Below are 118762 nucleotides of genomic sequence, written 5' to 3' on the forward strand. Positions count from 1 at the left end.
AGTCCTGGAGGGCTACAGGGTCTCTTGTTTTTTCGTTGTTTTTACTCAGCACTCAGCTAGTAATGTAATTGATTCCGCAGGTACTTCACTTCACCCAGTTTCTTGGACCTGGACTGAGTTTAACTTGATAACAAAGCAAAGCACCAGCAAACTTCTGTGGTGCTGCTAGACCAGGATTGTGAACCGCTGGTCTAAACTTAGATTTGCTCCCGGACAGAGAACAAATCAACAAAAAATGTCTCTTGGGAGAAAGACGCATGAACAGAGATCAGGTCCAAAGACACAATATAAATGCAAAAAAAAAAACTACAGTAGGTTATTTAAAGGCACCATCTATAGGCGATCATCTAGTCTATGTTAATGCATAAGATCACATGTCCTCTTCCTGAACTGCAAGAACCACTGTTCTGTGCGTCTGACAGATAATCCGGTGTTTGGGATGGTTGATCGCTGCCTTTGTTTGAGAACAGGTTTTTCTGCATGTTAATTCACCAGCGAAAGAAAAAGATAAGTCCCCCTCTTCCTCCCCGTTTTCACCCCTGCTTTGCATGCAAGGGGCTGGAAAACCAGCAAGAACGGAGTGTCCTCCTTTATTCGAAAACAAGACCTGTTTTCCATCAGGAGGAGGTAAGACCCCTAGGCCTCGGGCGTCCTGTCTACATGCCTGTGACCGCAAAGAGCCCCCTCTCAGCTGATACCTCCTACCTACCCCCCCCCCCCCCAAAAAGATCTATTTTCTTCTGTTTTATCTTCATATCTTTATTGAACTTTTATCTCCCCTGACCTAAGCTCTGCCCGCAATGCAATGGCACTATTTATTTATAACTGCATTACATGTTGGATTAATAAGTGATCATAACACATAAAACCTCCACTCCTTCATTTAATATCGTCTTCTTGCTGAAGGTTGTTTTTTATTCAAGTAACATTTATTGATAAAGTCTGTAGGTCCTAGGTCTGAGGTTGACTGTTGACAGGAGCTGATGCTGGATAGTTATTCTGGGGTAAATTTGAGTTGCACTGAAGTGAATTAATTCATTGGAAGAAATTAATTAAATTAATTGGTACTCTGTCCAATAAGAAGCTGCTCATGGGTGGTTGCCCACAGCAACACAATGATCCTCTGTGTGCAGTACGTCTGAATTTTGTGTCCAAGGGATGAATCTCATGTCTAACAATACATTTACTATATTTCTATCTCACAGGTGTGAATGACCCTGCAAATGCTTTTCTCATCAATTGTGGCCAATTTTTGAGTCATAAATATTAATGTTACAATTGCAGTGATCTTGATTCAGTGTGTATCAATACAAATTACAAATAATATTTATTTTATTTTTCCAAACAGCATTTTAGTTTCACACCACTTGATTTGAATTATACTGCAGATATCAGAACTGGGGTTATATATGTCTGAAACATAAGCAGTGGTTTTCTTTGACTCAAGTATGGGGGTGACAGCTCTGGCAACCCAGATGTAGCATGTATATGTCCAGAGGAAATGGCAGCCCTTTTATTTTCATTACTCTGACCAGGAAGCTAAGGCTTTTTGCCCAAATGAAGATTTGCCTTTTTCAGAATGGGGTCAGTTCCCGATTTCGCGGTCGATTCCTTCTGCTCCATTTCTACTTCCTATAATCACAAAGAACCGTTTCTTTGCTCTGGTTCCCATCTCCAGCTAAACCCAGAAAATATAGAAATGTGACATGAAAGTGGATACGTCTGAGGGTAACTCCCAGTGCCTCTCTGCTCCTAATCAAACAGCAATGTTTAATTACATTCTTCGTCCATCATCATTACATTATTTGTCCTTCATCAATTTCCCTGGAAAGCTTGTCCAGCCAAGACTGCACATTTGTGCAGAACGCTTACAGAAATGGATTTTACTCGATCGGAGCAGTATCTAATAGCAGCAATAATTGGTACATTTTTCCTTATTTTGTGATGTGTTGCAACATACTTTCTGCCTTATGAATTAATATATAACATATTTCATCATATTACAGTGTTTTCCCGCAGCTTTCTCTTTTCCTCGCCCTCTCTGTATCTTGCTGTTGAGTGTACCCGCATTGTTTTGAACTGATATGTTTGTCTGTGAGTGTTTAATGTATCCAGTGTATAGCCTGTCAGCTCCACCACCATGTTAAATGAATATCTTTTTGTCAACCTGCTGCTGCCCAGATCGTCGGAGAAAAAGACAACCAAGCAGAACAGAGGTTTCTTTCTGCCATGGAAAAAAGAGAACAGGGAAATAAATGCCGAAACCCTGCTCTCCTCTCCTCTTCCCATCATGCTCTGCTTTTCACGCAGAGAGCCACTCGAAAAAAGACGCCTGAATCCATTAAGCAAAATGCCAGGCTTCTATTTCCATCCGACGCGTGCTGCGCTACGGTCACCTCGCTGGAAACGGCGGCGCGTGTTTACGCGAAGACAGAGAGAGAGAGAGAGGAGCGCGTTTCACGGGCAAACGTAGCGCCCCGCCGAAGAGACTCGGGCCGCTCGTCGGCGGAGGTCAAAGGTGCAAAAATTAGACGTTTTCGCGAAAACCCACGCGCCTCAAAATTCTGGCGAGAAAAGGGCCCTCGAGAAACGCAGCGGTGTTGGCGTGACGCTTGATTCCCGGGCGCCCACATTTCCCCGCATTAATCAGCCTCACCCGGAGCCAGAACGGAGCACTGAAATAGACTCTGCGGAGGTAGGGGGGCTGACGCCGTTGGCAGAATTCGCAAGGCCTCCGGCGTGTTTTAACCCCCTCCCTGTGTGGAGGATGACATTTACGAAAGTAAACCATTCAACAACAAAAAAAAAAAAAGGAACAGGGTTTCCATCCTTGTCGATGATGACAATATTGGCGAGGAACTGAGCTGACTGAGAAGATACAGCACTGTCTGTGAACGTGCTGGAAAGCCTGAATTTTATTGGGCGAACGGGTGGGAAAGGATTTCCTTTACCCGTCAAAATGTTGTCAGTGGCCATTTTACTGAAGCAAACAAAGAGCCAGATGACAAGTTATTGTCACAAATCAACTGGTTTTTCAGTTGTCGGGTTTGTACACTGTAGCAAAGCTATTGAGCTGTTCCTTGTCGTTATAATTTTACACCAATGGGGCTTTGTCGTTGGTGTTGGATGAAGTAGTAGCATTCGAATCAGGTTTTAAGAGCATCTATAAATGTCAGCAGCCCCCGGACTGTACACTGTGTTTGATCTTGTGTGTGTTTGATCAACAGCTCCTGCATGCTGTCTGGTGGGCCTGACGTCAGTGGCCACTTCAACAGAAAGGTCAGTTCATGTGGTGGTCTTGTGGGGGGGTCACTGCTGTCCCCAGCTGTGTGTGAGTAAATGGGCCAGACCCAAATACAAACAAAAACAAAATCACAACATTACTGCCCAGCAAAATACTGTCACACCCTGAATCACTGCAATATTGCATTTTTTTTTTTTTAATTTTGAAGGCATGTAACTGTAAGTTGCACTTTGGAAACCGAACTTGCCTCAATGTGACATTGCTATGCTCATTATGGCAATGATACTAATTATTTGCATGCTTTAATAGTTTTTATTAACAAATGAATGTATTTATGCATGAGGAAAAAAACACAATGATGAAATACCGTGACTCTTTTTTTTCATGGCGTAAGTAAATTAGATTTAATGGGCCTCTCGAGTAAAGTGCGCATTTGGTTTCTCTTAAATGCTGGTTTAGCTAATGAGAAATGCTTTGCATGGCCCTTGTTAAGTTGCAATGGATCCCTCGTGGTATCGAAGGGAACCTGTCACAGACAAGTCAGAGCAGTGGAAGGTGGAAATACCGCAGAACTCTGCAAAACATTCATCATTTTTCTGTCCTAAAAAATGCTTCTCTTGAAATAGACTTTGACTCCGGGCCGGACGCGTAAAGCCATAGTTTATATCGACTTGTGCTCAGACCGAGTGGTTCCTTTTCTGGTGAGTCTCTAGAACAGATGAATATGGGGGGGAAAATGAAAACAGTTATAGACAGAACACAAGCATAAAAGACAAGTGAGACAGTCGTATCGCCTTGGAATGCAGTCCCATTGTCTGTGCCATGTTTAAAATGATTAAAGGCTGTCCTTGTTTAAGATTTGTGAATCATTTCCTCTCGATGCCGGAGTCCAAATTTGATCCAATTAATCTAAACATGCCCTCGTTCGGTTTCATCTTGAAGCATTCAAAATCAGCTAGACTAATCCTTGCAGCCATTCTTGGCGCTCCCTGATCTTTCCTGGCAGTCCCCCCCCCCACCTCACCTCGCCTGACCAACAACAGTCCTGACTCATGCTTCCCTTGCAAATGGAATGGAAGCAAATGCATTTCCACACTGGCTGATGGCTGGTACTGAGGCAGATACAGATTGAGCCAGCAGGGGGCGCTAAAGTAGGTCAACTCTGATTGATGACCTGCTTTCATATCTGTGACCCGATAGCTATTAATGGCACTGTTTTAGAGTTGCGTGCGGTTATGGAGACAATTCGTTATCGGGTGAATTTAATTCAATTAAATTGTGGCTTGATGGAGTACCACCACCATATTAAAACCTGATTACAGCACTGGTTCTCAATGTTTGCATTCAAATCCTAAATGGCTTTAACTCAGTCTCTCAGATAACATTACATCAAATTAGCAGACCGTGATCCGCAATGTAAAACACCCTATGCGCATCCATATAGTTTATATGAGCAACAGTGAAGTAGGCCAGGCTAACAGCGCTCCTCGAGAGGAAACGGCGTTTCGTGCTTGAACGTTGGGTTTAACCGCTCCCTGGCCCTGACGCAATTGCAAATGCATACAGCAACGAGTGTGCGCGGTACCGCCCAACACCATAACGACGGCAAAGCTAATTATACGGCAAGCGTATTGCATTTGAATGGACCAGAGAGTGAACTGCGGAACACGCCGCACAGGCCGCTTAACAAAAGCGAGGGACTGTAGGGCCAGGAACTGCACCAGCTGAAGGCCCGTGCAGAGAATCAGGCGATTAAATTTTATTTTTTTTTTGGTACTGAAATTTGCGCATTAAATTCTGCCTACCGTGTTTACTCACTGTGTTGAAAATGGGAACATGCTTGTGAGTGGCAGTAGCCTACGGGGATATGAATTATAACCATGAAGTTGCGGAGTAAGTGGGGTTGCCACCTTGTTCCGGTATCATCTGGAACACAGTCGCCCTCAAAATCATGTTCTTTGTGAGAGAACAGAATTATTTGCCGTTCCGTGTCATAAAAAATTGCTCCAGGCTCAGAAAAGTCAAAAGAGAAACACAGTTCAACACAGACGGGGCTTGAACCCAGGTCCCTTCCTTGTCAAAGCAACAGCTTACCACTAAGAGCTACTTCACCAGTTAGAATGCATCTCAACCATCGTAGACTAACACACCCGAGGCTGGTAAATCTCATTGAATCGCATTGATCTGACATAGCAGAAGGAGGAAAACAATGGAAAAATAAAAAGTGACATAGCATGACCCTGACTTCTGAGGGCACTCAGTTGTCCATCATAAATGAGCTCTTTCAGCCCGACATCGAAGTCTATAATAAGACAAAGTCAAAGTGAGACAAAAGTGTAAATGTTCATCTGTGACAACCAGACCATTGAGCATAGAGTTCTGGAGCACATCAGGGAGGTACATGCACTAGCATTCCCCCAATCCACTAATCGTGGATGCTATTGGTGCTCAAGTTGGGTGATTATTGTCTGTCTCTCACTCAATCCAGCTCGGCCATCGGTACGTTTGAGAGACAGAGATTAATCACACTCCTTGAGTGGGAATTGAACCCACACTTTCAGGCTGGGAAATACCAGCGCATTTACCCTCTGAGCCACCCCAGAACTCTGAAAGCAAGGCCTCGTGCATCATAGTTAAGTCTACAATCAGAAAAGTCGAAGTAAGACAAATTGTCAGGCCTGCAAGGGGACTGAACCAAGATCTTTGTTGAGGAAGAAACCCTTTGACACCCTGTTCAACAGAGAAACCAGGGTTCAGACATTACTATACTGGAATGTTTTTCCCCATTAACTTTTAAGACTGTAGACTTAACTTTGAAGCCAGGAAAATTGGTTTTAGGTGCCCAATACCACATATGGTAAAAAAAAAAAATCTTGTTTAACAATAATCACAGCATAGTGATTTAAAACAACTTGTATATAGACAAACAGCATCGATGCTTGTGAACTTGAAATCTTCTCCAATCGCTTTCATGTGGAAAATGTTTAACCAGGACATTGAGTATAGAGTTCTGGAGCTCCTCAACAAGTAAGTGCACTTGCATTTCCCCAATCCACTAACCGTGGATGCCATTGGTGCTCAAGTTGGGTGATTATTGTCTGTCTCTCACTCAATCCAGCTCAGCCATCAGTACGTTTGAGAGACAGAGATTAATCACACTCCTTGAGTGGGAATAGAACCCACGCTTGCAAGGCTGGGAAATACCAGCGCATTTACCCTCTGAGCCACCCCAGAACTCTGAAAGCAAGGCCACATGCACCACAAACAAGTCTACAATCAGAAAAGTCAAAGTGAGACAAGTGTAAGGCCAGCAGGGGGACTGAACCAAGATCTTTGTTCATCTTTTTTTCTTGGACACCTTATGATGTGTCTCCACTAAGTGCCTATGACAAGCTTATTACCTTCTCAACAGAGAGACCAGAAATCAGTGCCCTGCTGTACTGGAATGTTTTCCCTTTGAATGTTTCAGACAGTTGACTTAACTTCGAAGCCTGTAACATTGGTTTTAGCTGCCAAATGTCAAATATGGTAAAAAATATATTTTTGTATAATGATAATCACAGCATAGTGATCTAAAAAAAGTTTGCATGTATTGGAGTAGGAGAGGTCCAATATGTACTGATGAATTTGAAAAAATTTCCAGTTGTTTTTCTGAAGTAAATGTTTATCTATGACAAACAGGTCATTAAGCATAGAGTTCTGGAGCACATCAGTGAGTAAGTGCACTAGCATTCCCCCAATCCACTAACCGTGGATGCCATTGGTGCTCAAGTTGGGTGATTATTGTCTGTCTCTCACTCAATCCAGCTCGGCCATCGGTACGTTTGAGAGACAGAGATTAATCACACTCCTTGAGAGGGAATTGAACCCACACTTTCAGGCTGGGAAATACCAGCGCATTTACCCTCTGAGCCACTCCAGAACTCTGAAAGCACAGCCTTGTGAATCATAGTTAAGTCTACAATCAGAAAAGTCAAAGTGAGACAAAAGTGTTGGGCTTGGTCTAAAAGTGAGATAAGATAGGTACCTTAGCATGACCCTGTCTTGTGAAGGCACTCACTTGTCCAACATAAATGAACTCTCTCAGCCCGAGACTAATTGGGAAAAGAGAAATACAAGTGGGAAATTAATTGGGAAAAGAAAGTTAAACAAAACACACGATTCCATTAGAATTGAGCACCAAACAGTCAAGCTAACAGGAACAACATTTACTAGCTGACTAGCAGAATTTCCAAGGGGAAACAACAGCTTGATTTCTCTATAGCAACACAACAAGAACTCGTTAGGGAGGGATGGAGGACCAGTTCAGATCAATCATCTCATTTCATTTTCCCATGTCACTCAGCCTGCTTCAACAGTGTTTCTGTTTATTTTACACTCTTCTCTCAGCACTGCACTGTATTTTTGCATACATGTAATCTGAGTCTTCTGAGCGTAATCAGGCAAAACCTGCAAAAATCAAATTACCAACAACAGACCTTTTTGATTAGAATCCCTTGCTTAATTAAGGTTGCTTAACAAGTGTTTAAGTACTTTCAAAATGGTTTTCCTTAAACCTGACTTGTTAGCATTTGCGTTGTCTTTTAATTCTTTATTATTGACCAAATGGTTAGTTTCAATGGCCAGGTGTCCACATCTTCCTTAATTAGGAGCCTACTGATTAACCTCATTCTTTCATTTGTAACCATTTGCAATATAGCATAATGTGAATATGGTACTGCTATTCTTCTTGGCACGCATAGCTATTTCTAACATAAAATGGTTACAAAGGGTAAATAATCCTTCAAAACATGAAAAGTGTCTAATTAAGAAAAGTGAACAGCTTGTTAATTCTGGGATTGCAATTGTGGCTGGAACGAAAACCAGCATACACAGTGGTCTGTAGGACCGGGTTTGAAAACCAAAAAAGACTTTGTTTTTTTCTTTCTTAGTCATTTATGGTCTTAGACTGCCATCTTGTGGTGAAAAAAAAGAAGTTCAGAGATAAATGCCAAAAAAGAAGGTTTGTTCCTTTTTTCCATTTTTCAAATGGATTGTTGATGGCCACTTTGTATTCTCTGACTGTAGATTTAACTGTGACGCCAGGAATTGTTTTAGGCGCCGAATGTCACAGATGTTTAATAATTTTGTTTAATAATGACTTGGTGCTTGGTGATTTAAAACAGTTTGGTTACAGTGGAACACTAAAATTCGGTAAAGGTGCGTTGGAGTCCAAATTGTACCCATGTACTTTAAAACTTTTCTGACTGCTCTCAGGAGGTTAAGGTTAATCTATGTCAGACCAGACACTAAGCCTAGAGTTCTGGAGCACCTCCTCAAGCATGTACACAAGCACCCCCTCCAGATACACAAATAGAGACCCTTTTGTTATTTTCTTAGTCATTTATGGTCTTATACTGCTATCTTGTGGTCTAAAATAGAAGTTCAGCTAAATGTCAGATATAATTGTTGTCAGAGAAGGTTTGTTCCTTTTTTCCATTTTTTCAAACGGATTGTTGCTGCATTTCTGTGCAAAACATAAACATTTATAGATAATAGTTTATTCACAAATGTTTAATGTGGAACATTAATAAACATCAGTAGAGTTACTTGATCAGGAAAGGACACAGCTATGATGTGTTTAACAAAGATATTTAGAGTGTAAGAAATTAAGGGTAACATGCACAAGTTTGAATATTTATTATGTACAAGTGAGTGTCTTTACATGGGGACAAGTTGGCCCTATGCTGAGCTACATACCCCAGTGTAAAACCCATTGTTTATTAATCAAAACCTATTACTGTTTAATTCCTTCTGGCATTTCAGATCATTGACTGAACCAAGATCTTTGTTGAGGAAGAAACCCTTGCACACTATGTGATGTGTCTTCACTAAGTATGTCTATGAAGATAATGAAGATTTTGGTTCAGTCCCCCTGAAAGTAAGTAACCTTTCAGATTGAAGACTTAACCATGATGCACAAAACCTTGCTTTCAGAGTTCTGGGGTGGCTCAGAGGGTAAATGCGCTGGTATTTCCCAGCCTGAAAGTGTGGGTTCAATTCCCACTCAAGGAGTGTGATTAATCTCTGTCTCTCAAACGTACTGATGGCCGAGCTGGATTGAATGAGAGACAGACAATAATCACCCAACTTGAGCACCAATAGCATCCACGGTTAGTGGATTGGGGGAATGCTAGTGCACTTACTCACTGAGGTGCTCCAGAACTCTATACTCAATGACCAGTTTGTCATGGATGAACATTTTCCACATGAAAGCAATTGGAAATGCTTTCATGTTCATAGATAAATTTTGGACCTCTACCCACCAATACTGTTTGTCTATATGGAAATTGTTTTAAATCACTATGCTGTGATTATTGTTAAACAAATTTTTTTTTACCATATGTGGCATTTGGCACCTAAAACCAATTTTCCAGGCTTCAAAGTTAAGTCTACAGTCTTAAAAGTTAACGGAGAAAAACACTCCAGTATAGCAATGTCCGAACCCTGGTTTCTATGTTGAACAGAATGTCCAAGGGTTTCTTTCTCAACAAAGATCTTGGTTCAGTCCCCTTGCAGGCCTTACAGGTGTGTCTCACTTTGACTTTTCTGATTGTAGACTTGTCTATGATGCACGAGGCCTTGCTTTCAGAGTTCTGGGGTGGCTCAGAGGGTAAATGCGCTGGTATTTCCCAGCCTGAAAGTGTGGGTTCAATTCCCTCTCAAGGAGTGTGATTAATCTCTGTCTCTTAAACGTACTGATGGCCGAGCTGGATTGAGTGAGAGACAGACAATAATCACCGAACTTGAGCACCAATGGCATCCACGGTTAGTGGATTGGGGGAATGCTAGTGCGCTTACTCACTGAGGTGCTCCAGAACTCTATACTCAATGACCTGTTTCTCATGAATACACAGTTACCCCAAGAAAACAGTGGGAGAAGTTTTGAAGTTCATAAGCATTGATACTATTTGTCTATATGCAAACTGTTTTAAATCCCTAAACTGTGATTATTGTTCAACAATATTTTTACCATATGATATGACAGAGAAACCAGGGTTCAGAACGTTGCTGTACTGGAGTGTTTCTCCCTATTAATTTTTAAGACAGTAGGCTTCACTTAGAAGCCTGGAAGTCTTAGGTGCCAAATGCTACAGGTGGTAAAAAAAAAAAACCTTGATTAACTGCTTTCATGAGGTAAATGATGATCTACAACTGACAGACCATTGAGCATAGAGTTCTGAAGCACCTCAGCGAGTAAGTGCACTTGCATTCCCCCAATCCACTAACCGTGGATGCCATTGGTGCTCAAGTTGGGTGATTATTGCCTGTCTCTCACTCAGTCCAGCTCGGCCATCAGTACATTGAGAGACAGAGATTAATCACACTCCTTGAGTGGGAATTGAACCCACACTTTCAGGTTGGGAAATACCAGCGCATTTACCCTCTGAGCCACCCCAGAACTCTGCAAGCAAGGCCTCGTGCATCATAGACAAGTCTACAATGTGAAAAGTCAAAGTGATTATTATCTATATATACATATATTCATGTTCTGGCTTTTGCACAGAAATTCATCAACACACATTCCAAACCATGCCATTTAACAAAACAAGGAAGGGCACCTTCTTTCTCAACATTTGTGTAAGATTTCGCTAAACTTCCATTTTATACCACAGGGTGGTAGTACCAGATCAAAAACTACTGAGTAAACAAAAGGTCTGTATTTGGAATTCCATTTGTTAGACTGCAGTTTTTACGCTAGTGTCTTCAGTATAATAAGATTACACATGCCTATAAATGTAGTGAGGTGCTGAGACAAGTATGTATAGCAGAAACAGAGTTGAAACTTGAAACATAACAATTCAGTGGTGCAATTAGAGTCATTTAGTCAAGGCAGTAAAACACTTCCCATTTCACGAAAGAATAAGATTCTAATGCAAAATAATAAAAAATGAAATGGATTGCCCCGAATCCTTAGTTTCAAAATAATGTGAGTTTCAGGTCACTTTAACTTTTCGCGCATCTACCCTTATTTGAATATTGCCAAGTCCAAATTTTGCTAACCTGTTAAAGCAAATGATTCTAATTAAATTAGAGTGAAATTGATTCCTTCCGACTTATCATATCGTTGAAGTATCATGTAAACAGATGTCATCGACCATGGTTAAATGCTATAAAGCAGGTACGTACAATAAAATGCCAGTCTTTCTTTTATTTTGAAATTTTTCGTCCTGCTGCTTACCGGATAGCGTAACACTGGATTTCGCACACTTCTACTTCCTGCTAGCTACCGTTGCTTTTTAGCTATGTTGCAGAATATAGACCGTCTTTGGTTGTATTCAACTTCTCGAAAAAATTGAAGTGTATTGTATTATCTACCTACCATCAGGTGAGTTATCGATCTTGTGTACTTCAGAACAGTACAGGGAATTGTAGCAAGAACATTTAGTTATCCAGCCCATCAACATGCCCGCAATGTTATCCGTAGTAGTTAGCTAAGTTGGTAAATAGCTTGCGGGTGCAGCTTTTTAGAATTTTCATTCAGTTATATGGCTGGTTTACTAGTGTAGCATTTGCTCTTATTATTTGTTAACATTTATGAAAGGAAGCAATCTACCAAGGGATTGCATTAACTTAGCATTACAGTGTCAAACAGCTTACACGTGACTTGTCAGTGTTAGCTGGAATGATGATAGAACGCAGGTCGTAAATTCATAACAAGCAAGCCAGATATTTACATGCATAAACCAAATATTGCGTACTTTTTTCTTTTCGTTTTAAGTTGTTTACGTCAGCGCCAGCGATCATGTCCCTCTACGATGACCTCGGAGTGGAGACCAGCGACAAGACTGAAGGGTGGTCAAAGAACTTCAAGCTTCTGCAGTCTCAACTGCAGGTGAAGAAGGCCGCGCTCACGCAAGCAAAGGTAAGAATCGCCGGGGCAGACGTAAGCGATGAAGTAGTAAACAGTGACTTGCTTATAGAAGACTGCAAATGGTATACTTTTTGCTTTTATGATTGAAAATTGCAGTAGACTATATACCAATACATTCATCAGGACATTGCATATGCAACATACTGTATGTTAAAATGTGTCTATAGTGATGTATTAAACTTTCGTTTAAATGCTCTGATCAGCCTTTTTATGGCAACACTTTCGTTGAGCAATCCTGAGATTTTCTTTTTCTGCAAGTACCCCCTTGGCCCTTCCAAGTAAATATTGCCAATAAACAACCATGTTCTGGACACAGTTATGAATATGTTGTGTTGCGTGGAATCTAAATGGTGGTTTAAGGGTCAGATCCTAACTTGGGGTTAGAGTTGAGAGCTAAGAGCTGTTGATTTGCAGCCCGCTTTCAGTCTTCTGAGATCAGAATGTACTGTGTGCATATGTTAGTCAGCTACTGCTGTATAGAGGTAAACAAAAAAAAGTAATCTGTAAGTATTGTGCTGAGATATCTGTGTACCGCATGTGTTTGGGTGTGGAAACGTGCTTGTTGTTTGTTCTCCGCAGAGCCAGCGTTCGAAGCAGGCGACGGTTCTGGCTCCGGTGATCGACCTGAAAAGAGGTGGCTCCAGCGATGACCGACAGATCTCGGACACGCCCCCGCACATTGCTGCTGGTCTAAAGGTGAGGACCATCACCTGCGGTCCGTCCGTTAGCTGCTGACTTTCCATCTGATACGGTGCCCTGCCCAAGAAGTACCAGAGTGCGTCAAAGCACTACTCAGATAGGCCATCGGAAGAATTATAATAATAAGTACAGTAGCTTTGCTGAGTGTGACCTCACAACAGGTCTGGGAAACAGGATAGGTGGGCTGTAGCCAATCGATGGCTCACATGAAGCGATTGGAAAAGCTGCTGTTTGAGATCCCTGCCCTCTCTCTCTCTCTCTCTCTCTCTCTCTCTACCTCTACCTCTCTCTCTCTCAGGACCCGGTCCCTGGCGGTTTCTCCGCGGGGGACGCGCTGATCCCCCTGGCGGACGAGTACGACCCCATGTTCCCCAACGAGTACGAGAAGGTGGTGAAACGCCAGAGGGAGGAGAGGCAGCGACAGAGGGAGCTGGAGAGACAGAAGGAGATGGAGGACAGAGAGAAGTATGGATGAGTCTTTCACCCCCCCTCCCCCTCCCCACTCCGCACATACCACTCCGTACCACACTGCTCCCTGCACAACTCCGCACGCAATATGCAGGACCCAACTCCAGATGCAACATGCCACTCAGTCTGCAAGTAACACTAAATGGAATTGACAACGCACACACACACACAACTGGAATGTGCAACTCACTGTACAAAATCGTGTTCAACACACACTTTATTATGCATAACGTACAACAAATCATGCAGCACCTGGTGCTCAAAATGCTACCCGACGCGCTACTTCAGCGAGCATCCGCTGCCGTGTGACGGTTCCCGTGTGACGCGCGCGCGCTCCGTGCTTCCAGGAAACGGAAGGACCGCAACGAGGGTGGAGCTCCCAGCGGGTTCTCCCGCTTCCCGGCCGAGGGAGAGTCCGACGAAGAGGAGGATTACGAGAAGGAGAGGAGGAAAAGGAGTGAGTCTCGTCTCTTTCGGTCCATTCTCTCCGTTTCTTCTCTTCTCCCCCTTTTCTTACTTTCTCTCCTGCTTTCTCTCTCTCTCCTTTTCTCTTTATCTTTCCCACCCTTTTCTTTGTTTCCTTTTCCCCCTCTCCATTTCGCTCTCTCTCTCTGCTTCTTTCTCGCCTCCCACTCTCTTGCGCTGACAGAACTGTCTGATCGCTAAATGGAGGCTGGCATTTAGTCAGCACCATTTTCAGATCTGAAACGAGTTGGGTAAATACGGAAGTAATTTTAAAAAATCACACTTTGTGAGCTGCTCAAGATTTTCTGTGGGAAATTCAGTTTAAACGGCAAGAATCCAAGCAGACTTGATGATAATGACTCGGCAGCTTTCCACACACTTTTCCTCATTTGCTTGTTGCGCTCTGTTATGTACAAGCCTCTCGGGAAGCACTTGGGTGGGACAGTGTGGCTGATCCAGGAGCTGTATACATGCAGACAGTGACCTGAACATGTACTTCCTCAGCCTCCAATCTCAATCAGTTAGTTAATGAAACCATCTAAATATAAATAAATATCAATCTCTGTGTGTGTGTGTGTGTGTGTGTCTCTGTCTGTCTGTCTCTCTCTCTCTCTCTGTCTCACAGTTATGGGTGGAGCTGCGATTGCCCCGCCCACTTCTCTGGTGGAGAAGGACAGTCAGCGTAAGTACTTGGACGTATATCACTTGAGGCTGTGCCACAGAACAGACCTGAAGTCTCAAAGCTAGGCAACGATCACTGACCATACACCGCATGTTGGAATGTCCGTATTGCGGTTGATTGTAAGCAGTGACTTTTTGGGCTTGCCCTCCTGGTGCTGAGTGTGCCTGTGCTCTGAGTCCCGTCAGTGGAGCGGGGCTGAGCGTACTGAGCGCCGTTTAAGGGTGCCCGTTCTCCTAATAAGAGAGCGCACCCCCTTGTCGTTGGGCAGAACCCCTGGGCGCGGGGTACCCCGAAGAGGAGGGCCGGTCGCGCGGCTCCAAAGCCGCCATCCCGCCACCCTTCTACGAGGACGCGGAGCGCCCCCGCTCTCCCCCCGGGCCCAGCAGCTCCTTCCTGGCCAACATGGGGTGGGTCTCATTTTACTCGCTCACTGGGGGGGTGCTAACATAACCCTTTCATATGCTGAGAAAAATACCATTCCCATACAGTTTCTTTGTACTTTCAGTCTATATCTGTGTTGTGTCTAATGCTGATATCTCTTCTGCTTTTACATTGGGTGGTATTTGTAGCATGGTTCCGCCTCTGATTTACTTTTAAACTTTTATGTAATATTGGGTAAAATTTAAAGATGTCAATGAATTATCTCTGCTAACGGCAGTGTATTGTACCAGATGCGCTTACGTGCTGGTTACGTTGTTCTCGCGTGTCTGTGTCTGTGTCTGTGTGTGTGTGCGTGCGGTGTCCCGCAGTGGGACAGTGGCCCATAAGATCATGCAGAAGTATGGATTTCGGGAGGGGCAGGGCCTGGGGAAACATGAGCAGGGCCTGAGCACCGCCCTGTCTGTGGAGAAGACCAGCAAGAGGGGCGGCAAGATCATCGTGGGAGACCTCACCGACAAGAGTAAGGCCCGCACACACACAGCCACAAACAAGCACACGCACATGCGCATGCACATGAACACACATACATGCACGCACACACGCACACATACATGCACGCACACACGCACACATACATGCACATGCACGCACACACGCACACATACATGCACATGCACGCACACACGCACATGCGCATGCACATGCATGCACGCACACACGCACACATACATGCACATGCACATGCACGCACACACGCACACATACATGCACATGCATACTCACAAGCACTTACTCACAAGCATGGTCTTTTTTTAAATTTTTTTTTACAAATGCGACAGTCCAACTCGCCCATCTCCCCGTGATGACACATGTGTGTGTGTGTATGTGTGTGTCTTCTTGAGCAGCAGGGGCAGGTCAGACTCCCAGCTCTGTACCTGCGGGTGACTCAGCAGGTTGGGGTGCCAGCTCTATAGGTGAGCCTCTTGCATTTTTCTGTTCACATTTTCTTATCTGTCTCTTTCTGCCCGTTCTTATCTATATGTATATTTAGTAAAGTATTGACCGCATTAACCAAAGCTATTCTGAGGATTTTATTTTCATTGCAGAACAGTCCACACAAAAGTAGGGTAATTTGAACTGTTAAAAATGCCCTTGTTCTGTAACAGACTGCAATAGAAAATTAAATCTATTTTAAGGTGCATAAAAAAAGATAAAGAACTTTGTGCTGTAATATCAGCAACTTGTGGAGAGAGAACTGTAGTTTAAAATGGGATTTAAAGTTTCTAAGGCCTTAAAATGGGACCATATCCCCTGTCTGTACCCCCCCCCCCCCCCAGTAGACACCGGGAAGAAACAGGAGACCAACCCACTGACTGAGATCCTCAAATGCCCCACCAAAGTTGTGCTGCTTCGTGTGAGTTTTTCAAAGTACACACTGTATTCACAAAGCACTATCAATCGTACACTCTGTACTCACAAAACACTGTCAGTCACGCACTCTGTATTCACAAAGCACTGTTAATCATACACTCTGTATTCATAAAGCACTGTCTTTCATGCAAGCTCTGTCAGAGATGCACACTGTATTCACAAACACCTTCACACTCTCATAGATACAGACTGTATTCACAAACACCTTCACACTGTCATAGATACAGACTGTATTCACAAACACCTTCACACTGTCATAGATACAGACTGTATTCACAAACACCTTCACACTGTCGTAGATACAGACTGTATTCACAAACACCTTCACACTGTCATAGATACAGACTGTATTCACAAACACCTTCACACTGTCATAGACACAGACTGTATTCACAAACACCTTCACACTGTCATAGACACAGACTGTATTCACAGAGCCTTGGCGCTGCCAGACATGCACACTGTCCTCACAACGCTTGTGTGTTTCCTGTAGAACATGGTGGGCAGAGGGGAGGTGGATGAAGACCTCGAGGCAGAAACGAAGGAGGAGTGTGAGAAATACGGGAGAGTGATCAAGTGTGTCATCTTTGAGGTGAGGAACCGCGCGTGCGTGTGTCTGAATTTGACGCTCTTCTGCAAATGACAGTTGGAAGAGAAATGACTGAGCGTTCAGGTAAAATCTGGTAACTCTTAACCCCTCCACCACACAGATCTCTGGCGTGACCGACGACGAAGCAGTCCGAATATTCCTGGAGTTTGAGAGGGTGGAGTCCGCTATTAAAGGTGAGAGACCCCCCTCAATTATTTTTATTTATTTATTTAAATCGGCCGTTTAATTTACGGGACTGCAGTTCATCCATCGCTGTATCTACTGAGAAAGCCTATGTCACACACACACACACTCACACTCACACAAACACGCACACACACACACACACACACACACACGCACACACTCACACACACACTCACACACACACACACACATGCACACGCACACACACACACACACACACACACGCCTTCTGCTGTTGGGCTGTTAGTAGGGTCTGAGTGTGTGTTCTGTTGAGTGTGAATAACTGCTTTGTTTTATTTGCCGTTGTCGCAGCCGTCGTGGACCTTAATGGAAGGTACTTTGGCGGCCGGGTGGTCAAAGCCTGCTTCTATAACCAGGACAAGTTCCGACTGTTGGACCTCGGGGAGCAAGTGTGAGGCGGGGCAGATTGGTGTGAGGTCCGATTGAGTTGGGGGTGAGGCAGGTGTGAAATTCAGGCGAGCCAGGGTTGAGACCGCACGCCGGTGTGAGACTGGTGTAATATTTGTGTGTTTGAGGGTGCACGGGCTGTCCACTCTCTGTGTGCACATAGGCCTATCCGTCTCTGCGTCTGAAAGATTTAGTGCTGTTAGAACTCATTTCTCACTGTGGTTTCGTCTCTTATTTTAATTTTTGTTTTGATCGATACATAAAGATTAGAATAAATAAATTAGGGACTGCACCTGTTCTGAGCAGCAGATGCGACATTAAGTCTTGTCAACTAGAACTGAATTTTTTTCTGTGTCTTTCAGCGAAACACTCAAAGGCGTGCGTTTATTATGTCTTTTTATTTTATTGTTTTTTTTAACAAGGTTTGCATTAAAGGAATTTCTTTCTGTATTTTCCCTACAATGCCGTTAAATTCTTTTTGAATGCAAAACACGACGACGCTTGGTAAAACCTAGACCATCATAAAATAATTTTTTGATTGCCACTGTTTTTAGACTAATTAGCCCTTGAACGTTCAACATGAAATCACATTTGGTTCTCTGTTTTGCATTTTGTTGTGGCTGTACGTCATGCATTTTTGTCTTCTATTGCTCCACAAAACAGGATATTTTGTATGTACTTTTTTACTTATGAACTTATAAAAAGATTACAACACCGTGCAGCCTTGAATGCCATTTGATTTTGATTGCTGTATACTTTTTAAATTACACGAGTCAGGTCACCTGCCAGTGTTGCACGATGTTATGAAATGTGCAGTGTTAAAAACAGCCTGTGTTGAATGAAACCACGATTCCTCGCGTCTGACATGAGGGAACGCGCTCCTGAGTGCAGCTGTTCCTCTGTTCCTCACAGTCACACAGCGGAATTAAGGGCCTGGTTATATCCCTGACACCAGGGAGAATAACATGAGAATATGAGAGGTGCGAGTGGTCCTGGCTGTGTAGATTTGGGTCTCCTTCTAGCCGCTTATTTAATCCGTCCTCGTCTCCTCGGCCCTTCCCCGGCCCGGAAATCGATCGAGCGCCGTCGTCGAGGATGTTCCCACCCGTTAAATGCTCCTTGGAGGAGCTAGGAGGCTCCTGGAAGATGATTGAGCAGGGACACACACAAGGGCATTCTTTGTGAAAGTTTTTTTTTTGTTTGTTTGTTTTTGGAATGTGACATAAATGATCTGGTGAATTCCTTTCTGTGCATCCTCTGAGGTGCAGAGTCAGAAGCGAGGAGGTAAAAATGAGCAACTGCAGCGAGCCGCAGGGCTCCCTCTGTCAGTCACTCTTAATGGCTGACTTGGCTGGACTGGGACGCTGGTTATGGGACTCCCACCCAGTAGGCGTACTTGCCAATGAGAGAAATACTCAGGGTGAGATTTACCCACAGTTAACGTTATCACTTGGAAAGTACAGACATGCTGTGCATAAGAACATCAGTCTTGTCAGCTCTTCAGTCTAATGCTGGTGTAACTAAAGTGGTGCCTGCAGCTAGGTCACACCATAGGAGTTTCAGAAGCTAGACATGACTGTCACGCAGCAAGAATGACTGCAAAAACTACAAACAAATGCAATAAAAACATTCTTGGTGGGTGAAGAATTTTTGTAGTGTATTTATAAACTCCACATTAAAAAGTTCTGTCTTGGATTGGATCTTTGAACGATTACAGAGTTAAAAGGTTTATAAACGTTGCATGTAAACCCACAAGAGCCTACAAGAACTCTTGCTGCATGCTTTGAACCATTGGGAGCTGTGCAGCTTTAAATCTAACAACAGTTGCAGGCCATAAGTCTGCCTTCATATAGGAGTGCCAAGCAATGCCTTGAATTAAATGCATCAAAAAACTTGTTCTTGGTTATGTTACAGAAACTATAAATTAAACACACAAGAGTTAATAATATGGTTATGCTGCTCTTGGTAATCATGTTCTTCTGATAATATTTTAGTTATTTTTTCATTTTAAGAAAAAAATTGGTTTCTTGTTTTAACCATGTTATACCAAAACTGGCAGATTTTAAGAGTGACCCAATGATTTTATTTAAGTGCACAGATCTTAACCACAAAAGTACCCACTATTGATGCTCTGTGTATGCATTTTCTCCAGTGCATGCTTTGAATCATTGGTTCTGTATGGCCAGTACAGGAGGAAAAAAGATACCAAACCCATTACATCAGTATCAAACACAACACCACTTTCAAGACATAGCATTCGCCCATACAACTTGACTGCTAGGCAGTGCATTGAATGTCTCAGCTGACTCATTCATGGTTATGTTGCAAAAACTAAAAATTGCATTTAAGAGGTGAGGTGACTTTCCTTAATAAACTTCTGTTCCAGAATCCCTAAAGAAAGAATATATAGTTTTTCTTTCTTTTTACTCACTAAACCAACAACTTTATATCCATATTCCATCACAAAGCCACTTTCACATATAGTGGGCTTTTGTTAAAGAAAGCAGAAAATACTATATGCATATATAGAGATTCAATCAATTTTCTTTACAACTGCAATAAAGCATCTGCTGGCCATAAGTTTTTCACCAGTGGTCTTAGCCAAAAGGCAGAGAAAACACCTGGTGAAAGATCTTAAAATGAGTCTGAGGACTGCAATCAAGAGCATGGGTTTCACTGAGGATCATGAACCTTGCTCTTGTCCACAGACAACCTGCAGCTTATGATCATATGCATGCACCTCCACAAAAGCCTTGAGAAGCTCTTGGTGCCTGCTTTGAACCAACAGGTCTGTATGGCCAGTACAGACCAGTTTTGAAAACCACACCATTTTCAGGACATGGAGTTCTGTCTTTCTGCTGGAGTTCTAGGCAGTGCATTGAATGTCTCAGCTGACTCCTTCATGGTTATGTTGCAAAAACTAAAAATTACATTTAAGAGGTGAGGTGACTTTCCTTAGCAAACTTCTGTTCCAGAATCCCTAAAGAAGGAATATATAGTTTTTCTTTCTTTTTACTCACTAAACCAACAACTTTATTTATATCCATACTCCATCACAAAGCCACTTTAACAAAAGCCCACTATATGTAAAAGAAAACACTATATGCATATATAGAGATCTAATCAATTTTCTTTACAACCGCAATAAAGCATCTGCTGGCCATAAGTTTTTCACCAGTGGTCTTAGCCAAAAGGCAGAGAAAACACCTGGTGAAAGAGCTTAAGATGAGTCTGAGGACTGCAATCAAGAGCATGGGTTTCACTGAAGATCATGAACCTTGCTCTCATCCACAGACAACCTGCAGCTTATGATAATATGCATGCACCCCCACCAGAGCTTCTAGAAGCTCTTAGTGCCTGCTTTGAACCAACAGGTCTGTATGGCCAGTACAGACCAGTTTTGAAAACCACGCCATTTTCGGGACATGGAGTTCTATCATTCTGCTGGAGTTCTAGGCAGTGCACTGAATTTCTTAGCTGACTCCTTCGTGGTTGTGTTGCTAAAACTTAAAATGTAAGGGTTGACTTGTGGTTATCCATAGCAAATTTCTGTTCCACAATCTCTAAAGAAAGAAAGAAAGAATATATGGATGCAATAATCCCAATTTAACAAAGACCCACTATATATGAGGTGGGGGAGGTTCCCATATCATCAAACCCCCTAAACTGAATTCACAATCACAATAACCCCTTTTCCTGCCTAAAGACTTCTCATTCGGTTAAAACTGCAGAATAGTTCAAATGCTGTTCAAGAACAACCATACTAATCCTAAAAAGGACTCAGAGACTTTACCCAAACTACCCAACGTAGTTTAATCAAGCATCATCCATAAACATGCATTGATTAAAGACAGAAAAACAATCTCTTAACTTGATGCATACTCTTTTACAAGAGCCTCTGAGTGACTAGTACAGAAAAATTATACCATACCAATTATATAATATCAATATTGAAAACCACATAGTTTTCAAGACATGGTGTTCTGCCCTCTTGCTCAAATGCTAGGTAGTGCATTGAATTCCTTGGCTGACTCATTCATGGTTATGCTACAAAAACAAAAAATTTAAGAGTTGAGGTGACCTGTGGTTATCCATAACAAATTTCTGTTTCAGAATCCCTTAAGAAAGAATATAATCGTCATGTTTCATTTCAAATTTTTACGATGTTCAGTGTACAAAAATTCGCTCTTATTAAATGTCTTGCAAAAGTATTCACTCCACGCCTTCACAGTCTGTCATGCTGTTAAGCTGTCCATTTATTGTTTTTTGTTTATTGTTTTGGGATTATTAGTGTACTGCATATATAGAGGTGACCTGTGCAGATTGCTGTAGATCTGCGTGGGTGTGCAGAGATGCATGCTTCTAATGAATAGAGGACTAAATTTAGAGAACCGTTAGTGAAAGTAAGTTCAAGAGTTCAAGCTCTGTTGAGTAATAAAGTAATTTGGGCATTGGCAGAATATGGGAACGTGAACACGTCTGGATAAAGAAACAATTCAGTCTTTATTTGTGATTCCATGTGGTTAAGGAGACCTGACTGTATAAAAGTCCATCAGTAACCACAGATTAATCAACACTGGGTTTTGAGTCATTTAAAAAAAAAATCTAGTTTCTTTTAAGTTGGAGAGCAAACACCTGAGTAGATGGCATGTTGCGATGATCTTATGCAAGAATTGAGTGGGATGAGTTTGCAAATATGATTGCTGTGCATATTCTCAGATGCTTATGAAATATAAATCCTGTATTATAATACCAACATGTCCTGAGCACAGTCCAGATCAAATACTTTTTTAGCATTATGGGATGTTCAAAATGTGTCTGACAGGCATCTTCGGTACAGCTGGTCTGTAGATTAATGAGAGTCCGAAGCCAACTAGGGTACTTTAGTACTTCCATATGATGAGAGCTTAGAATATCTGTGAGGTAAAACTTAAAGTGTAAAAAAGGTATTACTTTAGACTTTAAAAGGCTTCTCCATTTTCCTGTCAGAAAACACCCTACAAACTCAATAGCCTATCAGACATTAGGATGTCTCTGTCTGCCATCAATCAAGATCTTGACAAATTAACCCTGAATTCTGTGAATCTGAATTTCCGTGGAGCCCAGCAAAGTTGAATCGGAATTCCGTGTTTTCAATGTTTATCACTAAAATACTTTGGGAACTCTTGGCTCTCAATAATCTATGATCCAGTTCTTCTGATTAGGCATACGCAGCATACTGTGTCAGACACACAAATTCTAAGCCTTTAATTTTAACATCACACAAAAAAACGACTGGCCCACACACATTCTCTATGCATCTGTGAATATTCACAGTGATCACGTACCGTTAGCTCAGGTGTTTGTTCAACAAGTGAAACTGCACTACAGTTCGCAAACGACACGAAAGTCACTGTTGACAGAATCTGCGGTTGCCGACGGACTGTTACGAAATCACATCTCCCGAACCGCAAGCAATCACGAAGTAAAGATAGGAATTCCTTTTCAAGAATTTGGATTTCCGTATTCTGCACCTACCCTTCAGCATGAACGGTCCTTATCTCTACACTGGCTCACTAGCACTACATTTTTTAGCCCGTTTATTCGATAAATGCTTTGTGTGACGCCTCATTACATCCATGAGCATACATGTGAATCTAATGCAGTCTGTATAGGGTTCCTCGATATGTGCTTTTATCTGTTTTCAATCAGCTAATCCTATAAATTGGAAACATACACACGCAAAACACTGAATTATACATGTACACTACAACAGATTGGCTCCATTGAGGGACTAGGCAGCCCGTGTTCTGACAATAAAATATTACCTTTTCTACAGACTGTCGGGGCTTTGGACAAATAAACAGTAGGCACAACAACTGTGTAGTTCCCTTTTACAATGTAATTATTTATTTTCCCATAAATAATGGACCCAAGGACCCAAGGACCCAAGGATGTGAAATAAGCAATTGCCATATGCCCTAAGAATAAACAGGTTAGATCATGGATGGATGAATCTTCCTGCGAGGGACACAAAGGAGAGAAAAAATCCAGTCTTCCTGACCGCCCAACTATAAAAACCGCAGAAATTATGAGGCACAGTTTAGCCACTAGATGGCGACACAGACCGCCATATTACCTCTATGGGCTCTGTTGCGATGATTTAATTATTACAAATATCAGTGAAATGCAGTATGAACTAAAATCTGTAACATACACTATTTGTACTTTTCTATATGCACTTTTATGAAAGTATATTAGTGATATATTTTGTTTGCCTACTTTAAAAATGGCAATTTGCTACTGTAGGGTTCAAAACACAAGCAAAAAAGGGCTAACTTATTTTAAATTGCTGCGAATAATGTTTTACATTTTTACAGAACATTTTTACAGCATATTTTTTCCAACGAGAAGAATAAGCGTCAATGTGCTAATAATACGATTAGGCTACTTCATGGTATCATTTAGTTACATACCTATCTGCTAGAGACGAAAACGAAATACCTATGCACATCTATTTTATTTTCTTATGGTTTTTCCTTGGCAACCAGATGGATCCACTGCAGACGGCTGATTCGGCACGTGCACCGGGGATGCCCATTCTGCCACAAGTACTAGCGAATTAATCCCATCTCAAATTTAGGTTCAAGTGGATTGTTAGGATACACAGACCTCTCAGACGCTCAAGTGTATAATTATTTCAGATATCTTTGATCGTTTCTTGCGTTAGTAATGTTTGATCTCGAAGCGAGCTATTCGTTTTTCAATGCATTCACTGTGAGCTGCAGCTGCCAGTATTTTCCCTCAGGGGGCGACACTATGCTATGAAATTCTGTTAGCGTACCGGCAAACGTATGTGTTCGGCGTCACGACTGTCACGTTGGTCTTGTGTTAAATACGGGATCTAGGACGCACTTCGAGGGATTATACCGGCGCAGACCGAGAGCAGCCAGTGTTACAAGGAGAAATAGCCTAAATGGGAGAGAGCCCTCCACCTTTCTCACGGAAGGTATTTCTGGAAGTAGATTCGGATAAAAACACTTTCCATCGGCAGATCGACCTCATCTATGAAAAGCAACTGACTGTGTGTCTTTGGCTTGTCGCCTGATCGCAATAAGACAACCATCCGTCCGGTTCGGCTACTACTTGAAGTTGAAGGCAACTTTGGTTCTGTGGACTTAATTAAACGGCTCTTTCATTTTATTTTATACCTCAACAAGGAATGCCAAGGGAGCTTAGACAGAGCAGGATCCAAAAAATCTGGATTCCGTCTAAGGATGACAAACCAGCGGTGGCACGGAGATGTAAGTTATGCGTAACGGCGCTTAACGAGCCTGTAGGCTGCTGTGTTTGCTCATTGCAGTTGGTTTGTGTTTAAATGTGGATTAGGCTCAAAACAGCTCAAAATAATCAAAGTTAATGGCATGTTACATTTGCTAAATTGCATTCGCCGTTTCTCTGTTTGCAGACAGAACCCGACTGCCTCTTGTCTGAACAGGCGCATTATAGCCTATCACGCAAACATTTATTGCAATATTTAGTTTTCACTGTTTGCAGTTTCATTATCTGTTTTTCAAACAGATTACTATTATCATTTAAACTTGCAAGCAATATTTCCAGGGTGATTCCTGGCATGAAAATGGTCTTTTGTGATTCCGATAACTGGACCAGAGTAAATTCAGCTATCCCACGCTGAGCTTGTAGCTCTCCAGAACCAGGGTGTCATGTCCAAGTCACGTGCGATTCGGCGACTGGTCCCCATCGCGTTTTAATATTCCTGTTTAATTCGGTTGTACTGAGGAAATTATTCCCAGAAGAAAAATATAGCTTAAGGCACGGACGTCTAGTTGCATCAATTCTGCAAAAACGTGCCGGTGGTATTCAGCTCAGGGTCAGTCACGAATTTCGGGCAAGTGGATTCCCATATAAGGTATGATGGAGTTGACGCTGCCATAGCAACCGTCGTCCCTTTTCAATTGCGCTGCCTGAAGGCAGAATGGAGTGATTGAAGCTCCGGCGAAGGAAGGAGTCGGGGGCGGGGGCGAGGGAGGCTCGTGACGCAGAAATATCTCGGTTCTTATTGGATTGCTGGAATGCGCTGGTATGGTGCGAGGCTTGCTGGCATGAAGTCAGCCGCTCAAGCTTCAATGGATGCTGATCCAGTTATGCCAAAGGCAGTGGTTTTTTATTTCACCGAAAGTGCGATGTCATACTATCCCGCATTTTTTTTTTAGTAACAACAAAAGGAGTGGATTGGATTGGTCCTGTATTGTCTTGTATGACATATCATGTTGAAGTTCAGGTTTATTATAGCCTATTATGTTCAAACAACTAATGTCCCAACAATGAAATCCTTATTCACAAGCCTTCTCTTCACATTGCTCGACACTGCACGCTCGACGTTAGACAAGCGGCACAGGAATTAAGCCGTAATAAGTGCCTTATCAACTTTTTTGTTCTCGTACGCATCAATTCTGTATGACTCCGTAGCACAGGCGACGTGACTCAGGCGTTTTTATTTGCTGGCTGGCTACCCGTTTAGAAGTTTTGTTTTTGTTCCACAGGAGAGAGTAGATTACTGCAGCCACCAGTGGTGGGTAACCCGGCTTCAAAGAGTAAAAAGACTGACCATGTATTTGCTCCATCACCATGCACTAAACCAGCTGATTCTAATTAGCATAACTCTTCAGCATGACAGGAGAACTAATTATTGTAATCAGCTGGTTTAGTGCATGTTGGTGGCGCAAATACATGGTCAGTCTTTTTACTCTTTGAAGCCAGGTTACCCACCTCTGGCAGCCACTGGAGTTGGGTGGTGATGTATATGTATGTGTGTGTGTGTGTGTGTGTGTGTATGTATGTGGGAGAGTTGGGTGGTGGTGTGTGTGTGTGTGTGTGGGGCACATCGATCAGTTGGGGCATTGGGGAAATGGTGCATTAAACGAAAAGGGAGATTAATCTTTCATGTCAGCATACTTGGGATGCTACATCTCTCTCAGGAACACTGTGATCTTTCATTCATTCGCCTCTCTCTCTCTCTCTCTCTCGCTCTCGGCGACCAGCCGGGGGTGTGCTCCACCTGGCCAACCCCCCCACTGTGATTGTGATGGTGGGCCTGCCCGCCCGAGGGAAGACCTACATGTCGAAGAAACTGACCCGCTACCTCAACTGGACCGGACTTCCTACCAAAGGTACGGGCCGCCCCGCGGAGGTTCTGCTAGCGCCCAGACTCCGCCGGCTGGAATCGCAGTAAAGTGAGACCGACTGCTTGGCAGTGCTAGTGCCGCAGCTGCCGCGCCTGCCAGAATGTTACACACAACCGCAAGACCCTTTCAACCTCAGAGCAATGTTCCGTGGTGTGCTTCTCGCTTTCTGTTCCTCCGACGGATTCCTGTCCCCAACCGCCGGCCCCCAGATTGTTTTAACCGGCCAAAAGGAGGCCAAACAGCCTTTTTGTTCTGTGGCCAGTCTCCTTTGTTCGGCAGACAGTTATGTTTACAAATGCGATAAAGCTGCCTCCACTCTTACAGTTTCTTTTTTGTTTATTGCTGTTGGAATTCCAGTCTTCAACGTAGGGGAGTACCGGCGAGAGGCAGTCAAGCACTACAGCTTCGACTTCTTCAAACCGGACAACCGGGACGCCGTGAGGATCCGACAGTGAGTGAGAGCAGCCTGGAGCCCGCACGTCCGCAGAAAAGTGTTAAAGTGTGAAAGGCTTCTGGAAACGCTAACGCTAATGTGCGACTCTTTTGTTTTCTACAGGGAATGTGCCTTGGCGGCGCTGAGAGACGTCAAGTCTTATTTGACAGAGGAGGGCGGGCAGATCGCCGTGAGTAGCACCCCTCCAAATGTGAAGTGGGTTCTGCCCGACCTGTTTTTTTCCCTCTCGATTCAAACTCTTAGAAGGTCCCATAACCTGCTGTGCAAATCTCACTCTCCAGGTCTTCGATGCCACCAACACCACAAGGGAGCGAAGAGACATGATCCTGAATTTCGGCAATGAGAATGGATTCACGGTACGAAAGTTGTTTCGGGCCCGATGCACTGCCTCAGTGCATTTACATGTGCGCAGATTAAAACGGTATTGTAAACCTTCATAGGGTATCCATGTATGACTGACACTTGGAATGCACCTTCTGGGTTGGCAGATCTTTTTCATTGAGTCTGTGTGCAACGATCCGGAAGTCATCGCCACGAACATAATGGTGAGTCGATCTTTGAGACGCTTCTCTCCGGTCTATGTGTCGTATCACATAACGTCAGCCTTGAAGATGGAGCTGTGCGATGCTCTTGATCACCTGTATTAAAAGAAACTGTTGTCATAATGTTATTTGTGATGTTGGCATAGCAACGAGATGACACAGTAGTAACGTCATGGCACATTTAAAAAAAAAAGAAGAACTTTAGTGAGGCTAACCCCTGCCACTCTGATCAGGGCCTCACCTTTTGTTCTACTTCCTGTTTGTGGCAGGAAGTGAAGGTGTCCTGCCCGGACTACCAGGACTGCAACAAAGCGGAAGCCATGGAGGACTTTCAGAAGCGGATCACATGTTACCAGGTTTCATACGAGCCTCTGGACCCCGATCAGTATGACAGGTAATAATAATAATATTAATACTACTACTACTACTACTACTAATAATAATAATAAAAATAATAACACTTATATAGCAGTTTTAATCTCACAAGCTCAAATATTTCACAGTGAACTCACATGGGTGAAGCATGTCAGAATGCCCACCACACATTAGCTTTCACTTAGGATGAGAGGGAGGAAATTACTGAGCCAGGTATTCACACCTGAGTAAGATGGGGACTGCAGTGTGATTTCAGCTCTGGACCTCTCCTCTCCTCTCCGGTGTCTCCAGGAACATGTCCTTCATCAAGGTGATCGACGTGGGCCGGAGGTTCCTGGTGAACCGGATCCAGGACCACATCCAGAGCAAGATCGTGTACTACCTGATGAACATCCACGTGCAGCCGCGCACCATCTACCTGTGTCGCCATGGCGAGAGCGAGCACAACCTGCGCGGGAAGCTGGGCGGCGACTCGGGCCTGTCCTCCCAGGGCAGAAAGGTACGGAAGCAGAGGACAGTACAATGTGAATGCTGAACTAATAATATGCAATGACACTGTATACTGAGAGAGAGACGACTATAATGAGAAACATGAGACTATACTGAGAGACAGGAGAGATGTACTGAGGCAAAGGAGATTTTTTCCCAAGTCAGTACTGCAAGAGACAAAAACCAGGCACAGAAGGCAAGTGGAGACTTTTCCAAGACAGATGAAAGTGTACTGAAGCACAGGGAAGTTTTCGGGAAAAGGCTGGTGGGTGCGTGATGTTCCCGTTGTTGGCCGTCCCGCAGTTCGCCTGGGCTCTCGCCGCGTTCATGGAGGAGCAGAACCTGAAGGACCTGAGGGTCTGGACCAGCCAGCTGTGCCGGAGCATCCAGACGGCCGAGGCCCTGCGGCTGCCCTACGAGCAGTGGAAGGCCCTCAACGAGATCGACGCCGTGAGCGCTCGCTTCTCTCTCATTCACCTGCTCAACTTACTGTGTGTGTGCGTGCGTGTGTCTGTGCACTCGTGTGTGAGTGTGCATGTGTGCATGTGTGTGTGAACTCAAGTGTGCTTGTGTGTATGTGTGTGTGTGCATGTGTGCACATGTGTATGTGTACGTGTGTGTGTGCATGTGTGCACATGTGTATGTGTGTGTGTACGTGTGTGTGTGTGTGTGTGTGTGCTTGTGTGTGCCTGTTCTAAACGCCTCCCTCTCTCTGAAGTAACCATCCGTCTCCACGGTTACAGGGCGTGTGTGAGGAGATGACGTACGACGAGGTCAAGGAGAGGTACCCGGACGAGTTCGCCCTGAGGGACCAGGACAAGTTCCACTACCGCTACCCCACCGGCGAGGTACTTTCTAAAATGATTGATTGATTGATTGATTGATTGACACACTGGTGAGCAGTAAGCTCAGGTCTGCTGTTCTTCCACTTCCTGAGCCACAGTCAGTGTGTTTCTCAAACCCGTCTCTCCCACTGGCCAGGTAACCCCTGCATGGCAGGAGGGGTTGCTCAGGACTCTTCCTGTGTCTCTCTGACCATCTGTCTGTCTGCTCCTCTGTCCCTCCCTCTGTCCCTCCGCCTCTCCCTCTCTCCCTCCGTCTGTCCATCTGTCCCTCCCCGCAGTCATACCAGGACCTGGTCCAGCGGGTCGAGCCGGTGATCATGGAGCTGGAGAGGCAGGAGAATGTTCTGGTCATCTGTCACCAGGCCGTCATGCGCTGCCTGCTGGCCTACTTCCTGGACAAGAGTGCAGGTGAGCCGGTTTCCCATCAGCCACTGCTCTCACTGTTTCCCAGCTTATGTGTTCCATAGGAATACCTCTGCATGAAGGTCTATAGAGCCTCACTTGTCATCAGCACCATTATGTAGCCTGACACAAAGAGAGTCCTCTGAATTCATGAGCAAGGGTGATCGGTGACCTCTGACCTCCTGTTACAGATGAGATGCCCTACCTGAAGTGCCCGCTTCACACTGTGCTGAAGCTCACTCCAGTTGCTTACGGTGAGAACTACAGACCCCCTGTCCCATTCATTCCCCTCCTGCTTTCCTATTTGCATCACACTGATCATGTCTTTTTTGTGCGTGTGTGTATGTGCACAGGGTGCAAAGTGGAGTCGGTCTCGTTGAACATCGACGCGGTGAACACACACAGGGACAGACCTGAGGTAAGCATCCTGTGTGTAAGCAGCTTGGTGTTATTTCTGTCTGAGGGTGGGGCTGTTGCATGCTGGGCTAGCCTGACCCCTCACCCCTGACGCCTGACCTCTGACCTCTGACCTCTTCCTCTCACAGCAGATGCTGAGAGGCCCTGGGGGGCTGATCAGGAGGAACAGCATCACGCCCCTGTCTACCCATGAGCCCATCAAGAAGCCCCGCATCGATGGCCTGGACGACCGTCCCATCCCAGGGGCTCCCCCCGCCCCCCCATCCCACTGCGGCACCTCACCCCTCCCTGTGGCCCTGTCCAGACAGGTGAGTCAGCGCATCTTCTCAATCAGCACTGAGCAGGTACCCCCAAAAACACTGCTGACCCCCCTCCCTCACTCCATTCCTCCTTACCGCCTCTTTTCCCTCTCTCCTTTTCTCTTTTGTGCCTTTTTCACCTCATTCATCCTTCTCTTTCTCTTCTTCACTCTGCAGATCTGGTTGCGCAAAGCTTGCCTGTGAGTATCTCTGTCCTTCCTGCCAAACCCTATGTTACACTGACACCTCAGACCCAGCCATTAGCTGCATTAGCACGGCCTGTGAATTCTTGCTGGTAGACAGATACTGACCCCCTCTACAGTGGAGGTTAGTTTCATTTTCGCTAAACCCCAGTGCAGCGGCCGGGCGTGAATTATAACTGCACTGCACATTTCCCCTTTTCCATTTGTCATCGCTCTGTTTCCATCACTTTCCATAAACCAGCTTTTCACAAGTGTTGCGTCATCATAACTGCCCCCTATGCATTTCTTGTTGTCACATACCAATACAGGGGGGAGTCAGGCATGGGCAGGTCAGAGGTGAATATTTATTAACACGACTTATGGTTTGCTTTTCCTTTCTTTCTTCCTCCTCCTCTTCCTCTGCCTCCATTTTACCTAAAGACACACAGTCTTCTACTACCTCAAAGTCATCTCTATGCTTTTATTCCAGAGGTAAAGGACTCACTGTGCTGTAGTAGTTGATCTTGGTGCTGTCTAGCGTAGCTGACCATGGTGCTGTCTGGAATAGCTGATTTGGTGCTGTGTAGAGCAGCTGATCTTGGTGCTGTTTAGAGTAGCTGCTCTTGGTGCTGTCTGACATAGTTGATCTTGGTGCAGTGTAGAGTTGCTAATCTTGGTGCCGTGTAGTGTATCTGATCTTGGTGCTGTTTGTCTGGGTGGGTTTAAAGTTTAAACCATGTCATGTGAGGTCAAGTCATGAGCCTCAGCAAAAAGCTGTAATTTTTTCTTTGGTGAAAATGTATTACAGTTGTTCCATATTTCAGTGAAACACCAGGTGGGTGCACGACAGTTTTGACAATTAAGCCAGCATAATTGTTCGGAAAACAATAGCGCGCGCAAGCCAGCCCTCCAAGAATGGAGCTTTGCCCCTCCCCCCCTGGTTAGATGCCCACACGCTCCCCATATTGCACACAGCTCGGGGGCCCCTGTGGTCTGTCCAATTCCCCAAATGGGAATGTTCGGCATTGGAATTCAGTGTGGGAAGTGGATGGGAGTGTTTGGAGTCAGAGTGAGGTGTGGGCAGTTCCTTAGTGAACGATGATTATTTTAAAACCCACATTGGGTCCTAAATTTCTTCCATGCCTCCACCGCAATTTCCTGAGGTTCACCTAAATTTAAAGATAATAATTACAACAGCTTAAACCTTATGGTTCAGGCTCCATTGTGAGCTATCAATTACTGGGATGACAAATATGACATCCCCCAAATTGATCAAATTAACAAATGTAAAAGAATGTTTTGCTCTATGTTAAGTGGTCCTAGGGGAGTTGAGCAGCAGCATGTTAAACACATGTAATTTCAATAAGGAGAAGGACAAGATCTAGAATCCTGCCTCTTGCTGTTGTTAAAGTCACCAGTAGAGTGTACAGGCTCCACTTACACAATGCACTTACGTTGGTTGATTTAGTGCAGTTGTATTACGCCTGACTGACTGATTCTGCTTTTTTGCCTTTCCAGAACCTGAAGAGGGGTCCCCCTGACCTCCCAGAGCTTCTGCCGGTCTGCAAACGAGTCAAAGCCAATGCGTCACCTGACCTTCAGCCCAGGAAGTGATGTCACAAAGGGGACGTTGATTATTATTTTAATTTTAATTTTTCAAAAATTTAATTAATTTATTTTTTTCCCCCTATTTGACTGGCTTGGATTTCTGTAAAATAAGGATGTTGGTGCGGACAGAGAGCAGTGCTGTGGTCGGTGCAGAATAACCTTTGTTTTTCACAATGGTGCAAACACATGTCCACTGTTATCTGTAAGTGCTTATAGTACAGACCTTCTTCTACTGTAAATACCAGGCGAAATTTGCTTCTGTTTTAAGTGACGTTGCCGGAAGGAGTGCTTGTCTCAAAAGAAGCAAATGAGTCATAAAAGAAACTTCAAATATTTTGTTCCCTTTTTTAAGAAACGATGTTGTATCTCTACTGAATAAAAAAAGCACTGCAGCCTAAAAGGAAATGAGCAAAGCTGAGCTCTCAGCCCAACATACTGTAAGGGCAGCATTTTGTTTTTGTTGCATTAAGAGGCTCTGTGCCGATGTTGACTCACCATCAATGCGTTTTCCGCAAGATTATCTGCAAGGTGCTATGACAAACTGTATGTACCCTCCTGGCGTGACATCACACCATGGAATGTTTCATTGTGTCCAAACCAGCGTGTTCCAGAAGACCAGGTTCCTGTAATGGAATCATAAGCAATTAAAACAGCAGCCCTGGTTCACCAAAGTTCAGAACTGCTCCTTGATTCGTGGGAACCTAAGAAACCTGAGGCTAAAACAGCTGTCCCCAAATGTAAAAAAGTAATATTTGAAATTGAAACATTGCAATGAAGTAATCAAAAGGGCGACTTTCCAGGCTTGAGGGGTGGGAATTTGTCTTTGGCTGACCTCATTATAAGAACGCCGGTGTTGTAAGAGTAGTTTTGCTATTAGTGCTTCGCTATCGGCCTTCCGTTGGAGTCATATGATGGTGTCAGAAAGTTCGGCAAAGATTTACAGTATTTGTCTTTGATGTTCGCATTTCAAAAAACATATTATATATATATTTACATATGTATATATGTATTTGGCAGAATATTTCAGCCAGAAATGGCCAACCAAGGTCTATTTATAGTACCATATGGCAAGTTTTTTTATTTTTATTTTTTTTTAAATTTTATTTTAGAAGTCTTATGCTTAAATGTTCTGTGTTAATATAACTGCAAATCCAAAGTTGGGGAAAAAAAAAAACAGGCAGGTTTATTTATACAGAGTAAAATGTCCAGCGTTAATTCAACTATCAGAGATAAAATTTGGTCTTGCATTCCAGTTGAAGTAACACCAGACATTGTTTTGTTTTTTGCATGTGCGCTCTTGTTTCTGTGATATTGCTGAAGAGCTGGCAGCACTGGGACTTGAACATGTGTGTTTTCTGATTTGTGTCCTCCCAGAAGGGCAGAGGTGTCGATGTCTCCTGATTGTCACGTACAGTAGTACGGTCCTGTTTCATTATGTGTTTAGGAGCAATGACAATTACCCACAGTGCCTTGTGCTTCCTTTGAACATTTATTGTCGCTTCAGCAAAAGAAAAATCCATAATTACTGAGACCGCTCTTGAAGCCCATATCTCTCTCACTAACAATCAGCTCTGGCACCCTCCCTTATTGATTTTAATATTTATGTTTCATTTTTATCGTGTATAACGCTGTTTTGTATATATATATATTTTTTGTTTTGTTTTTTTCTTTTTTCTTGATGAACTGATGTCATCTTATTAGTACTGTGGAAAGCTGACTGAACCAAGAGAGGTGTTGACGTTTGCATTCACTTTAGTGTTGTGTAATTAATGGTTCCTGGTATTTGCAACAGTCCTTGCTGAAGTGGCTGTTTTTTTTTTAACTCAACAGGAAACATATACATAAAGTATGTGTATATAAGGATGCAAATGTGCAGAAAATATGTTGAGAATATATTCTAGAAAGATATTACACGATAGTAGAGGGGATATAACGACGTATTGGTATTCATTTTTGATTGAAGAAAGCAATTGGCAGGGATATAGGCTACATGAGTTTAAAGATCATGTCTGTCTTCACTAATGGTGGTAAACAGGAGGAAGGAATGTACGAGGAATGTTTTTTTTTATTTGTGATGATACTTGAATTATTTTTTCTCATGTGGAAAGTGTTGGTTGAAATATTTATTTTGCGTGGTAATGTCGAAAAACATGCATCGCTGGCATGCTTCACCTTGTGTGGAACGTGTACACATTTGTTTGTGGATGTGAAGTGGATGAAAGAGTGAATGCAAGAGAGATCTGGGTTATGGATTTTAAAAGTTTGTATGTTTTGCATTTGCGGGGCCAATAAAGTATCTTAAAAAAAAAAGAGGCATGTACTGTCTCGTATGTTAATTTTAGTAAGAATTCTTTATTTTTTTGTTGTTGATGAAACTGTCCTGTCTTGGCCCAGGTTGAAGTGTATGGTTAACTGTGCTTTCCTGTCTGTGACAAATTAACACATGGTTATCATAACTATGGAGTGCCTCTAATAGGCCTATTTCACAAAATGGCGACCAAAACCGGATGTAGGGATACTTTGTTTCCAGGTTACCGTTGCTACGGACGCAAGTCCATTTCTGACCGTGAAAAATTGAGCCTAAACAGCGACGTGTTCACAGTCCCTAATAGCTCTGCCAAAGTTCACTGTCCGATGTTATCCGCATTGTCGAAGCATTGCCAGTGAACGTTAAGCGGTCTAAACTAGACAAGGGCTAGAAATTATTTTTTGAGTTTATATTCGGTTATGAAGGTAAGTATAACGTTAGCTCTGGTATTACAGTCTCTGCAACCAAGCCTCTCCAGTATATTCATATATGACCCTGTGCATGCTGGGATATCATTTCTCCATAAGTCCATAATCATTGTTGTGTTTTGTCAAAAAATCTCGGGGAAAAAAAGAAACACCCAGGTTTCTGCTTGGACAGGATGTCTTTTTGCTGAAAGTAGGGTCTCGGAAAGTGTCGTGCATGCCAACACAGATGTTGAAATTCACATCTTCCACGCTTTTTACATATAGGCCCTCCCAAGCCAAGTTAACCAGGCCTGACACTAGATTCCATCTGAATTCAAACTAAACGCTTGGTAGTTAACCTCCCATGAGCCCCTTCTACAGTACGCCCCTCTTATGGCATTTTCTGATTTTTATGTTGATGATGTTTTTTTTTGGTCAGCGTCTCCAGAGGAACGGTTCTGACCCTTTGCAACCCGTTCGGCTTTCCTTTGCATTGCTGAGCCTGACGCCTGTTTGCCTAAGCTGTGTCCTAGTGATCATGTGAACCATGCTGTAGTTAACTAGTGGATCTGATGCCCCAGTTCTTACTGGGTGCGCGATGACGTGCTCTCTCCTGGCGTCTGTTCTGTCTAGACCAGGCGAGTCTGTGTCCCACATCCAGTGCCTGCTGGAGCTTAGCCTTGAGCATGTTGACCTTTCACCTGTACTGGCCAGTCTCTGATTGGCTGCTGGACCTGCTCGCTGCACTGCTGAGCAGGAAGGGTGGATGGTGGATTGTGTGCGACAGGAAAATCATGTAAATTGCGGCAGCAGCTCCTGGCGACCAATTCTGAACCCAAACTCAGTGCTCACATGCTGTTGACAAATTGTTGTAAGACGTGTTGCTTACTTACAGACATGGTCCTTGATGACAGAAAATGAATATGCATGAGAGGTCAGCTTTTGCGCGGGAATCCCGTGGAGATGGTGCGGAAGGGTTTTGGGACCTCGCTGCCCGCAGTGGTTTAGAGGAACTGGTGTTGTGGTGAGGGGGTGTATGGCTGTTCAGTCTCTGGGGGAAAAGAGAAGGAAGTAAAAACTGTTGCTTCATTGTAGTTCACCGGGAGGGCAAGCAGGAAGCTGAGTGCATTTACAACTCTCAAATGAGCGAAGGTTTAAAGAAATTACAGTGAAGAAAAAATGAGAACAACTGCGCAACCAAGGGTGAGCAAGTATATGCCAAAAACACAGAAGCCAATGTTTAACCTGGGCCTAGAGTAACCGGTATAATTAGAAACTGTTGGGGGCCAAACATGCAATTTAGAGATATTGTGTTGGTTTTCCTGCGACTGCTGTTCTATCTCTCGGGAGGAAGAAACTACGGCTTTTCCCAACGGGCACAGGGATCGTGTTTAAACCCTCGTATGTTCCTTGTCTTCCTTCCAGGAAGTGACAGGCTGCAGAGGGTTGTGGGAAAGGGAGCACGGAACCTGGTGTCAGGCCCTTGCAGAATTCCGTGTCACAGCTTGGCTGCGAGCGCTGGGAGACTTGCGTGAGGGAGCCAATCATTGCGTTGCGAAGGAGACCCACGCTGACCCACTTTTTCGGAAAATTTTATGATAATCCTGCCGTCTGCCCGGCAGTACTGGAGAAGACTCCTGACTCATTTTTTAATTAAATGTATTATTTGGAATTGGTCGTGGGGACAGTAACGGAAATAGCTACGCTATTTTGGCCTCAGCAGAGTAGCAGATTAGCAGGAATTGTCACACCCTCCAAACATCAGCATTTTTTCAGATAGTTTGCCTTTTCCCAGTAACTAAGCAGCATGGTCAGTTTTCTAATAAAGAAATGCTACACTACAGAATAAAATAACCGTTGCTATTATTCTTTGGGTCGTTCTCTGTAAAATAAAATAACAACAGCAAAATACGTATAATACTTCATAATTCAGCCTTTATGAAATGGTCCTTCAATGCAGCGAGTCAAAATAATAATAATAACAATAATTTAACAAATGATTCCAAGATTGCAGACATTCAGAGCCACTAACTAAGGATGGAAACGCAAACAGGCAACAGACATGCTGCCCTGACCTCCTTCTTCCACACTGAAACATTTTTTTGTTTTCTCATGCATTAAACATCTCTATTTGTCTGCCAGCGAATCAAACCAGACCTCAGTAGACCCTCTGATATTGAAGCAAGATGCGCTACTGGGATGACTCCACATTTACAATGACTGCCTTAGCCCGTTTGCAAAGGAACGTCTGGAAACAGTGTGACTCAGCGAACTGTGTCTGTGGTTTGGGAGGTTGTTGGCACAGAATTAGGTGGAACTGACCCTCCTCTCTAGCGATGGTGTGCCTATGTGCCTGCTGTCATGTACACCTTCCTGGGCAGGCACCCCCACAGGAGTCATGTGACCACGTGACTCATCTGAAGGGGGTGGAGCCATGGGCGTGGCTAGTACTGAGTCACACCCACCCGTCTGGCAATGGTGCCCACGGGCTTTCTGCGAGCACCCCTTTTCTGTCTAAGGCCCTTAAAATACTTTAATTTAGTAGGAGCTGCGGCACACAGATTTTGTTTTTGCGAATCAATCCAAACACATTGGCTGTTTTATGGCTTTATTATAATAGTATTATTATAGTGCTATTACTATAATAACTGTTTACTTAATTGTGTTCATGCATGAGACTGTCAGAACACATGTGCAGTGTGTATGTTCAGGAGTCAGAGGCTGTGTCTGAATTCAAACACTTTCCTACTACTGAGTGTACAAGTTGTATACTCAATGATTAGGACACAAGCAGGTGTTTTTATGTTCTCATTTTCACACGTGCACATGCCTGAATTAACTGTGAGGGGCTGTGGCTGATTGTGGCCAAAGTATCCTGGGAGATGTAGTCAAAGTACACTCCCTTCTTTCCCCCCCCTTCTCCTCTTTCTCTCCTCTCTCCTTTCTCTGCAAGACCATATGGCTTCGCCCACCTGTTGAATAATTCATCAGGCGATGTGGAGGACCTCACGTTCCACTCCAGCCCTGACGGGGGGGGGGGGGACTAGCTGCAGTGGGCTGTGGCATTGGGGCTGATGCTGATGGAAATCTACTGTGTGATTCCGTGCCTGCTGCAATGCCAGCCACACACACAAAGCCGCAGGAAGTGGCCCCTTTGCACTCCATCACACCATCCCCCTGGAATCTGACTGACATGCGAGAGAGAGAGAGAGCGAGAGCGAGAGAACTAAAAATGGTCACTCTGTCCATCTGCACCTGTACAGTTTATCTCAGGATATATTCTACTGGTCACAGAATGAATGCTGATTTTAAGGAGGTACCCCCATTATTTCCATTATTTCAAAAAATGAAGTCAGGCATTTCTTTTTAAATTGTACATAGAAAATGTTTTGCCCTCAGGCATTGTCTTTAGAAAGAACCTAATACTCCTGTAAGAAATAAATTAAAGAGATTACATTGCATGATGGGCATTTAACTGACACTCTTATCTAGAGTGATTTATGCAGTTTTTACTTTTTATTATTTTTTTTTTTTTTACACAGTATCCATTTATGCAGGTGGATATACATTCAAGCAATTCAGGTTCAGTACCTTGCTTAAGAGTACAACAGCATTGTCCTACCTAAGGAATAAAACCTGCAACCTTCACGTCACAAGGTTAGTTCCTTCTACAGCATTATTCTGCAGCGCTGCCGGCGATGATGAGAGCTGGTGTAGATCTGGAGGTACTGAACAGTGATGCTGAACGAGCTGTGAGCTACTTGAAGCTTGAAGTCCAGTGTTAAATTAGTAATTTTAGTGACCAATCATATTCAGCCTGGAGGGGTCTGGAACGGTGCTTTACTCAGACGTGCTCAAAGCACCTCGGCCACTGTTTGGCTCCCTTTCGTCCTCTCAGGGGTATGATTTATTACTGCAATTTCTCTGATGCGCTGCGTCTTGTTTCACTGTCGAGAGAGGTAAGAAGAGAGAGGGAGGGAGGCAGACAGAGAGGCAGAAAGAGAGGGCAAGAAAGAAAAAGAGGTGGAAAGAGAGAGAGAGAGAGAGAGAGAGGGTGGAGAAAGGGAGGGGTGGGGTGGAGTGGTGGACGTGCGGTTCCTCACACTCTGCAGAGATTAGGCTCCACTATTCACTGCATCAGCATCTGGGAGGGCCTGTCTCCTGCCTGGACAGCCAACACAGAACACTGCCACTGGACCCAATGACCTGTGACCTGTGACCTGTGACCTGAGACCTGTGACCTGAGACCTGTGACCTGCAGGAGAAGCTTAGCAGCTCTGCATTCAGATTTGGTCTGAGCTCACACACACACATACAGGTGGCTGCTGTGTGTGTGTGTGCGTGTGTGTGTGTGCGTGCACGCACGTGTGACTGTGAGCCCCTTGTGCTACTCTGCAGGTACCTTTTTTAGCATTAAGCTGAGTTACATACTGGTTTTTATTTCCGATTTAGCCTAATTGAAACCCAGTGTCCCAAGTGAGGTTTATGTTATATTCAGCTGCTTCTCTGAGTATAAAGTAGCCACTGACCTCTGAAGTGTGCCGCACTCTGCACATTCACATGACATGACACACCAAATAAAAGAAACTTTCTTTTTCACAGATTATTTTCAGTTTGTCTCATGCACGTGCAGTAGCGTCGTACCCATTATTTGACTGTGGGGGTGACGACTCAGTTTCTCAGCAAAACTGACTAAATGCATTTTTTCACTTAAATAAAACTCATTTTATTCGGTTTTTTTTAGGTGAGAGTTAAAAAAAAAGAAATTAAACAATCTCATCGGTGGAGGGGTGAATCAAAAGAATATTTGCCCAAATAGAAAATAATACCACTCAGTCAGAGGTATCTTACACCCCCCTTTCACGAAGTAGTAGATCCAAGCTCACAGGTGTTCGTACCTACGTAGCTTCAGGTAATCAATGTGCAGCACGTAATGGATATTCAAAGGCAAGAGTAAGTTGTAAGCTCGTTAAAAAAACGACATGGAAATCTTGTTTTTGAGAGGCCAGTGGCAATAAGTGGTGTTTTGTTAGCATACATTTATCAACATGGTGCCGTTAGTGCGTAAATTTGTTTGTTTTTGTAAAAACTAATCTGGCGTTCTAAGTCAGCATTTCCCACAGGTGCGACTGAAACGCGCAATCAGTTTCAAAGAGTTTGAACGAAGTGCCCAGCTACATTACCCGTGTATATATCACCTTAAAATGTGCAAAGTTTTGAGGGAAGGAGCAGAACATTAATGTGATTCTAATGTTCATTTAGCTACACGCACAGAGTACGCAGCAAGGACGCGCTACTACTACGGCCAAGACAGAACAGGAGCCGCCGCATCCAGAAATGAAGGCGAATTGAACGCATTCATCGAGAGAGATGAATGAGGTATGCAATAATCACAAAAACTCCAAATAATTTCTGTGTCATTTTAAACACATTATGTTGAATTGAAATCGACCTTGGAAACAATGGCCGCAATTGCAGTGTGCTTGACCTGGAGTTAAAACCTCAGGTTTAACCCCGAAGACAACAGAACTGCATTACACCTGAAACACCAATTCCAAGCTGTGGAATAAGGATTAGCTGTTCATTTGTAACTCAGTTCTGTGGTTTAAACCAGAGGTAAACTCCAGCTAAGCACACGGCAATTGACCCTTGGGGGTTTGAACAATATGTACGCAAAACACAATAGGCATTTTAAAGTCTGAACACATTTTTAAGACTACCGATTTTATAATATTCAAAGACTGATTATTTGAGGGAAAAGACCCATCCAAACACATTTAATAGCCAAATCGTTTAACTCAGTTACTGGTGCAAAGGTCTCTGAAAAATTAAGACAATGGACAACCCCACCTCCCCCTTTTTTTCTAGAGTTCTCTGGAGATTCTAGAATGAACTCAGACACTGGGAAGCATCTTTGGTGATGCAAATATTTATATACCATTTATGTTTCCCTGTCTAATGTTATCAGGTGCCTGTTTATTACATATGGTGTATGAGGTTACATATTTATTACATGTCCTCTTAAGACCCAGCAATTCATTTTTGACCCCTGTGGTGGACAAGTGTACCTGGTCTTAATTTCAGGGACCATATACTCTACTGTGCTGAAACCAATGCTGCAAGGGACATTCAGTAGAAATTAATATTTTTAGAAAATATTTTCACTGCAGTATGTTTTTGGCATCCTGGGCACTTGTGTTATGTCAGAAAATTAAAATGCTTCGATGCTGTTTTTGTTCTTGTCCTCGGGAAGATATTGGATAAATGCAGAGCTGGAATGTGAGTAAACCTAAAGTTAGGGTTTCTCATGAAAATCTCTGGTAATATTTCCTGCGAGCAGGATGACACTGTTCTGGACAAATAAAAACTCGAAAGGACATGAGGCCTGAAGGACGAGTACGCAGGGCGTGTGCGTTGGGCTTGAGTATGCAGGGCGTGTGCGTTGGGCTTGAGTACGCAGGGCGTGTGCGTTGGGCTTGAGTATGCAGGGCGTGTGCGTTGGGCTTGGCGGGAAGAGTATGAACAGCGTTATATCACATCCCTGACAGGACGCGGTCGCCGGTCTAAATGAGCCTCATGCAGTTTAGTTAATGAGATGGCACTCAGGACCTGGATCGTTCATAAATCCCTCAAGCCTTTTTTTTTTTTTTTTTTGCTTTGCTTAATAACAGAGGACGTTCGTTCAGCAACCTGCAAATAACAGCAGTTCTGCTTCTTTCACCCAGACTTTTGAATGCGTAAATGCAGATTTTACCGCTGCCGTTTTTCACAGTATGTAGCCCAGTCAGTGTGAGCCTATTCGTACTTGGTGTCCAGAGAAGGTATGTACATGGGGTGAAACCCAGGGCTATTGTGGATGAAGCCCTAGCAACAGAACTGGCAGCTCTCTGCTAACATTGACATCCAGTCAATCTTCTCATAGTGCAGGTTGCATTTTCACATTGTGTTCTTAGGACAGGAGCTCATTGCAAAACCTTTGCGAGATCACACTGAGCACGTGCAGAAGGAGCATGGTAGTAAAATACAACGGGTAAGGAAAAAATAAATGATGCCACTGTGCACCTGTACGACACTGTGGGGTGCTATCCAGTACTGAGAGCTGAGCCAGTTGTTGTCATAAGCGCCTCTATACAGTCTTTTTTAGGGCCCCAACCGTGCCTGGGTTACAGAATGCAAATGTGAAGCTTTTTTTTTTTTTTGGTAAGACATCTGCATCACGTATACCAGAAAGCAAACACATTTTCTCATCAGTCCAGCCTAAAGTGGAATTCAGTTACAGCTATTTCATGATCTAGCTGTCAGATGTAATTAGTACACCTGAACTTTGATACTGCATGGACTTGCTTGCTTGGTGATTGTGGTGTATAAATATAATGATTTGGGCAGGTCACAGTTGTCTTCCTTTTGCATGATCTCTGCTCTTGTGTTCTAAGCTGTTCTTGTGCTGTGCAGCTGACTTGCCAATCCCATTAACATTGTCTCGCATGGCATTTGTGTCCCACAGTGCCCTGTAGTGCCTCCCCAACCTCTCCCAGCATGCACCTGTAAATCCTGGCCTGCTTACATCCCATTAAGCCTCACGTTAACGCTCCCCCCCCTCCCCCACTTCCTCTCTCCTTCCCTTCCACTGCCCCCCTCCTCCTCCCCTCCCTTCTTCCCCTTCCTCTTCCCCGTAATCTCTCCCTTATGCAATTGCACAGAAAAACGAGAAGAAAAAAAACTTTCACTCTCAGACTGGTGGACTGAATCAGTTTGCATTAAAACATTATTTTTTATTGATTTAAAAAAACAAAACAAAAAAAACATTGAATTTAGAAACATAAATGCAGCTGGGTGGATAGGTGAATGTGTGGTTCTAATCTGCATCGTCCTGTTATCCTCTCACCTCTGTGCTGGCACACGCTGGATGCCGCAGCTTAGCAGGGCGTCGGCTGAACGTGTCCAAAAACCCCTGGTGCCCCCGAAGCATCGGGGCGTTTTTGCGATGAGGATAGATAGCCATGACACCCCTCTAATCCAGTCAGGCAGTTTATCCCGTGCCCTTGACCTTGTGACTCCTGAATGGAGCCGTGAGTCTCCCCACACCCTCGCATCATTGGTAGAACACGTTCAAGGCCTGTCATCCGCGCCTCCGCTATGGAGCCAATCGGTGTGCTGCCCTGTGGCGTTCGGGTTTGATGGCTGCAGAGTGGCTCCAAAGTATGGGTTGCCAGATTTAGAATTTGTCAAAACCACAACACTTGATTGCCTGATTGTGAAGGAGGGAGGGGCTTGTCAGAACAGATCACGCAAGGGGTTTGGGAGTAACCTTGTAGGTGTAAATTCATTGCAAACTAGCATCCAAATTTCAATTTTCAATCACCTACTCAGACCGGACATTTCTTTTTGTCTGGTTTGGACCACAAACCGGACCTGCGCAGTCAATTTGAAAACAGAAATTCTGGTCCAAAACTGCGCATCTGGCAACCCTGCTCCACAGCTGTCAGGCAGGAGACAGGTTTTAAACAGCAAGGACAGCCATGCCAGAGAGCAGCCCTACAGGTAACCAGTCTTGGCGTGTTTTGGGCGCAGGCTAATTAAGTTGTCACCGGCACAATACCGCTTTGAGAATCTGTCTGGGATGGCATGCAGCGTTACTCAACCAAAATGGGCTGTGTTCTCAATGACTAACCTTAATAACCTGCAGAAGATCATTTTTTTACTTGGGGGGGGGGGGGGGTTTCTTGCTAAAAGTTCTGGGTTTTATGTGGGGTTTCAAGAGTTAAAATTAATTATTTATTAGGCATTGTTTTTTCATGCATTTTGCTGGTTTTAAAGTGGTTTGAACTAACTTGGAGATTAAGCTTTCTGAAAAAAAGAAAATGTTACTTGTATTTTTCTCTGGGGAAGGATTGTCAGAAAACAGAAAAAAAAAATCTTCAAATGATAAAATTGCTATCCTTTTCATACCCCTTTGGTGGGGCACGAATGCAATGTAAGCAGTCAACCAGTTCAAATATTGTATCACTAAATTGCTTGTTGAGTCGTTTTCAGGTTGCCTTCCCGTTGGCTTTTAATGAATTTATAGGTGAAGAGCTCCCTCTAGTGGTAATTTGGTCCACATCTACATGTTAGATATCAGTAATCAAAAGGTGAATTTTTTTGAAGAACTTTGGGGTGACATGGTAGATTAAAAAGCTTGAGTCCTTTGCCAGTTATTAAAAGCTTCCAAAAGATTCAATTTGTCAGGAAAACAAATAAATAAATAAAAATGTGTAAAGAGCTCCATGTTTAATTTTAGCTGCTTGTTTGAGATCCATTTCACTGCGGTTCGCTGTGTCCTTTTGTCTCCGGGCAAAGCCAGTTTACCAGCCTCTAATCACGCGGCCACATTAACGAGCGCTATGAGGACAGACAGTCCTCCGCAGAGGCGGTTGGGCGTTTAAAATAACCGCCAAGGTTGAGCGCTAAATCCAGCTGCCTGGCTTTTTAACGCAGAGGCTCAGGGGATATTAAGACACGGGCTCTCACGGACGATTAAAGCCACGCCACGCCACTCTGTCCATCTCGCTATGAGGCGAAGAACGCTTCCTCACTGACAATCAGGGCTGCGAGGACATTGCTCAGCTCAGGGCGTGGATTAGCCTGCTGTGCATTCAGGGCTTTAATGTGTGTCCCCCAATGGCTTGCTGATTTAGGGGGTCAATTTCATGGCTGTGAGATTCCTATCTGGCACATGCCTTTGTTTCTACAAAGTATGGTGTTTGTTTTAATTTCAGCCTTTTAGTTTTTTTTTTTTTTTTTTTAACTAATGAATGCTTCCAATGAAGTAGGGGTGGTGGTGTACTGTAATGGTAAAAAAAAAAAAAAAAGCTGGTCGTCTAACCTGAAGGTTGCAGGTTTGATTCCCTGGTAGAATACTGCCGTTGTACACTTGTGCAAGGTGCCTGGTCTGAATGGCCTCAGCTGTATAAATGCTGTAAGTCGCTCTTGACAAGAGCGTCTGCCAAATACCTGTAATGTACAAGCAATTTAAAGTCATTTCAGAGGCCTGTGCGCTGTGGATACAACTGAATGCATTTATTTAGCATGTCTGGGGAAAAGGCGCTTGTTCACTTCGGTGTCGACTGCATGTGTGTGTTTTTTTTTTTTTTTTTTTTTTCCACTCCCTTCCTGTAACCTCTTGATAAGGCATTTGCCACAGGAAGCTGCCACCCGCTTGTGATGTCACCGGCAACACGCCGCAAAGGAGCTACTAGTGACTTATGAAAAGACATAAGTTATGAAAGGCTGTTCGTGAACATTATGAACAGACTGGTCGATATGATTGGCGAGACACCCAACGCTCCACGTTTCAGACAGAAAATGCCCAATTTAGTATTTTTTGAATTTTTTTTTCTTACAATGGCTTTGTCATTACTTGATTGTCAGTTATGACCACAGCATGGTTTCCACTGCCATTTCTACTAGATACTAATTCTGCATGTACCATGAGCTTATCACACACATCAGATCACATACATGAGGAGGATAATTTAGAGTTTGCATTGAACAGCTTGTTATACACCCCCTGAGACAAAGTGCAGCGCACAGGATGTTCACAGTGTTCAGACACATCTGCAGCAGGAAGAATGATGAACTAGACAGTAACACAGCTGCCCTCTAGTGGCGACTGGTGGGAATGTCATTTTGCTCACATGCGCTAAGTATGGTTAAAAAACAACAGATGTAGTCAATTTTCAGGCGGCTTACCTGGCTGTAAATACAGAGGAAGAGTCAACTTCTTACATTTGGTGACATCACAAAGTGTGACACAGAGACATTTTTGGAATGGAATATTGGTTAGTTGTGTAAGGTAAGGGAGGTTATGCGAACATAGGGGACGGGACAGAGGATGTGGGGGGGGGGGGCATTTTGTCAGTGGAAAGCTGATGCAGCATTTGTGTGTAAAAGGTAGGGCTAAGGAGACAGTGGTTGTTCAGAGTTAAAGATGACTCAAACAAGGCCATTTCGGGGACAGCATTTGCGTTTAGACACAAAATGGATGTCTGAATTGGGGGCTGCTAGTTGGCACATAGTAATTTCAGTATGCCAAAGTGGGGTGGAACCCTGCAAGACACCAGAAAACAAAAACTTCTCTTCTAATATTTGTCACACAACAATATATCCAATACCCTGCTGCTGATGGCCTGTCACTATACTCACAAAGGCATTGTGACTCTGCACTTCACTTTATTTAAACTTCAAAACAGGGAGCCTTTCAGTTGGAAAAAGTAACTTTCTAGCATGTGAAAAGAGGTTAGCCAACACAGATAAATATTTACATAAGCAATATATGCAAACAGAAGGCCTCTCTGATGGGGGGTGGAGCATGGATTTTAGGCTACATCTATCCCGAATAATGTGTAATGTGTTTCTGACATTGCCGAGTTGTCGTGGAAACTACATTAGATACTGTTGCCTGGGTTTACCCTGTGCTCGAGAATGCTGCAGGAAGCAGTGTCGTGACATCACTTCCTGCTGCTTATCTGTGTCATTTTTAAATTCCAAATACGAGAGTTCTTGCTGCAGCTTCAGTCGCGCAACTCCCAAGGCAAAGAAAAACATTAGGAAAAGATTTACATCAATTTATTTAATTCAGTGTTAGTCAGGTAAGCTGACCGAATTACAATCCATTCCAGGTTAGAGGTTTCTGGAAATACTATCTCCGTGGTTGTTCTTCGTGGTTTGTTGACATACAAAACATAACAGTTACACAACATCGTTCACATCTATTTTAATGCACGTGTTACATTTTGGGACTCAAAAAAATGGGCTTGGGGGGTGATTAGGGAGGGGGGGGGGATTCTGGACATGATGTGCTACATCTCTCCCACTGTTCTTCATTTTAACCCTCCGTATAACGCCTGGAATGTAACTGGTTCTCCTTCACTGACTTACAAAAGGCATTTCTGTGGAATAACGATGCAAATGCCAGTGTTTAATTCAAAGCTAATCTCAGGGCGAAAAGAGAATTTTTTTCAGTTTGTTGAGCTGGCATCCCTCTCGTACAGTATTGCCGACAGTCACAGACCACCCCCCAAAATCGGGATTCGACTAGAAGCGGATTTCATTCAATGGCTCATCTGTTGATTACGTATGCTGAGACGTTTTCGAGGTTCTCGATGGTCTCTACTCAATCCTGGATCGTAAAGTTCCTTCCTGTGGAAGCGGGCGATTTCTGGACAGTCAATTCTCTGCTGCAGTTACAATCGGGATCCTGTGCCCCCCATCGATTAATGAATGAATTAAGAGTCAATGAACAATGGTGATCATCCATCCAGTACTCGTCACACAGTGGCTGACTAATGGGCTGTAGAGGAGCCATCTTAGGCGCGCTAGGACACTTCAGGGGATCTTGTTACGGTCCATTCTGGGGTTGACGAAGGAGAAGTTGTTGAACATGGTCTGGTCAACGCTGTTGATCAGGGTGCGGTCCGCGCAGGACAGTCTGGGCTTCTCGTTGATGAACTCCTTGTCGAAGTTGCTGCAGTCGCTCGGAGACGACTGTAAATTGACAAGGTGAACAGAGGTTCAGATTCACTGGAAGACAACAAAGGCATTGTCCTTCACGTCTAATGAGTCAAACATCTGACTCGGTATGCGTTCACTATATACTGTCAGATAGAGAACATTGTGCGAGATTTATTAATTCTGTGTTACTATGGTGACCATCGGTGGCATAATAAAGCGGGATTGAAGTGCTCACCACTGTGGGTCGGAAGGGCGGCTCCACCTGTCGGTTCTCCAGGGCGGTCCAATCCACTTCCCTGAAGAACAAGTGCTGCCGGACGTTCCCTTTCACCCCGAGCCTCCTCTCCGGCTCTCGAACGAAGAGCTGCAGCCGAGCCAAAAGCCAATCACAGCGTTTTATCAGAGCTGGGTCACTCGCAACCCACTCGGGACCAGTCATGGCATTATGATGTCACAGCTGAGCAGCACCCAACTGTCGCTCTCTAGTCTCAGCCATGAATTTACTTAACACACAGAATGAAAAGGGTTGCAGATGGGAAATAGAGTGACAGCGGCAGACAATGCCAGTGAGAGACCAGCATTGTACACTGTGTGGTCCTGTACGGTTAAACTCCCCATCGCAAAGCAACAGGTTGCGACCCAACAACTGGCTTGTAAACATACTGTACCAGCCGTGAGTGCATAGCTTCACCTGCGAGGTCTTTAACATGCAGAGTCATATTACAGAAGAACCAGGCAGGCAACAGCGTGAGCCATGGAATCACGTGGGTGTGTAGTGCTATGGTAACGCATGGCAGTCTTAAAAACATATTTACCCCTGGAGGGGTGGGGGTGGGGGTGGGGGGTGGCGGGTAAATTGTGAAGTGAAGATTTTTTTTTGTTACTTAATCTGCAACTCTGGGGGAAAAACTTTTTGCACTGGCTTACTGCATTGCAAGTGTGTATGAGCGGGTGAAGAGTTTCTACAACTACGCTGTACGTTAGATGTTCTCAAACTGTGTATCTGAAACGACCTCTGCGGCTTGATGTTGAGATAATCATAACATGTGGGTGACTATATGGAACAGTGGCTTACCGAACACCTGCCTTCAGTCAGTCACATGACCCAGAAAGGAGACCCCCTTCTGCTTAACGCAGAACTGACCTAAATGCTCTCCAGTCCAGTGGCAGTTGTGATAGAGAGGGCCTTAGAGTTTGGTATGTTACGGGGAGTAATGTCATCTGTTCATAATATTACACTGGCCCAGTCCTATTATTATATGATGCACTGCTCAGCTGATAACTGTTTATGTGTCCCTCTATGAAACTGTCTGTTTAAATGAAAATTCTGCTTGCACACTTGGCCCTCTGAAGAGTGGAGCAGCCCTCCCTTGCACTAGACTGAGTGAAATCTGTAGGGCACCAGTGTAGCATAATGGGTAAGGTGCTGGTCCTATAACCTAAAGTTCCCCAGTAGGACACTGCCGTTGTACCCTTGAGCAAGGTGCTTAAAACCTGCACTGCTTCAGTATATCTCCAGCTGTATAAGTGGATGCAATGTAAATGCTATGTTAAATGTTGCGTAAGTCGCTCTGGATAAGGGCGTCTGCTGAATGCCTGTAAAGACCTAATGAAATCTGTTTTGTCTCCAGCGCGCTGGTGACGCGGTGTGGGGGAACGCGCGCACCTTGATGAGGATATCGCGGGAGTCCTTGGGCAGCCAGCGCGGGTAGAAGGGGTCGTCCGTACGGATGGACTGGAAGAGCTCCTCCTCGTCGTGCCCGTGGAAGGGAGACTGACCAATCAGCATCTCGTACAGCAGCACCCCGAAGGACCACCAGTCCACCGAGGTCCCATACTTCTGTCCCAGCAGGATCTGCAACAGAGGTATTTTCCCCATCTCTCCATTATTATGTCATTACCCCCATCCCCCCCCCGCGCATACACGGTACATTATGATGTCATTTCCTCCTCATGCCACAACACAAACTCATTTTATAGGCTTGGAGCAGTCCTTTCTTTCTTCACCACACACCCAGTTTAGTTAAATGTGTATTATAATTTTCTATGTCACTGTTACATGTATTAGAAAATAGTGTTATATTCCGTGTGTATATATATATCTTAAATGTAAGTGTGGAACCTCAGGAGCGATGTAGTCTGGAGTCCCGCAGAAGGTGGATGTCTTCACGTCTCCCGTCATGTTCTCCTTGCACATCCCGAAGTCCGCGATCTTTATGTGTCCGTCGATGTCCAGCAGGATGTTGTCGAGCTTCAGGTCCCTAGGGTCATTAAACATGGGGACAGTGATGCCATTGAAGCAACAGCGTCCCGCAAATAATTTAAAAAAAAGCACATCACCGTGTTCATTACCTACGCCAGCCGAGTGGTAAACTGTGTGAACTTGCCTGTATATGATGCCTTTAGAATGGAGAAACTGTAGGCCACAAATGATTTCAGCAGCATAAAACCTGTGGGGTCAAAGGTTAATAGAATTAAACAGCAGTGCTATGACGCTGCCCTGACGTAGGTTTGTAGCCAAAATATTGTTTTTGAGTAGATACACCTTATTAATAAAGGCATTTTAATCTTTGTGAAATAAACAGTGTCTCAAGAGAACAGAGAACAGTGCCTGAAGAACTACAAGTTGAATTGAATTTTCCCCAGTAACAAAAATCATTAGAAAATTTTTACCGTGGCAGCCATTCCAGCAATGCTGCTTTTGGCTTTATCTTTGTAATTAAGGAAATGAACTGATATTCAATTATTTAAGTGAAAACCTCATAGGAGAATATGGACTTCCTTAAATTTCTGGAACAAATTTCAGTTCCTTTCTTGAACTGAAATGGAAATGACTGCAGCCCTTGTTAAGCCTCTGTGTGTTGGGGCGATCGATGGGTGTTGCTCTTACGTTGATCTTTGGGTGTCAAACTTGTGGCAGTTTTGTATGTGGAACATCAGATCACCCCCATTCAGGTACTCCATCACAAAGAAGAGGTTTTCCTGCAAAAGGCAAACAGCTTCAGAAAACGGAGTTACGGGTGTGTGTGTGTGTGTGGAGGTATTAAAGTACCTTGGTCTGGCAGGTGCAGTACAGGTGTGTGGAGGTATTAAAGTACCTTGGTCTGGCAGGTGCAGTACAGGTGTGTGTGGTGTGTGAGTTACTACCTGGTCTGGAAGGTGCAGTACAGGTGTGTATGGAGGTATTAAACAACCTTGGTCTGGAAGGTGCAGTACAGGTGTATGTGTGGAGGTATTAAAGTACCTTGGTCTGGAAGGTGCAGTACAGGTGTGTATGGAGGTATTAAAAACCTTTGGCAGTGGACAGGTGTGAGGATAGTACTTCTGAAGGTGAGTAAGTGTGTGGAGGTATTAAAGTACCTTGGTCTGGAAGGTGCAGTACAGGTGTGTGAGGAAAGGATGCTCCCAGGCGAGGGACAGGACTCTCCGCTCCACCATGGTGCACTCCACGTCGTCGTCCATAAGAACCACGTCCTTCTTCAGGGCTTTCACTGCGAAGAACTGGCCAGAGCTCTTGAGTTCTGCCAGGAACACCTGCACCCATAAAAACCACAAACAAATCAGGACCTCTGCCTCAGTGCTCAAGTATACATAGGGCCCGTTTTCTCTCTCTCTCTTCCCCCTTTCTCCCTCTCTCTCTCTCTCTCCCTCCCTCCCTTTCTCTCTCTAAATTTCAAGGTGCTTTTTTGGCATGACACATACTGTCTTGCCAAAGCAAGAGTTACAAAGAACAACTGTAATAACAAAATAAAATCAACTCTACAACCTGTAAACAAATATACATATATTATACACACATACAACATAGCAACACAAAGTAACTTATTGGGTAAACCAATATCTAGGTGTTGCAACCTTTCAGAAACTGTCTTGCATGTAAATCTAACTGTGTTCAGAGTAGAAAGGGGAACGTGCAAACTATGTTTTGCTGTAGTGTGTCTGGGACTGGATCGCTGTCGATCCTGCATTACTTTGGTACAAACAGGGCATGTTCCTGGCATGTCTCTTCTGTTGTAGAACACACTAGGCATCAGGCATCAGTGTGTGGCGAGGATAAATTGTCAGGGCTCACCAGTGTGTGTGGGTGGACGAAGAAAATTGGCAGGTTAAAGGTTTGATTCCTGGGTAGGCTATACTCTTGTGAAAACAGAAGTGGTGAAGTTGTATCTTTCTGAAACTAGCGTTGACGTGACTCCACCTTCCCATAGCGTGTGACCCCTGACCCCCTGACCCCAGGCGGGACTGACCCCCGCCTCACCTTGCCGAAGCTGCCTTTCCCCAGCATTTTGTGCAGGGTGAAGTTGTCGATGGTGAACTTGTGCTGCTCTTTTCGGGGCACGGCGTACGTGGGTTCTGGGGGGGGGGACATGGGAGGCTCCCCTTCACCCGGGTAATCCCACGAGATTCCCTGGAGCTCTGGGAGAGGACGAGAGACCACAGAATTCCCCAAATCTCAGACTTTCCATTTGGCTGGATGAGTGCACCCTCTTTGCTGCGTTCATCACTCTGTATTTTTAATTGCTTCGTACTTCAGGGTTTACATAATTCTCAGAGTTCACAGAGAGTGCTTTTACTGGCTGAAGCACTCCGGGCTTAGCTCTTGCCCGTTTTTAAAACTTCTCTCCCAATTTCGAATGCTAAAACATTACACAGAAATGGTTAAGGCTGTAATTGTAATTTGTACACCGTATTTGCCAAGCGATCACGTCACTGCAGCATTCTCCGTCCGTTTGGCAGAGAGCAGAGCAGTGCCCCCTATCTCCCTGGATGACTAACTGCAGCTAACTCCGGTTTTAGCACATTGTATATTTGGTTCCGCTGTGGTGTCCTGGAACCCCAGCCCTGGATTTGGCGGTTCTGGTACCTTTCCGCGCCATGGAGGCCGCTGAGGGGAGGGACGGGGCGCACCCCGACGGCTCCCTGACCACTCCGGGCTGGCCGACGCCCACCGGGCCCTCCCGCGTGATGATGTCACAGTCTCGAGAGCTTCGAGCCTGGAGAGTAAAATGGGGAAGAGTCATTTTTGGGGTCGAGAGCTGGGAGTGGCGGCTCAGGTCACGACCTTCTCCCACTGACACGTGCGCACGATGACTGACGGTAAAGCTGGGGCTTTAGACTGCATCACGTTTATTTGGCAGACGCTTTTATCCAAAGCCACGCACAAAATCGATCGTGCAAAACGTATCAAGACTGCAACTCTAACCAGCTGTGCTGTAATCGTGACCTAACCCAAACCGTGTGCGCGCTCTCTGTCATAACTGCTATCTGACCTGCTGTGCGCTCTGTCATAACTGCCATCTGACCTGCTGTGCGCTCTCTGTCATAACTGCTATCTGACCTGCTGTGCGCTCTCTGTCATGACCGTAACCTGACCTTCTCTCAATCACGATCGTAAGCTGACCTGCTGTGTGCTCTCGATCATAGCCAGCGCCTCTGCCATCAGCTTCTGGTTGACTCCACACAGGTTGGCTACTTTCTTCTGACACTTGTGATGGACGTTCATGCTGCACTCTGCAAGAAGAGCAAACAACACAAGGCCCTTCAATCTCACAGCCTCCTGCTGACATGTCTAATCGCGTTACCATCCTGTGAGGGTATGGGAAATACCATATGAAACAGATCTGATTTATACTACAGTGGATATTCAGAATGATCTCTCAGTGGTTGCAATACATGGAATGAAACCTTAAATCTGAAATCATAATCGGTACCATAATCTGGTACACAGTACCACAGTTGGCTGTAATTGGTGTTTTAAACGGGATCAGACTAAGGGATGGGATAGCGGCGCTACGTAGCTAGCAGGCTCACCCTCACACTTGAGCCCCTGTCTGGCCAGCCCCCACAGCAGCGTGCCACAGTGCTCACAGAAGGTGGGGCTCTTGTAGTTGTACACTTTGAAGCGGTGCGGCATGTCGATCTTGAAGCGTTCCTTGTGTATCTGGGAATGGGTGGGGATGGAAGAGAACAAGGCCGTCCAGCTCTCATGTCATTTCAGTGAATCAACCTAATCTATCAGTCATTTCCTCCAACAAACAAAATTCAGCTTTACAATAAAAGCATGACAAAGTTCAGTGTGTTCTGAAAGACACCCCCCCCCACATCACACACACTGATGGTGACCAAGGCCTAAAGCTAGCAACCCTACCACAGCAACCGCAACTACCCCCCCCACCCCCCTCTGGAACCCGGTTTCACAAATCAGAACCAAATGATTACCACCACCTTGGTACACACACAGTGATGTACTATTATAGATCTGTAGTGATGCGAAACATACAATCCAGAGAGTGCAGTGTTTATGAAGTTCAAAACCACTGAGTGATTGAGATTGGGTGAGGGGGGAGAGGGAGCTCAGGGGTGGGGCACCTTTTAATTTTTCTCTTTGTGACAACATCAAGCTAGTCTTCTTTCCTCCTTCCCCCCCCCCCCCGTCTCGATTGGCCGGAATACGAAAAGTGACAGCCAGCCAATCACGGCACTGACGTCGCAGAAGACAAAACGGCAGTTTCAGGAAGTCTGAGTCATTTCTGTCTTGTGATGATAATGCCGTTTATCACCCTGTGTAAGCAGCCGCCCGCACGGCCGTGACGAACGTGAGCTGCCACTCCAGAGCGCAGTGGGACTTGTGTGTCGGCCCCGTGGCACAATGACTTTAAAAAAAACTAAAAAAAGTCTAGCCCTTTAACACGACGTAAAGACCCGTTTCCCTGTGTCTGTCAGCTAAACTCAGCAGGAAGTCTCTGGTAACAGACAACAGCATTATGTGCTCCTACCCCCGAAAACCACAGTGACATTCAGCCGTACAGCTTTCAGGCTAACCTATGAGAGAAGCACAGCAGTTTCTCTGTCAACCGAAAACGCCTCCAGAAGATTTACGTCACACTTTTTTTTTTTTTTTGTCTACCTTTTCGTCGCACAACAATGGACTCAATCTCAGGCACAGCTTTTTTTTTTAAAAACACACGCACACAAATGACTTTAAAATGAGCTGCAATAGAACTCTGGGGGGGCTTCTGACAGCTTGTGTGTAAAATGGGAGTGAACTTCCTGTTGATTAATGTGCAGTTCTTGGTGGGAAAGCGGCCATGTTGGGCCGGGCTTTGCTAACACTGCAGATTCCGTACGCCACGTGTGGCCTACGCTGGTCCTGGAGAGCGGCATAGATTCACCTCAAAAAAATCAGTTGGACCAGGTCAGTTGACTTTTAAACAACCGGTTTTAACTGATAACGGAAGGCTGCGTAACTACAAAACCCAGCAGCCCAGTTAGCCCCCCTCCCCTTGCATCGATCCACCCAGCCCCCCCGTCACCTCTTATGTTCCTTGACCCCTCTGTCCTTCATAACTACAGAAGGTTCTGATTGGTCGCAGGAGTTTCTGCTGCTCTATCGCAGCTTGTGAATATTCACGCACAGGCGTGCCCAAGGAAAGAACATCCATCGCACCCCTTCGCACATGGACACATCAGACTAGAATTATTATGTTTTTGGCTTCAGTAAGCCGTGTCGTAAGTTTGCGATGTTCTCAAGGTCGCTCGGATTTTGGAGATGTGTATCTGGCTGGGGAAAAGAATGCGTCCCCCCTTCCTTACCATGGTCTCCTTGCTGTTGACGGCCGAGCCCGTGCACTTGGCGATCACTTTGTCTATGCACTTCTTGTGGATGGCAGCGTTGCACTCTGTGGAAACCAAATGAACAAGGGAGGTCACGTGCAGTCCGATGCGTGCTGCTTTAAATGTACTGGATTAAGCCCTGAGGCGTGGGGGTGGGGGGGGGGGGGGGGGGGTTCGGAACGCACTCACGTCTGCATTGGTACCCTTGTTTATTCAGGCCCCTAAAGGAGGAGGGGGGGGGGGGAAACAGGGGGAAAAGCAGCATTAGCACAAAGCGTGTGTTTAAGCAGAGAAACTTATGAAACCCCTTTAAAGTACAGAACACACGACAGCATTCAGTGATTGGACATGTAATGTCATTGTGTAACTGCCGTTGCGAGGACTTACTCTTGTGAGGAATGAATGTGAGGACATTAGCGTGTTTCATAATGAACAGGCCAGTCAGCCCATCCAGACCCTTACGCCCACAGTCTAGGGAGAGAGTCCAGCACTGAGACAGGTCTGGTCTTCAGCACGCGTTGACAAACTCCCTCAGGGTGGAAAAATCCTTTCAGATCTCCGTGTGAAGGTTAAGCTAATTTTCGCCTATGCCCTGCCGTTCTGCTCAAGAGAAACGAATTTCCGTTGAGCTTCGAGGGGCTAAGTGGGCTGCCCGTCTCACGCCACGTTCCCAAATTCCTGCGACCTGATGTCCCGCTGCGGACGTGTGAGCCATCGCTGTGTGATGGTAATTGGGCTTAGAAGCGTATTTAATGGTGTAGAGGTGTGTGATGGTGTAGTCGGGTGTAGAGGCATATTTGATGGTGTAGCAATGCGTGTGATGGTGTAGTCGGGTGTAGAGGAGCGTTTGATGGTGTAACAACGCGTGTGAGGGTGTAGTTGGCCTTAGAGGTGTGTGTGAGGGTGTAGTTTGGCGTACAGGTGTGTGTGAGGGTGTAGTTGGGCGTGGAGGTGTGTGTGAGGGTGTAGTTGGGCGTGGAGGCGCACCAGACGAACTCCTTGCAGACGGAGCAGAAGGTGGGCTGGGGGAAGAAGGTGGCAGTGAACTCGTGGCACTTCACCACGTGGACCTTGGCTTGCTTAATGGCCCCCCTCCGGTGGTGCAGGGCGAAGAGCCCCTCCCTCTCCCCGTCCCCCTCTCCGTCGCTGTGCCCCGAAGCATCTGAGCAAAGGAACGGCACACGAGTGAGTCTGCTAGCGTACGCAAACCAATCAAATGGCTTCTTTGGTGGCTATGCACACCCACAGTCTCTCTCTCTCTCTCTCTCACTCTCTCCAACTGGCAGTGAAATATATTGACAAATGGTAGCAATAAGAAACAACATTGAGTCTCAGCTGTCAGACATTCCACCCTGGTTTCTCCCTGGCCCCTTCTGTTTGGGGGGGCAGCGGCTGCACCCAAATAATATTCATTATCCCCCACACTGACAGCTGCACTCACACAGTCCAGTCCGAGAAACACGTGTGTGTGTGTGTGTGCACGTGCATGTGTGTGTGTGTGTGTGTGCGTATGTATGCGTGAGTGTCTGTGTGTATGCACGTGGGCTTGTGTGTGTGTTTATCTGGCTGTGTGTGTGTGTGTGTGTGTGTATGTGTGTGTGTGTGTGTGTGTGTGTGTGTAAGAGCGTGTGTGTGTGTGGAACCCCCAGCACTATAGCCAGGTGTGCACAGGTGCCAGGTGATGCAGTCTAACTCACCGCTCTTCTCCAGGAAGTACCGCGCCTCCATCAGCATGCGACCCTGAGGCCTCAGCTCCACCTGGGGCAGACACAGAAAACGCTATTACACACACACACACACACACACACACCACCACGCACAGCCAGATAAACACACACACACCATCTCTCTCTCACACACACACACACACACATGTTCACACACATACACATTCACACAGACACTCACACACTATCACTGCCCTACACTTCTGCCCTTGTGTGCTAAAAGTGTAAAAAGTCCTGTGCCGTAGTTCCAGCCAACTCATGCTAAGCCCCCTACCCCATCCCCCCGGTTTGGCCCCCCCGCGCCCCTCCCCACCCCTCCCCTCCCCTCCCCTCCCCGCGGCCTCACCCAGATCTCCAGCCGGCCGTTCTCCTTCTTGCAGCGGGTGGCCAGGGTGTCCAGCTGCACGGTGGCCTCGGTCTTGAGGTCGGCGGCCTTGTCGCTCACCACCACGTGCATCACGCGGCCCCGGTGGATGTGGGCGTCGAACGTGGCGCTCCACGGGGGGTACATGGTGGGCTTCTTCTGTTTGTACACCTGCCCTTTCTCTGCACGGGACAGGAGGGGCAACAAAAAAAACAGACCCCCGGGGGGTGGCATTTAAAGGGCAAGGTTATAGGTCCTCTCACACTACAAGCTCACACTACACACACACACACACACACAGGCAAGCAGACAGGCACGCACACACACACACACACAGGCAAGCAGACAGGCACACACACTCAATCACTCACTCACTCAGGCAAGCAGACAGGCAGGCACACACACAGGCAAGCAGACAGGCAGGCACACGCACACACACTCACTCACTCACTCACTCAGGCAAGCAGACAGGCAGGCACACACACAGGCAAGCAGACAGGCAGGCACACGCACGCACACACACACACTCACTCACTCACTCACTCAGGCAAGCAGACAGGCAGGCACACACACAGGCAAGCAGACAGGCAGGCACACGCACGCACACTCACTCACTCACTCACTCAGGCAAGCAGACAGGCAGGCACACACACAGGCAAGCAGACAGGCAGGCACACGCACACACACTCACTCACTCACTCACTCAGGCAAGCAGACAGGCAGGCACACACACAGGCAAGCAGACTGGCAGGCACGCGCACACACACACACACTCACTCACTCACTCACTCACTCACTCAGGCAAGCAGACAGGCAGGCACGCACGCGCGCGCACACACACACACACACCTGTCTCCACGGCCTCCTTCATGTACACAGCGCAGAGCGGGTTGAGCGCCTCCTCCTGGTACGCCAGGCCCGGGTCCAGCACGAAGTTAGAGAAGCCGATTCTCAGGAAGGGCGACATGCTGGAACTCACTGCGTCCCTGCTGTCCCCCGGAACTACACCACCTGAGAGAGAGAGGGAGGGAGGGAGGGAGAGAGAGAGAGAGAGGACTTGGTCACAGAGGTGGAGGGAGAGAGAGAGAGAAGGAGAAAAAGAGGAAGGGAGGGAGAGAGAATACAGGGAGGACAGCGAATAAAAGAGGAGAGGCAGGGGTTCGAGACTCGGCTGGTCACAGGAGTGCTGACTGTTTGGGCTCAGGCTGAGCTTCACCCTGCAGCGAGAGGAACAGCCAGTCAGCAGCCACACACACACTCAAACGCACACACACATTCAAACACACACACCCTGCACCGGCCAGAGGAACAGCCAGTCAGCAGCCCCACACACTCAAACTCACACACTCACACACACACATTCAAACACACACACCCTGCACCGGCCAGAGGAACAGCCAATCAGCAGCCACACACACGCACACACACACACACACACTGTGCACAGAAAGAAAATCAGCAGCCACACATGCTTGGAGTCACCCTGACATCGTCACAGCCTTAACACTAATGTTCCAGTCTCTCAGCATATGGTGTGCTCCTGCTCAACGCTGGCGACTATTTGAAGTGTTGCACCTTACCGTAGTCAGAGTACCGTTACTACCTATACCGTCTAGTACTGTTTACTATCTGCCCGCGTGGACAGGCACAAGCAAGGCGAACACATCAGGATTCCTGCATGTCAGCAGAAACGCGGGACGCTAATTATAGGCCGGTAACATTAACCTGCGGATCAGAAATTAACGGGGCACCTCCTCCGACCGCGCGCACGCAGTAAGCAGGACCCCCTGTGTACGCCACCGCCTCGCTGGTCTTTGGTTCGTTTCCTCTCAGGAAAACCTTCGTTCGAAACTGCCGGCAAACTCTCTGTAGACGCTGACATCTGTGACAGTACCGTCTCTAAATTTCCATAGCATAGAAATAGCTGCAGAAAAACCCCCCCCCAAAACAAATAGGAATGCAACAGCACAACTCAACAGCAGTACGCGTCCTAAAGCAGTACTAACGCACAGTCTCGCACCCACACACACACACACACACACACACACACAAAATGGCTCTTCCAAATCCCTTACTGTGATTCATTTGATTCCAAGTGAAATAAGATTCTGAATGTTTCCTACCAGCAGTTCACTCCCTGGACTTTTTCAACAATACGAACAAAATGCTCGCTTGTGCTTTTCACAAGTGAGCCTTTTTTTTTCTGTAAACACGACGCTTCCTGTCACTGTTGAATGACAATTTGTGAACCACACTTCCTGTGCGTCGGTTTGGTTTTGAAAAATATCACAGGTGGATATTTCTTTGCCCCGTTTCCAGCAAGCTCTGATCATCGACAGAAACAGCCAAACTGGCAAACCTTTCGAAAGTCTGCAATAGAGGTAGTATCACTTGAATGTCCTTAACATGAAACTGAAATTACATAGGCTTTCTAATACATAAATACTTTTTAAAATGAACTGTACCCAATGAAGGAAATAAAATGTATAATGCAAAACAAAAGAAATTAGACAGAGCTTGTCTCAATAATGATAAATAATATTTCCATGGGAAGCAACCAGTTGTAATATCCCCCCTTCGCTCAGATTCTTTGTGAAAACATGCTTATTAAAGCATCCTTAAATACAGTTTATAAAAAATAATAATTTTTTGTTTCACTTTTGCGTTCCCTCAATATCTATGTGGGTTTTCATCTAACCTGTTTTGTATGCACTGTCTTAAGTCTGTTTGGACAATTTTCTACAAAATAACTGAAATTGCTTTGAAGAGCTGGGTGTTTCGTGTTTAAGATGAGTCGCCAGGTGTATTTTTTGCTGATGTTAATGACCAGGTGTGTGTGTGTGTGTTTTAAGGATAAGGACCCAGGTGTGTTTTGTGTTTAGGACTAGTGACCAGGTGTGTTTTGTGATGATGCTAATGTCCAGGTGAGTTCTGTGTTTGAGAATAATGACCAGGTGCATCTGTGCTAAAGGCTAACGACCAGGTGTGTTTTGTGTTTAGGACTAGTGGCCAGGTGTGTTTTGTGTTTAGGACTAGTGACCAGGTGTGTTTTGTGTTTAGGACTAGTGGCCAGGTGTGTTTTGTGTTAATGCTAATGACTAGGTGAGTTCTGTGTTTAGGGCTAATGACCAGGTGAGTTCTGTGTTTAGGGCTAATGACCAGGTGTGTTTTGTGTTAACGCTAATCACCAGGTGTATTTTGTGTTTTACCTGGGCTACTTTAAATCCTCGGATATCGGTCCATACGATGCCAAGTGCAACCTGTCCAGCTTGCTCTAGATAAGGGCATGCTGGCAATCCTGCTCCACAGCAGGTCTTGACTATTAAAATTCCCACTTTGGTGCTCCTAGTTTTAGTCACTCTGGATAAGAGCGTCGACTAAAGAGCCTGTAATGCAATGGTAGTGGACTGTGGCCACTGCAGTGACCTGCCTGAGCGAGCAGTGTGCGTTGTTCTCTCTGTGTAAGACGGGTTCGAGAACACAGGCGAAAGGACCCTTTCATCCTTTTCCACAAAGTCCATCGGGGGCCTGACAGAAGGTCAGGGGCCTTTGACCATCGTCAGCACTGACCTTTCTGAATATTTAAAGACAACGCCCCCCCCCCCAAAAAAAAAAAACCCCCACTTGCATTAATAACCGATTTCATTTTTTGTTTGTTGTCCCGCCTGGCATGGCAGGTGACCCCCCGTGGAGAGCCCCAGCTCATCGTAATCCCCCACAACACCAGCCCCAGTCCCCTGTGTTCCTCTCCGGTGAGCCACAGCCCTTACCGGAATCTTCCGGAATGAGCCTTTCATTTACAAAGAGAGAAAGCATATGGAATTAGAGGGATTTAATCATGGGGCCTCTCTTACTTTGTGTTTCTGGGCTTTTTTTAGGGGTGATAGGAGTGTTACACACAATTAAACTTACATTCGGCAGCTGAGAAAGAACCCATGTCCAGCTGAATAACGTAACAGTACCATAATAATAATAATAATAATGGATTGCATTTATATAGCATCTTTCACCTCATGATTTCAAGGGGAGGGGGTTTACAGTAACTTACAGTAAATTCTTGTCGCTCATTTTATTAATATGAATAAAGTGGCTCAACAGGTGTATTGTGAAAAGTAATGTAAAACCGGCAGCTGTGCAATTAATTCACTCTTTTTAGAATTTTTTTCTTTCTTTGAATTAGTTGTCAGTACATTTGTACTTTTCTGTGTTCCATCTAACCTGTCTGAAAGGTCCCCGGGTTAGATTGTGTGAAGTGTGCAAACGGTGATAGTAATCATTCACGATCAAATAAAGCCTTTAATCGCCAACCTCATTCGCATATGTGAAAATTAACATCTTTCAGCAGGCCTCCCAGACAAAGGATTCTGTGTTCGGTGGAACTCCGTGCAATTCTTACTTCAAAGGAAGGAAAGCCTAAAATATTAGGCCGCAGGGTTCGGAATCTGGATTACACTTCCCAGGCATTTTAAGTATTGAACTCAGAGTGCCCAGAGATTTGTGCGATCAAACCTTCTGTTTACACTAATTACGATATTTCTATGCTATGACAAATTTATCTATGAGCACATTGCTCACAAAGACATATTTTTCTAGTGCTGTCCCCCCCCCAAGAAGCCTATAGCCTACTCCACATATTTAAATTAGCCTACTACAACACAGCGCAAGAGCAGCCAGAAAGCGCGATTTTCAGCAGGAAATCCAGGTTTAAATTGCGTCGCATCGCGCAGTTACTGGAGGGATAAGGAGTCCACCGTATAAAATAGAACGATCTCCACGCATTTATGCATAAGCGTTACGGTGCATTAAAGCTGGCCCTCGCTTCAAGGATCACTAGAGTAGCTGTTCTATTTCTAAGTGCAGATTTGGTTCATTCCTGGACATGTCAACACTTGACTCAAAAGGAGAATGTTCCCATTTCCGAAATGGAAAATGCTTCACTGTTCCTTGCTGTGGATTGAATGTCTAAATTAATCGCAAACACTGACATTTCTGATCATTTATTCTTCTGTTTAAATAAAAAGTAAAAAAACAAGCAAGAAACTCATGTGAGTCAGAGAACATTCACATAATTGGTTTGAAAAATAAGAACGACCTTTTTTCTCAAAAGTAATAAACACCAAGTACAGCAGTATGATTAATAGTCAATGCAACAAGTTACAAATGAATAAATAACGCATACACAAAGCCTCAGCAGTTATCATCATCATATTACTTAATATCATTCTGCACATTTACATACATAGTCTTACCTTGAACCTTGAGGTCAGTTTCAAAACTAACAGGCCATCTGGTTAAAAAAGTGCGGGCAACAAAACTATAGTGAGGCTCCAGCTGAACACCATGGCAATGTGTCAGTGCTACACTCCAGAGTCCTGTTATCTCGAAGTTGTACTGCTGCTGCTACACAGCCGCGCGTGCCGAGGAACCTCAGTGCGTTGGCCACGCCTCTCTTCGCCCTTTTTCATTGGCGACATCATTCAGGCGGCATCAGATTGCAGGATTCCTTACACCTCAGTTACAGTATTTTGAGTAAACATAAACAACGGAATATATAAGGCCACACGTGTCGACATTTTAATGCCATTTACGAACGAAATAAATGACACACGTTCAGCATGTCATCGATGTGTGGTGTTCTTTTCTTCGTGTAGCCTCCTAAATTAAAATTTAAAGGCGGGTACAACTGTGGGAGGTTGTCTTCTAATTCAGTTTAATAGTTAAAAATAGATTTCACTGTGTTTCCATTGGAAAACATCGACTCAACACCCGCGTGTTTTCTTCCCTTGAGGGAGCCATATTAACGCCCACGAGGGGAAAATATCTCTGTCAGATTCCAGAATTGTCTGACCTAATGCACATTTCACAAGTTTATTTTTGTAATGCGGAAGTGGCGATTTTTGTGTAAAGTATTTTTTTGTGAATTGCATCATAATGCAATGCATAGAAGGTACAATAGCTACGTTCTGGTGGGTAAATGTATAAATATACGTGTGTCATTAAATTTGTAATCACACAAGATAATAATAATTGTTAATGATTGATTTGCATATGATTTATGTTCCACATAATTGACTGCTTATTCCTTTCTCAATGTACTCAATAATGATAATGATAATAATGTACCAGTCTCTTCTCATAATGAAGTCCATTGATATGTGTTTTTTGCGGTTGTTTTCCACTACTGTTATTTTTTATATTTACATATTTACAATTAATTATAACAATAATAGTAAAAAATAAACATTTATTAATACATGTTTACAAAAGGTAAGGACGTTTGTCGAACGTAAACCGACTATAAGTAGAACGTTTTATAACCATTTTTTCTTGTTGGTGTTAATTAACGTGTTTCTTTTAACTATTGCCGATAAAGCAGTGCCCTCTTGTGGTCACAGATAAGGATAGCAGTTACAATCTGTGCTGCTAATGTATTTATAAATAATGTAGTTCTGAGAAGCACAGCGAAGGCGAATCCAAATTGGCCACGAGGGCAGCGCCAGCTCTGTCACTCCAGGTCCAGTGATGGAGGTGAAGGGCTTATCTGGCACTTCTGGACAGAACAGGAGACATAGTTTCACACACACACACACACACACACACAGGTTTTTCAGTTAATTAATACAAAAATGTAACTGCTTTCGAAATCAGTCATTTAACGCGCCACATAACAGAAAATGAAAGTATTAGTTGTCTGAAAATGGACCTGACAGGCTTAATATCCTTAAGTTGAACATGAATTATGAAATCTTTTTTTTAACATAAATGTCTTTCTGATGTGTGTTGCTGAGTAATCATCCCTCTTTAGACCTTAAAAGTTTCTAATCTAAAAAAACCATTTACAACTCTTGATGCTTCAGTAACTGTTGTAAAGTGTTGAACAAACTCCAGCATATACTGTGGTAGCCTACTTCAGGACCAAGGTAGAAAACAACCAGTGCTTGATTATTACAGTAATTCATTTTATACTTCTTGCTCTGGTCCTCACTTCCATATTTTGAAACTCTAAAGACTACTGGCCTGAAGACTTTTCTTCATGTCTGAGAGCAGGCTAATCGTCCCAGGCTTTGCAAAACGCGAAACACGTTTTTTTTACGTCACATTTGGGGCAGCATTATAAAAACTACAATTCCCACAACGTACTATACTGGGCGTACCCACGTGGATACACAGCTAAAAGGCTTCGCCCGCACGGAGTTTGCATGTGAGCGATCAGACGGATCAGACCGAACTATGGCACCGGTTGCAGACCCCAGCTCTTTCTGTTCTTTGACAAAGTGCACCACAAAGCACTTGAATCTGACCTTCCAAGTGGATTTTGACAGCCATGCCATCAAAGGCAAAGTCGCTTTGACCATAGAAGTGCTGGAGGATAAACTCTCTTCTCTGGTACAGTAGCCGGCTGTATTGTATCTCAGTCGTATCGGATACTGTTTCTTGCTAAGTGCTAACTTGTTAGCCGTATTGATAGACAAACAGCCTATAGCAGCCAGTTACCCATTTACGCTAGATAAAGGACCATGTCCGCTTGGTCTTCTGAAAAGGTGTGCCTAAGGTGTGCATTTTGCTGCAAAACGTATTCAATTTTCTGAATTCTTGTCCTCGTTTTTCCATATATAGCGTTAGCTGCCAACGTTCTGGATTTATCAGCTGCTGCCTGTTCTAGGGATTCATGCACATTGATTTTAGGTCGCTTGGTATTTGTTTAAAGTTCTGGTGCTTTTTAAAAGCTCATCCAACGATCTGAAGCATGAAAACCTCAAATCTGAACTAGACTTTTCTGAAATCGGTTTATTATTATTATTATTATTATTATTATTATTATTATTATTATTATTATTTTGCTGTTGATATTTTTGTTGATGCAAATGTTCGACGTGTGCATAATGCATTTTAAAACCCCGACTAGAGATATTAATAATTGTTTTTTCTTTTTTATAAAATGTCTGGTTCATTAAGTGGATCAGTGGTGCGTGCGTAAAGCGGGGAGCCTGTTCAACCGTAATTCTTACGCTCGCACGGCAAAGAACTTGTCCATGTCAAATCAATGCAAACTGTTTATATGAGTCTAGTGGAAGTCCTTTATGCTGTATTCCGGTTAAGACTACTCTTGGAGTTTGTTTTACACTGCACATTTTGCTGTACAGGACAAGGGTCTGAGCTGATATGTAAGTTTTCCAAGTAGCTTATCAGACTGAAGTACTATATTGTCAGACGTTAGATGTTCTTTTAAACCTAGGAATTAACTTTGAGTTGGTTTATTGCACGCAGGACTGATTATGCTATTGCACGTAAGATCAGCTCCTTAGGTCTGTGTAACCCCGCAGTCTGATGCAGTCTTGACATCTTAAGAAAGCTTGAATCACTGTGATGCGAGACTGTCTTTCGTGACAGATGTTTGGTCTTTTGATCAAAGGTTGAGCCGATGAGGAGCGTTAAACGTGGCGTGGATAAGTCAGACCGTCCTGTGCAAAGTTGTGTGACAGGGAGGATATTTCTGAGGGTGTCTGAGTGTTTTCTCGAATTGTGATTTTGTGAAGTAACTGCCCATTTCCTTCCCTAATTCACCAATTTTTTTTCTTTCTTGACTCTATTTGTCTGTTTCTTTCTTCCTTCTTCTTTGCTAGACCCTTGACACGAAGGACCTGAAAATCTCTAGCGTGACGGCCAATGGACAGGCAGCCGGTTTCAACCTGGGCGCCCAACACCGCTTCAAGGGCGCCCCACTGGAGATAAAACTGCCTTTCGCGCTGTCCCGGTAACGAAACATCAGCCCCCATGCAATGGATTCTCAAGCTCAGTCTGGGGAACACTCGGTCCCAAACTATGTCCCCTTCACGTCAGAAATTAAGATTCACGACATAGCCTACATAGAACACATAGTTTGCCAGTGAGTATTCCTGGAAGCTGTTGAATGTTCTTAAGTAAACACTGCTCACCTCTAATTGCTAAGAGCAATTTTCCCTCTAAAGGTCAAATTGCCCTTATCTGTTAGAGCTTAACAGTGCTCACTTAAGAACAATTAACTGCTTCTTGCAGTTTGTAGAGGTTGCAGTTATGGTTGGATGGAAAACCAGGACGCACGGTGTCCGATGCAGAAGCAGAATTGGTGGGGGGGTGGCGGGGCACCTATATGAGCAGCCACGGGGGCCATTAACCAAAAGCACAGTTCGGTTTCATTTCTACTGCATTCGGTTTCATTTCTGCCCGGCACCACCCAGATGCCATGCTAAATGAAAAATGTATTTACTGGTTTATCTGGCCTTTCCTGTATCCGCCTCCTCTCTGGTTCTGAGTGCTGTATGTATTGGAGCCTTTCCCCAGAGAGCAACTTGCACCTCTTGGGATTTTAACCAGGAGTTTCAAACCTGGCTCCTTATGCGCTATACCTTACTGCTAATCATATGAGGCACGACTTATCCTCTATTGGTGTTTCTGTTTTGGGTCTTTTTTAGGGGTCAGCATGTGATCGTGGAGGTGACCTATGAGACCTCTCCGAAGGCTTCAGCCCTGCAGTGGCTGAAACCCGAACAGACTGCTGGGAAAAAGCACCCCTACCTCTTCAGCCAGTGCCAGGTATCCCAGCATGCACCTGCGGCGATGCTCGCTACCCTTTCCGCTGGTGGCTTGCTGCTCAGAATCTGCCGTGAAGAACTATTGTCAGAATTCTGCGAATGTTAATAGAGGAAGTGGAGATTTAATGTTTGTGTCATGGTGGTTCTGGGTTCTAGCCCTGAGGAAGGCTCGGCAAGGAGGAACCTGGGTTGTGCTTTTCGTACTTTTCTTCACTGGTACAGTGTTAATACTGCGAACTCAATCCATCTTAAGTTCATCTTAGTTGTACTACAGTGGTTTTGTCGATTTGCCAGGTCTGTGAATCGTTGACACTTCACTTCTTACCTTCTGAATGCTTTTTGTTGGACATCTTATTCATTTAGAGTGGACTGAGGAGCTGCATTATTTAGCAGGTCTGTTTTTCCTCTGTTTGCTCACAGGTCACTGGTCATGCAGGAATTGTACTCTTTCAGATGCTTGCTGGCATTTTTGATTCTGCAATTAGAGAGCGGCAATTAGCTCTTCACTTCCTTTTGTGGCGAAAGAGGTGTTATAACAGCGAGTTTGTGCAAAGAAAAAAGGAGAAATTCTCTTTCCTGTCTATGACAGTTGTGCAATAAAAGAAAAACGGAGACATTGGCTGCATTAAACCCCTGGAGTAAAAACTAAATGTTTTAAAGCTGTGGACTTGAAGAATCAGTCCTGAAGGAGAGAGATACTGCAGAAAGCTAGTCTGGAAGCCGCTGTGTGGTGATGCAGTCTCTGATGAAGACTCTCGCACTCCACACCCATGACTTGGGGCTTTTTGCTGATGTGTGTGTTATACAGCATGGTGGGAGGAGGGGGCAAAGGTTACTGTGCTTGTCTGCTATACCGCAGATCAGATAGTGTTCAGGACCTCTATCCACTGCAGTTCATACGGTGTCGTCAGTGCTGTGCGGGTGTGGTAGATACTGAACCAGATCGTCTGCAGAGTCGATTTGAATTTACTGTGACAGTGTTTTACCCAGGCACGCACACGCATGCATGCGTGCACACACACACACACACACACACACACACACACACACACACACACACACACACACACACACACACACACACACACACACACACACACTTTCAAGTTTTTTCCTCTGTCTTCCCCCCAAGGCTACCCACTGCAGGACCATGGTCCCTTGTCAGGACACTCCTTCGGTGAAGCACACCTACTACGCCCAGGTAAATTAACCTGCTGTCCTCCTGTGGCCTGCAGGTAGAAAAATCACCGGCAAGACAGAGTGCAGGATAAAGTTTTGGAAGGAGTGCACGGTCACAAGAGCGAGATCGTGCAGGCTTGCATTGGGGAAGCACGGTCACTAGGGAATGTATTGGGGAAGGCACAGTAAGGAGGTCTTGCTCAGTTGTGCTGTGGATAGAATGCATTGTCGCCAGAGCAGGCTGCCTCTTCTGATCAGAGCTGTCTGCAGAGTTTAAACAAGGACGTGATGCTGGTGGAGTAAGACCGAACGTTCTGCGTCTGAAACTGTCAGAGTCGTTCATTTTCTTTTTGTGTTGTGGATAATGTGCTTGTGTACCTGTGCAGGTAGCTGTTGTGGATAATGTGCCTGTGTACCTGTGCAGGTAGCTGTTGTGGATAATGTGCCTGTGTACCTGTGCAGGTAGCTGTTGTGGATAATGTGCCTGTGTACCTGTGCAGGTAGCTGTTGTGGATAATGTGCTTGTGTACCTGTGCAGGTAGCTGTTGTGGATAATGTGCTTGTGGGGTACTGTTGCAAGGTAGCTGTTGTGGATAATGTGCCTGTGCACCTGTGCAGGTAGCTGTTGTGGATAATGTGCTTGTGTACCTGTGCAGGTAGCTGTTGTGGATAATGTGCCTGTGTACCTGTGCAGGTAGCTGTTGTGGATAATGTGCTTGTGTACCTGTGCAGGTAGCTGTTGTGGATAATGTGCCTGTGCACCTGTGCAGGTAACATGTTTGTTTCTGTGCAGGTTTCTGTCCCCAGGGAGCTGGTGGCTCTGATGAGTGCTGTGCGTGACGGACAGGAGCCGGACCCCCAGGACAACAACCGGATCATCTACCGCTTCCGCCAAACGGTCTCTCTCTCTCTCTCTCTCTTTCTATGTTTCTGTCTCTCTCTCTCTCTGTGTCTTTGCCTCTCTCTCTTTCTCTCTCTGTATCACTCTCTCTCTCCGTCTTTCTCTCTCTCTCTGTATCTCTCTCTCTCTCTCTTTCTTTCTCACTCTCTCTGTCTTTGTCTCTCTTCCTTTCTCTTTCCTATTCTCTCTCTATATCTCTGTCTCTCTCTCTCCCTCTCTCTGTCTCTTTTTTTCTCTCTCTCTCCCCCTCTCTCCCTCTTTCTCCTGCGCAGTTCTTGGGCTTCAGAAAGGCAGCGCACTAAGTTTCTGTTTGTGCACCGTTTCTTCTGTCTCTGTGTCCCAGTCCCCTGCTGTCAAACCACATTTTAAACACTACGTTTATAATCCAGTTATAGTTCGCATAATATTACTCTGTAACTATTAACACGCGTTATAATAATGACACATTAGCCCTTGCCTTGCATTATTATTTGCTGTAATTCTTATCTCATTGACCGAATCTGCTGCACTCTGCACTTATTGATAAAAATAATGCCTCTAATGAGAAGGGTTTTCTTATCTCTCTCTCTCTCTCTCTGAACCGTTCAGAGGTCTATCTCCCTGGCTAGTTCTTCAGTTCCTCTTTTGCTGATAAAACACTAGTGTGTGTGTGTGTGATGCTAACCTCAGCTCATTACCACTGTTATCTACAGTGTTGCCATAGATGGTGGGAACAAGTCGGTCAGTTGTGTACTGATAGATGAAGCGGGGTAATGTGATGTCTGTGGACTTGCTGTGTTTTTTTTCAGGTTCCAATGCCGTCCTATCTGATCGCTCTTGTGGTGGGTGCCCTAGAAAACCGGTATGTACCGTATACTCTCTCTCTCTCTGTGTCAAGTCTGTCTGTCTCTCTCTCCATCTTTCCTCTCTGTCAGTCACTGTCTGTGTTCTTCCCTTCTGCTCAGCCTGTGGCTGACTGTAGCTCCCTGAAGACTTCTGTTACCACAGAGCTAACAAACCCCAGTATCTGCAGTTAAAGTACGCTTCAGCAAACGCTCACCAACACCTCAGTTCATTTCGGCTGTCACCTGTGGGCCCCCTGGTGCCGCCCCTTGATCCCAGCCAAACTCTAGATCCCATAATCTGAATTGATTGACAGTAAATATGACCAAGCTGAATCTAATTCGGATAAACATACTGCAACAAAAGCATCACCTAGAAATGAAGCGTGTCTGTTTCGTTTGGTCTGAGGGGCAAGCGGACGAGTGGGTTGTTAACCTTGCTAATCGCGCATATTTCACACGCAGGGAGATTGGTCCCCGGTCCAGGCTGTGGTCCGAGAAGGAGCTGGTGGACCAGGGTGCCTATGAGTTTGCAGAGGTGGGTGAACATATCCTTACAGTATGCAGAGTTGGTCCATCATTGAGACTGAACAGACTGTGTGTGTTTGAGCCTTTGTTCATGTTTTCTGTCTGTGTGGTGTGTGTCCCTCAGACGGAGTCCATGCTGAAGACTGCAGAGCAGCTGGCCGGGCCCTATGTCTGGGGCCAGTATGACATCCTGGTGCTTCCCCCCTCCTTTCCCTACGGGGGTATGGAGAACCCCTGCCTCACCTTCGCCACGCCCACCCTGCTGGTAGGACCCCGCCCTGGCCACGCCCCCTGTGTGTCACCTGTACACTCCCGCCACACTCGGGATGTTACCTCAGGGTCAAAGTGCCCGTGTGCTGATCACTCTTCCACAAAATATGATCGTATTGTTCGTCTTCTAAATAAGTTTTTCCCCATTCTCTCTCTTTCAGGCCGGAGACAGGTCCTTGTCCAATGTAAGTCCGTGGAGACTCTGTCTTGTTTAATACACATGCACACACACTTACATTCACTTTTTTTTAAGTTGCGAGTGTGTGTTACACGTTTGAGTTGTGAGTGTGTGTTGCATGTTTGTGTTTGTGATTGTGGGTTGCGTGTATGAAGATCATTTTTGTTTGCTTTGTCCAGGTCATCGCCCATGAGATCTCCCACAGCTGGACTGGAAACCTGGTGACCAATAAGACCTGGGAGCACTTCTGGTCTGTCTCTAGCTGCACATAAAAAAATGGCTAAACAAATTTTCAAAGAAGCAAAGTCATCATTGTATTATTGTGCTGCCATTACACTTGCATTGTTCCTGTGCGTTGCTAACGCAGTGCTTGCGTTGTTCCCGTGTTGTCAGGCTGAATGAGGGTCACACGGTGTATCTGGAGCGCATGATTGGCCGGTGTCTGGAGAACGAGCAGTTCAGACAGTTCTCCGCGATCGGTGGCTGGAAGCACCTGCAGGAGTCGGTGAGAACAACAGGAAGACCAGAAACACCAGAAAACACCGAAACACACTCCACACGGGATACTCACAAACGCACTCAACACTGGATACTCAGAAACACACTCAACACTGGATACTCAGAAACACACTCCACACTGGATACACCGAAACACACTCCATACTGGATACTCAGAAACACACTCCATACTGGATACTCAGAAACACTTCACACTGGATACACTGAAACACACTTCACAGTGGCCAAACCCTGAAATCTACACCCGTCCCGCCCACTGCAACCCTCTGTGCCCGTCCCGTAGGTGGACACATTTGGTGAGAAGAACCCGCTCACTAACCTGGTGCCCAATCTCGATGATGTGGACACAGACGAGGCCTTCTCTTCTGTCCCGTACGAGAAGGGCTTCGCTCTGCTCTACCACCTGGAAGAGCTGATGGGAGGTCCAGGTAACTCTCACACGCCTTCCAACAGACGTTAACACCTCCACACACCTGTGCACACCCGTATACACTTCCACACACCTGTACACACCCGTATACACCTCCACACACCTGTACACACCCGTATACACCTCCACACACCTGTACACACCCGTATACACGTCAGCACACCTGTACACACCCTTATACACCTCCACACACCTGTGCTCACGCCCACTCACCATTCAAGTGTAGCTGTACCGTGACAGAGTCCAGAAGAGCGATTAGGCGTCCCACACTGAAAGAGGACACCAAGTGTAGCACGGGGAATTGGGGTTGGCGTCTGGATTATGTTCTTTTGAAGGGGCGGAGGTTAAACATAATGTTACCCTGAACTAATGAAAGTCCAGCAGTTTCATACCACAGTCCCAGTTCTTGGTCTTATGTGTACTAATTAATTATTTGGAAATTCAACGGTTTACTAGGTTGCGGCTAGTCCTTTTGCCAGCATCTGATTGGTTAATGTTCCTCCTCCCTTATAGAGGTGTTCATGGGCTTTGTCAAGTCCTACATCCAGCTGTTTGCCTACAGCAGTGTCACCACTGAAGAGTGGAAGAGCTACCTGTTCACTTACTTCAAGGACAAGGTAAAGCTTCACCTGCAATAATGAACAAGAAATTCCACTGCAAGGCTTAACGGTGCTGTAATGCTTCATAGCACCATGCGGAGTCATAGCACTCTCTCTCTCTCTCTCTCTCTCTCTCAGGTGGATATCCTGAACAAAGTGGACTGGACGGGCTGGATGCACACCCCAGGGATGCCTCCGGTCAAACCTCAGTGAGTCACAGGGCAGTGCAGGTACCGCCTGCGTAGGTGTGTGAGGAAGTGCGATTGTTACCGTGGCAACGCTAACGTCCACAACCCTTGCCTTTCGCCCCAGGTATGACACCACCCTCGCGGACGCCTGCGTCGCCCTGTGCAAGAGATGGGTCCAGGTGCTGTGCCGTTTCCTGTGCTCTGCGTAAAAAGCTGTGTTAGAGCAGGCTTTTAGTCAACAAAACCCATCTTATAAGACCTCATCAATGAGCTCCGGAATAATTCATATTCGTGGCTTAATGTTTTTGCAGTATCCTGTTCATTGTATTGGCATACAGTAGCACTTTTATCATACTTCTCACATAACTATCATAGTTCATAGCATACACACAAGTACTAAATAAAGAAAATATTAAAAATCCAACAACAATAATGACACCAGCAGACTCATTGCATCATTAATAAGTCCCGCGTGGCTGACTCAGTGTGTGATGTCACCGTCCTGTGTGCCCCAGGCTAAAGACACGGACCTGGCTGGGTTCGGTGCGGCCGACGTGAAGGCGCTCTCCTCCCACCAGCTCATCGAGCTCCTGGCTCTGCTCCTGCTGGAGGTAGGCCGGCGCGCCTGCCACTCATCACGTAACCACGACGATCCGACAGCAGCAGTCAAATAACGGTTTCGGTTTCTCTCCCCCCCCAGGACCCCCTTCCTCAGTCGCACGTGAAGAGGATGCAGGAGGTGTACAACATGAACGCCATCAATAACTCCGAGATACGATTCAGGTCCTGATTTTATTGATTTATTTTTATGTTTCAGCCACAGGCTGTGTGTGTGTGTGTGTGTGTGTGTGTGTGTGCGTAACTGAGCTCTTATGTTCCACAGGTGGCTGCGTCTGTGTGTGAGAGCCAAGTGGGAGGCGGCTGTTCCCCTGGCTTTCAAGATGGCCACGGAGCAGGGACGCATGAAGTTCACGCGTCCACTCTTCAGGTAACCACGGGTAACCGTATCCTTAGGAGGTGCTAAACCTTACCTGCACACCTGCTCACCTGAGTCAGCATTACTCAGTGTGACTTTGACCCCCTCAGAGCCCAACAAGGGATACTAGCCCAACCCCCCCGAGCGAATTAAATCTCACTTTTGTTCTGCTTTGAGTTTCCGAACACCAGCCTCCATAATGAACTCATTTAGCCAATGTAGTCTTGGGATTTCCCTGAAAAATAAAGGGTATCCAGCTCTGTGTCGAGCGTGGCCTTGGAATAGTCCCTGGCTCTGCCTCTTCTGTACAAAGATGGCGGCTTCTAGCGGCTTGTGGTCACGGTGCGTTTCAGTTTTGGCTGCGTGTGCCCCCCCCCCATTGCCTCTGCAGGGACCTCTACAACTTTGAGAAGTTCCGGGACGAAGCCGTCAGCACCTTCATCAAGCACAGGGGAGGCATGCACCCCGTCACCGCCAACCTGGTGGCCAAAGACCTGAAGGTGGACCAGCAGTAGAGCACAGGCTTCTGGGCCTGCTTCCAAGCCACAGCAGCGGAGAACTTTTCTCTCTCTCTCTTTCATGCACACCTGTAAACTTCAGCCTGCCAACCTTATCCGCAAAAGCTTTTTTTTTTTTCCTTATGTTTTTAAAAAAAAGATTGTATCCCTCTCTGGCTGTTAACAAAAATCCAATCGTAAAGAATATTTTTTTGTACACACATTTACACAGCAGAAACAATGCTGGGATCCTTTTTATACCGCATAATTTCTGTTTCTTAAGATCCCTGCATCCATAATTATCAGTATTAACTCTTACCGTATCCATGGTAATGTAAAGCGGCATTTATTCTTTTCAGTGCACTGTTCCTGTTGTGCTTTTCAGCTGAGTCAGTAATAAACAGGTGTCTGTTTCCACATTGTGTGCTCCCACCACTCAAACCTCGTGTTCCACGTCGTCTTTTTTGTTTCCACCGGCTCCCTCCATTTGACCCGGACCCTCCAGCTTTATTTGTTTTGGGCGTGAACATCCCGTGGGACCCATTTTCATTAAGGAATATGTTTTAGCTCTGTGGGTTTGTGTTCTAACTGTGGAAATGCATAAACCAAAAGCACGTTCTGCCAGTTCTGATGAAAGCAGTTGCTGTACATCTGATAATTCAGCCACGTAAGACATGGTGACGACGCACATATCGACTGTTCAAAGGTTTCAGCAGTGTTTCAGAATTCAACCATGGCAGATAGAAGCATGGATTAATATAAATAAAATGTATTGTCTTCATATGCTTCATATGATGACAATTCCAACTGAATAATTTATTGGTTAAAAAAACATGGCTACTATATGAAAATAAATTTTAGTCCCCTCTGAGTTCATGTGCAAAGTGTAGGCTCACAATAATATATTAAATAATATATTAGTATAATATATAATTTATTATTATTATTATTATTATTATTATAATAGTCAGAATGTAACATGTTTATAAGTCTCAATTGGCAGCTTTAAAACTGCAGGAAACTTCAAGCATGCACCAACATTCCAACTGCCCTCACAGCAAAGCCAAGTGCACAGTGACATCACACACACTTCTGTGACATCACTAAAGAAGTGCTGTGGTCACAAAGGATCTAGAATAGGTTTATATATGGAGTTGACTGGCTTTGTAGTTATTACTAGTTTTACTGTCAAACCTTTTGAGCTACTTGTAAGTGTTTTAGTGTCATGAATCAATCTTTTTGAAAGTGAAAGTGAAACGAGGATACAAAATGGATTCAGTAAAACAAGGTAAAGTATAAGTTTCTATTATTATTCTTAAGAGTTGGAACCTAGTTTTGAGAGCTTTTTTACCACAGCAGGCAAAGCATAAACTTCAAAAGACAGTAATTGAAAGGGCTGTTTATCTGTTCTGCAGAAACGTACCAAGTTGCAGTCCAACTGAATTGTTTTATAATACAGTAATGTGATATGGTGCCCTTTTTATGATGCTTTTATTGAACAGCATTAGTGCTGAAGACTAATTCTCAAGTTTTTATTGCGTGCTGTCAGAAGAGTGTAAAAAGGCCAAGAGTCCTTTTCTGCGTCCTGTGGTTCTCTTCTGTAAGAAGAGGGAGGAGTTCCTCAGGGAGAAATCGAAAGATCTCCGAGCCCAACCACAGGTATGCCCATCGCATGATTGATTGGGTACAGCAATGCAGTCAACAGGGAGGAGATGTTTGCATTTCTGTGGGTGTGAGCTCCTGGGTGTTGGCTCCTCCTGGCTAGTCAGGTGCCTCCATCTAACCTGTGCAGGTTTCGGTTTTAGATTTGTGAAGATGTTTTACAGGTCTGCATTTGGAAGAGGTTCAGTGATTGCGATCGCTTGTTGCGCTTTAGTGATGTTATTTATGTGTGCTCCCGCTGGTCTGGGAATGTCGTTAGCCTGGTCTGGCGCTGTTCACGGCGAACGTGAGTGTTTGTGTTTTGTAAGCTGGTTCTGCCCGGGGTGCGTGTGACGTGATGCCGTGCTCGGCAGGAGGAAAGCGGCGTGCCCAATTACATGAGGAGCACGCAGATGTCCCGGGTGAAGACCTGCCCCAGGACGGTCATCCAGGACATCGTCCCGGAGACGGAGGAGAGCGCGAGCGACATGGCCGCGCAGACCGCGTCCGTCCCAAAAGGTGTCCGGCGTCCCCGCATCGCCTGCAGTGGAGCACAACGCCCCGCGACCATGAGAGGGTCCCACACCTTTGCCCCTCTCTGGGTCCCACACCTTTGCCCCTCTCTGGGTCCCACACCTTTGCCCCGCTCAGGGTCCCACACCTTTGCCTCTCTTAGGGTCCCACACCTTTGCCTCTCTCAGGGTCCCACACCTTTGCCCCTCTCAGGGTCCCACACCTTTGCCCCTCTCAGGGTCCCACACCTTTGCCCCTCTCAGGGTCCCACACCTTTGCCTCTCTTAGGGTCCCACACCTTTGCCTCTCTCAGGGTCCCACACCTTTGCCCCTCTCAGGGTCCCACACCTTTGCCCCTCTCAGGGTCCCACACCTTTGCCCCTCTCAGGGTCCCACACCTTTGCCCCTCTCAGGGTCCCACACCTTTGCCTCTCTTAGGGTCCCACACCTTTGCCCCTCTTGAAGTATCTTTTAAGGTCCCATTCCCCAAAAGTTCAAGGATCCAAAGAGTCTGTGAGCTACAATCTGTATCATACCTGCTAGACAGCATCAGTGAAGCAATATTTAAATGTTGGAAAATACCCCTGAAAATGTGTGCCACCCTAGGGATCAGCTCTTGGGTTTCTGATTCATGGTCAGTGACTGCAGGTATCAGGTATAAACAGATGTTAAGGTCTCTATCGCTGAACGTGAAGCGGATGTTAAGGTTGCTGTGTGTAGACCAGGGTTTAAGGTTTGTACTTTTTTTTTTTTTTTTGCAGGTGGAGCTTTGCAGAAGGTGACTCTTTCAGATTACCTGAGTGAACAAAGAGAGAAAGTCTACACCAAGGTACCAGTAACTTCAGAAGGAATGTATATACAAAATTAAACGCTACAAATGTAGAATGTAATTTAGAAGTATGTTAGAATCGGCAATCTGTGCAAATACATGGGGTTAATGGCAACTCTGCACCTCTCAGGTTTTTTGACATTAAAAGCCTCTGTTCCTTTATGTGTGCAGTTTGCCCATTCGATTAAAAGGAGCATAAACGAGAAGCTCAGGAAGGACATCGAGATGGAGCTGGAGGAGATCACGCTCGCCGAGAAGCACGTCGAGGAGGAGGAGATGGTGTTCCAGAAGCTGATAGAAGAGAGGCAGGAGAAGCTGTCTGAGGCGCTCCAGCTGTACGTATCGCCCTTTTCTTCTTCACAGTCGCCGCCTGTTTGACTGATGTCATTTATCAAAACACTTGTGACAAAACGGCTGCTGTAATTAGTGTTGATCACGTGACACACTGAGCTGCCGTCTCCAACCCGTTTGTGTTTTTCCGACAGGTCTGAGAAATACTCCAAGCTGAAGACCGAGGTGACAGAGGAGTATGAGAGAAAAACAGCTGAAATACGGAAACTAAAAAGGTAATGATTTCTCCTCTCAGTGACAATGGGGTGGTTTCTCCTCTCTCAGTGACAGTGGGGTGGTTTCTCCTCTCACAGTGACAGTGGGATGGTTTCTCCTCTCAGTGACAGTGGGGGGGTTTCTCCTCTCACAGTGACAGTGTGGCTGGTTTCTCCTCTCAGTGACAGTGGGGTGGTTTCACCTCTCAGTGACAGCGGGGTGGTTTCTCCTCTCAGTGACAGTGGGGTGGTTTCTCCTCTCGCAGTGACATTGAGAGCTTTCGGGAGAAGCTGCGGGAGTACACGCAGTACAAGGACTTCCTGACGGGCCTGGCCCCCGCGGCATGGCGGGAGCAGCAGGTGCTGAAGAAGGAGGAGCGGAGGCGGGCCAAGCTGGAGAGGCTGAGGCAGGAAGAGGCGGAGCTGTCGGGAAAAGGTAGGGTCATGACCAAAAAAAAAAAGACCTTTAATCACGGCCAACGGGGCTTTAAGATCCTGTCCCACTGTCGCAAGCTTTGAGATTGGATTTCAGGAGTAACCTGCTTAAATTAAAAGTTTTACTGAATGTGTGGTCTCTTGTCTTCCGCATGCAGAACACTGATGCATTACAGGCCAGAATGGTGCTTTCAGACAACAGCTCTTTATCAAAGCTCAAAAGTGAATAGAAATTGGAAAATAAAGAAATGTGGAAGAACAATTACAGAAGCTAAGATGTGTTGTGTCATTTCTCACCACTTTCATCGCTCAGGGAAGAAGAAAAAGAAACATTCATCAAAGACAAAAAAGTGCCCACAGAAGACCCCCAAGAAAAGGTAGGAAATTTCCTCTGACTTATTTTTCCTTGAACATCCCTTTCTGTGTTTGTTAAATATCCTATTTCTAATATGCCAACATTATGCTCATTGCAACAGCATGATCAAAGCACACAGATCCTTTTTTTGCCAGTAGCACAGAGAAAGCATCCCGCTTTCTCTCAGTGTGACACAACGTTGCTTCCGCAGTAAGAAAAGCACTCAGGAAGATCAGACCGGTCTGCTGGACAAGGACGAGGTTTCCGACAGCGATGAGGTTGGAATTTGGTTAACCAAAAGTTTATTTATGCGCCTCCTGATTGGGGTTTTTATTGTTATAATCCTGCATGAAACTGCCTGCGTTATTCTGCACAATATACCTGCTTAATGTCACTTACGAATATCCTGCCATGTGTAAAATGAACCCTGATTGAACAGTATATGTTGTGTGTAAACACAGACACTCACAGTCATTTCATTTGTCAGCATGTTTTATGTGAGCTGTGTAGTCTGGTCTGTGTACTCAATGACACTCATCGGTTCCTGTTAATGAAAACGACCTCATCTTGTCTGCCGTCGAGTTTTCACCTGACCTGGGTTCAGCACAAAGCTTAAACGCGCAGCCATCTTTTATTTTTGTTGAATGGGCTGAAAATGGCGGGCCTTAGACGGAGGGGGGGGCTGAGAGGCTCACGACTTTAATGTGTTTCCCCGAAGGAGCCCGAAATCTTCTTCACGGAGCCGATGGACGTGCTGACAGCCCTGGACACGCTCATGGAGGAGGACCTGTTCCACATCCAAGACTTCCAGGACACCGAGGAGGACATGAGCAGGATCCACAAAGTTCTCCACCAAACCAAGAGCGAAATGTGAGCTTCTAAAAGGGCCGTCGACCCACTCAAACAAGCAGCTTTAACCGATTCACTCGTTTTATTCCATTAGAAATTATTGAGAAGTATTGTGTGTTTGTAAGCATGAGATTGGATGGATGCTAGAGTTTGTGTTTTTGTAAGTATTTATAGGTTGGGAGTTTGGTGGTCAGTCTTCTTCCTTCCACATTTTCCAGTTTCATTTCCATATTTCGTTGTTCCGTAAAGTGTCTTTGTGTTAGTTTCTATGTACAAATTGCCATACAAATGGCATCAAACTGAACTGAAATGGTACTTCACCATGGTAACAGTGCAGTAATCTGCCCGCCTGCACAGGACAACGCTGATGAAGAACGGCAATGAGCATATCGCGAAGCTGAAGGTCGACATCAAGGTCGCCGAAGAGATCGCGTCCGACCTGGAGCTCAAGTCCAAGCTGTTCTCTTACGGAGAATACAGCGTCAACCAGGTGGGCCAAATGTTCCACACGCTCTGGTGTTTCACCTGTCCATCGCCCTCCCAGCTAACACACAGTGTTCGCACAGTGTTCCCGGAAAGTTTTCTCAGCGTTTGTAACGTTGCCTCTACATGGCGGGAGCGTTATGAGGAAGTTTCGTGCTAGCTGAGACAGCGCCGCAGCCACACGAGCCCTGTCTGCTTCAGCCTCTCGATTGCCACACCAGCCTTGTTTCTTAACTGCTCTCGTTTGCCACATCAACCAGCTTCTCAACCGCCGTCTGTCGCTCTAAATGCAGAACATAAACCCATTACATAAATAAATTAGTGATGGTGGACTGCCGCTTGGAGGGAAGTAGCCCTTTTTGTTTTGTAACAGTGACAAGTTGGACTGCTGGTCTTGTGCTCATGGTCATGCATTCCTGTGTGCTTTGTGTTCCTGCATGAAACCCCACCCCCCACCCCCTCCCTCCGTCTGCAGGATAAGATGATCAAGAGCCTCCACGAGAAGGTGAAGGTGGTGTACGAGAGGTGCATGGAGGAGGTGGACTCCAGCACCCTGTCCATGCTCACCAGCATCGAGCACAAGGTGGAGGAGATCATGCAGCTGATCGAGGAGCTGCCGCCCGGCATGTTCGACGCCATCGAGCGAACTAGGGAGACCGAGAGGAAGGCCAAGTGAGCTGCCGCGGCGCCTAGGCAACCACTGTAACTGTGACACAACACCCATCTCAATTATCCTTCCCCTTAGTAACAACCGTTACCATGGAACAACACCCGTCTCAATTATCCTTCCCCTTAGTAACAACCGTTACCATGAAACAACACCCGTCTCAATTATCCTTCCCCTTAGTAACAACCGTTACCATGGAATGACACCCGTCTCAATTATCCTTCCCCTTAGTAACAACCGTTACCATGAAACAACACCCGTCTCAATTATCCTTCCCCTTAGTAACAACCGTTACCATGGAATGACACCCGTCTCAATTATCCTTCCCCTTAGTTACAGCCGGTACCATGGAACAACACCTGTCTCAATGGGGCAGTGTGATTATCTTGGAAACCGGTCACTATGGGGCAGTGTGATTACCTTGGAAACCGGTCACTATGGGGCAGTGTGGTTACCTTGGATACCGGTCACTATGGGGCAGTGTGTTCTCGGTTCCCAGGCATTGAGGGGCACAGTGCTTACCTGCGCTCTGTTGCAGGATGCTGCTGGAGAAGCAGCTGATGGAGAAGCAGCTCCAGATGGAGAGAATGAGGCGGGCAGCGGAACGGGCGACTTCTGACACCAAGAGGATGGTACGTGTGACATCACACGCCTCCTTAAGGGAGAAACGCACCATGGGCATAACTTACTCAGCTTGCCCTAGTGATTGCGGGTCCCGTCACAGAAGCCCCGCCTGCTTGTCCACTGCACATGCCCATTTAACCTTCCCTGCAAACTCACATGTCATGCAAATAGTAGGGATGAAAATAAAAATATGATGATGACGGTGAAAAAGAAAGACATAATTTTATAGCCGCGCCGCTTTTCAGGTACGTCACAAAGCACTTCCCACAGGAATGTAATAGATAGTGTTTTTTTGAAGCCATTTTGTTTAATCAAGCTTGAACCAAATCCACATTTTTTTTCCTCCCACAGACTACCCGAAAATTGATGTACCGTTCCCAGCCTCCAAAAATTAAGAAAAAAGACCCAAACCGCCAGTTGGTCAAGGTGACACAGGAACAGCTGGATGCTGAATACTACTTCTCTTGATTGCTGATTTGCAGTCTGTCATTGCTGTAGGCCCACTGGTGTGCTTACTGGTAGCTCTGAGTTTCCTAGTTAGTAAGGATGTATGAGCTCAGTTGCTCTTTGCATTGTTTACATATAACAGATCATTTGCAACAAGGCCATATTTTGAGTCAGCGAATAAATACCAGAAAAGAGCAATGTTCGCCTATATTTTCTGTCATTATGAACCGAACTGAGCGAATGGCCGAAGGCAGGCAGAAGAGAGCACTTTAACACTCTGGCCACTAGAGGGCACTGCTGCACAACAAATTGGTACCCAATAATGGGTCGTACAGTGATGCCAGTTAAAACTGATTATGAATATTTGTTTTTTTATGTGAAAAACATAGAGAAGAGAAAAAAATGTTTAAGCTTGCATATATAAATGTCACTTAAGCTCAAAATTTCTGTTGATTGATTACAAAGTTTCTAAATTGGCAGCACCAAAAGATTTGATTAATTTCCAAGTATACATACTGTTAGCCTGGTATAAGATATATTTGTCCAACTTGTTATTAGAGATGCAGATGAATTAGAATATATTTAAATCCTTAATACAGTGAAAATGCAACTATTCTCTTACGTAGCCTTAGATCATTTTAAAGATTCATTTGATTGTGGGCTATGTGTGTGCATGTGCATGAGGTGAGTGTACATGCCATGGATAGTCAGTTACTATAATTCTCTCTCTGTGCGTGTGTGTGTGTGTGCGCGCGTGCTGGTGGGGGGTGGGGTGTCCAACTCTTCTGGTCGTTGCGGGATATCCCTTTTGGGGTGATGGAAGTAGACTCACTCAGAAAGACCAAGATTTACTGATGGCAAAGCCTTCTCCCTATATTATGTGGAGCTTAATCCCCGCTATAAAATTCCGATCCAAACAAGCATCTGTTCTGGCCACCGTGCGGCCCGAGCAACACTATTTTTCTCTCACACGCAGCCACGAGACTTGCAGGAAGGAACTCGAGCTCCTCCCAGAGGTTCTGGACAGGAAGAGCATGACGTCAGTCCAACCCCCGTCCCCGGTCGCCTTATGAGATTATTACGCGTGTAATTGCCGCGCGATGTTCGACGGCGGCTGGCGGGGGGAGGCTTGTTTACACAGACGGCAGAGCGCCGGGGGAATAATGCGATAGAGGAAGGGAGCCGACTCTGTCTGCCTGCACCAACTTCCTGCTCTGGAGAAGAAGGAAAGAAGAAAAAAAGTCAGGATACCATTACAGTTCAGCGGAGCAGTTCAGACGCCAGTAAGCATGGGACCCCGGAGGATTTATACTAATTCTTAAGAAGTATTAAGAAGGACAATCGCACACTACACGCCTAGGTACGTTGAAGCGTACGTTTGTGCCTCTTTTTCGGGATAACTTTTTAAATGGGCTATAGGCAACTCGTTGATTAGTAAAACATGTTTAACAAGAGATACAGGCTATGCCACAAATTTGATTCAACCGATTCATCATAATGAACTAGAATTGGCAGGCACACAACTCTCATACATTTACCAATAGATGGGAAATTAGTTTAAACAGATGTAATCGGTGCATGCGCTTATTCAAATCAAAATAAAACGAATTTGCAATTTACATATGTAAAACCCTTAATTAACATATCTGCTAGAACTTTGCTACAGATCTTCAGTCAGACCCGTTTGTTGTAATTCAGTCCGCTTTGTATTGCCCGTTTTATGCCCATTTGCGTAGTTCACTTCGGCGTATTTATAACCTATTTCTATTTTGTTTTATAAACGAGTACTCGGATAAAACAGAAGTCGGGTAGAATAAGCGTCTGTCCCTTTAAAAAGCAAAAGCGGAGTTTCTGGTTTGTCTGGAAACAGCAAGACTAATTGTCATGCACTTCCGGTTTGCAGCTGGCAGCGCACATCATCTTGAAAATTAGTCATTTGTGCAAACAAAGAAACTGTTGAATTGTACTGTTTCTTCGTGGTTTCTGGTCATTTGGTATTTGTAAGCCATTCATAATGGATTCATTTCTTTAGTCAAAGTGCCTACAGAGATAATATAAATGTATTAAGTGAATTATTATTATTATTGTTATTATTCAAACTAATATTATTTTATGTGACGAAATATTTGACCTTATAATGATTCTGGCTACCAGGGTTTGGTTCTTTGAATTTTCTGGTCTGGAAGCAGGAAGAAAGCAGATTTGCTCTTGGCTAATCTCATTAGGAGTTTCCTTTGCCCAACACTGTCGGTTTTTGTGCTGGCACAGTGAACCTTCGCATCTGTGACGGAAACGGCTTACATATTTATTTACGGACTGTCAGTCTAAATGGATGCCTTGTACACATTGGCGAAAAGGTCATTAGCTCGAAGGCGGGCTGCCACTATCTGAGTGTAATTTAGTTTAATCGCCGGAACCTGACAGCATTATTATGATAACGGAACACTGACACAGAAGCAGGAAACCAACCTAAGACAGAAACATATGCTTGCCCATATTAAAAGGCAGCCTTGACAGCTATTACAAACTAATTCTTATTCTGTTTTTTTTTTTTTTTAGATTATGACTACTACTACTACTACTACTAATAATAATAATAATAATAATAACAACAACACATTAGTAATAAATAAAAAAATTGACCCACACTGGTATCAGTGCCTGAGTCTGTATGCTGTGTGTGTGTGTGTGTGTGTGTGACATTTTGTAGGGACATGGGAACCAGCTGGGAAAGAAATCGGTTCTTTTTAAAATCATTTGGCATCATTTTGGGACAAAAGCAAGAGAGGGAAACCTGCGTTTCGGAAGAGCCTGCATTTCCGATCCACTCCCTGCAGCCGGAGTTCCCATCTTTCAGCCGAAGGGGGTGTTTTCCCAAGAACACCGCCGGTCAGGGGGAGAATTGGCGGAATTCCTGGTTTAGACAGCTTTACAGTTTCTCAGCGCTGATGCAAAAGCTCAGAGGATTAGTTCGGCAGGAAACGTTTTTTTTATCGCTTCCTGTGAAGGGGGGGGGGGGGGGGCGGGAGACGGAGTTGCTCCACCCACTTCCTCTGACACATGCACAGCTCTGTGGGCACATTATCTCTGAAGTGCAGTTTGGGATGTTGCCGATTGGTAGAGGTAGTGACACACACAGGGAGATGGTGACCAGGCTCACACTGTTTAGGGTATCCCAGCTTGCTAGTGTAGGCACCACAGCAGTACAAATGTAGTTTTGTGTAAGCAGGTAAGAAACCGTTTTGACCCTTTGATACGAGACAAAATCTTGGCCACAAGACTACATCTGTCAGCTTAAGACCATTTCCCTTTTGTGTTTTCCGGTCCACTGACCTGTCAAGCTTATAGCTCAGCACTTACCTGGGATTTGTAGTTCGCACACGTTTGCAAACCGAAGTTCACTCCCGTCAGAAAGCCAGGTCCACCAGAGACGCACTGCACAGGAGCACTGACAGACACCATTTAGCAGCACTGACCGACTCCATGTGGCAGCACTGACAGACAAAGTCCCCGATTCTTAAACCAATCGAAAGATTCCGCGTACAAAATCTGTATTTGCTAACGGTCTGTTTTACATTCAGGCAGTTTCTGCGTAGAAAGCATTTACAGCGATTAGTTCACTTTGCAAGCTTAACATGATCATATTTAGGGCTATATTTATGGACTCTAAGCTCACTAGAAAGCATTTATTGTTTACAAAGCAAAGGAAAATTCCTTCTCTGAACTTGGCTCGCTATGGGCAGTTTGTGAGCAAGGCTGCACACTTGAACCAACTACTGCTTGTTGCTCGTGACCTTACTGCCCAGTATTGATGATGATGATGATGATGATGGTGGTCTCTCGCAGGTATGGAGAGCGCCATCACGCTCTGGCAGTTCCTGCTGCAGCTGCTGCTGGACCAGAGCCACAAGCACCTGATCTGCTGGACGTCCACCGACGGCGAGTTCAAGCTGCTGAAGTCTGAGGAGGTGGCCAAGCTGTGGGGACTGCGCAAGAACAAGACCAACATGAACTACGACAAGCTCAGCCGTGCCCTGCGCTACTACTACGACAAGGTCAGTCTTTAGTTCACAATACATTACAGTACATTGCATTACAGGCATTTAGCAGACGCTCTTATCCAGAGCGACGTACACTACTTTTACATAGCATCTACATTTTATCCATTTACACAGCTGGGTAAATGCTGTAGGAACAACAACATTCCTACAGCATTTCACAGGAGCAAAATCTTCATTGCCGGAGGTGTGGCTTTGGGCCTGGCCTTGGGCTGTGATTGGACACAGCTGAAATGGGGGGTGGGGGGGAGCGGGTGAAAATTATACGAAGATTGCTTTTTTGAGTCAACAGGAAATGCTGAATTTTGAGAAAGTAAAAGTAACCCATTGGATGCTTAACCACCACCTCCCCCCCAATCTTGATTTCAGAACATCATCAAGAAGGTGATTGGTCAGAAGTTTGTGTACAAGTTTGTGTCCTTCCCGGACATCCTGAAGATGGACCCCCAGGCGGTGGAGATGGGATGTGAAGGGGTCAGGACAGAGACTGTTGGCCATGAGGCGGAGCAAGGGGACTGCCCTAATTTGTCCTCGCCCTGTCGCCGTGACAGCGCCTACGCGGGCCTGTACTCCGCCCTCTCCGCCGGCCCGCTGCAGAAGCAGGTAAAGGTGGAGGACCAGGCGCGTGGCGTAATCCGCTTCGTTCCCAACAGGGCCGAGGGCAGCAGGACGCTCAACGCGCCCTCCCTCCCTTCCTCTCCTCCCCCCTGCTCCTCCCCCAGGGTCCTCTGCTCCCCCCAGCCTGGTCCGTCCCCACGGCGATCCCCCTCCCCCTTCAGCAGCCCCGAAGCACAGACCCACCAATCAGAGTGGTGTGCTCAGCGGCTCAAAGCAGAGACTGACCAATCAGAGTGGCGTGCTCAGCCCCTCAAAGCAGAGACTGACCAATCAGAGCAGTGCGTTGAGCCCCTCAATCTGTCCGCGGGACCCCGGGGCCGCACCTCGACTGCGGCTCCGCCCAAAACCAGAAAGCCGCCAAAAGCCCTGGAGATCTCTGCTCCCTCACTGTTACTCTCAGGAAGTGACATCATCGGCTCCATCGCCCTCAACAGCCCGGCCCTGCCGTCAGGGTCCCTCACCTCTGCTGTCTTCACTGCACAGGTGAGCCGCACACCTGCATTCTAACAGCACAGGTAACGCCAGCACCAGCAGGCAATGGAAACAACTGGACCCAACACTCACACCCCGAGGTCATTATTTAGCAAAGCTATTGCACTTATTAATAATACAGATTTATGTTCTTATTCACCAAAGCATTTATGAAAGCACTGACACTCCTAGCACTGTCTGTGCTGCTGAACACCGTGCCTTTTGCTGGTCCTTCTGGACTGTTGTCTGTTGTCATTAGCCATAAAACCCCACCACCCTTCAGTTTCCCCTGGCTGACGATCTGTTTGTGTAATTAAATTGGCTTAATTAGATTTCGCATCAGGACACTGAGCTGCTCTGATGAGAGGAGATGAGAGATACAGACTGGTGCTTAGTAGCCAGGAGACGAGCAGTGCATGTTGGGTAGAAAATGTGTATAAATATACACGCGTGGTATGAGTGAGGAGTGAGCAACAGCTGCAGATCTTTACCTGTGAGAAGGGATAGATGCTCCTCACCACAGCTCAGCATATAACCTTACCAACAGGTAACCTTAACCCTAACCCTTGTCCCATACTAGTGTGCTGTGCTGATCTGAATTGGGTGGCCCTTATTTTGGGTTGTCAATATCGGTACAATGTTACAGGATACTGAGACATTACATTTTGATTCACCATGCTTTAAGGTGTTAACCCCTGGCTGTTGTGTTTGTGTATGTATGTGTGTGTGTGTGTGTGTGTGTTTACAATGCTGTGTGTGTGTTTGTAGTGCTGTATTTGTTTGTGTGTTTGTGTGTGTTTGTAATGCTGTATTTGTGTATGTTTGTAAAGCTGTGTTTGTATTTGTGTGTTTGTAGTGCTGTATTTGTTTGTGTGTTTGTATGTGTTTGTAATGCTGTATTTGTGTATGTTTGTAAAGCTGTGTTTGTATTTGGATGTGTTTATAACGCGCTCTGTCCCCCCCCTGCAGACCCCCTCGGGGCTGCTGCTGACCCCCAGCTCCCTGCTGGCTGGTATTCAGTTCTGGAGCAGCTTGAGTCCCGTGGCCCCCCTGAGCCCGGCCCGGCTGCAGGCTCACAGCTCCCTGTTCCAGGTGACAGAGGGACAGACCTGTGCATTCTTACAGCTGTCTGTACACTTAGACATGCAACCTAACTATTTAATATAAGCGTTACGTGGAACACGAGTGCTTAGTATAGAAAGGGTCCGGTCCAACGGTACAACAGGGGCTGCTTGCACCTGCTGAACATGAGTAAGAACTAGTCTTAACGTAAATCTCTACTGAGTTATGACTCACACTCCACTAAAATAAAATGCGTTGCATTGGACAACATAGTTAGAACCTAGCCCTACATATAAACTAAGTATGTGCACAAGCCGTTGACCAGGAATACCGGCGTATTTAATTTAAGCAAATAGCAGACCGATTCGAATATGTTTGAAGAATTGCTTGAAAACTATTAACCTTGTCCTTGCCGACGTTATGGGTATAGCTGTGTCGAAAATATGACCGTAAGCCCCTTATTTTGATAGAAAATGGCGCTAGTTTCTCCATCACAGCCTGTGGAGAAACTGAGGGGTGTGGTGTCGGTCCTGGCCGCGGTGTCAGGTTCACTGGGAGCGAGACAGGAAATCCTGTGGATACTTCCTGTTCTGTCCCACGGGATCTGAGCTGGTCAGAGTGAGCGGGAGGAGGCCCGGTTTTCTGTGTTACCTGCAGGGTCGATGTGAACGTCAAACAGAGGCTGTGAAAGGGACTATATAAATAATTATAATTGCAAGGCTTTCATAAAACCAACAAATGCTGAATGAGGCTCCAGCAGCCATCTTGATTAGTTTTTTATGGAATTTTTACTTGGGAGTTCTTTTTTTTTTTTGTTTTAAGTCATGGCTTTTTAAATAGCTGAGTAAATAAGCACACACTAATTTGTGCAGCATGGCCTTGTTCTTGCAAGCCTGGTTAATGCTCATGCTGTCTGTCTCTGTCCCATCTGCAGTTCCCCAGCTTGCTGAATGGACACGTCCCTGTCCCCGTCCCAAACCTGGACAGGCCATCGCCACCCCTACTGCTGTCCTCCAGCACCAACAAGTCCTGATTCTGGCCCTCGTGCTTCACCTGTGCTCCTGCATCCAGCCACAAAAACCTCCTTCCTCAAACGTCTCTCTCTAAACCACCCCCTAATTTCATAATGAACCCTCTACCCTCACAAACCACCCTCAACTCTCATAAACTACCCCCACAAACCACCCTTCAGTCTCGTAAACTACCCCCACAAACCACTCTTCACTCTCGTAAACTACCCCCACAAACTACCCTTCACACCTGTAAACTACCCTTTGCCCTTTCATTGTACCCTTCGTCCTCAAACCAACTTCCTCCGCAGCAGCAGTCTGCAGGTATCATTCCTCCTCTTCCTCCTCATCATCATCACCAGTGGCCTGGATTTACACTTTCATCATCGTAAACACTGAACACATTGAGACTGATGTTATGTAAAAACATGGTTCTTTTTCTTGTTGTGTTGTAAAGTACTTTAAATTTTACAGTCTCCTCATTTCACAGTGTTAAACAGTCCCCTTGTTGCGTGGAGTGTTTAAAATGGCCCTGCTCCTGTACTGCCCAGACCATACAGGTAGAGACTCACCTGTAATAACTGTGCTGTAGCTAAACTGGGTTCTTGTACAGGTAGCCCCATTTTTTTAAATTTTTTTTTACAATTAAAGGAAACCCAACCATCCAAAGAAAAGACCAAAGACCATTGTGACGGTTTAATATTGGTATAATCGAGACAGAAACATGCAGAAATACAGGTTTGTATTGGACAGAATTATAACCAAACATGTGGGCTTGTACCCAGTGAGGGGAAAAGGCTTTTCACTTTAGACAATGCACTTAATGCCCACACCAGGGGTTCGCCGGCTCCTCCTGTATGACCATTTGCTACTTTTCATAGTTTTTAATCTTTTCATCAGATGCTGTGAACCTGGTTGCGTCTTTTAGTGTTTTGTACTATATCGTTTTGTATGGTTATGCGTTGTGCTCTAAAGTTAGTACCAGCTGTGCCTTTTCAGAAGGAAGAGTATGTCTGTATTATTTCTTGCTTAAAAAGAAAGTTCTTTGACGACAACCTTCCAAAATAGTATTGGGGAAAAAAGCTTTGTAATAGCCTTATAATTATTTTTTCATAAAGGAATTGATGCAAGTATACTCACATTTTATATTTGCGCTTTTTATGGGTCTAGAAAACATGTTGCCTTATGTTGTTTTTAAATAAACTTGAAGCATTGAATGCTTTATAATAAATCTCATTGTATTTTTAATAAATGTAATAATTTTTTTTAATGAAAGAAAAACATCCACTGGGTTGCAAATATCTTAGGTGAGTTAATCGTCGTGTTTATTGTGAATGATCAACCACAATGACAGTACCAAATTGATTCCCTTTTATTCAGTTAGAAAGCAATCACTTATAAAAAAAATTCATCAAACATATTTCATGCTAAATTATGTAAAGATAAGGTCTCAACCATCAATGCACGTTCTTTCACACCAGACCATAGCTGGGGGTTTAAATGTATGCACAAAATTACACTGAATAAATTACCAAAAAGTGGCTTTCATATGAAAATATTTAAAATGTAGCACAAAGATAACTTGACAGATAGCTGAGATGAACGTCATGTAGTGTATACTTGATTATGACCGCTGAATAATTTTATTACAGCTATCCAGTCGTTATACTGAATTACTCCACTAAATGGCATAATAACTAAAAATCTGGATGAATGCGCCCTCTGGTGGTAAACACTAGGATAACTTCTGAAATTCCCTGCAATACAATCAATAATCCAGCAGTCGTACTCAAGTGTACCACTAGAGGGCATGTTGGCTAAAAATCAGGATGAATGCGCCCTCTGGTGGTAAACATTAGTATAACTTCTGAAATTCGCAGCAATACAATTAATAATCCCAAAGTCATACTGAAGTGTACCACTAGAGGGCATAAATACCCACATTTTGATGTTCACCCCTGTTATTGCCGTGGTCACCAGGCCCACTTGTGGTCTACATTTGTATCCACTAAATCAAAGACGGTGAAGGGAAGTCAAAGATACACATGCGATTGCAACAGTACCCGCAAGTTTCAGTCTGCGTGTCGTGCGGCGGGGTGCGTTGAGGCTAGACAATATTCATGTAAATATTTATATAAGTATTTAATCAGCACGTTGGCATTTAACTAGCTAGCTTTACGAACAAATGTCAAATCGACGTAATGTATGAGGGAATACTTGTCGCAAGGCGTCAGCGTAATGTACATATGATTTGCCACAAAATTGACGTTATGTATGCATTTTCCTCGCAACATTTTGTTAAACACCTACTTATCAGTTATTCAAAAAATAGGACGTGTTTCGACTGTAAGCAAAATAGCTCGCCGAATAAGCGAGAGACAAGCTTGAAAAAGGCCCATTGACTCTCATTCAAAGCAGAATATCACTTCCCTACTCCTACTACACACTATTGCAGGTTTGTGCGGACACAATATGCAACAAGTTGCTACTCTCGGCGCCACCGAGCATTTGGCGGACTCGCTACAGTTCAGTGGGCGGATCCCGACTCTCTGTCCGTCCTCGGCTCGCCTGTTTTAAAGCGTAGCACACAACAGTCAGTGGTTGAATGATCATGTGTGACGATTTATTACAGATTAAATAATATAACCAAATCTAAAGTGTAACCATCAATTATATTTGTTTATTAATTTCACAGAGTTTTATTCGTATATATTTTATTCTGGCACAAAGTGTGTTGCCCAGTTGGGGCTTGAGTTTGGCGCTAAATTTCAGCTGTTGCTTTTTTTCTCTCAAATGAAGTTGATTGCTGCTTTGGAAGCTACTGCAGGTAAAATTGCGCGTAACTTAAGTTTTCTTTTTTGTCTTTGATTGTAAACGAGTTACTTAACTTTTTCCAATCATGTACAAATTTCGAGTTTGTTTTTTTGCTAGTGTTTGCGACCTAAGCTAATCAAAAGTGGTTATTGCAATTCGGAATCGATAAAATACCGAGGAAAACTTGACTTGGTTAACAATGACAGTTGAATATTAAAAATGATATTTGTACATTTTCTTTTATTTTTATTAAATGGTGATTAGTCTACTGCAGCGTAGTCAACGTTTGTGACGCACTTTTTGATGCGTTTTATTAATAATAAGTGCTGTGTTGCATTGCCGTTGTCGGAACAAAGTGATATGTAAATATTTATATCCTGATTCCTTTTACTTTCAGATCCCAGAGTTACCGAAACATTTACCGCTTGGAATTGGCGTTATGGAAGGTATGATAAGGCTACAATGAATAAATGCCACTTAGTTGATTGACACTTGTTATTGTCCCGCAGCCAGTGGTAAAATGGTAGCTACTTAATCAGACAAAAAATTCAGTCCTTTTTCTAAGGCTAATGTCAGCGTGTTTCACTTGATGTTGATCATCAGTGGGTTTCTGTGTTCTGTGCTGATTGCGTCTCGTTAGTGTCGGAGGAAGATTTCCTGGAAACTTTAACTTCTCTCCTGGCGGAAAACGAGCCTGAGATCGAGACGGAGGAGCTGGACGGCGCTGCAGCGCAAGACGCGGAGGAAGACCTGGACGGCCTGTTCGATGACGATGATGATGAGGAAGAGTATGACGAAGGGCTTGAAGAGGATGAGGGAAGCGGAGCGGCACAGCAGGGCACCTCTACTCTGTTCGGAGATATCAAAGACTTGGAGGGAGAGGATGAGGAGGAGGGACAGGATGAGGAAGAGCGGTCGAGTGAGCCAAGCAGCAACGTGTCAGGGGAAGCAAACGACGAATTGATGAACAAATCCAAAGAGGATCTGGCAGGTATGTGAGCAGCACATTTGCGGGAATGAAGGGACTGTGGCTCTGTAAGTCGCATTAGTAGGCCCATTTCGCATTTACATGTAATGGATGATCTTTTGCTATGTTAATTATGTAAAGGTTTGGGCTACAAACACAGACACTGTCAAGTCATGAGTCTCGCAACCAACAGTAGTAGTAATATAATCGTACAACAGTGGAGTGCCGTAATAGCTGCTGGAGGTAGCTAATTGGTTTGAGGATATAGTGTTGGATATAGCGTAGTTAGGGCTAGTAAGCTCGTGTCCTGAATCCTCAGCGTTTGACGTCCCTGTGCGATGGCGTCTGCTGGTTTTTGCTAGCCGGTTTTTCCACGCCGCTGACGCGTGGCTGTGTGGTCCTGTTGCATTTTTTTGATGCAGCCGAGCTGCAGCGCATGCAGGAGCAGATGCAGAGGCTGCAGCAGCAGCTGGAGGCCACGCAGGCGGCCGCCGCCACCCCAGGGGATGGAGCCCCTCCCAAACCAAAGCCCTCAGCACAACCAGGTGAGAAATGAGACCTGGGTCTGCTGACTGGGTAGGCTGGGAATTCTGTGCTGGGGAATGAGGAGACGCGCTTACCCAACATTTGCCATATTAGTCGAATGAGCAAATTAACACTGGACCTGTATATTGTGATCGACACAGAAAAGCCTGCAGCCCCCACCGGGAGGACAGCACCCCCTGCTGTTCCACCTGTGCCACTGAAAAACAAGAAGAGGACAGCCCACCCGCCCAAACGCTCTCCTAAAGAAGGTAAGCAAATCCTGGCTGTGTGTGCATAAAATTGTGTGTTGTAGATGCACCCTGTTCACTGTTGTTGTTTTTTTTCTTTCCAGACATTGAGAACAACACTGTGGGACAGAGTGACAGCTGCTCTCAACCTGTGAGGGCCAATAGAAAGCTGAACAGCAAGCCGCAGCCGCCACTTCCACAGGCCACTCCCCCAGTCCAGAAGGCTCCGCCCAGGCCACCTGCTCCACATGATGCTGCCGTGGAGAAGTTCTCTGGACTAAGGCTCAGGTGAATGAGTCATCTCAGGTCGTCTGACCCTGATTTCGCTAGCGCTTTTACGTTAGCGACAGCTGTTTCGATTAATATGGGTTGTCACAGAACATTCCAAGTGTGACTGAGAGTTTTCCTTTTTTTGCCGCTTTTGTCAGTTTTCATATGCTGGGGAAAGCCTTCCGTAACGTGTTGTCTCTGGCTCCACAGAAAGCCGCGTGTGTCTTCAGTTGAAATGGAGCGCAAGATGGCCGACCGCAGGCTGATCCGGCTCTCCCAGTTACCGGACAGGCTGGCCAGGGAGAAGCTGGAGGATAGCGACTGGGTCACCTTTGCTGTGGTAGTCAGCAAGGCCACCCCACAGAGCAACAGCAGTGTAAGTGGGGCACCTTCGCTGGCTGTTTGTTATTTCGGTCATGGAGATGTTTTTGCGGATGAAGGCAACGTGATACAAAGCTGGTGCTCCTAAAGTCAGGCTTTTCTAACAGTATGGCAGAATTTTGGAAAGGTCTCATTTGTAAAAAGTGAAGTCATCGTCAGTGGTGTTTATTAGGTGTGTCAGTGCTGTTTATTAGGTGTGTCAGTGCTGTTTATTAGGTGTGTCAGTGCTGTTTATTAGGTATGTGAAGAGGTATGAATGTGTCGGGTCTGTGTGTGTGTGTGAAGGATTCAAGCCGTTTTCGTTTCAGTGGCTTTTCCTCGCTGTCCTGCCCACAGGGCAAGACCTTCAGCATCTGGAAGCTGAATGACCTCCATGACCTGGAAGTGTACGTGTCCCTCTTCCTGTTTGGGGAGGTGCATAAGGAGCACTGGAAGACGCACCCCGGCACCGTCATCGGCGTTCTGAACCCCAGCCCTATGAAGCCCAAGGACGGATCGGACGGGGTGTGAGAGGGGAGGGGGGAGAGAGAATGGACACATGTTAAACACACACACACACACACACACACACACACACGTTTCCTGCAAGCTTCATCACAGAGCCTGTACCAGAACTCCATAACAAAAACTCTGATACAGAGGAATTTGTTAGAATTTATTGGAGCGCACTCTTAGGAGTTAGTAATTTTTAATCACTAACTCCTAAGACATCAGTCTTTGGCTAATCAGTGGACCACAGTGTTATGGTGTCATCCTTGTACATCGTGCTGGTGAGCATGTTATTTGCTAGTAAAGTCTCATCCCTCCTGCCCAAAAGGCCCCCCTCCCTCTTTCTGTGGGCTGATTTTGGGTGTGTCCCGTCTCCAGGTGTGCCTGTCCGTGGACCACGCCCAGAAGATCCTGCTCATGGGAGAGGCTCTAGACTTCGGCACCTGCAAGGCCAACAAGAAGAACGGGCAGCTGTGCAGCCAGCTGGTCAACCTGGTGTGTTCTGACGCACTGGGATGAGTTACTGCCTCACACACTCATCCCATCCAGCTTGCGGTGATGATTACCTTAATTAGCCGCTGGATGATTGCGACGGTATCCAGGGGTTGAAAAACAGAAAGATCTTTTATACTTGTTATGCTTCACGCAGTAGCTATGGAAAATTCTAGCCTGTAGAAAGAAAGATATGAGTATGACTTAATGCTGAACTATAAAAGGGTGACTGAACAGCTTTGTTAGTCTGAGAATGGCAGAGAACAGAGGTGTTCACGTGTGTGTTCTCTCCGTGCTGCATGGCCAAACGACGCATCGCTTTTTTAAAGTGCTGACGGAAATTGGGCGTGGGCTGTTTCCTCCCCCCTCCCCCCTCCCCCCTCCCCCCCGCAGCACGAGTGTCAGTACTGCCAGTACCACGTGAAGGCCCAGTACAAGAAGATGAGCGCCAAGCGGGCCGAGCTCCAGTCCTGCTTCTCGGGGAAGGTTCCGGGCAAGGCGCAGGCTGGGCGTGGCAGGGGCGGAGCCAGCCTGAAGGAGCGCCTGTGTCACACGGGGTTCCACTACGGGGGCGTGTCCTCAGCGGCGTGCGCGGCCTCGCTGTGAGTGAGCCCCGCCTCTTCCTGTTTGAGCTGATCTGTGATTGGCGAATATGTCTGACAGGAAGAGTACGTCGGCAAAACCACAGCTAGTTTGGAACAGTGAACACAGTGGACTACATTACATTACATTATAGGCATTTAGCAGACGCTCTTATCCAGAGCGACATACAACAAGTGCATAGGTTCATGATGTTGAGGTGCAAAAGAAACACTAGAGTGAAGTAAGGATCGTAGTGCCAGAAGTGACCACATTGATCAGGACTCCAACCCTGTAGAGTAAGCTTGTTCAGCAAGCAAGAATCCTACCAAGTACAAACTAGCCTGGACTATCCTCCCTTGGCTTGACCACTAGGGTTTAGGGATTAGGGGCTATGGGCTGGATTTTTTTGGGGTTAGTGGATTACGATGAGGGATTCAGGTTTAGGACATTAGGAGTTTAGGGTATGAGCTGAATTGATTTACTTTGCCCTGATTGGATGTTCTGTGTAGAAAGGGGGGGGGGGGTATTTATCTGAAGCGTGCTCTGACGTGGAGTCTCTCTCCTGCAGCACTGCTTCCCAGCCGAAGAAGCCCAGTCAGACCACGCTGAGCAGCCTGTTTGTCAGAGGGGCTGACCAGATCGTCAGCCAGGCCAAGGGCATCGGTAAGAACACAGGCATTCTGGGAAGCGCGGCCTGTGTGTTATACAGACACAGGCTGGCGCCACGCGACAGTTAGGGGTGCTTCTCTGACTCTTTGACTGAGGAGGATGATCAGGTGTGTCTGTCTGTCCGTCTGTGTTTAGCCATGCAGGCTGGTCAGGTGTCAGGCTGCACTGATGATTTCAGAGGTCTGCTGTCCTTGCCTACCCCAGGAGCCCTGAACCTGAAGAGACACCTGTCTCACGCCAGACCCTCAGGTAACGGACTGAAGCTGCTTCTGAGAGGGGTGCAGTGATAGTTGGGGGTGTGTAGTGATCGAGTTGGGGGTGTGTAGTGATCGAGTTGGGGGCGTGTAGTGATTGTGCAGTGACTGAGTTCCTCTCTCAGGTTCAGCAAGCGTTGAGGTTCAGTACATCTCTGCCTCCCAGCTCCTCAAACAGCAGAAACAGCGGATGCTGGATTCCAGGAAGATGCGAGCTGAGGAGATCGAGAGGAGGCGAGCTGAGGAGATCGAGAAGAGGTGAGTGTGTGTGTGTGTGTGTGTGCGCACGCGTCTGCGTGTCTGTGCGCGTGTATGTGTGTGTGTGTGTGTGTGTGTGTGTGTGTGTGCGCGTGCGTGCGTCTGCGTGTCTGTGCGCGTGTATGTGTGCGTTTGTGTCCGTTTGTGTGTGTGTAGAGAGGGGGTAGTGAACATCTCTGCTTCTTATTCAGGATCCTGCAGAATTTTGGGAAGGCTGGAGCTGACGCCCCCCACACCCCCACTCTAGGGCGGGGCCTTGCAGAGGGAGAGGACGTCCTGTTCTTCTTCGACCGCACCCCCCCCCCTCCCCCTCCCTCTCACAGCCTCCCGGCTGCTAAGGTATGGGCCGCGTGCGTGCGTGCGTGCGTGCGTGCGTGCGTGCGTGCGTGCGTGCGTGCGTGCGTGCGTGCGTGCGTGCGTGCGTGCGTGTGCACGTGTGACCAGATATTGACATCTGTTTTTGACCATTCCTTGTGTTAGTGGAAAGTAATTTGCTCGCGCCCCCCCCCCCTTAGCTGGCTGCCTTGAAGAAGCTCCGGCAGAAGGGCGGGGCCATCGCCAAAGAGGACCCCAACGCCGTTAAACGCAAAAGGCCCAACAGCGCCGACGTCGCCGCCAAGCTGGAGAGCAGTCTGCAGTCTCCCCCGGGTGGGTGCGCAGGACAGCGGGCTCGTTAATCGCACAATTATAGATGTGTTTGTCCCGCTCGTTCCCCAGAATGACGAACGTCAGGTTATTTAGGAACGCATAAACGTGCCAGTTACACCGTAGTCTTCGGCGGTAGTGCGGAGACGTGCCCCTTGTCTGGTTTGCATAGTGTTTACAGCTGTAATCAGTGGAATTTGTGACTTGATTCTGTGTAAAGGCCACATTATTGTGTCAGTAGTAACTGGGAGCTTGGTAATGTGCCATTGCATTGGTTTCATGCCTGTTTAATTACCCAGTCAGGTGTTTGTAGTTCACTTACCCAGTCAGGTGTTTGTAGTTCATTTACCCAGCCAGGTGGTTGTTTAGACAGTCAAAACTTTATTCGTATCGATAAGCTACTGTGATTAGCTGTACTGACTCACTTACAGCTGCACTTACCTTTTAAGTCTTTACGTTAGAGGAAGTTGGCTGGTAGTTTCTGAATGTCTGCGTCTGCTCAGGTGATGAGGCGGGGGCGGAGCCTGAGGAGCCGGCCCTGAAGAAGCGGCGGGAGCAGCTGGCCTACCTGCAGTCCGACGAGTTCCAGAAGATCCTCAATGCCAAGTCCAGACATGAGGGGGTGCTGCAGGCGGTGAGAGACCTGTTTCCCTGGGTCGTTTAGAATCGGCACTGACGCTCTGATACCCATGCAGTGTGATACCCACAGTGCTCCAGTAACTGTCCCTCTGGGATTTGAAGGGGTGTTGTTCTCGGTCTGTACATGTGATGTTTCCGCCCTGCAGGCAGAGATTCAGATGCAGGAGCAGTACTTTGATCCCCTGGTGAAGAAAGAGCAGATGGAGGAGAAGATGAGGAACATCCGAGAGATGAAGTGCCGAGCCGTCACCTGCAAAACGGTGAGACAGCAGTGTGTGGTTTAATTCACCTGTAAAACGGTGAGACAGCAGTGTGCAGCTTTATTCACCTATAAAACGGTGAGACAGCAGTGTGCGGTTTTATTCACCTGTAAAACGGTGAGACAGCAGTGTGCGGTTTTATTCACCTGTAAAACGGTGAGACAGCAGTGTGCGGTTTTATTCACCTGTAAAACGGCGAGACAGCAGTGTGGTGACCTGGAAGTGAAAACACTTGAAACACACACCCGTTTCGTGTCTCTAGTGCAAGTACACCTACTTCAAGCCCCTGGACCAGTGTGTGGAGAAGAAGCATGACTACCACTGGCACGACGCTGTCAAGCGCTTCTTTAAGTGTCCTTGTGGCCAGCGAGCCATCGCCCTGGACCGCCTACCTCACAAGCACTGCAGGTGAGCTCCTCTTCTGCAGGTAAAGGTGTGCCTGCTCAGGCGAGGGTGTGTTCTACAGGTCCATAAAAAGGTTTCATTGTGCCCCAGTGAATTGCTACACTGTGAATCATTACTGCTGTAGACTGAACGCTACTGTAAATACAGCATGAATCATTACTGCTGTAGACTGAACAGTACTGTAAATACAGCATGAATCATTACTACTGTAGACTGAACAGTACTGTAAATACAGCATGAATCATTACTACGGTAGACTGAACGCCTGTCAGCACATTGTGAAACATTACGTTCTGTGAATTATTACTTTTAATTCAAATTGTTTAACATCCAAACGCTTGACTTTCCAGCAACTGCGGCCTGTTCAAATGGGAGAGGGACGGCATGCTGAAGGTATGTCCCCCCCCCCCCAGGTTTAGCGTGTTCTCAGTGTTCCTGCAGCCCTGGCGAAACGTGTGTCTTAACGCTGTGTCCTTTGTGTTCAGGAGAAATCGGGCCCGAAGATAGCGGGGGAGCTGCTCTTGCCCCGCGGAGAGGAGCAGCCCAAATTCCTCAGCAGCATGAAGTGACGCCCAGGTCACGTGACTCAAGTGTCGTCACCCTCCGGATCGTTGTCCCTGTGACACGGTTTTGACGCCGTTCTCTGCGTCTGTGCTGTTCAAAGCCTCGTTAAGGTCGACGCTGCTCTTACTCGATTATGTCAACGTTTTAGCGTTTTAATTCCTGTGAATGTTGCGTGTGGCATGAGCTGGCATTTTTTGTTGTTGTCAGTATGGAAATAGCACTGAGACTTTTTTTTGCCTTGTTCTGTCACTGCTTAAGAATTGGCAGTGAAGGCTGATCTACCTCTAACTACGCTGCAAGTTGCTGTTGAAAGTGGCTGCTTCTCAGAGCATTAGGAGCAGTGATATGTCAGTTGCCATTTTCCGTTAGGCCAAGTTTTATGTGAAGTGGAGGTGGCGAGAGCACTTTTACCTGCTGTTGCTGTTGGGCCTGTTCTGCCTTGTCTCGCCGAAGAGGTACTAGCCTCTCTTTCACCCAGATCATGTCATACGGGAAATAAATAAATGTTTAAATCTAGATTTGCTAACGCGAGCCAGTATTTATTTTTGCAGTTGAATTGTGCGTTGGCACCATGTTGTCATTCATGTATATTTTGCCTGTTTTCTTTGTGTGACTGTATGTTCAGACCGAGCTCTTGTCTCACAATGGAGTTGCCTCCTGAGAGGCAGGGCTTTTTCTACCGAAGTGATTGGCTGAGAGGCGGAGCTTTGGCCTCAGCTGCCAGCTGAGAGGCGGAGCTTTGGCCTCAGCTGCCAGCTGAGAGGCGGAGCTTTGGCCTCAGCTGCCAGCTGAGAGGCGGAGCTTTGGCCTCAGCTGCCAGCTGAGAGGCGGAGCTTTGGCCTCAGCTGCCAGCTGAGAGGCGGAGCTTCGGCCTCAGCTGCCAGCTGAGAGGCGGAGCTTCGGCCTCAGCTGCCAGGAGAGGGGAGCTTCGGCTCAGCCGACAGCGACTTGGCTCAGTGCAGCTGAAGCATTGGCCCCAGCTGCCTGAGAGGTGGATTTGGTTTCTGACCTTGAAGTGGAGCCAGATGCTGAATGTTTTGTTTTGACTAGAAGATGGATGCCGTGAGTGAGATTTCTGCGCTGTGCATTTTATCCCGCGCAGTGCTGCTTTCCATACTTTAAAATAGAACTAATTGTCTTGAAAAGGGATTTAAAATAAATTTAAAAATTGGAATACTGTATGGGGAGGGGGATATCTGGACCAGGGAACCAAACCCAAAGAAAGACCAGTCCTCAATTGAAGTTTCACTCTAAAATGATTTTCATTGATTTTTATTATGTTTCAGTTTCTATTTGACCGTGGCATTTAATGAGTTGTGTTTCATGTGGTCACACACACACAGTACGTAAAACCAACTTCTAACGGAGTAAGTCTTCCACCAATCTAGAAAGTACAATTGCTATAATCGAGGAAAATCTTGCCGTTACAGTTCACTGAAGTTATAATAACCTTGTATTTGTCAGAGTTTGGGCTTTGCTCTAAAATTGCCCGTAGGATGAAAAAAAAAAAAAAAAGCAGTAGAAGAGGTAAGACGTCCACGTAAAGCTGTCCTTAGTGTAATGTGCAAAGGTAGAGTAATATGAGGCTCTGCCTTTCAAATGACAGAATGCTGACGAAGATGATAGTTATATTTCACTCCACAAGTTTGCATGTTAAAATACTTTTTTTATGTATAGTTCAGTTGCCTTCGATTGGTTTGACTTTGATTTGTGCTCACATTCTACTCTGGTTTGAAAATGAGTCTAGAAAACCAAGTGCTTTTGTGGGGTAGGAGGGGTAGAGGAATGTTGCAGTCAACTAAAATGACTTCCCGAGCATTGGAAGACAGGAACCTGTGTGAGAACCAGTGAGTATTTTTGAGCCCTTGGTTTAGCCCCCTGTACAAGTCTCCTCTCTTGGGCAGTAACGGCTAAACTGCTCCTACACCAGTGCTACTCGCCTCCAGGTCCTGTGGGCTGCACTGTCTGCAGGTATTAACTCCAACCATGCACTACACCACCTGCTTTCACAGATTATTTTACCTCCTTGGTCCAGGAAGTAAGCCCATTAGACAGGAACTTTGTCTTATAACTAAGAGGTTGCAGGTTCAATTCCCAGGCGATGGCACTGGCGCCGTGTCCCTGGGCAACGCTCTTCACCTGAGCTGCTTCGGTAAATATGCGGCTGTATAAGTGAATTGTATGTAAAGTGAAAGCTGTGTGTTAGTTATTTTAAATAGGAGTGTGTGCTAAATGCCTTGGCAAGAAAAAAGTATGTACGAGGTAATCCGTTAGGTTTGAACGGAGGGGAAGATACGTCCCTACGTCGCTCAAGGGCGGAGTCTAGTAGAGATGAATCGCTGTCATTTTGAACAGTGAATGCTTCGTCCCTTTGCTTATTCTGCGTCTTTTAGTCACTGCATTTTTTTCTTTCGGTATAACGAGAAAGTTAAATGTAATCACAAGGGAATATTCGAATTGGGAAATGACTTGTGGAATATTTTATCGTAGTAACAAAAGACTTAGCAGCTCCCTACAGTTGCTGGATAGCCAGCCGTGTAGATCATTTCCTCGATATTTCCTTTCAGTTTGAAGTTCGTTTCTACTGAGTCTGTTGCTGCCACTAGCTTACATATAGTATAATTAATACGGGACATCAGAATAATAATGATTATTATAGTTAGACCATGTTTCTAGCCAGTATTCAACGTGAGCGTCTGACGTCATTGTAACGCACTGCCCTTGATCAATGACGGCTGCGCCTTGTTAGAAAACTGGCTGGCTGCACTGAGCGAAGTTCATTTTACTACACAAATTGTTTAGAGCGGATAAAAACAGCATGTCCCGTGCAGCGGATAGACTGAAGATGGTTCTTAATCATCTGGACCGATCTACAGTTCACGTCGTATCCTTCTGTTACCGACATACTTGTTTTCTAGGGGGCGGAATCACTTAGATGTTATGGCGGTCGTAGATCGTAGTCACACTTGTGCGAAAATCCGAGGCGTACGAACTGTACGGCCTTGTCACCTTTTAATGTCGTACTGACGTTTATAGACACGAGTTTTCTGTTATTTGAATGTTTAGTCTTTTTAAATAGACGTTAATTCTTTCAATGTTGCATATATTAATGCTGAACTGCAGTAAAGACATGCAAAACTCCTTTCATGTTTACTGTTGTAGGCTGTTGCAGTTTTATTAGAAGTAGCGGTTCAATTACTCTGTTTAAAACGAATAATTTTGTTGTTGCCTTTGACCCGTATTGCACAATCTAGACTGCGTCCTCCACGTCTACACAAGTATCGTCATACTATCATAATCCCACTCTAAGGTAAGTGTACTAGTGCCTAGACTGAAATTGTTTGTCAACAGTAGCCTGTTTTTTTAATTCATCTAATGAACTTGGGCATTTTCAAGATATTAAGAATATTTAACGGGGAGATGTGTGCAACGAATCAGCCAAACTTACCTGTTTATAGGTTTAGAATTATTTTTTGATCCGTTGGTTAGGCTACGTGTAGCACGTGAGCAAACCACGGTTTGTTTGGCGTACATTCCTATTAGGCTACGTGTAGCCTAATAGGAATGTACGCCAAACAAACCGTGGTTTGCTCACGGCCTGCAGAACGCATCACAAAAAATGCTTTCCATTCACAAAAGGGAATGCTTTAGGAAAGCATTCCTTGAATCATCGAAGATATGTAATATAGTATTTTATTTTTAAAAAGGCACTGGTTACTTATTCAGACCTATTTCCAGAGAATCCATTGATTTGTAAGAATGCATTTGTGATTTACATGTGAGTACCCCTCCTGTACACCTCTGTGCCCTCAACACTACTTCCACATGCATAGCCCCACACTACTGTACATGTCAGGCACTATATCTCCATACTACTAATCATATTCATTGTCATTAACCTGAAGTGGACTTTTGGCTGATTTTTAGGTGACCGCAGCGTCAGTGTAGCCTGACAGTCTCTTGCTGGAGGGAGTGTAACCTTGCACCTGTGTGTCTGCGGGTTCCAGGTACACTTTGGACAGTGATGCTCTGTCCCCTGAGCAGAGGCTCTCATACGAGGAGAATGGCTTCATCCTCATCAAGAACCTGGTGTCCGAGGAGGACATCGACAAATTCAGGCAAGGCGACATCAAAAGACACGCACCCCGATAGCCCCGCCCACTCCCCTTCAATCATAGAATTAATAGGATGGCTTTTGCGAGTGTGTGCGTGCGTGTTTTTTTTCAGTGTTTGTTTCAGATTGGAGTTCCGTGTGTGTGTGTGTGTGTGCGCACACGTGTGTGTGTTCTCAGGTGGAGTTGATCTGTGTGTGTGCATGTGTGTGTTTGTGTGTGTGTTCTCAGGAGGAGTTTGAACTGGATGTGTGTGTGTTCTCAGGTGGAGTTGATCTGTGTGTGTGCATGTGTGTGTTTGTGTGTGTTCTCAGGAGGAGTTTGAGCTGGATGTGTGTGTGTTCTCAGGTGGAGTTTGATCTGTGTGTGTGTTTCAGGGTGGAGTTTGAGCGGATCTGTAAGGGGGAGGTTAGGGTCCCAGGTCTGCTGGTGATGAGGGACGTGGCCATCGCTAAGTCTGAGTTCGTCCCGGACCAGAAGGCTGTTTCCAAACTGCAGGATTTTCAGGAGGACCCCGAGCTCTTCCGGTACTGCAGCCTGCCACAGGTAACAGACGCCTAGGTACAGAAACCAGCAATAAACGGGAAAAAAAAAGCCGGAGGAACTTGTTCCCCTGGTTCCGCTGCTGATGTTAAGCAACAGTTGCCAGTGTGGAATGTGTGTCATACTGTACTGTGTTCAGCTGTGTAGTGAGATGAGTTTCTGCACAAAAGGCGGCATCAAATGAGTGAATACTGCAGCATTGTCACTGGATAAACTCTCCTGTTGCTGCCGCAGTCAAAATAAAACGAAAGACTAACACACAGAGACGCAGGTACTGTACCAGAACAGCAACACAGCGCCTACGTGGAGAGCAATGCACAAAGGCAGACTCGCTCCTGATCAGTGCCGCATACACTGTGTTCTTCTTAACACAGATCCTGAAGTATGTGGAGGCCTTCACTGGACCCAACATCATGGCCATGCACACCATGCTGATCAACAAACCACCTGATGCAGGTAAAACAGATACAGTAGTGCAGGTAACCCACAGCCTGACTCACTCTGGTCTTTCAAACACACTGTAAAAGTTCAGCGTTCAGGTAAATGGTGCTGTGGTACACAGTGGGTGTGTAAAGCTCAGATTGATTACAGTGTTGAGGTAAATGGTGCTGTGGTCCCAGTTGTGAACTCAGATTGATGGTGTGAGTAAGGATGCTTGTAAGAGGTTGTTACTCAGTTTGATTACGAGGTATAGGATGCTGTGGTACACAGTGGGTGTGTAAGCAGATGATCGGTGGAGTATGATCGTGTACAGTGGTTGTGAGCTCAGATGATTCGGTGGGTGGTGCTGTGGTACACAGAGGGTGTGTGAAGCTCAGATTGATTACGGTGGTGAGGTATAGGATGCTGTGGTACACAGTGGGTGTGTGAAGGTGTATAAAGCTCAGGTGGTCTCCAGGTAAGAAGACCTCCCGCCACCCGATGCACCAGGACCTGCATTACTTCCCCTTCCGGCCGGTGGACCGGATTGTGTGCTCGTGGACGGCCATGGAGAGGGTGGATCGGAGGAACGGGTGCCTGGTGGTCCTGCCTGGGACCCACAGAGGTGCTCTGAAGGAGCACGACTACCCCGAGTGGGAGGTGAGCTGCACGGGTGCGAGTGGGAGCACGAGGCTGGATGTACACGCTGATGTGACACACTGATCTCACCCCCCACCACGTGCTGATCCTCGGTCCCTTCTCCCGTCTGCACAGGGCGGGGTCAACAAGATGTACCACGGTATCCGTGACTACAACCCAGACCATCCCAGAGTGCACCTGGAGATGGAGAAGGGCGACACGGTGCTCTTCCACCCTCTGCTGATCCACGGTTCCGGAATGAACCAAACGCAGGGATTCCGCAAGGTGGGAGCGGTGCTTCTGGTTTCTGGCAGAATTAAAACTGCCTGTGCGTCAGCTGTCCTGGATAAAGGACGGTTTGTCTGCCTTTCCTGATGCCACCTTCGGAACGCTTGTGTTTGTTTCTCTTCCTGCGATTTTCAGGCCATTTCCTGTCACTATGCGAGCGCCGACTGCTACTACATCGACGTCAAGGGAACGACGCAAGAGAACATCGAGAACGAAGTTAAAGAAATCGCGAGCCATAAGTATGGCCTGGACGGCTCGATCAGGTTTCAGGTGCAGTGGAAGCCCTGAGGATGGATGTTTGCCATTTGCATTAATGCTGTACCTGTGTTAAACAACATGGCCGAATGAGTGAGTAAGCTCCTGTTTCAGCTCGTGTGTTGTCTCAGAGCCATAACGGTGGGATTTTTTCTTCACTGTAGGACACGTGGGCTTTCCGGGGTCGTCTGGTGCAAGGAGAGAGGACCTCACTGTGATGGTGCCACACCGCTGCGCGCACACACACACACACACACACACACACACACACACACACCTCGGCAGCCGGGATGAGGTTGGAAAGAGTAGCGGGGTAGTAGAGTGTAGAAGAGGAGGAGGGTGGAGAAGAGGAGAGTAGAAGAGAAGTGTAGGAGGAGAGTGTAGAAGAGGAGGAGGGTAGAGAAGAGGAGAGTAGAAGAGAAGTGTAGGAGGAGAGTGTAGAAGAGGAGGAGGGTAGAGAAGAGGAGAGTAGAAGAGAAGTAAAGAAGGAGAGTGTAGAAGAGGAGTGTGTAGAAGGGTAGTGTGTAGCTGAGCAGCTTTCCGCTCTAAAATGTCTGTGTAGTAGAGAACTCTAAACTCTACTGTTATGAGTTAATGTGTGTGTAAGGCCTTTGCTTTGCTTGGGCTGGATTATGACCGTCTCTAACACCATGCTGCCTTAAACTGCTGCTCCTGATTATTTTTTAATTTAAGTAGCGTTGTTTTGTTCATTTTTCAGTAATGCATTGTGGTTTTTGAAAATTGTTGCTTTAATACGTTAATTTAATTTCCTGAATAAGTGTTACATTACAGCCATTTGAATCCGTATTCCCCATCGAGATGTCGGTTTGTTCTGGCTGTCAAACCGATAGGCATCGGGAGAAAGAACAAGCGCTCAGGAGCGCAAAAAGACTCATTTATTATTATTTTGTAAAATCAGCTTGGGTACATCACAAAATCTCAGGATGCAGGAATGTTTTAATATTTAATATTAATTTAATTGCAGTGAGTATTAGCTTGCCACTAATAAAATGAGCAGATTGTCTGACATAATTATTAGTATTAAAAAAAGAATTATTTGAGTTCTGAATTATCTCTGTGTTCAAGTTGTATTAATAGCTTTACCCAATATTTACAAAGTATGGTGATACGAGCACAAAATTCACTATGGTAAATAACTGACCATTTTTTAATCGTATTAGGAAAAACAAACAAAATTGTCATTTAAAAATTGTATTATTGTAACCCTCTGCAATTGCCTGTTTTTCAATTCACAAGGTTTTGTGTGTGAATAGCACTTATTCACTGTTGAAGACAATAAAAATACTACTATCACCTGTTTATTTTCCTGTTGTTTAAGTGGTACTGTAAACCGATTGCATTGTACACACCGTAGCAAATAACCTTGATCTGGCACGGTGCATTTCTGGACTTGCTGATATCTTGACTACTGTTCTTTCCCTTTTGAGAAAATGAAATTTAATTAATCAAGAATTCTTTTTTTCCTACAAAAATAGCATCAGCAGGTTGTATGTATGTTTGGATGTGTGTGAGTGGATAATTGTTTAACATCACATCATGTCAAATGTAATGGAAAAAGAATCTTGAAACGGAAAAATGAAAATTATGACAAGATTATCTGCCTGGTCTCTATGATTTTTTCCCCCCCACATTCATCTGCCTCCCTGAAGGCTATTTCTATTCGAACTGTCTTAGACACAGTTCTGTGGTCTTGACTTGAATCATGGTTTCAACTGGACAGCATGAGGTTGACATGGCTGTAGGCCCATCTGTTGCTCACTCACGGAATTGTAGGAATGACGGGGAACGTATGAACTTTGGAGATTTAGTTTAACTAATTCTACATTGCTGTTTTAGATATTACATAGCTGCTTATCTTATACTCGACTACTTCTGCTACTTGTTTAATACAGCTTAACTTCAACCGCATAATATTTTACTAGTTTACTGAAGTTATGTTGCTATTTTTGTTCAAAATTTTCAGTTTTATTAGCCTTATAAGAAAAATCTTACAGATTTATTGAAATATCTGTGAAAAATGTTTAGGGCATTATGTAATACATTTTTTCCTGGGATTATGATTCTTGGAGATCCTGGGAACCATTTTTGAATCTCCAAGTTTGACAGTTCCACTTATTATTTTCGCTTTTTATAGTTCTTTTTCAAATCTATGCAAAATAGGTCTGATTCGATATACTGTGTTCATAGAAATACTTGTACTTGAGTTCATCTGTTTAACCTACTTGCGTATTTCTGTTTTTGTTCATTATTTATTGCTCTTTGGCATCACTTTCCAGTCTATTGTAAAATTTTTAATACGCAATTTTCGTCACCGTTCAATGACGTTATTTTGCTTCTGAAAGTATTTGGCGACAGTGCGCGGCACGCCTGAGACCAGGACCAGGACCAGGAGCAGAACCAGAATGTTCGCCAGAACTTATTCGGCGGTGTTCCTACCAAAATGGTGAAGTTGCATAAAGTTAATATTTAATTTTAAGTTGTCATTTACGATTTTGAGACGTTTGTCCGTGCAACAAAAAGACGTAGCAATGGGTCTTCAGCGGGGTTTCTGTCGGAGAACTTGTTTGAAATATAGAAAGGCGTGTCTGTACGAGAGAACTTCCTTGCTGTCGCCTTGATTTTTTTAAAGAATATGGTAGCGCTTGTTATGCAGTTATGACGATTGCGTATATTTTTCTATTTTTCTATTTCTACATGTGATCGCTAATTTTATTATTGATAGTTAGGACTGCATGAAAGACTACAAACTGTCCCAAGTTGTATTTTCAGCTAACGTTAACATCGTTAGTTCCCTAGCATTATATTTTGGCTCGCCGTATGTCTTTTTTTTTAGAAATTAAAATGTTAAGACATTCATCAGAAGCACAATGGGTTGTTGTCTAAGTCAATGCTACCATATTCCTGTTTAGCAGGAGACATTTTTAGGTGAGTGTGTGTGTGTGTGTGCGTGTTAACCCCACCCAATCGGGAAGAAACCATCTGGGAATGTGAACCACACCCCTTATGCATATATCTGTTTTATTGTGTGTGCGATTGTATGTATGTGTGTGTGTGTGTGTGTGTGTGTGTATATATATATATATATATATAGTATGTGTGTGTATGTTTATAAATATGTATACATGTATGTATATATATAGGTAGATAAATATAAAACACGTGTGTATATATATGTTTATAATGTACCTTGGCACATTATCTCATGGTTGCATGATGAACTTCTCTGTCTCCAGTGGCCAGGTCAGGGACATGGCTACCATGAAGGAAAGTAAGTGTTTGTTTAATATAGTTTTTTTATTTTATTTTTTACTTTTGAATTGTAAGTGTTAGTGATGAGCTAAAATAGTTTACAGTCAGCGCTCTCGAGTCTGGTTGTGAGAGGCTTTCTATCCCCCCCATCCCATCCCATCCCCCACATCATTTCAGTCACCCTTCGGCTGAAGTCCGTGAAGAGCATCCAGAAAATCACCAAATCCATGAAGATGGTGGCGGCCGCCAAGTACGCCAGGGCTGAGAAGGCCCTGAAGCCCGCCCGCGTGTACGGCACCAGCGCTCTCGGTACGTCGTCGCCACGGAGACGGCCCGCCGTCTGACTCACTGTCCGCACTCGCTGTGCGGCCTTCCTGCTGTTGGGAGTGGTGGGCGGAGCCTCTGCTTCCCGTTCTAAACGCCGTGTTCCAGTCCCCCTGGTGGAAACACAGCATTATAGGGCACTGCTGTAGCGCTGTGAGTAAGGAAAGAAGGAAAGGACTTATGATCAATGTGTGGGTTCAGGTTTGGCAAGTGCTATTGCTGTAACTGTTTGATGTGGATGTCTTTATGGCTGAGTGGGTAAGTCTGAAAGTGGTCTGCGCAGGTTGACTGCAGTAGGATAAATGCAAGTTGTGTGTAATCCACACGTTAAATAAAGTATAGACACAGTGTAATATGGGCAAGGGTGGCTGTGTAGAGGATGTGTTGGACAAAAGTGAATGATGTGGGTGTGTTTCTCCCAGTGGGTCTATGCAGGTTCTGATGTGTGTGTGTGTGTGTGTGTGTGTCAGAGCTCTATGAGAAGGTGGAGATTAAGGCTCCTGAGGACAGGAACAAGCACGTGGTCATCGGTGTGTCGTCGGACCGCGGCCTGTGTGGTGCCGTCCACGCCAACGTGGCCAAGGCCATGAAGCGCGAGGTGGGCAGGCTGACTGGAGTCGGCAAGGAGGTGATGCTGGTGAACGTGGGAGACAAGCTGAGAGGTCTGCTCTACAAGTACGCACCTGTCACCTGCAACTCTCCTCACATTTACAAACAACCTCACACACACACCTGTAACTCTCCTTAAATTTACACATACGCACCTCACCTGTAACCTCACACGCAAGCTTACAAGCGCACACCTCATCACTTTGGAAAGCCTGTCTGGCGTTAATGGGTGATTTTGTGGAGGGGGGGAGGAGATGATGATGTGGTTCAGTGATGAAGTCTCCTCCCATTGGCCGGGATTAGCAGGTGACGCTCTCCCCTCCCTGCAGGACCCACGGGAAGCACGTCCTGCTGAACTGCAAGGACGTGGGCCGCAAAACGGCCACCTTCTCCGACGCCGCCGCCATCGCCACCGAGCTGCTCGACTCCGGCTACCAGTTTGACCAGGGCACCGTCTTCTTCAACAGATTCAAGTGCGCTCCCCCGCCACTCAGTATCGCCATTAAAACAATGTTCCCGCCTGTTTTTCCGTTTGATGATGCGTGCAGCATGTAGCATGCATTTGGGTAAGAGGACACCTCCTGCAGTCACTCCTAGGTAACCGGTGGACAGCGTCCATTCTGACTTTCTGTGGTACCCCTGAGGAAGGTATTTAACCTTGAATTGCCCCAATTAAATATCTCTAAGTTGATTGTTTGTAAAAGAATTTAAACTGAAAATTTGTGTTGGGACACAAATGCCTGCTGAATTCCTAAAGCCTAAATTGTAATTGTTTTGGTTTTTTTTAAATCAAACAGGTCAGTGATTTCATACACGACGGTAGAGAAGCCGGTGTTCTCCATGGACACTGTGGCAAGTTCAGGTAAGTTTCACCATTTGATCTGTGCGCTGGGATTATTGTGTGTCAAAAAAAAACAAAAAACGAGAGCAGATATTTGTCCAAAAGGTAGTTTTAAGATGCTAACATTAATGGTCGCTTACTGGTTTAAATAAGCTTGTCCCTTGTGCTTGAGGCCAACCAGCCTCTGTGCCAGTCCGGTATCTGGGTTCACTCTGCTAACGGGCTCGGGTGTCTCATTGGGCCAGAGGCCATTGGCGTGTATGATGACATCGATGCGGACGTGCTGAGGAACTACCAGGAGTTCGCGCTGGTCAACACCATCTTCCTGGCCCTGAAGGAGTCGGCTGCCAGCGAGCACAGCGCCAGGATGACCTCCATGGACAGCGCCAGCAACAACGCCAGTGAGACCCGCCTTCGTCGTCGTCCTCCTCTTCCTCACCGTCCTTATGGCTTCTGCTTAAGGGTCTGGGAGGAGGGCGGGGGGTTGCTTTCAAAGAGCGTGTTTTGGTTCTTCTCTGATGGTCAAGTCAGATCATGGCCCTTACTAGAAGCACCTTGCCCCTCACAGAGACCTAACCTGTTCTTTGTGCACTTATAGCAGGTTCTCACAGGCTGAAGTGTGCACTTATAGCAGGTTCTCACAGGCTGAAGTGTGCACTCGTAGCAGTGTTCTCACAGGGTGAAGTGTGCACTCGTAGCAGTGTTCTCACAGGGTGAAGTGTGCACTCGTAGCAGTGTTCTCACAGGGTGAAGTGTGCACTCGTAGCAGTGTTCTCACAGGGTGAAGTGTGCACTCGTAGCAGTGTTCTCACAGGGTGAAGTGTGCACTCGTAGGACGTGACTAACGCATTAATGCCTCTGGCCTCTCTGTTCAGCTGAGATGATTGAAAAGCTGACCCTGAAGCTGAACCGAACCCGCCAGGCGGCCATCACCAAGGAGCTGATAGAGATCATCTCTGGCGCTGCCGTGCTGTAAGTAGTGTGACATCACGCCGTGGGCGTGACCGTGACCTTTTTTCGCCATTTCCCCTCTTCCTGACCTCTGTGACCATCGGGTGGGTTGAAAGGAAGAGTAAAGCCAGTGCCATTTACTGAGGTTGGTTGATCAGAGCTTTATCTCTGTAGCGTGAGCTTTAACGTGGACACTACCAGTTTTTTTTTTTTTTTTTTTGTTGTTTTTTAATTACTCCATTTCAAAACTTGAAATAATTATTAGATCAGTCGCTTTATGAACTTAGACCTCAGCTTCACCTTGGGTCTGTCTTGCACACACACAGGTTGTCATCTAATCTCCCCCCAATAACATTCTCTTAACCCCCAAACTGCATGCAGTCTCCCTCAGCATCGGTCACAGTAAATCCCCTTACTGCAGTCCACAGTCTGTTAGTCTGGAGCTAGATAACCACCTTTAGGCCTCAGTAGGCTGTGTGTTTTTTCTTGGCTATAATTTTCTGAAAATCTGTCGGCCATTTGCATTTTCCTGTATGGGGCATTGGGCTGCAGCTTCTGTGTTCTTGCGGTGGGAACCTCACCTGCGGAGCTGTGCACAGGTGTTCATTTGTAAGGGCTTCTGATAGTTTTTTTTTTTTTTTTTGTCTTTTTCTTAGATAAACATGGAGAAGCGCTTCCAGCCGCCATTTTGTGCAGTGGGGGGGTGCAGGTGCAGAAGATGTACTGCCCATCTGTCAACAGTTTACTGACTCGCCTACTTTTTTTTGAAGCACCTTTAAAGGAAAATTAAACCTTTTTTTAAAGTTGCCTTGTGCATGTCTTTGCTGCAGGTGAATTTTTTATGTAATGAAAGGTGTGTAGAACCAGATTTACAGGAAAGGTGTGTGTGTGTGTGTGTGTATGCGCTGGTACATCGTTTGAGGTAGAATGTCAAGTTCATGTTGTTCTTTTTGTAAATGTTAAGAATGTACGTGTTTATTGCTGGAACAAATCAAATCCTCTTATCAAAAAAACTGAAGTTGAAGACTAACTGCTGAATGTTTTCTGAAAAACAAAAGCTTTGGAAAAAGGGTCTTGTCTATTTAAAATTGTTTTAATTATTTAACATTAACATTGTGGCATGGAGATGAAAGTGCTTATTTCTCCACGAAGAGCTCATTTTTGCAGTGAATACTTTTTTTATTTTGGCTTTTTTTTTTTTTGATGGTTGGAAGCCACTTGTATGTTTAACAGATTATAGTATCGACTTCTTCAGGGTGTCAAATCAGAATTTGCTCTGATAACCAAATGTATGATTGCTGCAGCCCTCAAGTCACTGTTTGAACTGGCAGCAGTGCCTTCACAGGGACAGAGAAACAGGCATTTCCATTCACTGCCAGGACTGAAACACAGGCACACACACACACACACACACACACACACACACACACACACACACAGGGCACTGGTTTTCCTAGTTTTTTTCCCCCATACAAAGCGACACAAACTACATCTCCAACTGACGATCGCCAGCTGTTGGGCTGGCATACACTTGGTTCCTCGGGGCAGCAAAGCGTGGCCTCGAACCTGGGAACCTGAACGCACCGCGCTCAGGGGCACCGAGGCGGCGCGCGTGTCCCAAAGCAGCGTCGAGTCGTTCAGTCGCTACGCTGCGAGCGACCGCATCCGCCGCCCCCGCCCACTTCGCCCGCGGCTAACGGCTATCGGGCTGCGCCGTGTCGGCTGCCCAGGCAGACCAGCTGAGGCTGGAGGGGGTGGTCCCACGGCATGATGATCGACTGGGTCTGCATGGCCTGGGGGGCTGGGCGAGAAGGTACAGTGCTGCACTGCTTTTGTCTGCTGCTTTAAATCCGGATATTTTAATGTAGTTCTAATTATTAATATAGTAATATTGTTCTTACCTATTGTGCCAGGCACAGTACAACTGTTTATGTTGGTTTTATTGTTGTCCTAGTACCAACATTGTTTCTTATTTCTTAGTGTTGTTTTATGTGTGTAAGCAAAATAGAGATGCACAAATCCCCCATTTGATGGGAAAACTCCCCCAGATTCCCCCCGACTGGGAATATATTTAAGGATATTCATGACAATAAAGACTGCAGATTGTCATGATTATTACTCTCCCCAAAATGTTATGTACAATTTTTCCATTCCACACAGCTGAACAAATCCAGTGGAGAGTGTGTGTTGCTAGTTCCCCGAGCTACATGTACACCTGCACTCTGGTGAAGTCCTCAACCTCAACAGAAGAGACCGTTACATCTCCATGTTCACTTTGACTCTGCTTTTCATTCTTGTACTAAAGATGTATGCATGGCACTGGAGAATAAAATCGTTTTTTAACAGGATTTATAAAGTTTCAACAGGTGACAACATTTCCTTTTTAAAAAAGTGATTTTTTTGTTTGGTTTTTATTGTGGATGGGAAACCATGTTGACTTACTAATCATGGTGGAAACAATTATTAAAACTTTGAAGAAATATACAAAAAATGTGTTTTTATGGAAAAACGGCAAAATATATAAGACTATAGTCTTCTGCATAAAAAATGCCATTTTTTGAAACTGATGGTTAGTAAGTCATGTTGATGTACCAAAAATGAATTAAAATTTGAAGAATTTGAGGGTACTGTACATCAGCCATGAAGACAACCTTGTATTAATGGCTCCCATTCAGGAATCAAGTCAAGGATTCTCTCCTTTTCTCCTGGAAATACATTTCAGCTTAATTCAACCAGCCACTAACTGTAATAATATCATGGTTTTTTCTTAGGTGAAGAGTAACAAGATTTTAAGTGTGAAATTCTTTTAACCTTTAGCAACTGGTCATTAGTCTTTCTGTAGAAAGAACTATTTTCCCCATTATTAATCAGAAATAAGAAAAACAGGGTTATCTTATTTTAATGAATAACATGCATATACATGATTTATCACACACCATGGATGGGACTGAGTGGTATTTTATGTATATACCAAAGAGCCATTTCCCCCCCCAGTGTTTATCCAGTTGATTTCTTTTAAGGAGTCTCTGGTGTTGATTTTAAAGATGGGCTCTAAGATATGCATCTTTAAAAAGAACTGTGTGATTGCACATTTTTTAATTTGTTGCTTGGAAATATAAGTGATGTTATATAAACTAAAATGCTAGGATTTTTTCTGATTGGTTTATTCTGAATACCCACAATGAGTTTTGTACATTCTCATACAACCATAGATGTGACAATGGGGTCATTTATAGGGATGCCAATAAGTTATCTTTTATGGCATGCCTGATTCGTTCCGTTTGCTGCTGCTGCTGCAAAAGTAAAACCGTCCATGGTTCTGTGAGAATATACTAAATCCATTGAGGGTGTTCAGAATAAACCAAACAGAAGAAATGTATGCATATTAGTTTGAAATGCATTTTGGGTATTTGTCACACAACCATGGATGGAACAGAAGGGTCTTTTTTGGGGTCCCAGTAAGTGATCTTTCACATTATAGTTAGTCAGTTTCATTTTCTGAGGCTATTGATGTTTGGTGTCTAATAAACAATGAAACCATCAATGGTTGCGTTAAACATACAAAGTTAATTGTGGATATTCAGAACAAACTAATCAAAAGAAATTTATGCATCATACTTAAAATGCATTTTGGGTATTTGTCACACAACCATGGATGGAACAATATGGTCTTTTTTAGGGATCCCAATAAGTGATTTTTCAAAGTATGCTTGGTAAGTTCCATTTTGTGGGGCCACTGCTGTTCAATGTGTAATCGAAAGTAGATAGGCTATATTTTGAGGATCCCTATTTTCAAAAAATAAGGATATTCTCTGTCCTGCTTATTTATCAAAACAAGTGACTTCATTCTAAAACACTCATCTTAAAATAATCTTTAAGATGTCAGTTTTAGAGTTGAATCATTTGTTTTAAACAAACAAGCAGGACAGAGAATATCCTTATTTTTTGAAAATAGGGATCCTCAAAATATAGCCTATCTACTTTCGATTACACATTGAACAGCAGTGGCCCCACAAAATGGAACTTACCGAGCATACTTTGAAAAATCACTTATTGGGATCCCTAAAAAAGACCATATTGTTCCATTCATGGTTGTGTGACAAATACCCAAAATGCATTTTAACTACTATGCATAAATTTCTTCTGATTAGTTTGTTCTGAATATCCACAATTAATTTTATACGTTTAATACAACCATTGATGGCGCTGGTTTTTTATTAGACACCAAACAGCAATAGCCTGAGAAAATAAAACTGACTAACTATACTGTGAAATATCACTTATTGGGACCCCAAAAAAAGACCCTTCTGTTCCATCCATGGTTGTGTTGGAATATATAAAATGCAGTGTGGGTATTCAGAATAAACCAATCAGAAGAAATGTAAGCATATTAGTTTAAAATGCATTTTAGGTATTTGTCTCACAACCATGGATGAAACAGAATGGCATTTTATAGGGATCCCAATAAGTTGTTGTTCACAGTATTACATGGGGCCACTGCCATCTGCTGCCTAATCAAAAATAAATAGGCAGAAAGAAAAAATTAAGATGTCCAGTTTAGAATAAGTCATTTATTTACTAAACTTAGGCTACAGACATTTCACAACAAGAATCAACCAAAATGAATTACAGAGCTAGACTTCTTAGTGTGCCCATAAAATACTATAGAATCACATTCATGGTTGTGTGATAATATGCATTCTGGGTAGTAACATGTATAATATTAGACCAGTTTTATCCACATTACAGCACACTCTCTATTACTTCTCTAAAACACACACAAAATTCCATGACAAAACTCAATATGAACATTCCAAGACATTATAACATAGAGCCATCTGTTATATCTTTTTAAATTGTGTTTTGCAACCACTACAAAACAGTTTAAATCGTTTTTTTTTTAATTTTTATACAAGCACAATGTGTAAAAGCATGCAAAAGCATCAGGACATGCAAGGATATTCTGCAGAATATGCTTCCATTGGCTTTGCCTTTGAGTTGAACAGAATTTACTTATGCACACATTTGTGTATACACAGACACCTATGCACACATCTTTATCAGTATCTTTACAGGCATTTAGCAGATGCTCTTATCCAGAGCGATTTACACAAGTGTCTACATTGCATCCACTTATACAGTTGGATATATACTGAAGCAATGCAGGTTAAGTGTCCTACCCATTATAATACACTGCCACTCCACCAGACATACACAATTTCAAAATGTAAGTGCAAAGAATATGTGGTGCATTACAGGATTATTTACAAAGCATACTGAAAATATAGCAAATACACATTACAGAAATGAGCAGGATTACATTCATGTGTGTCACACAAACTGACCAACATGTGGATGCCATAGTCATTCCTTACTGTTTGCTTTGGAAGTTCCTAATTCATAAAAAAGCACCTGCCACAGGCCCTGTTATACAAACACACTTTGTAATACAAGAGTGTCAGCATTATCAGCCACAATCTTCCGAACAAAGCCAGTAGCAACTGAAAGAAAACAAATCATTGGTATAAGACAAGGCCTATTGGTTGTGATAGTCATACTTAACCTGTTTCCGTTCCCTTGGCAAGCCAATTTAGGTTTAGGATGAAACATGTCAGCTTTCGTAGATACATGAAACGAAGCATGCAAAAGTTCGCAAAAGCCACTGAAACATTGCCTTCTAGTTATAAAACACGCAGCACATCGCTGGCCAAAGGAACGCAACCTGACACATGTTTGACGCGTACACTCTTTCAATGGTCAGGGGCATATGACACTCTGGTTTTGCAGCCTTAACAATATGTGCAGACCGGAATTTACAAAGAATTAATTATTATCAATAATAAATCACCCCCATTTAAAATAATATCACTGAACGGTTGGGCACAACGAACCACGAACAACCAACGACAAAGAGAAATTTATTTTTAAAAAGCCAAAATAATATGTCAGCAAAAAGACACATACACACGACGTCTTCACATTATAACAGCACTACAGCTTCAAAACCAAAGCAATATGTGAACAAATCTCACAAATACAAGTATCGCAATACTCACAAGAAATGCGCGGGTGTCTGTAGGAATCATAATCTGCCATTAAAAGCGAATAAAAAACAAATAATAAAATAAAAGATAATAATAACAACAATTAACTAGCCATACGTTAAATGTAATCGCAAAGCATTTTATGTATATACAAACAAGACAACCTCGTTTACGGTTGGGGAATACACAAATGTATTAAGGGCAATTTATTAGATTGTATGTACGAAAATGCGCGTATACTGTAAAACATCAGATACTTCAAAATGGACATGCTGGTAAATATTCCTGTTCTTGCGCAGCAGGGTGGGAGTTATGGATGTATACTTCTTTTTAACCATAGAACTGTATATGAACTATAAAGGAAATTGCTTTCTAAACCTGGAACTTCAAACCACAGCTAGCATTGTTTAAGTATGTTATCTGGATTTTACGGTCCAGCTTGCTAAATGCTCAGTAATTTGTGTAATATAAACTCAATTAGCTATCAGTTTATTTACCAGTCATGAACAGCACTGTTGTGCTCAAGTTTTTTTGTACGGTTGGAAAATGTATTTGGACTTTTAATATTGCACAAAATTTAAATAAATATCTGCTGAAACTGAACATGTTCTTATTGCATATTATTTTTATTGCGAAATGACAGCACAATTAAAAAAATCAAGGCTGGAATTTAATGTCAGAATAAAATTCCAAAATAAATTCCAGTGTTTTTAGTGATTCTTACGAAAATAAAGATTGCAGATGGTAAAGATTGTAATGTACATGTCATGTGCAAGTTTTCGTTCTAGCAACGGATTACGGATTTTTTTTACGAAAATAAAGATTGCAGAATGTCAAGATTGTAATGTATGACGTGATTATTTTGACTAGTCAAAATATATTTGCAGATATCTTGAATTATCATTCTTACTAGTCACACTGTATTTATCAAAATGTATCTGTAGATATCTAAATGTCATTATGGATAGTCAAGCGAAGCTATTAAATGTTAAAGTGGCTTGCCATAAAAAAAACAGACTTGAATATAACAATGCTATTACGTTTTAATCCAAAGTACTTTTCTGTAATGACATTGTTCGTCCAGCAGATAGAGACAAATCCCTCACCGGTTGCGCCTTACACAGATGCGCTCCTTCCAACTCCATTGAGACAAAGATGGGCCTGTTAAACAAGAATTTAAAAATAAAATAAAATAAACTAACTGATAATCAAACTAAGATACGTAAAGTCGGAGATTTTGTACATTGTTTCTTGGTACAGACAATCAATGTAATATGTGTAATTTAGTTTGCATCATGCACAACCGGTCATGCTGTTGCAGAGGCGTTTTATGTCCACCAGACAGAAATATATTCACTGTAGTGCTCTGCGCCAATTAAGTGTATTCGGATTCCTTAACACGGGCCATCAGTATTAAACTGGGGCTGGAAAGCTAAGACCAGCCAAATAGCGTACATTTAAATGTTCAGACCACCCAAAATGCATATTGTGTATCATTACTCATTGGATTCATGACAGGTAAAGACATTGATAGATTGCTG

At 45.0% G+C, this 118762-nt stretch overlaps 9 protein-coding genes and 1 long non-coding RNA gene across 24 annotated transcripts; 9 read left to right on the forward strand and 1 right to left on the reverse strand.

Annotated features, from left to right (window-relative positions):
- Window positions 1-11452: 11452 nt before the first annotated feature.
- On the forward strand, window positions 11453-18207 carry LOC135245690 (splicing factor 45-like). Of its 2 annotated transcripts, none has more exons than XM_064318919.1 (13): window positions 11453-11612; window positions 12006-12149; window positions 12738-12854; window positions 13156-13322; window positions 13673-13782; window positions 14416-14472; window positions 14741-14879; window positions 15222-15373; window positions 15759-15827; window positions 16191-16267; window positions 16778-16876; window positions 16995-17067; window positions 17393-18207. In XM_064318919.1, the coding sequence occupies exons 2-13, from the start codon at window positions 12030-12032 to the stop codon at window positions 17494-17496; spliced, it is 1284 nt and encodes a 427-aa protein (XP_064174989.1). In that variant the 5' UTR covers window positions 11453-11612; window positions 12006-12029; the 3' UTR covers window positions 17497-18207. The 2 variants fall into 2 exon arrangements, with proteins under 2 accessions (XP_064174989.1, XP_064174990.1); XM_064318920.1 differs by having other exon boundaries at window positions 16194-16267.
- Window positions 18208-24360: 6153 nt separating this feature from the next.
- LOC135245791 (6-phosphofructo-2-kinase/fructose-2,6-bisphosphatase 3-like) lies at window positions 24361-32691 on the forward strand. 4 transcript variants are annotated; one of them, XM_064319068.1, is made up of 17 exons: window positions 24361-24771; window positions 26530-26658; window positions 27031-27124; window positions 27230-27296; window positions 27409-27483; window positions 27616-27672; window positions 27939-28063; window positions 28336-28543; window positions 28837-28983; window positions 29277-29381; window positions 29657-29786; window positions 29972-30034; window positions 30134-30198; window positions 30326-30505; window positions 30674-30696; window positions 31120-31170; window positions 32197-32691. In XM_064319068.1, the coding sequence occupies exons 1-17, from the start codon at window positions 24690-24692 to the stop codon at window positions 32201-32203; spliced, it is 1608 nt and encodes a 535-aa protein (XP_064175138.1). In that variant the 5' UTR covers window positions 24361-24689; the 3' UTR covers window positions 32204-32691. The 4 variants fall into 4 exon arrangements, with proteins under 4 accessions (XP_064175138.1, XP_064175137.1, XP_064175139.1 ...); XM_064319069.1 differs by lacking the exon at window positions 31120-31170 and having other exon boundaries at window positions 24362-24771; XM_064319067.1 differs by lacking the exons at window positions 30674-30696; window positions 31120-31170 and having other exon boundaries at window positions 30329-30505.
- A 7185-nt stretch (window positions 32692-39876) lies between these two features.
- Window positions 39877-60969, forward strand: LOC135245781 (uncharacterized). Its single transcript, XR_010327401.1, has 4 exons — window positions 39877-39954; window positions 40264-40380; window positions 49125-49359; window positions 60876-60969. It is a non-coding gene; the product is annotated as an uncharacterized LOC135245781 (long non-coding RNA).
- Window positions 46593-62610, reverse strand: LOC135245780 (protein kinase C theta type-like). 3 transcript variants are annotated; one of them, XM_064319050.1, is made up of 18 exons: window positions 62448-62610; window positions 58048-58209; window positions 57181-57380; window positions 56805-56865; window positions 56095-56269; window positions 55297-55328; window positions 55087-55172; window positions 53305-53434; window positions 52895-53004; window positions 52358-52487; window positions 51752-51909; window positions 50854-51027; window positions 50384-50475; window positions 49881-49943; window positions 49616-49754; window positions 49160-49348; window positions 47729-47857; window positions 46593-47526 (listed from the first exon to the last, which is right to left on the reverse strand). In XM_064319050.1, the coding sequence occupies exons 2-18, from the start codon at window positions 58163-58165 to the stop codon at window positions 47368-47370; spliced, it is 2145 nt and encodes a 714-aa protein (XP_064175120.1). In that variant the 5' UTR covers window positions 58166-58209; window positions 62448-62610; the 3' UTR covers window positions 46593-47367. The 3 variants fall into 3 exon arrangements, with proteins under 3 accessions (XP_064175120.1, XP_064175121.1, XP_064175119.1); XM_064319051.1 differs by lacking the exon at window positions 62448-62610 and adding an exon at window positions 59322-59440; XM_064319049.1 differs by lacking the exon at window positions 62448-62610 and adding an exon at window positions 59274-59395.
- Window positions 62611-64382: 1772 nt separating this feature from the next.
- Window positions 64383-74295, forward strand: lta4h (leukotriene A4 hydrolase). Of its 2 annotated transcripts, XM_064319490.1 has the most exons (19): window positions 64383-64584; window positions 65823-65953; window positions 66651-66771; window positions 67903-67971; window positions 68743-68847; window positions 69639-69691; window positions 70137-70209; window positions 70324-70464; window positions 70631-70654; window positions 70827-70897; window positions 71041-71152; window positions 71450-71594; window positions 72110-72213; window positions 72334-72404; window positions 72508-72562; window positions 72899-72994; window positions 73084-73166; window positions 73267-73371; window positions 73751-74295. In XM_064319490.1, exons 1-19 carry the CDS (start codon window positions 64429-64431, stop codon window positions 73872-73874), a joined length of 1839 nt encoding a protein of 612 aa, XP_064175560.1. In that variant the 5' UTR covers window positions 64383-64428; the 3' UTR covers window positions 73875-74295. The 2 variants fall into 2 exon arrangements, with proteins under 2 accessions (XP_064175560.1, XP_064175561.1); XM_064319491.1 differs by lacking the exon at window positions 70631-70654 and having other exon boundaries at window positions 70803-70897.
- Window positions 74296-74437: 142 nt separating this feature from the next.
- LOC135246006 (cilia- and flagella-associated protein 100-like) lies at window positions 74438-82560 on the forward strand. Of its 2 annotated transcripts, XM_064319492.1 has the most exons (14): window positions 74438-75515; window positions 75872-76016; window positions 76772-76839; window positions 77011-77174; window positions 77325-77405; window positions 77651-77820; window positions 78133-78196; window positions 78386-78452; window positions 78893-79044; window positions 79381-79513; window positions 79982-80178; window positions 80712-80805; window positions 81149-81223; window positions 82221-82560. In XM_064319492.1, exons 2-14 carry the CDS (start codon window positions 75896-75898, stop codon window positions 82332-82334), a joined length of 1500 nt encoding a protein of 499 aa, XP_064175562.1. In that variant the 5' UTR covers window positions 74438-75515; window positions 75872-75895; the 3' UTR covers window positions 82335-82560. The 2 variants fall into 2 exon arrangements, with proteins under 2 accessions (XP_064175562.1, XP_064175563.1); XM_064319493.1 differs by lacking the exon at window positions 82221-82560 and having other exon boundaries at window positions 74438-76016; window positions 81149-81442.
- Window positions 82351-89694, forward strand: LOC135246007 (ETS domain-containing protein Elk-3-like). Of its 2 annotated transcripts, none has more exons than XM_064319496.1 (5): window positions 82351-82527; window positions 85091-85299; window positions 85672-86403; window positions 87361-87483; window positions 88388-89694. In XM_064319496.1, the coding sequence occupies exons 2-5, from the start codon at window positions 85093-85095 to the stop codon at window positions 88484-88486; spliced, it is 1161 nt and encodes a 386-aa protein (XP_064175566.1). In that variant the 5' UTR covers window positions 82351-82527; window positions 85091-85092; the 3' UTR covers window positions 88487-89694. The 2 variants fall into 2 exon arrangements, with proteins under 2 accessions (XP_064175566.1, XP_064175564.1); XM_064319494.1 differs by having other exon boundaries at window positions 82352-82604.
- Window positions 89695-90469: 775 nt separating this feature from the next.
- Window positions 90470-99443, forward strand: mcm10 (minichromosome maintenance 10 replication initiation factor). 4 transcript variants are annotated; one of them, XM_064319489.1, is made up of 20 exons: window positions 90470-90585; window positions 91675-91723; window positions 91918-92268; window positions 92667-92789; window positions 92931-93038; window positions 93122-93305; window positions 93498-93663; window positions 94005-94172; window positions 94536-94652; window positions 95043-95251; window positions 95800-95894; window positions 96036-96149; window positions 96280-96412; window positions 96580-96751; window positions 96928-97060; window positions 97561-97691; window positions 97843-97956; window positions 98219-98364; window positions 98712-98754; window positions 98847-99443. In XM_064319489.1, the coding sequence occupies exons 2-20, from the start codon at window positions 91717-91719 to the stop codon at window positions 98928-98930; spliced, it is 2598 nt and encodes an 865-aa protein (XP_064175559.1). In that variant the 5' UTR covers window positions 90470-90585; window positions 91675-91716; the 3' UTR covers window positions 98931-99443. The 4 variants fall into 4 exon arrangements, with proteins under 4 accessions (XP_064175559.1, XP_064175558.1, XP_064175556.1 ...); XM_064319488.1 differs by lacking the exon at window positions 90470-90585 and adding an exon at window positions 91068-91290; XM_064319486.1 differs by lacking the exon at window positions 90470-90585 and adding an exon at window positions 91509-91533.
- Window positions 99444-101278: 1835 nt separating this feature from the next.
- phyh (phytanoyl-CoA 2-hydroxylase) lies at window positions 101279-106496 on the forward strand. 3 transcript variants are annotated; one of them, XR_010327300.1, is made up of 10 exons: window positions 101279-101809; window positions 102180-102235; window positions 102933-103043; window positions 103415-103583; window positions 103955-104036; window positions 104479-104660; window positions 104775-104924; window positions 105063-105197; window positions 105347-105617; window positions 105660-106496. XR_010327300.1 is itself a non-coding variant. In XM_064318671.1 (9 exons), the coding sequence occupies exons 1-9, from the start codon at window positions 101744-101746 to the stop codon at window positions 105398-105400; spliced, it is 1005 nt and encodes a 334-aa protein (XP_064174741.1). In that variant the 5' UTR covers window positions 101279-101743; the 3' UTR covers window positions 105401-106496. The 3 variants fall into 3 exon arrangements, 1 of the variants encoding a protein (XP_064174741.1); XR_010327301.1 differs by having other exon boundaries at window positions 105347-105560; XM_064318671.1 differs by having other exon boundaries at window positions 105347-106496.
- Window positions 106497-107485: 989 nt separating this feature from the next.
- LOC135245561 (ATP synthase subunit gamma, mitochondrial-like) lies at window positions 107486-111983 on the forward strand. Its single transcript, XM_064318672.1, has 9 exons — window positions 107486-107646; window positions 108437-108471; window positions 108630-108761; window positions 109247-109451; window positions 109715-109858; window positions 110183-110247; window positions 110472-110627; window positions 111102-111198; window positions 111834-111983. The coding sequence occupies exons 1-9, from the start codon at window positions 107606-107608 to the stop codon at window positions 111835-111837; spliced, it is 879 nt and encodes a 292-aa protein (XP_064174742.1). The 5' UTR covers window positions 107486-107605; the 3' UTR covers window positions 111838-111983.
- The last annotated feature ends 6779 nt before the right edge of the window (window positions 111984-118762 follow it).

Source organism: Anguilla rostrata, chromosome 19, assembly GCF_018555375.3.
Source record: "Anguilla rostrata isolate EN2019 chromosome 19, ASM1855537v3, whole genome shotgun sequence".
NCBI classification, from domain to species: Eukaryota; Metazoa; Chordata; class Actinopteri; order Anguilliformes; family Anguillidae; genus Anguilla; species Anguilla rostrata.

Coding starts and splice junctions, on each gene's coding strand:
- LOC135245690 (XM_064318919.1), top strand. CDS start 12,030: ATGTCCCTCTACGATGACCTCGGAGTGGAGACCAGCGACAAGACTGAA. Junction 13,323..13,672: donor GAGATGGAGGACAGAGAGAA/GTATGGATGAGT, acceptor CCGTGCTTCCAG/GAAACGGAAGGACCGCAACG. Junction 14,880..15,221: donor TCCTTCCTGGCCAACATGGG/GTGGGTCTCATT, acceptor GGTGTCCCGCAG/TGGGACAGTGGCCCATAAGA.
- LOC135245791 (XM_064319066.1), top strand. CDS start 24,690: ATGCCAAGGGAGCTTAGACAGAGCAGGATCCAAAAAATCTGGATTCCG. Junction 27,297..27,408: donor AGGAGGGCGGGCAGATCGCC/GTGAGTAGCACC, acceptor CTCACTCTCCAG/GTCTTCGATGCCACCAACAC. Junction 30,035..30,133: donor GCTCACTCCAGTTGCTTACG/GTGAGAACTACA, acceptor GTATGTGCACAG/GGTGCAAAGTGGAGTCGGTC.
- LOC135245780 (XM_064319049.1), bottom strand. Junction 57,381..58,047: donor GAAGGAGGCCGTGGAGACAG/GTGTGTGTGTGT, acceptor TGTCCCGTGCAG/AGAAAGGGCAGGTGTACAAA. Junction 56,866..57,180: donor ACGGCCGGCTGGAGATCTGG/GTGAGGCCGCGG, acceptor TGTCTGCCCCAG/GTGGAGCTGAGGCCTCAGGG.
- lta4h (XM_064319490.1), top strand. CDS start 64,429: ATGGCACCGGTTGCAGACCCCAGCTCTTTCTGTTCTTTGACAAAGTGC. Junction 69,692..70,136: donor GTGGGTGCCCTAGAAAACCG/GTATGTACCGTA, acceptor TTTCACACGCAG/GGAGATTGGTCCCCGGTCCA. Junction 70,655..70,826: donor GAGACAGGTCCTTGTCCAAT/GTAAGTCCGTGG, acceptor TGCTTTGTCCAG/GTCATCGCCCATGAGATCTC.
- LOC135246006 (XM_064319492.1), top strand. CDS start 75,896: ATGAGGAGCACGCAGATGTCCCGGGTGAAGACCTGCCCCAGGACGGTC. Junction 77,406..77,650: donor GAAATACGGAAACTAAAAAG/GTAATGATTTCT, acceptor CTCCTCTCGCAG/TGACATTGAGAGCTTTCGGG. Junction 79,514..79,981: donor GAGAATACAGCGTCAACCAG/GTGGGCCAAATG, acceptor CTCCGTCTGCAG/GATAAGATGATCAAGAGCCT.
- LOC135246007 (XM_064319496.1), top strand. CDS start 85,093: ATGGAGAGCGCCATCACGCTCTGGCAGTTCCTGCTGCAGCTGCTGCTG. Junction 86,404..87,360: donor CTGCTGTCTTCACTGCACAG/GTGAGCCGCACA, acceptor CCCCCCCTGCAG/ACCCCCTCGGGGCTGCTGCT. Junction 87,484..88,387: donor CTCACAGCTCCCTGTTCCAG/GTGACAGAGGGA, acceptor TCCCATCTGCAG/TTCCCCAGCTTGCTGAATGG.
- mcm10 (XM_064319486.1), top strand. Junction 95,252..95,799: donor GCGGCGTGCGCGGCCTCGCT/GTGAGTGAGCCC, acceptor TCTCTCCTGCAG/CACTGCTTCCCAGCCGAAGA. Junction 97,061..97,560: donor CAGTCTGCAGTCTCCCCCGG/GTGGGTGCGCAG, acceptor GCGTCTGCTCAG/GTGATGAGGCGGGGGCGGAG.
- phyh (XM_064318671.1), top strand. CDS start 101,744: ATGTCCCGTGCAGCGGATAGACTGAAGATGGTTCTTAATCATCTGGAC. Junction 104,037..104,478: donor CAACAAACCACCTGATGCAG/GTAAAACAGATA, acceptor GGTGGTCTCCAG/GTAAGAAGACCTCCCGCCAC. Junction 104,925..105,062: donor AAACGCAGGGATTCCGCAAG/GTGGGAGCGGTG, acceptor TGCGATTTTCAG/GCCATTTCCTGTCACTATGC.
- LOC135245561 (XM_064318672.1), top strand. CDS start 107,606: ATGTTCGCCAGAACTTATTCGGCGGTGTTCCTACCAAAATG. Junction 108,472..108,629: donor CATGGCTACCATGAAGGAAA/GTAAGTGTTTGT, acceptor ACATCATTTCAG/TCACCCTTCGGCTGAAGTCC. Junction 110,628..111,101: donor CAGCGCCAGCAACAACGCCA/GTGAGACCCGCC, acceptor CTCTCTGTTCAG/CTGAGATGATTGAAAAGCTG.